The sequence below is a fragment of the Argiope bruennichi genome, chromosome X2 (assembly GCF_947563725.1).
Source record: "Argiope bruennichi chromosome X2, qqArgBrue1.1, whole genome shotgun sequence".
Classification (NCBI taxonomy): domain Eukaryota; kingdom Metazoa; phylum Arthropoda; class Arachnida; order Araneae; family Araneidae; genus Argiope; species Argiope bruennichi.
This window is the reverse complement of record NC_079163.1, coordinates 115,356,315-115,500,493: the sequence shown is the minus strand read 5'-3', so window position 1 is coordinate 115,500,493 and position 144,179 is coordinate 115,356,315. Positions and strand designations below refer to the sequence as shown.

The 144,179-nt window shown below is 29.5% G+C and overlaps 2 protein-coding genes across 2 annotated transcripts; one reads left to right on the top strand and one right to left on the bottom strand.

Moving 5' to 3' along the window:
* Positions 1–51,008: 51,008 nt before the first annotated feature.
* Positions 51,009–113,953, top strand: LOC129961104 (DBH-like monooxygenase protein 1 homolog). The gene is made up of 14 exons (XM_056074934.1): positions 51,009–52,364; positions 69,528–69,674; positions 76,755–76,931; positions 80,087–80,173; positions 99,690–99,881; positions 101,567–101,666; positions 103,122–103,288; positions 106,387–106,444; positions 107,524–107,609; positions 108,839–108,877; positions 109,127–109,186; positions 109,353–109,480; positions 110,557–110,716; positions 113,512–113,953. The coding sequence occupies exons 1-14, from the start codon at positions 52,068–52,070 to the stop codon at positions 113,719–113,721; spliced, it is 1,908 nt and encodes a 635-aa protein (XP_055930909.1). The 5' UTR covers positions 51,009–52,067; the 3' UTR covers positions 113,722–113,953.
* Positions 113,954–133,989: 20,036 nt separating this feature from the next.
* Positions 133,990–134,523, bottom strand: LOC129959851 (uncharacterized). The gene has a single exon (XM_056072744.1). The coding sequence runs from the start codon at positions 134,521–134,523 to the stop codon at positions 133,990–133,992; it is 534 nt and encodes a 177-aa protein (XP_055928719.1).
* Positions 134,524–144,179: the final 9,656 nt, after the last annotated feature.

The following is a 144,179-nucleotide window of genomic DNA, read 5'->3' as shown; positions in this document are numbered from 1 at the left end:
TGAAATGCATGGTATATTAAAATTTCTGGATGCAAAATAAGCAACACTATTAATCGGAAAGGGAAAAACCGTCAATCATAACGTCTGCATAGAAAGAAAACTCCAAACGAATACCTAAAAAAGGTATTGACTGTTTTAAATATCTCGAAAGTGAAAATGCTGATAACAAAAATACGCTGATGTAATAACCAATTGCAAAGTCTTTAAATTCATTTTTAACAAAAATAAATAAAATTATAAACGAAGATGAATAACTTAAAAAATCTAAAACAATATATTATTAACCAGCATTTGCCGAGGCATGTGGTATATCGTCGAACAGTTTGTAAAAGCCTGTATGAAAATCAGTTAACAGGAAATAAATTAAAATACATTGTGATCTTTAAGGAAGAATATGTTTACTTAAACGGATACAACAAAAATAGCTTTGTTTACTGAAAACAAAGAGGAAAAGAAAAACAAGTCTGCATTCGTCAATGCAAAGAAAATTACAGTAAAATGTTATAACTATCGCAGAGTTCTCTTAAAGAAGAAGGATGGAAAAGAAATGTTAAAATCAACTTAACATTCTATCAGGAGAGCGTTGTTTAAAGCCGATATTTTCAGAAGAAATTCTATTTTTTCATTCGAATCATTTTCAAGGAGTGAAAAGGCATCAAAACAAAGCTATAAGTCATACTTCGAAAAGTACCTAAGCATTCCTTGAAAAAAATTAATACTGAGTCCGGTATTGCTTATATATTTTTTCAGTATATTCCTATGAAGTCTCCTGACATTTTAAACAAAGGACTATGATGCCTTTGTCCTGTGGAAAAGAGCTCTTTCTAAGCACAAACTCACCATAAATGATCAACTTTGGAAAGCAAAGGATGAGAAATGGAAATCAATACCGCTGAAAATTTTATGAAAACTCTTCTATAGCGGAAATCAAATGCAATCCAAAAAATGGGCATTAGGTTGAGCATTTAAAATAATAGCCTTTACTTTTAAAACAGTAATTAAACGGCCACGAAATAGTTCTGAAGATTTGTAAATACTTCCGTCTTAATAATTACCGTCTGTATTGTATATATATATATATATATATATATATATATATATATATATATATATATATATATATATATATATATATATTATTTCTAATTAAAAATATACAATTATTAATTTTTTAATGCGTAAAAGTGATAGACATCTTTACTTGCACATTTCATGAACATACAATATCGTTCAAAATTATTAAAACGCATATGAAAATTTTACATTTTACATTATTGAAATTAGATTCAATTATTTACATGTCAAATATACTAATTTCCTTTTCCTTATAATCTTCTTTTTGATTCATGATATCAAGCAGTTTCTGTGGTTGTCTACTGGTTAATAATCAACAGCTTATCTATGATGCCTAAAAAATCATTTTTATTTTCTTGCTCTACCAAAGACAATTTCTGATTGAAAACTAATCTATAAATCTCAGACGGAAATAACTTCTGAGCTTTAGTGGAGGTCACTTTAGCATTTTAATCTTGTTTTTTGAGGAATAATCTTAGACAATCTTTGATGTGAATTTTAGGTCATTATCGTTCTGTCCACTATAGTTGCTAGATATACTGTCGAACCATACGAAAATTTGTGGGGGATTTCTCTAGATTATGGGACAAGATATTGATTACGTACTTCCATAACATCGATCAACACAATTTCGTCTACACATTTAGAGGAAAAACATTCCCGTATTTTCATATTTCCATCTCCCTGCTTTTTTCTGTCTGTAGGATATCCATCTACTAGAACTCTTTTTCTAATCGTCGCTTCATTTATTTATACTTTTTCGATTCAAAAACTCATACATCTTCCGTTTGAATATAAAATACTATCCAAGAAATGTGAAGCTTTTTTTGAGGGGTCAAATGCAGCAGGTTGTCATGTTTTGTTTTGATATGAATGTTTTTTCATGTACAGCAAATCAACCCAAAACTCTTGAATCAACATCCAGCTGTAAGAGTTGACGCATTCAATTTCAAGTATTTTGACGATATATTGCGAATCTCTTAACCATGTATCGTCCTTTATTGTATGAATCGTACTTATAATTTTAAATTCATTCCTTTTACTTTTTTTTTCAATTTTCTGGCTCGTCTTCTATTTTTTTTATAGATCCTGTAATCTCTTACTTTTTTATAGATTAATACACATTTGACATCGATAATTTATACATTTTTTCTAGGTTTTCATGAATTACATTGTCTTATCGATCTTCAATAATGCATTGGTGAGAATCTACAAAAATATCAAGACACCTGAGCATACTAAGAATTCCAATTTTTACTCACCTAAATATAGCATTCGTCATCAGACATTCGAATGGTTATGAAAGGCTAAAATATAATGTTTAAAACAACAATTTTTTCACAAAAATAATTGTATTTTAAAAAAATAATTTAAACCGATGTTTATTTATAGAGGATCAAGTAGTTATTAAAATATTAAGAAAATAAAACAAAGCAAAAAAGCTTATTATAGCTAATAAAAATGTAAATCATCATGTTTTCAAATCTTCCGAATAAAAGCGAAATTTTAACAACCAGTTCGTTCTAATAAATATAAACACCACTGTAATTCCATTTCTTTCATTTGTTTATTTTTTATTCCATTTCATACATTTATCTTCATAAAATTGAAAAAAAAATTGAAAAAAAATTGATATCTTCTATTTTGATAAAAACAATAAAACATTATTTTGTTTTCATTTAAACTAGGCAGATTGTTTAACTCGAGCTTCAAATTAAATGTGATGTGAAATTTTTTCACACCATGAATTTCAAAGCATCTCTACAACCAAATATATTACTATTTGCTCAGTGAAGAAATATTTCCAACTATGGTTGAAAGAAAAACAATTTTGTTGAGCATGTGAATAAATAACGGTAAGATAATGTAAATTATAAGATAACTTGATAAAACAAGAAAAATAATCCAGACACCAACATCTCTGCTATCCATATATAACACTGCAGTAAAAAACAAATCAATATATCTTCGTAATCTAAATAAATGCATATTAAGTATATAGAACTCTGCAATAAAATATATCACTATTTCCTCAATAAATTCCTCATTCTAAGGCTGAAAGTGAAACAGATTTATTCTGCTGGTAAGACATTTATTTATACGAATTAAATGATAAATTAGAAGAAAAAACAGACTTCTTCTACCCATATAAAGCAATTCAATAAAAACTAAATCTACAATTCTTAGTAATCTAAATAAACGATGTTATTAAATGTAAGATACGATAAATTTCTTGTAAACAAATCCGAACCGAATTAGTCGCAAATGATTGTAAAAAGGCCGAATGAATAAATAATCCAACTTCGAATTTAACCAGTATTTCTATTTACTTGTCTAACACAAATTACCGCTAGGAAGGATACGCCAAAACTACTTCTAGGACAATTTTATCTTCCCAATAATCTTTACGTCTTTTTTCCTTTTTTTCCGTTTTTAGAATTTGACTTTTGTTCCGAACTCATAAACCGATATTCCTTCCTGCAATCACTAAAGAACATTAGGAGAGAACATTGATCGAATCAGAGAGGACAATTAGATCCAGGACATTTCGGGATGTTCTTATTGAAAAGTAATTCTTCCTGGAGGAAATTCAATTTCCTTTAAAAACACGTCAAGAAAACCAACGACAGCTATCGTTTCCGAAAAAGTTTCTTTTGGAAGGAAAAGTTTCTGGAAAAGGTAATTTCGGAATCTATGGACATTCGAATAAAATATAACTAGATAAAAAGTGAACTTTTAAAGTGTGCAGTATTAGATCTTTTAGCTTTAATAAACTGCCACACCTAGTTATTTGAGTTTTCTATAGTACTTTCTTAATGAAAAGACGAATCAAGAGGATAATTTTAATTATGCAAAATATATGCCTCATTGTGTTTATGTAAATAACAAATGTGTGTTAATTACTCATTTGAAAAGAAAATGCTGATTAATTTAAAATTTAACACACTATCTATTAGAGGGCTAGGGAACATAAAGCTAAAGCATAATTTCATTGGAAAATATGATCGGAAACGCCATCTGGATGAGCTAGGGCGCTGTTCGCCATCGCTGCATAGGGATCTCAGTACTAATCATCAAAAGTTCCACTTTGTACGGAGAATGCAGAAGGAATAAGCCATTATTTGCTTGTCCCTTCAAATTCTCCTTACATCTTCTAGTTTATCCGTGAGGTTTTTCAATCCTTCTTACCTGTATGATTCTGATTTGGCTATGACGTTTCCACCTCTCCTAACAATGCATATTCTGAATTTTAAATTACCTAGTATAATGGAATAAAAATTCTAATATAAAGAAGAAATTATTTAATTTAACTAGTGATTAATTTTATGCGTATTTTAATCAATCAAAATCAGTAATGAAATTATATTTTCCAAAATCAGTAATGGGAAATAAAATATCTTGCTAAATTAACGTTTCCATTTTCTTCATTCTATTACATTCGGATTTCTAACTTTCTAACCATAAAATAGTTTTGGATAAAAAGTGATTCTAAAATCCTGGGACAAACGTTTTTATGGAATTGCATACAGAATTTTAATTGATATTTTTCAGATGAATTCAAAGCATTATATCACAAAATATACAACCATAGAGAGTGTCCAAAAAGATCGCTTACAAACTTTGAAGATAGATCAGGCATTCAGAATCAAGTCTTATCTAATTTTGGTGCATATTTTTATAATAGGACATTGAGTACCAAACGAAAACTCAACACGTCAAAGAGATCCTATGAATTAAGTAAAAGAAACTGATACACCAGACAAAATATGCAGCATGTGGACTATAGATTTACAGAAGATCAGCAAGACAATAAGACTAACAACGTACGAAATGTGTCTAGCTTTTGATGGCAAATTTTAGAATATTTACGAATTGTATAGGCTTTTATGAATTTTGTCCTACTGAAAATGTACCTGTCATGTTAAGTACTTATTATAATGAAATTACTTATGCAACTGTATTTTTAAGTTATTGTCAATTTGTATTTCATTAAATATTTGTTAAACACTTTATATTTTGATCCGTTCCTTTTACTAAATTCATTGACAAAGACTACTCTCAAGCGGTCACTCTTTACGTTTGCAACCCATATTCTGTAATAAAAATTACTTGTTTCTGTAAGCTAGACCTACTTTTAAAGTTTATCCTTGGATTTACGAATCCTCTTGCAGACAAAAGACAAATATCTATTCCTGGTGTTTGGCAAAACCACATATAAAATTCTGCTACTGATGCAGAAAAAATTAATTATACGAAAAGAAGAAATGAAGCTGGACAGCTAAATGAAATATGCATTTATATTACGCGAAAGTGAAACAGAGCATAGTATTTGCACTATTTCACTTTTGCAACCAAAAGATAATATATCCGAGTTCCGATGCCACTACAGATATATTATTTTTCAATTAAATTTATGGAAAATTGATTATAAGGTTAGCAGAATCGAACAAAACTTTCTGCATCAGCTGTTGAAATAAAAATATTCATTGAAGTTGGTCAATTGCGTTTGATTAGTAATGTTATATTTTTGAAACCAAAAAATGATGTGCATTAACTTCCGATTTCATTGCACAGAAGCGTTTTCTTTCAATCTGCGAAAAGCCAAATGACCGCACACTAATCAAATGCAAAATTTGGAAAATAGAGTGTTGCCTCAGGTGGCGTCCTCGTCATTCCAACAATGTTCGAAACTACGAAGTTTTTCTACTGCTGCCTACATGAATTTTAAAACAGACCTCAATAAAACAAATAAATCAGTTAATGAATATAAAAAAAATTCCTTGTTAATTTAAGCTTAAAGTTTTTTAAAAAATCACAATTTAGATTACTCTAAACATTCGCTTTCAATGATGATCTTTAAAAACTTGACACTGGTTATTAAAATCGTTAAAAACATTTAAATAATTCTTGAGTGGAGAAAATAATGATTGCGTTGAAAAGAAAAAGTAAGCGTTTATTATAAAATGATTGCGAAGAAAGTAACAAAAGAAAAAATGGCCTTGATTCAAGCAATAGGCTAAACTGTCTGTCTCGTCTGGAAGTCTGCGTATAAGTGTACTAATAGATGGTAATCTTTAGAAAAATTTATGCCTGGAATTTTATTTGACAGCAGCATTTTTTCGTAGCATACTCTGTAATAACAATAGTAATAATAAACGCGTAATGGCTATACTTGAAGGCCATTATACGAAATAGGCTATTTATACGAAAACATAAAATAATTTCTAAATATTAACATTCATTTAATGCATTTCTTCTATTGCTTAAACCTTTATTTTCATTCCGAAAAGAAAAAACCTATATGTACTTTATTTAAACATTGTCTTTTTATAAAATATCATTCGACAGTTTTAATTAATTATTACATTTTTAGAAACATAAACAACGCAGTTTTCTAAATTCTATAAAAAAAAACCCGAGATGAATTTCAAGTATTTGAGTTTGTATTAATGAAATATTAGCAAATTCCCAGTCATAACACGGAAAAAAGTTTAAAATTGAAGCTTAAGTATGCTCCTCACTTTTATGGATGAACTAGTTAATAAACTCGGCGTTGATCAAGAACTAAAAACCTTTTATACATAATATTTTTACTTAGAATCTACTTTTGTATAAACTATTATATTAAACAAAACAATTTTCTATACATACGAATTGAAATAAAAGAGAAATTTAAAATATTAATGGTAGAGTAATTTAGGGTCTTACTGTTGCCTAGCAAACAAGAACCTATAAATTTCCTTATTTCAGAATCATCTGCGTTAAATCTTCTTAATCTTACTTAAAAAAGTAATAACAATTAAAAGAAAAATTGCTTGAAATTGAAATTGGTATCGTTGAAAATGTATAATTTTTAATTATAAGATTTTGTGAATTTTTTTCAGAATAACTTCTTCCGAAGTTTCTGTTGAAAAAAGGTAAATTATTGTTTAATTTTCCATTGCTTGAAGTCTGTGCTGTAGTCAAGCATTTGTTTAATTTGCTTACAAGATCTTTACTTTCCTTGTCTGCATTTGAAAGACGATTTATACCTGCTTTTAGGCTTTGATAAATCACCGCTTTGAATCAAACGAAAATCTGGTAAAAAGATATATTTTAAAACGATACGGTAATTATAAAAAAAATGATAGAGTATCTTAAAATATGTTCAATGCATTTTAATTCTTTAAGAATTTATAACGACTAAAAGAAATGTTGTGCAGAAATTGATATCATTAAAATGATAAAAATTTTGAATTTTAAGATGGCTTAAAAATTACGGTAGAAAAAAAAAAGACTTTTTGGTTAATTTCTTATTAATTGAATATTTAATTTAATATTTGAACTTTATAAAGAATTGAAAGAAACTTATTTCTCTCGTCTTAAATTATAAGTGCACAAAATTTGGTTGAATTCAACCCAGTCGCTTAGGAGGAGAAGGGGAACATAGATACATACATACATTCATACAAAGTCATGATGACTTTTATATATATTAAGATATATCAATAATTACATATCAAAGTTAAGAGTGAGAATTCTTTCAGGCTTAGAACAAAACAAATCTAGAAACTTATCTTACTGTCAAACGACTTATATCATGTCCTTGACAATTTCTGATGCCAATCACGATAAAATATTTTGATTTTGAAAACTCAATTCTCTTTCACCAATCACCCTATCCTTTTTTTGCAGTGAATTACTTGAGAATCAAAGAAAAATCATGGTTTACCATTCCCCCCCCGGAATGAAATTTCAGAAGTTAAAATTAAAGATAACATTTTTTCTTACAAACTCATTCAATTTTTTCATCTTCTTGAGTAACAAATACACAAACGAAAAACCTTAGCTGTGTTTTACTATACGTAGCAGAATTTGTAAATTTTCATCAGCAGATGCGCATTTCTATATATCTAAATGAAGAAACAAGAATGCAGAGAAAATAATTCTGAAGTTTGTTTTGAATGCTAATTTTTATTTATAACCAGATAATTAAAAACATCTTTTACGAAGGAAATTTCCTTGCTTCAAGTCAAGAGAGTGGAAATTCAATATTTTCATTAAATACTTATTAAAGCATTCAAAATTGATAGAAAAATGTAAAAATGTCCGCACTTCAAATGTAGAGTATTGTGCAATGTGAGGTTAAAGCACCGTTGTAACAAGTCAACTATTTCGCTCTACTCTTGACTTTCATTATTCAAATACTAGAAGACAACCATAAGCTTCGGCAGAGAATCACCCGCGTCTGTTGGGATGGCTAATGGAAGTTTTCCTGATTTCCTGTCTATCAAAACATAAATGTGGGCCAGTTTCTTCGGAAGAAAGGCAATCTCCCCCATTAATTGAATCTAACTCGGACTTCAGGCAATACCTAAATGCTCAAAGATCGCTTCGATTGCCGTACTTTCCTTCCATTATAACCTAGACTTATTGGCTTTGTTATATATACTTAACTATTAAAGATCAAAAATATGATAGCCTTTGTTTTAATGTATCAAATACTACAATAGAAAAATATCAAAATAGGAACGATGAATGGCATTTTCCTATTCTGATTTAATATTTGGTTAATAGATCTTGATTGCATAAAAGACATATTTAGTGGTATGCTGAAAAATTTCGGTTTAATTTGTACACAAATAATAACATAATATTAGAAAGTATACTCTTCTGATAAATACAGAATATATAATGTAATCAGGAAAAAATAATCTACGCTTTGATCAAAATTTAAAGCGTATATTATTTTAATTGTAAACAAGTCAGCAATTTCTTTATTTAGCTTAAAATGAAATTAAATAATTACAGATTCATAAATTCAATTCCCAGCCAGCATTTGAGTTACATCAAGAGAAGAGGAGTTGACTTCATTCTTTTCATATTTAGCAACAATGATAACAATTCACTGACAGATATAAAACTGGTTCCGCAAAAATTTTAAAGCATTGTTTCTTATAGCAACTGGATTTATAAACAGAATTTATTTCAGATCTCTATATCGAAATAAAAAACTTTACTGATCAAACCCATAAAGCGAATAGAGAAAAGGAAACAGAAGAAAATTATTCTTCACAGCTTGTGACAGATTTTTTTAAATAAAAAAAAAAACTATGGAAAGGTTTTTGCATATCGATTGAAAAGGAAAAATGTAGTGAAACCAGTACTGAAAGAGAATTCTTTTAATAAAAGTTTTATTCTAGTTATCGATACACAACAGAATTCGAAAAAATTTCATAATATATTCCAAAAATATTGTACCAATAATAAATATTTGAGTTACATGAAACTTATTTACTTGTATATAATTAGTGCATCCCACATGTTTTCAGCCAAACTTTTATACCTTAATGTGTGTGTGTGTGTGTGCGTGCGTGCGTGCGAATGAGTTTTTACTTCCATAAGATGTTTTTCAATGCACTAAATTTTCATTCTGTTGCTTGCATTTTCCACACAGATGCTAGTTACGTTCTGTATTTCATTGCTATTAGTCAACAATTTAATTTGCACTTTTTTATATATTATATAAATTATCTCAACGAAAGGTAGTATAATCCCGATAATATAATGTTAAAGAATTAATTATATATCGTCGTGTTACATTAGAATGCTGTAGTTCAAAAACCGCACAAGACGAAACATACAGAGTTTGAAATAAATACAGCAGCTTTAGCCACTAGTAATATATGGCATGTTGCGAGAGCATAGAGTAATCATATATAACAATTTGAGAGAAAATGTAATTAACCTACTCAAATGTTTTACATTAATGAAACGTTTTGGCAAATTTGACATTTTCATATAATAGTGACAATTTGTAAACGACGATTAACAGCTAATGTCTCTCGATCCCCTGCTCTTGCTTACCCTCATTGACAGTTAATTTAATCATCAGAAGTGGGTAAATTTAACCATTTCGTAAGAGAATGGTGGAAAATAAACGACCACCTATTAATTAAAAGAAAGACAGATTAGTTCAACAAGAAGTTCCCAATTGTTTTGTTATAAAGCAGTTGTAGGCACTAGGGAAAAAAATTAAAAATCCCATTTGTACAACATCTGAAACAGTATACAAAAAATTTACTTGACAACAAAAAATACCATCTCAGAAATAAATACAGCAGAAAAATCTTTATTATTTTTAATTAATTTAATCTAAACCGAATATTCCAATCATAGAATTCTGTTGTCTAAGAATTTAAATTAATTTTCTTTCAATAATTAGCTGTCTATTAATAGTCTATTAAAATGCTACAAACGTGTTTTAAATTTAAAATTTTTGTAAATTAAAAATTGCTTTATACCGAGGCCGTGCGCGAAAAAGGCAAGAGCGCTACTTAGAGGAGGCCATTAACATGAGAAATTTAGCTGCTGTGACGTCACAGCGTAAAGCCTTCATTTGAGTGCTTGCGATTGGAATGCGCGCGTGATTTAAGGAAATACATACCGAAATTCCGGTGTATTCTTGGATTAACTCATTCTAATGTAAGTTTTTTAAATTTATGTTAGTTACATACAAAAATATAATCTAGTTATATTTTAGAGTTAACTTTGATTGCAATATTTTTAGATATAAAGTTGTTTTTGTATTTAATCACGTGGTGACAAGTCTAATTTGATGCTTTAATTGTTGATTATATTATCTCTACATTATCGTTTATTCCATTATGTAATTTAAGCATTTCTTAGGTTCTTCTAAAACTTAAAAATTTCAATAGCTTCTTTTAAATGTAAGCATTTCATAATGGTTAGAAAGTAGTGTTACTCTCCGAGATCGGCTAAGCCTAAAGTACGGACAAAATCAACTCGCTTGTGCGGGCGGAGCAAAACGAAATTGTTCGGCTGAAAATTAACGGACTTTTTCTCTTTATGTAAAGTATACATAATTTTTAAAATTCAATTGTGGACTAAAGAAAATTATAGGTTTTTGGAGGAAATCGCTAGAAAATTGTTCAGAAACACAGTTATTTTCTAAACATACAGAATGAAGAATTTTAATTTGAAATAGTTTAATGAAATATTTCCTATATTATTTTTATTACAGGTAATAATTTAAATTTGTCGAGATCCTTGAACTTAATGCTAATTTAGCTTTTTTAATTTTAGTTAGCTTTAATCTTACATTTTTTGTAGAATCTGTGCCCCATTATTAAGAATGACCAGCTTAGAGCTGAAAATTTGAAAAGAAAACTGTCAACTTTTTCTTAGTAGGATAAACTTTAGCAAACGAAGGAAATAGACCTACTGGGGAATCCGCCTTCGCTTAATATTTCTGAAAAAGGGTAGTGCATCTGGAAACAGTACCCCCGGGGTGATGTGGAAAGCTGTTTCTAACAATTTAATTAGAAATTTATGTAAATAAAATTAAATAATTTATCGTTTTTGTATATTTTTTCTCAAAACACTGGATTATCCATCATCAAAATTTCCTGCTTTGAACTAATCTTTTTAAAATTGATTTTTTAATGAAATATCAGTTTTTTGCATATGCTATTCTATGAATATGAAAAAAAAAATGTTTTTTGGTTTCTGGTACTTTTTCTCTAAACAATGGGTAATCTACTATCAAAATTCCTTTCTTGCAATTGAAATTTGTGTCAAAGCCTTTTTAAAAGTGTTTTATTTTACTTGTACTATTCTTTCAAATATTTATTTTAATTGATCGTCGATGTTAAAAATTCTTTCAGTAATAAGTAACTGCCAAAAACTTTGTACTTCTGTTGTGTTTCTGTAATTTGAAAGGAAACTTATGGATTTAAGGATACAACTCCCCTATTCATTTCAAAGGTCTTCTTAATCAGCAAGAAAATAAATGTTTAGTTAAAGAGGTTTTATGAATTCTTAGTTTTTATCAGCTATTCATTCCGAGGTTAGTTTGAATCCGTAAAAAAAGATGGAAAAATTACTATCGAAAGACGAAATAGTTAGTTTCTGCATAAGAATAGCGTTTCCTACATCACCAACAGAGCTAAGCAGAGGCTTTCGACTGTGACGTCACGAATTCAACCTTTCGGCCTCCTGCATAGCTACTTCTGTTTATCTTTTTCGCGCACGGCCTCGTTTATACCCTTAAAAATATTTTTATATAACTAGGAAATATATCAGCAGTTTTTTAAACAATTTGTCAATTGTTAAAAAAAACCAACTTCGATCCTTCAAATTTTAATTATCAACAATCATTGATACTATTTATGAAGTTAACTTAATTCTCTCTCAAACAATGTAGTAAGTAAATGTATAAAGAAAAAATATGTTTTGTTCTATAACAGGTTTTTTTTTTTTTTTTTTTTTTTTTGCATTTTTTAAGAAAAGAACGATCACTTTATTTTTAACTCATGCTTCCTCTTCTAGTAGCAGATCATCTAAGAACAGAATGTTGTAAGACTGAGATAAAGTACTTTTGGTTAAAAATTAGACTTGATTGATTTGACACTGCAACTATTTTTACTACTGCTATTTCAAATTCGTAAAAATAAATAAATAATATCAAACTTCTGTCTTATTTTTACTATTATTATTAAAAATTCAAAAAAAAAAAATCATCATTTAACTTTTGTACATTAAAATAGGAATAATAAGAGTTCCTAAAATTAAATCAATATAACTTTAATCCATTCTTTTATCAAAAATAGTAATATTCCAAATGAAGAAAGAAAACAAAATGCTTTGAAATTTTTAATTATAAACACTTTATATGTAATCTATTTTTATGTGAGTTATGTTATAAACGTCATTTCTTGTTTCACTGTAACAGTTCCGTCAGTGAAATAATAACATGTCGACAGATTCTTTCAGAGAGATAATAAGCAAGCACCGAGTCTTAGGCATAAAGTCACGGTCGAAACACGGACAATAAAGATTTGTTCCTAGTGTCAGGGCTACCATTTACGTTCTTACTTATGAAATATACAAACAGAAATATTATACTATTAAAAGAAACCCGATCTTGAGATTTTTATAAATCCCTTCTGTTTCGACTTCTCGGAGTCTCAGAAAACAGATAAAATTCGGTAAGGAGGCTTCAGCTACAACTGTAGATTTCTATCCAATATTGGACGAAATCCTTCTTTGGGAAGGCTGCCTGTTTATCTATTCATTCGTGCGCGAGATTTTGAAGAAGAAAGCTCAAAATTAAGCATATTAGATTACTAAAGTGATTCGATTGCTAGAATTGTAGATCAGTGGCAAATTTTAGATCAAAGTTATCGACGTTTGATGGTTTGCTACTCTGCGCTCTGATCTTTGATTCAAAGCCCAGTTAGCTAGATAAGTGATTTTTAGTCTCTGGTCCACATACCAAAACTGTATATATGTGCCAAATGCATGAATAAGGAGGAGGATTGACTTTTTATTTATCTAATCATACTTATATGTTCTCGATGACTCAAAAAAAGCAAGCAAAATAAATGAAATTTGGTATGTAGTCTTTTCAAAATAGTAGATATATGTCAAATTATGAGTCCAATCAACATTCAATATAACATGCTTATCTTTATTATTCTACAAAGCAAAATACTAAATGTGTTACAATGCGTAAGAGAAAATAGACGAGATAGCATTTCCTTGGTTCCGTATCACTATCAACTTTCATTGTGTAAAATCAATTCATCAGAGTAACACTTAAACTTCTTATGCATTAGTTTAAGAAATAATTATAAATACAAAGCCAAAAAATTGAGAATATAATTATGTTCAAGATTTATACTATAATCAAGTTTGTATAATCATATTATTCAATTGTATACATCAAGTAATTATTGTGAACTTTTAGTCATTATATTAGGCAAAAGTAAATATTTGCCCTTTCCGTTTTTCGTCGAGTTTTCATTTGCTCATTTCCTGTTCTGTAATTCCATTCTACATCTCACATTTTTGTTAATAATGATGTTAAATATACATTTAATATATCTTTTATCATCAAGTTGTTAAAATGCTTGCAGAACACGTTTGTTGTTAAGTCGTGTCCTCATTAAACTTTCCAACCAAGACTCGTTTGCATGATACCGCCATCTAATTACAGATCTCTATTTTCTTTCATGCAAATTGGATATTGCTCTGTGTCTCCACTCAACCTCAGCAAAGAATATTCATTCTAGAATTAAATGCCTAGAAGCTAATTACCTTCTATTTAACCTACCTAAAAAAATGAGTGCGTAATATTTTTTCCCGAGATACCAAAGTCACGTTTCGTTGATTTGAGCCGCCTGAATTGCGAACGACTCACCGTAAGAAGAACGGCTGGCTATAACGAGAATGTACGTCACTCGTCACGCAGGTGTCAAAACTGTAATTTGACTCATTCATCGCGCACACTGTAAAGCTACTTCGTTTCCACTCCCAAATTAGATTTACTTTCCGTCTTTCAATCAGCAGCTCAGCGCTACTGATGAAGGGCACGAATCAATATTCCGAAAGCTGCTACTACTTTTCCTCAGACAGTTATGAATAGGAATCCCTCCGTTAAACGAAAGGAGATTAAAATGGCTTTTTTCGCATAAATATTTGCTCAGGTAGGGATATTATATTCCGATCCAAGCATGCATCGATTCGGAGATCCATCACACTTTCCCCCTGCATTATTAAACATCCTTCGTAGCTGTAGGAGTAAACCAGAAAGAAAAAGAAATCTTCTTTTTACAGTATCCGCTAGATGGCGGCACGATAGTATTGCAAGTTACTGAATATAAAGAAATTATTCTATTTTTAATTGAAACAGCAAACCGAATATTTGTAGAATATTGTTGTGAATCATGGCTATAGAATAATAAGCTTGTCTCTAAAAACCATAAAAATTTTCTGAATCCTATTTAAATTGGATTCTCAAATAGGAAAAGTACACAAAACTTGATTGATCTTCACCTACTTTCTATCACCTTTTTAATTTATACAAAAATTAATTATATGATCAATTATATTATCAGAGATAACATAATTCAGAAACTTATGTCCTGATACCAATTGCTCCTTCCGGTATATATCAAATTCCAGTTCGAGTTATAGCAACCTCAAAAAAAAAGTCTTTCTTGCTCATTATCTTTCGTAGATATTTTTACATTCTTTTTATTTATTAGTGCTTTGTTATTAGTGCGCTTAGGTATTTGTGATTTCTTCAGTCTATTTCAAAATGCTGTATGCCAAAAACCTTAGATAGCAAAACATGAAATTTTGAAATAAGAGTTGGATCCAGTACCGACATATGTTATTTTGTGAAGATTACAATAATCACATATAACATTTTGACAGTAGATATAACCAATGCATACAAAACTTTTACATCAATAAAATATTTTGGTAAATTTTGATATAATACTGACAATGTGCCTTATGACTCATTTCCTTGTGCGTTGTATCTTTCTTTCGTATACATATCTGAATCTTCTAATTCGTTTTAGGTTTTACTAACATTTTTCTTATTTATGTAAGACTTTCAGCAAAAATTTTAGCATTGTTTTTTACTCTATGTAGAAAATTTTCATTATCAGTTTCCACTCATACCATATGCGTGGCGTAGCATAGCCAAGTCTGGTTATTGTCCCATTATAACTCCATCAATCGATTGATATCATTTAGGATAAATTTGCCTCTAGAACAAAAATGAATACCATTTCAAACACACACGTGAAAAAATAAAGACGATTTCAAGAATCAAAATGACCAAACAACGGACAAGAATTACGAAACAAAAACATTTTAATATCTATAGGAATATATTTCTTTGGTTAATTTTCTTTCGCATTTACTCAGACTTCCAAGTTTCAAGTTGTCCTCGGAGAATTCCTCCAGGTTCCACTATTCATAGTCATTTCATATTATATCAATTCCAATCCTCTTTTCGCGTGTTAAAACGTACTCCAGTAGGCTATGTTAACAAACATAAAACTCAAAAGAACTATAAAACTTAAGATGTCAACGACTCTGCAACTGCAGGGATAAGACACATAAAGCCGGAGCTGTAAAAACTTTATTGAATCCTAAATTGATATTGTTCTTTCTCATGTTCTCACAATAGATACTCCAAAATATTACGACAGCTAAACACTCAAGGGTCCATTCCGAACAGACAAAGACAGTTTTATGGCTGCAAAACTGCATCCATCATTGCGTGCACTGAGGATGATTTCCTATATACCATGTAGATTAGTGAGTGCGTGTGCTATTAAATCAGAATCCGCAGCGTTTTGGAAAGCTTACGGTTTACTTTGAAGTGCTCTAGGGACATATGACGCATAAAGCGCTTATTCGTCTGGGGAAGAAATCAAACTTTTATTTTTTTTTTCTTGCGCGTATACGAAACATACAAAGAGAAAGTTTTATGTTAAAAAATTCAACCTCGAAATTGTAATGAATTTCCATTTCTTAACCATTTTAGAAAGAAAATACAATTTAAAAAATTATTTCTATCTGTTTATTTACCTCCATTTTAAAAAAACACATTATATATGAAATAAGTATAATGAAGTGTATGCAGTATGCCATTTATATGCATACAACAAATGACTGATGCCTGTAGTGCATATGAATAAACGAAATTTGGTATGATTTTATGCTACAACTTCAGTTTTGCATAAAGTTCGTCAAAAGAGAGAATGTCTAACCAGACGCAATAAATCAATAATAGCAATAAAACCAGCAAACAACAGCAACAATAAATATGTAATAATGCCATAATAATTCAAAAACGCAAAAAAAAAAAAAACTTTTTACATGAAATTTAACATACATTTTTATCTCTAGAATTGCTGATCTGTATAACATTTTGCGTCATATCGAACATTCAATTGATAGTCTGTCGATACACCTTATTCGTGTGTAAGAAACACTAGAAGCTATATAAATGAAATTTTCTATATTGTTTTCTCATCAAAAATATAAATATGCATCAAAATTTGAATCCAGTTGTTCAGTTGGCAAGGCATACTCGCTTTTCTTCCCTGTTTTAAGACGCACAAAACAAACTATATTTTACATATATAAGAAAAGGCTAAGTGGTGAATCCCCCTGATTAACCCAATCTATTACTTTTTATACCTTCATTATATTCTTTCACTATATTAATATGTAATCATAATTTCTTCAAGTATTTTTAAAACACGAATTCAAAAATTTTAAAAGTTGGTACAATAGAAAGTTTATAGATCGTGGTATTCCAAACATTAATTACAAAAAAATATATAATATAATTGCACTCAGAAAAAGTATAAATTAAATAATTAAGAAGGAAGGTATATTCATTGCAAATTGAATTAAATTGTAACTTGCATGGTACTGAATTCTTTTATCTGTAAATTCTCAAAAACAATGTTTTTTAGGAAATAAGGGTATGGATCAAAAAAATTTGTAAGATACATAAGTGCGAGAATTCTAGCAGGAAAAAAAATTAAAAAAACATTTGAATGGACAATAAAGTTTTAACATTATGTATGGCACTTTAAATCTAGAAAATCAGCTGATGCCTGAATTTATTTTAATCATCTGAGTGATGCCTTTACGCACGCTATCAGAAAAATGCAAAGCATTTTCCAACAATTAAAATCCCTTTCAGACTGAGATATTGAACTTTAGATAATAAAAGTAAGAAATTATTAAAAATCTAATTTAGCTATTAAGTTTAAAGATAGAAATCCACTCTATTAAAAAAAATCTGAGGAAAACTATAATCGTTCACCACCAAAATTCCTTAAAATGCAGCATGCGTGGGTACATTGAAATCATTTTAAATTCCACATCAGCCTTTCCTTGATAAAAGATAAATCCCTGAAATGTTGATGATGAACTTGTATTAAAATCCCATTTCAGACCGGTTTCCTTTAATCGCGTGGCAATCTATCGGCATTTGGAGACTTTCCCATCGTGTATATATTATTAAAATATTCCCCCTGCTTTGCGTGCCATTTTACGTGATACAGAAATTCCAATCTCTTTCTTCTTAGATAAACACTAATAAAAATACAATAATGAAACAATCTCTTCGACTAAATATGGTTGATGATAAGTAATTGTTCGGAAGGGATAAGCTCCGTTAACTGTGCAAATTATCACCAATAACCCCACCCTTCCAGTTCTACAATCCTCCTCCTCTCTGGGATTATTTCATCACTGGAACTGTGGTCTGGGAACAACACGTTGTCTGTCCTTTTATTGTTCTTTATTGGAACAGTTCAGGTTGGAAACTTCATTAATTATTTAATTAATGCCCCCAAAAGCGCCAAGAATTGCGTAAATGCTAAATGTGTCGAGGTACTAATATTGGTTGAAAGCTCTCCTCTTCCTACTAGAGTTCAACGATTTTATATCGGCATGTCATTGGTCGGGGGAAGGTTCGAGCTCTGTAATAAGTTCCTCGCTATGCGTATGTATTTGAAGAGGGGGGAAGTAAAGGATGTAAATAACCGGGTATTGAATTATGCGCATTTTGGAACAGAACCCATTGTCCGATGAAAATGGAATTCTCGGTATGCTGACGTTTCGCCCTGTTATAAATAGCTGGAAAGGGACTTCCAAATTTGCCATTAAATGCCAGCTTCCTACTATCTGCCCCCAAGTTATGAAGGAATGTAAATTTTGGAGGTTCGCTGGCGTGTAAAGTGTCGTTGGGGAAAAACGTGGAAATATGTAGAGCCTTTTCAAGTTTAGGTGGTGGAAATAAAAAAATGCTAGCATTTTTAACAGGCGAGTATTTTCAACAGTCACTAGTTTTTAATGATGCTAGAGTTTAAAAATTCCGCACTGCTTTTTCAATTAAACAGGAAGCATGAAGTTCATTTATAAAATGCTAATGAACTTATTAGAATGCATGAAATTGATTTATAATTGCGGGTGCCAAGCTTGATCAAAAGATAGCAGGTGTTTTTAAGAAATTGCAACGTAGGGTGTGTTTTTTTTACCAATGCTGAAGTTACAAATTCGATATTGAATAAATTAATTTTTTGACTTCATCGGTTGCTACATTGCCTTAATTGTTTCTCCTTTTTTTTCCTTAGTTCAAACAGAAATAATCGTGTAAAACTTAGTAGTTTCTAAAAAGATTTATTCAAATTATTGGTTTTGCAATAAAATTGAAATATTAAAAAGGGCCTTAAAGTACATTTTATTAGTGTTCTAAAATGAAGAAAATACTTTGTTTTTTTATCAAAATCTGAAAAAAAGAACAAAAACTCTAAAAAAATTAGGTACTGATATAAATTATGTTAATGGAATGAAAATTAGATCACAATCATAATTTATTTTAATTTTTAGTAAATCTTTTTTAACAAATCTTTCTTTTTATGTTTAATTGGATTTAATTTTACAATCGCATTGTTTCCTGCGCCTCGTGCTTTTACAGTTTCTTTTCTTTTATCACCAGATTTATTTATTAATTTTGGGGGTGTAAAAATTATTTTCTGTATTTTAGTAAATTAGTAATGAGAGCTTCTTTTAAAAAATCATTTAATCATTTTCTACTTTTTAGTCTTTAGTATTGGTATAAATATTATGGAATCTTACACTTAATTATTTCACCAATTCACTGACGATAGCGCCTTTATATGGATTTAAATTTTAATTAAATTTAAATCAAATAGCTATTAACTGATTAGTAAATCAATACTGATGTTTTAAAAATACTAAAATACTATATCGTTACTGAGAAAATACAACGGTGTGAAAATTAAAAACTCTAGTACATGAGAAAGTACTAGAAAAATATATTAAATGATTTCGTTTTCAGAAATATTGCATATGAAATAAGTATGCAATAATTCTTCGTAACTTAATTAAAGAAATATAAGTGTATACGTAGGTTCAAAAAATAGCTCCGATGATAGTTTTTATCAATGCAAAAAATTATGAATTCGTGATTTAACAAGCTAACTGTTTGAAGTTTTATTTTGCTCTATTACATTACTATTTTTCACACCCCTGTTAAAATTAAAACACAAAATTTATTATTCGTTGAATAGATTTACTGAAACTATTTCTCTTGCAACTAAATCAAAAACATGAAGTTTACTTTTTAACTCTTATGAGCTTTTTCTTAAATCAAATATTAAACTTATTTCTGTAAGATTAAATGTAGACCAACAAGTAGAAGCAGACATAAAATAAATTTATTCGTTTTATTTGGTTCACGACAAGCAATTGGATTTCTCTTGCTAAGTTTTTTTAATAAAAATACTTTGCATTTAAATATATGGAAATTTGTAGAAAAAAAATTGATCTTTTTTCTATTGGTTCTACTACAACAGGTCATTTTTTCCTTTGCGTAAAATTAAATGAAATTATATTAAAAAATGAAAAGCGAGAGAAAATATGCCTTTATGATTTTTTTTAATTTTTCGTTTTATATATTTTATATATAATTGTGAATATGTCTCATTGAGCTGATAAAAGATTTTATTCAAAACTAAGGAGGAAAATTTTATCTATTGAAGTAAATTTGTTACCTGAACAACTCTTTGAAGTGTTATCGGTTAATAAAAGAAATATACTACTACAAAAACTACGAAGAAATGAAGAAAACTTACTTAAATAGTTATTTAAGTTAATTCGCCCCATATTTGTGAAGATGGAATTTGTAATCGATTTTCACACTATCTCTGAGGAGTTAGAGTTTTGAAATTTTGCACAGTTATGTATTCTTGATGATAATATAATCTTTTCAGAATTCAAATATCAGTTAACAGGTCAATTAATTTTTTTTATTCTGAACTGAAGGTGCTACTTTATTCTGATTTTTTTAAAATGTTTTCAAGAGTTCATAATATTTATTATAATAAATTGCAGACTAAAGGTAAAAAAAAAAAATTAATAAAATTTCTACTTTTCAGGTTATTAATAAAAGTGTGTTTTTAAAAACTATTTCTGCTAGATTTATTGATTGGAGTAAATATCTGAAAATACGATTTGGATGAATCAATAAAAAATAAATATCATGAACATTCACGCATTTCAAAAATGCCATTGCTGTAAAGGCGGTTATAAACTTTAATTGGAAAATAAGTTTATAGAAGACTGCACAAAAGAAAACAAAAATTTTGTGAAACTTCAAAAGTACAATAATAATTTGATAATCATCACAGAACATTTAAAGCAATTTCAATTCTTATTTTATTTTTCATTTAAATGCATCACTAGCACTTTCATAACAGTGCAAATTAGAGGTATTAACATAATTAATATAATTACCTTAAAAAGAATTAATTTAAAAGTTATCTTTCTGGAAATTAATTTATTCAAATTTATATTTATTTTACCGAGAAAACATGACGGACTAATTGATTAGATTGAATTTTCTACTTACTGACTAGTTTTTAATTGATTTTTCAATAAAAAGTCTATGAAATTATCGCTTTGATTTTATGCAAGGCTGTTTTTCGCATTCAATTTTGCTGAACTTTAAGTTTTAGAACTGTGAACTGTAACAAATGTGCACATTTTACACCAAATGCGCATCACCAGCAAAAACACTATCTTGTGGCTTGAATTGTGGTGTCATTCTGAGATGAGACTCATGTCAGTAGACAAAAAACTAATCTCTGAGGCTGAAATTTTCGTAATGTGCAACTGATATTCTAAATTTTTTTTTAAGTAAACATGTAGCCTTATATATAGGTACGTTTAACCATTTTGACTCTACTTTATTGTAAGTTCGATCTCATTTTTATTTTCTAGTACACGAAGTATAGAGAAAATATTGTAATCGTGAAATATTCGAACTCGACATTTTGACGAATCCCCAAATTTTAGATCCCCCTTAGTTTTAAAAAGATATTTTTATAAAATGTTTGTCTGGCTGTCCGTCTGTCTGTGACAAATATAATTCATAAATTCTTGGAGCTAAACAAATGAAATTTGGTATACGGTCTTTATATCAAATTTGCAGATTTTTATCAAATTTTGAGCAAAATCCGCTTTAAGGAAATCTGTCTGTCCGTCTATTCGAATATAAGTTAATACGAAAACTGCAAAACGAAGAGAGCTAGACAAATAAAATTGGGTACTCAAATTTAATATCTATACTATAGACACCAGTCAAGTCAGTTGAATCAAATTCAAATAAGGTTGACTGTCTGTAGGTTTGTACTTACAGAAACATGTAAAAGCGATAACTCAAAAACAATGTATATCGAATTTGGTATGTGATTTTATAACCAAAAGTGTATTTCTGTGTCAATTTTTTATTGCAATCGGGTGGGAAAGCACGTTTAAAACACAAATTCAATTTTTCGATACTATTAACCGCATGCCAGGGATTAATCGCCAAAAAGACTTGCCAATTATCTCTCGATTGATTCAATAAAAATGCTACATTCATGCCAAAGATTAATATTTCGTAACTATTATACGCCAAGCTATGCAAGGTATTCTCTGGAATAACACCTCTAGTAGATAGTATGCGATAAAGTTTTGAAGAAACCACTCCTGCTGGTTTAAGAAAATTTGACCTTATTTTGATGTTATGATCTAGTAACCCTTATTGAATCAATAATTTTGAAATACACAGCGTTTGCAGTCTCTTTTGCTGCGAACCCCATGGACTGTTCTGAGATTGTATAATCTGAAAGTCTAATGTTAACGGAATAAATTGAATCATTTTAATAGTTCTATTGTAAATCATTGAAACAAATTAACAGATTTTTTCATATTATTTCGCAGATTCTTACTTTAATCAATTTTAATACTACTAAATTATTTGCAAGGATTCTAAAAACTTAATGCTACAAATTGATTGAAAACTAATAAATTTACATTTGAATATACCGATAAAATCATGTTTTTAAAAACTTTTTTAGTTTTCATTACTTTTTTTTTCCTTTTATTCTTCAAGATATTTCGTAATTCATTATTATAAATAATATGGAATCTTGAAATTAGTTTGTTCTCAGATTCCTTACAGATGACATCACTCATAAGAAGAAATTAAAATTAATCATTTAACTAGCAATTAAACTCCGAAAATTTTAAAATATTATATTGCCACAAAAAATACGCATTTGTTCAAAATTTCAAATTTCTTGTACAGAAAGAAGATAAATAGATCACAATACTCCATATTTACAAATAGGAAATTAGTTAAATTAAATAAAAACATGAAATCTATACAATTCTATATACATTTATTAATAATAAATATCTTAGTAACAATATACAAACATTTGTCTTTATATGTATAGTTGCGGTATATATTTGTTCCGTTTTCAACACACACATCTTTATTCCAAGTTTATCCAACCCAAAAAGCAGCTTCTAAGCACATATTAGAACGTGAACCCTTATACCGCCATGCTTCTAGCTACCTTAATTTTGAACTCAGTTTATATCTGTCGTATCCGGTATCCGGCATCTCTGTTTCCGTAATCATTTCTCAGTGAGACTTAAAGCAGTCACTTTTAATGTCTATAGGTTGGCCCTAACATTTCATCAGATCTCGTATCGTGTAGCTCGTCTCACTGCGAGAGAAATGTTTCTCAAACTACTGTTAGAGTGATAAACTTTGCTTAACACCGCATCTCCGAACTGCAAATTCTCTAAGTAATCAACTAGGCAAGAAGAGATGCATCAGTCCAAAATTCAAATTTCACTCAGACTGGTATTAGGAAACGATGACTGATGAGTTGAGTTAGTGACGTAAATGAAAATTGTTGAGTTTGAAGATTTCAACACAAATAAACAAAAAATTAATGATAAGATAATTTGCATTAGTTAGGAATAAAGAAGTTTGGCAGGTGCTACTTGGAAGAAGCCGTTTAATATGTTACGATCAACTAATTTTATTAAAATCTCTTCGTGATGTTAACTGCAATTTAATTTCTTAATGCGTATTGTATTAGTATATAGAAATTATTTATTTTTTATTAAAAAGAAATTAGTGATTCATTTTTATACTTATGCTGTACTCGATAATATTTTATGATCCAACTTTTTCAAAGTAGAAAATAAATTTTCGTGAGTAAAGTCCTAATTGCTTCAATACAATATAGAAGAATTTTAAGTGAATCAAGAAATTCAACAAAAAAAAATCCCCAGTTTTAATTAAGTGAATCTTTACTTAAACATTCTTAACTTATGAACTGAATTTAGAGATTAGACTAAGGATTAAATACTTGAAATTTGGGAGAACAGATAATCACAAAGATTTTTTTTTCAGGGAAAAACATTTAAAACTGTATTAAAGAAAGTTAGTATTCTCATCGCATTAATTCCCCATATGTTTTTCTAAGGAATTAATTTTAAAATAAAATTCGTCTCATATTCTATTCTACATTGCTCTCTCAGCCAGCTCTTCACAGCATTCTACCAGTTAAATCTCAGTACTTTTGGCTTTCCTTATTTTATCTTCTTGATTTCGATGACGCAGTCAGAAGTAAATGTAGTAATTTAAATTAAAAATCACCGTCATTGTAGAGTACTCCTTTTCGGAAGAAAATCATATTGCATGAGAAAGTATAATACAAAATACTGTTCGTTACCCTTTTTTGGTCTCATTGAATTATTTGTGAATAGGCATGATTCATACTACTATCTGAAATTTGCGAAAATACGCCATATTTCTCACAAAAAAAGTTTTGCAAGTAATTTTAAATCCAAAACTTCATTATTTTCTTATTTCATCTTATGTTCGTATCTAGTAGCATAATATAAGAAAACTTTGTCGGACACCAGGACATGCTTCCTTGCTTTTCAAAACCAACTTATAGTTCAAAAGATCTGAAGACAAAGAAATGAAGAAAGCTAAATACTTTGCTTCCTGTTACATTTTATGATCAATCTCTTTCAATCAACAATCAAAATAGCTTTTAGTTGTTTGTAGAAGAGGAAGTATTTAGTTTTTTTGTAAATCAGTCATTATTTAATATAATAATAATAATAGTGAAATTATTACTTTAAAAATATATTTAGTCTAAAATAATAAGATTTTTTTTTCTATCGAATTTTATTGACTAAAAAGTTTTTGTTGAATCCGAATATATTGAATATATCCGAACAGTTTGGTGCCTTTTTAATAACATTTTAGTCATTATATATTGAAAATCATGCGAACCATTTACCCCTTTATAACAAAAATAACCCCCTTTAAACCAATAAACCCCTTTAAAACAAAAAGTAAGCATGATTTTTCATGATTGATTAAAGCGTATTTTGAATGAATAAATATGTATTATACCTATTATATATTTAAAAAACTCAGCTGATCTTAAATCGCATATACACATACATTCAACATTTTTAGTTGCAACATAAGAACAATTCATGTCTTGTTTACTGTGTTTTGGTTATATTATTCTTCGGTTTAAATTTTTTTACTGTTTAAGGGCACAGAAAAAAAATCACGTGTTATAAATACTTTTTATAGATTAAAAGTTTTTGTATTTTTCATATATTGATTCATAATGTATTTTTACTTCTATTTTAATGTTGCAAGAAACGCCTGTCTTGTATTCGTAGCTCTAAATCATGTTGTATTATGGATCTTAAATAATAAAAAAGTCATAAATATAATGAAATATATAATAAAAGTAAAATTTTCTGTTATATCTTTTCGAAATTATCACAGATGCTCCTATACTTAAATAAAAGCTGTCGTACAAAATACTAATATTTTGTACGACAGCTAGCAATAGCAATATAAATATAGCTAGCATGCCTTCCCTTTTTTTAAAATTAATTTGAATGGTGAAAACCAAAACAGCTTGAAGCTTGTACAGTTTTCCAAGAACGGCGTAATGGAAAGCCATTATGATTCTTTTTTTTTCTTTCTTTTTTCTTTATCTATTTTCGAAAAAGCAGGCACTAACCATGTACTTTCCAAAAAACAGAATTTTGAATTTCAACTCCCTTTTTTTCTTTTTTCAGTTTATTTCTTCAGCATCTAAAGATTTTTAATAAAGTATTTATGTGGCTACCGTTTTAAAATATCAATCTAAATTTTTTAAGTATTTTGGGTGAATAAAAAAACATAGCTGTAACCATGATTGACATAACAGCTATCCACCTCTGCTCACATACCAAAGAAAAGTAAATTACAAGAAATAAAGTCATTCTTTTTTTAACAACTGCGTAGATGATCTTAAAAAATGAACACCTGCAATTAAAAATCAACTCAACTATCGCATTAGTGGGCAAAAAGAGCTGCTATAAAAATCACTAGCCTGCATCCAAAACCTAACACGAGTGAAACAGCGCATTTACCGAACGAACAGTATGAGCGACTGATTCCAAATCGAAAAGAAAAATAAAAGGGGGCTTCTCGTTGAAGGAGAAGAAAGAAAAAAAAACCTGTGTTGTGAGGCAAAGATAAAGAAAAAAAGAAAGAAGAAAAGGAGGAAATGGAGGGGGTAGGGGAGAAAATGGAATGCTGCTCAGGATTTTGATATCGAATTTCCGATAATATCCAGCTTTGGGCGGAAGCAAAAATGCAAACTAAACAGCGAAGAAACGTTTGATGTTGCGGAAACTCACCCTCAAACTTCTTTCCTGTTTTTTCCTCGGATATTTTCAGTTTTCTTTGCTACTTTTTTTTTATGTTTCTTTATTTTAATGTCCCGTAGAAATGTTATTGAAACGAAGAATCGAACTTTTCCTCCCTATAGATTATTGTTTGTACAACAATAGAAGCGCAGGTGATGCTTCCAGTCCTTTTATCTTTACGAAGCATAGACTGAATCTGACATCTTCTAAGTGGTCGAGATATGGTACATATATATCTGTAATGCTTTTACAATAATAATACAGTGGAAAATATTGAAGAAATCAAGAGCCATTTTTATATAAGAATAATTGTGGATACTATTCAAAACCGATAATTATCTTGCATAAAATAAATGCAGCAAAAAGAATTTTAAAGAATACCTTTGTTTATGTGAAAAAAGTTAAAATATTTTTTATTATTATTTTATGGACTTTCTAAAGTTCAATCCCTTATTTATAATTTTTTTATTTATATTATGGAGCCTTGAAATGCATTTGTTTCTCAAACTTTTTTGCAGATGATACCACGCGCAGGAAATCAATATCTAATTTAAATAATCAATAAAAATAATAACTAATCTCTGGAAATATTATAATAGAGAGAATATTTAAGTTTTCAAAATTGCAAATCTATAGTACTGCAGGAAGCATATAAATAATCAATTACAAACGAGATAAATAAAAATGAATGAAAAAAAATACAATAGATTATTAAATTCACTAATAGCAAATAAATTTCAGATTAAAATCTCAATTATATATAACTGCACTTGTGACAAATCTCTGTATTTGATTATTTTATCTCCGAATTTCAAATTTTAACTGCTAATTGCACTTGCATATCTGTGCACAAATTATATAGATATAAGTGCTTCTACTCTACATGTTAGTCTACATATCAAAACCACAGATTCAACTCATATGAATAAACTGAAGAAAAACTAACTAGAATGAAGTCTGAATATGTGAAGTCTGCGACTTAGTAAAGTATTGATAAATAGTAGGTACAATATATTGATTCAAGTATCAATAAAATAAAGATTCCATCACAAAATTCTAAATATCTCTTATACGGTTGGATAAGGACTTAATAAAATGTGCTTCTAGAGTTTTTCACGACAACAAGCCGTACTTTACTTGGATAAGAACTATTCATTTAATTAACTGTTACCTCTAGAAAAAATTCAAATAACGATGACATATCAAAATAAAATAAAAACAAATTTAAAATTCAAGTGAGAATAAATAAAAACAACACAAATGAAAATAAAATGGCAAAAGGCAGCATGCTTTTGAGATTATTAATATGGGTAAATGCCATGTATAAATACTTAATTCTAGATACTTAAGAATAATCTAAATTTAAAACAAAATGCAAAATTTCAAAAAGCTTAGATAGAAATAAAAGAGCGCCAATGCTTCAATAGCTTTTTTGATAAATTTGATAATTGACGAATTAGATTTATTATTTATATTAAATAGAAAAATTGTAAACATTCATCATGCTGAATAGTTATCATATAATGTTAATATACCCATACTCTGTACAGCGTTTTTTACTTTCCAGCTATAACCTAGCTGAAGAATCTCAGCAGTAAAATAGAAGGGACAAGGTTCGAGACCCGATTCTGCGAAACATTTGCCTTTTAAGCTAATCTAATTTGCCTTTTAAGCCAAATCTTCGGCGTTGAATCCCCCGCCCCTCACGTTTGTAAATGTATGTCGAGTGGAGTTCCAGCTTCTCAAATTATTAGTGTGGTTTCAAGACAGACATTTATTTAAAAGGTCAATTCATTATCTATGTAGCAAATTGAAATGAGGTAATATTTTAACGCATTACGTACGGAACAGAAATCTTTGAGAGTCATACACCAAACGTTTTGGGGCAAACTACATATTATTTAAATCATCAATAACTGCAGATCAAAATGCACTTTAGGAAACGAAACTAAAACGAAAAAACTCGTGAGCGATACGGAATGTGTTAATTCAGGTTATATATAAGTTATTTTCTACTTCATTGTTATTAAATTGCACAGCATTAAAATATAAGAAGCATTCAATCTAATAAAAATAAGCATTAGAAAAAATGTTAGTATTTGTAGCTTGCTGAAGTTCGTAGTAATTTTAATAAAACTGGCTATGTCACAATAATTGTAGCAAAAACTCATAAGAAATTAAAAGATAAGGTCCCCACAACATCAATGATTGAGATATATTTAATAAAAAATATTTTTAAAAACATCCCGTTCTTAGAGCTCTGAAAAGTATAAATTTTGCATTGTAATTATTTCCTGCTTTCTTTTTCAATTTGTCATTTATTATTATAAATATTACGAAATCTTGTAATCATTTTACTCAAATTCACTATTAGAGGATATCATTGGTATGATATAAAATTTTAATTAAATCAATGGATTATTTGATAAATAAAATTTGAAAATATTAGAAAATTTTATTTTCATCGAGAATTCACAAGACTGCAAAATCTAGAAGCTCTACTATAACAGAAAGTGAGGGAAAATTTGATCACAAATGCCATCTTTGCAAACATGCAGCAATGCATGTTTGGTCAATCTAAGTAAAACTGAACTAATTACATCTAAGGAAAATGTGTATGAGAAACGTATTAGATGATTCATTACATTTATGGTGCCTATCTTTAACTAAAGATTTAGAAAGAAACGATTAGTTTAATTCTTAATGAGAAAGTACAAGACTTGTTCATCGAGACCTCGCGGACGTCCGCAGTTGACAGTTAGGATAAGTACCTCCTTTACAATTGACATGGTTAGTCTATTTAATGCTATTGTTAGAGCAATTGAACAGATTAGATTATTCTGCATTAACTGTGATTTCAGAGAACCTTACTGATTTCAGTTTCAAATGATTAAGCAAGTTACATTGAACATAAGCTATCTTATTAAGTTGGGATGATAATACTTTAGAACCAGAATGTAATACATTCTAAATAATGGTCTCAAATTAAGACTGTACATACTGGAAATACTTCGAGAGTTTAAATTCCGCTTACTTTATTATATATATATATATATATATATATATATATATATATATATGGACTTTATATCCACTTCAGCTATCGGTGAAATTTCAGACGCACTGAACTAGTTTATTACTTGTTTATTAACACTGTTTTTCTATGAGTATATTGAGGAAGTATTCCTGATACATATTTTAACCAATTCTACAGTTTGGTTGAATATTTCTAATTTCTTAGAGAAAAAGGACCTAAATAATTACATAATCAAATGTTAAATTAACGTCAATTAAACATCTCGTTTTCATTTTTCATCACAAAAAATAACGAAACTGTATTAGAAGAACTTGCCTTGAAAGATGTTTATAGTCCTTTGTTATGAAAGGTATAAAATGTAATAAATTGAATTAGGTTATCGCTTTCAGATTAGTAATAATTATTTGTAAATCCTACCGGAACCGTAGCACCTTTGGTATAAGATGTCGCCATCTTATTTTCTTAACCTTCAATCTCGTCATGAGGTTTGAAAGATAGACTTTCTTGTCTGATGTGCTGTGATTTTTTTTTTTAATTTTATTGTATCATGAGGAAAATATAATATGCATGAGTCTTTTTTTATATTAAGAACAGAAATTAACACAGATCAGCATTGTAGGGACCAATTTATTTAGACAATTACAGTAATTTCTCTATGAAAACTCTGTATGCTAGAAAATAAAATCAATCATTCATTTTTTTTAATATCACAGTATTTGTTTACATCATTTTTTTTGTAAATTATCGGCTACATTATTACCACAGCTATTGTAAACATCTATCCAAAATTTCTGAACTTGAAGGTGAGTAGGTGGCAACAGAAATATCCCTTTTGTGATAAGATACACGACTAGTTTTCTTTCCCACGGATTTTACTGCTATTACTAACTATATGAGGCAATTCTTTCCATGAATTGTGGACCCTTAATGAAATCAAAAGTGAAAAATTCCCTCAAATAATTTTGAGTTATAGTTTGGATTCTTGTAATAACAGAGAACTGTAAGAAAGTCACTGATCGAAAATAATGCCTGCTGGCCTCCATGCTTCTTCCTGCACGTAAAGACTCGGTAGAGATCAAAAAGATAAGATGAACTTCCAAGTAACCATTAATTGTTTACATAAGCTAGAGATATTTACGCTGCGGAGTGTCCCCCTTAGGGGGAAATGAAGACACGAAAGGATAAGAACAAAGTATTAAAACTAAAAGATAAAAAAAATGCGTTTTATTGATACAAAAATAAATTGGCACTATTAATAGATAGTAAATATATAAAAAATACCACGAAACATATTGTCTTGTTATTTCTTAAAGATTCGAAAATACGCCGTATGGGAGAGGGGCTATATTTATATCAATGTTTTAAGTTTAAATCAGATATCCGAAGAAAAAGAGTTAGTTTTTATCTAAACATATTTAAGAAAACTTTTTATTCGCTGTAAAATTTAGAAGACTGAATACGTTTAAATTATGATATAAAGAACACTGCGTATCCGTTGATAAAAATTTTTATTTAAAAAAATTAAATAAATAAACTATTCTTATATATGTTCCTTAAAATATGTTACATCAAAGTGAAAATTCAAAAGTTATTCATGGTGGTATTGTGATAAATGATATATAGGAAACCATCGACAATTTCGATAATCTTGAATCTTGAATGTAGAAATCTCCAAAAACCGCACACCCAACAACCGCAGATACTATAGCTACCTTATATCAAGATGATATGAGGAAATCTTGAATTAACGCCATCTCTTCCGCACGACCTGGGCGTCCTGGGTTCGAGTCTCGGTTCGGGCATGGTTGTTCTTCATCGGTTCTATCTGTGAGATGCGTGAATATGCCCCCCTGTAAAAAGGGGTTGTGCAAGAGAATGTGATGAGTGAGTAGCTAAGACGTACTCTTGGCCCTAATTGACGCTACTAAAAACAAGAGACGCTCCCTTGGCTTAAAATTACTGACTTCGTCAGCGATCTTGTCTATGACACGTGCCAATATAAACAACAACAACAACAGAGATTGAAGACGAATAATTTCTTGTCCTAAAGAAGAATTTTTAACATTTTAGTAAAAACTATAATGCATTTTGCATGTTCCTCATCAAATACATATTTGTTTCTTTGATATTTGTCGATATTTTAATATTATATATATATATATATATATATATATATATATATATATATATATATATATATATATATATATATATATATATATATATATAAACATAATTCAAGATGCTCTTGGAATTAAAAATTTATTTCTCCATGGCAGTCATAATTTGTACAAGGGAGAGACGAATATAAAACAGCACAGCATGATACAACAGCAAAGTGACAGAAATTTTTCACTTCAGTGATTTTACTGTGAGATTCGATAGTAATTTCTTTGACACGTGTAAACTTAAGAATGGGATTCTTAGACATTTTTGAAAAAAATGAGCAGATATTAAGGATTTTTATCCTTTCGCTCTGTGCGTGTAAAATGCAAAAGTCATCAATTTTTTTGAGTGTGTGTGTCAGAAATGATTAAATTAAAAAGGGGAATTCGTATCAGTAAATAAGAGAACATTTTAGAATAAGGTAATATAGGCTAATTTAAGATAAAAATTTTGAAATTAATTATGATTTAAATTAGATTAAAATATATAATTATAAAAAATAAATAATTCTAATAAATCATAAAAAATAGGAATATAATTTAAATTTAAATGTTGAGGGAATACCAAATTCATAAAAAATAAGAATATATTTCTCTTGATTCTTTGATTTTCCTATCATAACGAAAAACGTGGCATCGAATATATAATGCAAATCCCGAAGAACTAAATTCGTCGTACACATTCTCATTATTTCCGAAATATGCTTTCAATACCATTCAAAAATGAAAGTCGTTGAGAAGAAACTTGTACTATAATGCGAGAGAATATTATCGATCAGCGAATTATACAGATGGTGTGTCGAAAAGAAAAGCTTAGTATTTTTCTCCTCTTTTCGCAGAGAAAAATCCTTCTGAGTGTTAATCTCTTTCTTAATTAACAAGCTACCAATATCCTTTTCCTGCCGAGCTTATCAGATGAGAAGCACAGGAACAGAAACTTAATGCTGCGTGAAGGCGGGAGGCCCTAACTCAGAAGGATTCGTCAGACTTAACGTCAAGGGACGGACATCCATCATCGCTTAACATATTGAATAATCTAGTAAAATCACAAAATAGCCGATGGTTGGTAATGGAACGGGTTAACTCCGCTAAATAAACAGAAATTCCCTCCCTCTCGTGTCAGAAAAGGGATTTTTTTCACTGTTTTTGCAAATCTCGGTCGTACTTAATGGACCTGAAGGGAGAACGCTGGATAATTACATTGACTTTCGTCAAGGTCTTTAAATATTAGTAAGGGAAGAAAAATTGACTATCGGCTTTTAACTAGATAGAGATTTGGTAATAGGTTTTCTTCTTCGAAGGAAACTTAAAAGAAAATTTTAAAGATTTACTGAAGCGAAGCACCACTTACACTAAAAGATCGGATAACATTTACTTTTGTTTAGCAATGGACTCGTTAAGCTCTTGTGAAATTAATTTAGATAAAACCTCGGAGTCTTAAGATTAAGGGATTCGCTGCCAGAGCTTTAAAATGCGTTTACTTAAGCTAGGTGCAATGCTTTTTACGGAAAAACCTATCTCATCTATGGAAGGATATTTAGAAGTGCTCTTTAACTTCGTTCGATCTAAAAGCAGATAGAAAACAAATTGGGTTACAAGGAAAGAACTTTAAACTTCTTCCACAAGTCGTTATTATTTTATATCCATGTTCTGGTGGCTTCTGTTTTTTTAAAAATAAAATGCCTGAGCTCAAAAATTAAAAGGACCCTTTTAAGTCTACAATAAATAAGAAGTTGTATTAAATTCTTCTTAAAAGAATGCTATACAATCTTCCTTTCATATTAACATGAAAACGAGGACTTTTTAAGTTTCTAGTTGAGATTGCGCTAACAAAATGAATTTTTAATTAGCATTATGTATTAATTAACCATAAATTAACTACTATACCAAAATGTCTGTCTGAAATCTTTTTAAAAGGATCGTTCACTGTAATACCATTATTTTCAGTTCATCTACTGACAATATAGCTAGTTAAAAACAGTTATGCATTCTTTTAATATAAATAATTAATATTTAATAAATTAAACATCTTAAGTCTAAAGCAGGGTGCAACAGAGAAACGTTATCTACAGTGTAATTTATATCATATTACTTACAGAAACAAAGAAATAAAAGCTTGAAACATTAAAGTTCCTGTATTATATAAAAGGTAGGAAGATTTATAGTAATTAGTCTAATAATATGACATTAGCCAATTAAAGCCTAAACTTAGCAGATTTTAGACTGATTGAAAATGCTGCAGATAGGGCCGGATTAAGCCCTACAAAATCTCTGAGGCAATGCATGATTCGGGATTTATGGATTTTAGTTTAATATCAAGCAATCTTAAAGTAAAAAAAATGTTATGTCTAATTGAAAAAAGAAAACATTTACATTCAGGGATCATCGTCAAGATAATAAGATTTAGTAATCACGTATAAAAATTCTTTTTTAAAAAAAGTAATAAAATAATTATAAAATTTTTAATCTAATATTAGTACTCTAACACAAAGTTTGACAGAGCTGTTGAGTTGGAAATTAATTTAATCAGAGATCTGTCGAAAAGATTGGACCACAGTAATTTGTAAATGAATTGACAAAAAATATAAGAATAAGGTTCTAAAATTCAAAGGGTTCTTGATTTTAATTTCAAGGAATTCCTTATAAATCAAATGAAAACACAAAATTAGATTAAGTTGAAAGTACCGCAAAAAATAATCTATTTACAACTTTACAGGATGGGAGCTAAACATTTGTCTTAAAAATCCATATTTCTTCTGCAATGACTTCATTGGCTGTCTCAAAGTTTTCATTAACCGAATGTTCTTCATATATCTTCTCAAAGAGAATTATTAATCATTACCCCTTTCTTACTGGTCTTGCAGCATGTGAGTGAGCACTGCCGTGTTGGAAAATACCTTTGTGACTTTCGACATGTTATGAACATTTGCATATTAATGCATTGGTCAGTTTCAGACCTGAATGGATTTGACAATTATCTCCCTTCGACCACATTCCTTCATCTTAAAAATTTTTAAGTGATTTTCCATGATTTCTACGTTTATCGAAATTGTTATTTTTAACCATAGGAACCATTCTTTACAAACCATATTTGTTGAAACATGACATTCTTAAGTGCTTAAAACATACCAGCACCCCCTACATATTATGGGGAATGCCTGATGGGATATAATGGAATAATTTCTGCAGAACAAAATATTCAATTGGTTTATCCAACGTATGATCCGAACAGATAACATACGGCAATACCAAATAGAACATTTAAAAGTGTCTGCTATCGTACGTTCATTTGCAATCGAAAATTCCTCTGTTGGAAAAAAAAATCTTGCTTACCTTTGCTTAATATTCCTTTAACATTTGTTCACCGATTTTTTCACACATCTCGCATAATAAGTGGTTCGACCTTACTTCCAGAAAAGAAAAGACAAGAACAGTCAAAAAAGCGTCAGTACAATGGCTGTTAGCACATTTGAAAGGTCATGGTTATGCCTTAGAAAGTAATTATGAAGAATAACCAGACAGCCAAAATTTAAATAAGATAAACAATCTAATTCTTTATCACCTAAATATATGGCTAAAAACAAAATCCTTGAAATTCACAAAGAATCTCACCATGCATTTGTAGTTCTTCTTATGACTCATTTTCGAAGTTGAACATAATCTGAGAATCGCTCCTTAAGAGTGATCAGTTTAAAAAGTCAAATCCTCCCTTTCAAGCTTCACCGAGAGACTATTTACTATTTATACACCGGAAGGAATTCAACTTCATACAGTTAACTGTTAAAGAATACCCTCTTAATCTATATAACAATTGCAAATTGAAGGAAACAAAATAAATTTATAAATTAACACAAAATATAACCACACTGAATTCTGTTAGAATTAATGGACACGATTAAAAGCTTGCTTAGCAAGGGAGATGTTTGTAACTCGTGCTAGGAATCCATTGTATTGTACAATTCCAGCATATTGATAGGTTTTCAAAAACAGGTTGATAAAATGAAATGATTAGAAGCATAAAGGATAAAATAATAAACTGGAAGACTATGTCACCTTTTATCTTTTGCGGGATAATTAGATACTGCAACAGGTTGCATCAGTTTCTTTTCTACTTTCTTTTTTCCTTTAATCTAAGCTGTTATAGCATTTTTGGTGCAGAAATCTTTTATAAAGCAATTAACCTAACTATTATCTTTAAATGACCTAATTTTTCAATTCAAATGTCAAATGATTTGTCGATTAAAATTATTCAGTCTCATATCTCAGTTGGTATAAATTCTCAAAAGTATTTTTATAAAGTGTTTAATGCTTTGGATGACCATCATTTCACTAAAGAAGCATAGTCAAGTTAGATATCTAATCCAGTGTACTGTAGCTCCATCTTTTCATTCCTTGGATAAGAATTTATCTTCGTATTTTCTGTCAAAATGCGTTTGAGCATAAAATTTTAATACTACTATGGCACTCTTTTCCTGCTGTGCTGTTGCTCTTTAATATTGTTTCTATGGATTAGTTAGAATTTTTTTAAATACTAAATAATTATTTTGTCAAAAAGAAAGATGAGAAAAAAGTTCCTTTAATCCCTTGACCGTGTTTTTTTTTTTAATCACTATTTAGATGCGTTGTTTGCAAATAAGTTCAAATATTTTTCAAACAAAGTGAACTGATGTTACTATATGTTACACGATAATAATATGATATAATAAAAATCTGTAATCGTAAAAATAAATACACTTAACTGCGAAAAACGTGGGATGCAATAGAAAATGCACTGATTGGCAACCAACGGAAATCGCCGGATAAGCAGCTGGGGGGTTCAAACTAAACTTCAATTGAAATTTTGGAGTTCATCGATTGTTTGATTATAAATAAAATCATTTAGCAACTTATAAACTACTGTAACAAGTAGCTCATCAACTGTTTAATCAAATAAATTTCAACAAATAAGCGCAGATTAAATAGGAAGTTTGTAATGCGTATCGAAAAAGAACTGGTTAAATGAAAAATTAACATACATTTTCTTCTCGTGTTATCAAACAAGGTTGTATGATCTTCAAAGAATTTTGAGAAATTATGCTTCTGGAAGAATCGATCCATTTCAAAAGTTTCTAGATATTATAAAAGAAGAAAGTTTCTCTACCAGTTAAAAAGTTTTGAAAGCCAGTTTTTCACGGTGATAATATCCAGCTTCAAAAAGACAATCCATTGAGAAAAAAAATCTACTTATATAGTTGCTTTTATCTGCTTGTGCGTCCTGATTGGTTGCATTTTATTATTATTTTTTTATTTTAAGTAGGATCATCAAAGAGTGTCTTGCCTAACGTGGTCAAAAAAAATAATAATAATAGGATGAAAGTTCTGTGTAGAATGCGTAGGTTGAAATAAAACGTGATTCGAATTATTTCATCGTTTATACGAAGAAGAAAGAACAGACCAAAAATTATACTTGTGAATGGTACATTTCAGGTTTAAAGCGTGCAAACTGATCTAGGAAGAATTAGGAAGACAAATTAAAATTATTGTGAAACTTTGCTCATTCGAATCTCATTGTACCATAGTAAAAACTCGATTTCTTGAAACTTAAATTTGTAAATTAATTAAATTAGTAAATTAAATGAAACTTAAATTAGTAAATTAAATGAAACTTAAATTAGTAAATTAATTAAATTAGTAAATTAATTAAATTAGTAAATTAAATGAAACTTAAATTAGTAAATTAAATGAAACTTAAATTAGTAAATTAATTAAATTAGTAAATTAAATGAAACTTAAATTAGTAAATTAATTAAATTAGTAAATTAAATGAAACTTAAATTAGTAAATTAATTAAATTAGTAAATTAAATGAAACTTAAATTAGTAAATTAATTAAATTAGTAAATTAAATGAAACTTAAATTAGTAAATCTCGAATTAGCAAAACTGGATCTAACTAACATGGGTAGTCTCCAGGATTCTCACATACTCTCTAATAAAGGTGTTAACACTTACTCACTTGGCTTCCGCGAAATAATATGGATCTTGGGTAAGGCAGAGAAAGTTTTACACGGCATTGGTGTACAATAGATACGAAATATTAACCTTTGAAGTGAATTTAACATTTTTGTTAAATCTATCATGTGATCTTGGCAAAGAGTTTTTACGATTAATTCCATGCATGAGGTTAAGAGAATCTGAAAATCAAATTTGTGTTTTAGATACGTTTTCCCAGATCGATTAAAATCAAAATTTGACACAAAATTACAACTGTAGCCACAAAATCACATATCAGTTTTTATATACTTAAATCTTTGTGTTTCTTCTGAAAATACAGACCGACAAATGACCAATCCCTCGTTGAATTTGCCTCAGACTTTGATGTTAAATCTGTGTACCTAATTTTATCCATCCAGCTCTCTTTGTAGTCATCGTGTTAGCTTACATTTGAAGAGGTGGACAGACAGACTTCCTTTGAATGGATTTTGCTCAAAATTTGATAGAAATCTACAAACTTAGTGTAAGCACATAATCCAAATATCATTTGTTTGACTCAAGCGGGTTTTGAGTTATTTTTGTCACAGACAAACAAAATTCCGAAAAATGAGTTTTTGAAATTCAAAAACATTTAAAATGAGGAGATTCGTCAAAATCATGGGTTCGAATTTTTTGACGATTACAATACTTTCTCTATATTTCGTACATGAGAAAGTAAAAATGAGTGCAGGAATAGAAAATTGCAAGTTTTAAATTAATATGGCGAAAATAATTTCTTTGATATCCAACAGTTATAATAAATAAACTGATATTATTTTAAAAAATAAGATAATAATAGTTGCAATAAAATCTTTTGATAATTTTAAAAATAACTTCCCCAAATAAGTAGCTTTGATAAACAAAAGTACACAGAACTTTGAATGCAACATTTATACAGTAAAGCTTCAAAATAAACTATGAAATTCACATCTAGCGTGTGCACAGTTAAAAAAAAAGTTGTATTGCCTTTTTCACTATTATCTTTGTTTATGAGTTAAGTTCAAAAGTGAGAAAAGAGCCTTTGAAATTCATTCACTTTCAGCCATTAAAGCCACAATGTAACAATTTTTTTTTTTTTTTTTTTTTTTTTTGAAACTGTTAATTTTGACTTCGAATTACCTCACACTGATTCGAAGTATTGACCGATATATTCAAAATACAAGTAAAGAATTCAAATCACCGAAAATCTGGATTAAAGTAGTTCGAATTGATCAAGTTCCATTGTATTTATTTTATTTATAAATTTATCCAAATTATATTTAATTTATAAATGTGTAATAAATCATTCTGTGTCCTCACCTGTTTGGTGCTCTGTCCGAAACTGTTCCGGTTTTCTTTGTATCCATAATATTTTGGATATTATAAAAGTACAAGTAGGTAAAAGAAGTGGATGGCAGCTAAAAACTTTTCGTTTTATTCTATTATTGGAATTTTCAGTATGATTTGCTTATTTATATTTCCCATATGATGAAAAAATTCTAAAAATTCTTTTAGTTAAAAATCAATTTTTATGTACTTTATAATTTGCTAGAAAATGCCAATTTTCATGAAAACGGCCTACAATAGGACATCCTGTGTTTCGAATCTTTAATTGGATTAATAAGATAGTCACGAAAATGTAAATAAACTATAAAAAAAACTCATTCCATCTATTTTGCAATAGGCATCTTTAAACTCTTTCAAAACAAGTCTCTGCAAAATATATTTGTCGATAGAAAAGTAACTAATATCTATTTTTTAAATTAAAATTTTTTTAACTTTACCTCCATTAGAAAGATTCGGAGTAAATTTCAATTTTACGTGATTTACATCAGTAGCACATTTTAAATCAAAATAATTTTCTTAATTGCTTTTGCATATAGTTGGAACAAAATCTCAAAAAAAAAAAAAAAAAAAAAAAAAAACTTCTGAGAACATTTACGACTCTATTATTTTTCTGCTCGACCACATCTGGAGTTGCGACCCACAATTGTAGAAGAACTAGTATTTTTCTTAAGAATTTTTATTTTAGTATCTGAGTCTAGTTTGTCCTAAGCTTTGATTAATTTCTTTTTTGAAACTATGTCTGAGAAAGAAGAATTTTTGGGAAAAATAATTTAAAACTTTTAAATTTAAAATTATTTAATTTCCTCTAAAATAATTATGTAATTGATACTAATATTATAGATAAAAATGTACACTATATAGAATAAGACAAATAAGTAGTTCAAAATACACGTGCTGCCATCTACAGATTAAATTATAAACAATTCGTTAGATGAGAAAAATTTCCTCTATTCCTGCACAATTTCATAATCACCTATCCGCTCTTAAAATAAAAGTACTTTCTCTATTGCTTGCTTTTCTGTTGTTTTCAGAAATATATATTAAAAATTTGAACTAAATGAATATTTTATAGAATAATTTTAGTTGTGAAATGCGTTGATCCGTCTTTTAGAACATTTCCTTACAATCGTTTGAAGATATTTGATTCTGCTTTTAGCAACAAACTGGTATAAGCACAATAATGACAGTATATTTAAGAATATTAAAAGTTATTGCGTAGTTTCAGAATTTGTTTAACAAAGCCCAAAATTTTGCATTTGAAAATAAGATACATAATTTTTAAATTTACAATTTTTATGCTCACAGAATATTTATTTATTCATTAGAAACTAATAAAAAAATTTAAATAAATATGAATAGTTTATAACTAAACTAAATAAAGTAATAAGAAATAAAAAAAATTCCAAATAGTTATGATAAAGTTAAACAAAACTGACTGTTGCAAGTTCGATTACATCCAATTTAATTCAAACTAACTAGAAAAATTTAGATATATTAACTAGATTACGAATGAATAAAACATGGCGATGAAGCATATTCAATCCATAATCTGAAAGAATATTACCAATGTAATTATCATTATTAGAGTTACACGAATAACAAAAAAAGGTTACTTTTATTCTGCTATTTTATTTAAAAATAAAAATTTAGATATTAATTAGATTATGAATGAGTAAAACATGTCGATGAAGCATATTCAATCAATAATCTGAAAGAATATTAACAATGCAATTATCAGTAATAGCGTTACACGAATAACAAAAAAAAGGTTACTTTTATTGTACTATTTTACAGAATTTTAGATAAACGATTAAAATGTAATGTCTCATTCAAAACGAAGAATTATTACAGCAGAGTAATTACGATTGAAATCCTTGTAAAAAATCATAATTTCTAGAGTAACTAGAATGAAAATTTATTTTTGTGAAATCATTTATCGTTACTATAATTAGTATTCTAAATATATATGTAAAATCTTATATCATTTATTAACCAATTTTAATTTTTTTTACCCCTCGGGGGGGGCACCTCGAAATGAGGATGAGATGCTTCCGGCATGGGGGTTGGATCTCGCCATCCTGGAGGGTACACTAATAGGTGGGGGATCTGGCTCATCCCATCGATGACGGAACGTACTTCCTTCGGGGAGGGTTGTACCGTGGCCGGTGACGGCCCTTAGGACTCAACCACAGTTCCCGCCAATTGCTGTTGCGGCGGTCCGGTCATTCAGTTTTATGGTTTAAATCCGTGTGCCTTAGGGCGGGTCGGAGAGTTAGATGGTTGACTTACCCAAGTCGAAAAAGAAACATTCATCCATCTTACTTGCATTTAGCGAAAGATTAAGGTTTATTAAGGAAATTTTGTTTTGTTTCAAAGTGATCCCTCGTCTGATTTCCGAGCTCGTCAGTGAGGAACGACACATTGAATCTACGGCGTTACTCCGACCAATGTATTATTCTATATAACATATAGCTACGACAAATACTGAATCATTTCATGTTTTAAATTATAAATTCTGCTGCTAATGAATTCTGATTTCGCGATTTAAAAAATCAGTGTACTCCTGACTTTTGAATACCTTGTAAATAAAGATTAGAGAGGGCAGAACTTTTTAATTATATTTAATAATATGCAATAATACAATTACATTATACTCTACAGCGAACTATTAAAACTTAATCGCCGATTCATAAGTTTTTGACTCCTAGCCGGAAATTTTATAGGCCCAAAACCTGATTCTAGCAAAAATTCGCTACGCATTTGAGTTTGGTTAACGCTAAATCTTAAGATCAGAAGTCAAACGTTCTTCCCGTATTGTGGCGCCGAATGTTTGGTTATCGTCCTTTTGATTTGACCAAAGTTCAAAATTTCGAATTATATCCCAGAACACCCCCAAAACCGAACTTTACTTTCTCCTTCAAACCTTTTACTTTAAACCGAACTTTGATGTACCTAAACGAAGCTAAACAATATACAACAGTTGATTTTCAAAAATTCTGTCAAATTGAACATTTAAAGTTTAAAGCAATACTAATATGAGCAAAAAATATTCCTTTATTGATTTTACTTTTTCACTCATTCATTCATTTGTCAATTTTTACACTAAAAAAATGTTTTCATTCGATGTTATTATCTTCATTGTTTTTCATTAAAACAAATTCAATTTTTCGGATTCTCTGAAATGAAATTTTCTCCAGCATAAATTTAAACTATTTACTGTTGCGCTTGTTAATACTGTAATAAATCAAAAATATTGCTTGGCTGTCATAATTGCTGTTCTCATTGTCGCGGGTATTAAAATCCCTGCTTTCTGAGAAGGAATTGATTAAAGCTTAAATCTGGTTTATTCCTCCAAGCGAGCAGGTGCGTTAATTCGTGCTATCGTGTGAAACCAGGCAAGAGAATTTGTACCACTGCTGCTCTATGGGCATGCGATTGGCATGATGAATGATGAGAATCATTAATAATCAAATGGGTGGCAATAATCCATTTGAATTTTCGTTTGTGTCATGCGTATTTAACATACTCTCTATACAACTAATACTAATTCATCATCTCTAAGGACTTCAGAGCATCAAAGGTCATTGTGATTAGTCCAAACTGTCAGGTGATAAAATGTGGCGCAGCTATTAGTCGAACTACGATGAGGTGAATTGTTGTGCAATGGTATATTGTTTAAAAGGGTCATTTCTTGCCAAATTCATTTCTCATATTGCTTAGAGCAGAAATTCTCAAGTATTTTGCACCTCAATATCATATTTTCGTATTAATTTAGATCTCTCGCACCCAAAGATTTTGTATAGTTTTACTGCTCTCTTAATTATCATTAGAATTTTAGACAAATAAAATAAAAGTTCGTCTTTTCTCCTTATACGTGTTTAACTATTGTTATTAATTTTGATTGGCTTCAATCATGTTACTATAATCTTCTGATATTTTATGTATGCTGTGCATATGGAAATCTTGAATTTTTCTATGAAAATCATTGAACAGAAACTCTGTGACCTGCAACTTTTGGAGAGGTCCAAAAATTTTTATTTTTATTTTTTATTTATTTATTTTTGCAGTAGTTTTAGAGATTGCAGTATTTGTAGTATTTTATGCTTTCATTTGATTTACTAAGTCCGCAACTCGAATTATTTAAATTGGAATCAATAATCATTTAAAATGCAGAACATAGTTGATACGATTTTGTGTGTGTGCGTACGTATTTGCGTGAGTGTAAGTGTGTGTTGAGGAGAGCGCTCCATAGGCTAGCTGACTGACTTACAAATAAAGGCAATTGATAGTTACAGAGTTGCATGAGCCATAGAATTAATGAGAGTATCAATATCAATTATGAGAATATTTGAGTAGACCTATCAATATTCAGATTTCTGAACTGAAACATAAATTTTTGAGTTAAATATAAGATAATGGTGCACATATTCATGTAATATATAATACTGGTTTTACTTCGAATTGCATCGAAAATAGCACACTGTTATCCGGAGTACACCATTGAACAAGATTTCAAAACTACAGCATACTAGAGAGTGAGAAAAAAAAATCGTTTTCAAAACAAACTCCATCTTTAAAAACATGAAATAAATAAAAGCAATAATAAACTTCATCAAAGAAGTATTTTTAGATCATGTATTTCTCTTCCGTTTTTTTTTTTTTTTTTTTTTTTTTTTTTTTTTTTTTTTTTGCTTGCAAATTTTCCAAATCCTGTTTTTACTCTCTCTTATGAGAAATATAAAAAGAAAACTTCATCTTTCAAGTTTCTCGCATACAAAGAGAAAATATTGCAATCGTCAGAAAATTCGACTTCGAGATTCTGATCTATGGCCATGAATTAGACCTTTCCGAGTCTGAAAAAAAAAACCCGGTGCAATTGTGTAATCACTCAGTCAATCTGTGATAAGATGATTCAAAATCCAAAAAAAAGCATAACAAGTAAGACAAATAGAAATTCTGTATGCGATCATAATCACATTAATATAGATTCATATCTAATTTCGGAAAAAAATTATCAACCATCATTCTGTCTATCTGCTCATCAGTGCGTATGTGAAAACGATAACCCACCATTGCAACATACTAGATTTATGAAATTCGGTATATATTTTAATCACCAAAAATAAAATTATGTATCAAATTTTTGGACAATTCCCCCATTGGCTTTACTATCTGCCATTCTGTCTATGGGTACGAAAAAGCAATAATTCAAATATATAATGCATGAATGAATTGTAATTTCTGAGCTTTGTATTAGAAATGTATCTAATTTTGACCGAAATTAGACAATAAGTAGCTTGTCTGTCCGTTTGTCTATGAATGTGTTTGGAAACACGATAACTCAAATGAGCTACGAGTTAGTTAAATTGTTTAGTATTTAGTTGAAACGGGCTTCCAAACTGTATACTTGTATCAAATTTGGGATTCATCTGATCAAGGAGAAGAAGACCAAAATGCAAACTATCCGTTTTCAGAATCGAAAAAAATCAGCACAATTTGCTCATATTCCAAGTGGCTTGAATTTCATGAAAGCATAAGGGAGACGAAAAAGGAAGAAGAAATCATTACTTCTTATTAAACACATTTTAGAAAACTGAAAAGTTTCGAATCAAAACAAAATAGTACAATTCAGAATGATAAAGAATAAGCATCGGGAAAGAATAATTTTAAAAAAAACCATGCCTAACATAAGAACTTTGGGAAAGCGCATTTTTTACTCATTGCATATCACTCCCTTGCAGAGTAAAATCACCGAAAGTAATAGGCACGGTTTTCTACAAGAAACAGTAGGTACTAGTTCTATTCACAATATAATGAAATTAAACACAAAACGTGTCATATAGGAAATATAACAAGAAAGTATCGAGAAGCATATTCCCATTTGTTTCTCTAGTTGAATGCCCTTTTTGATCTTTCAGATGTTTTGAGTGTTTCGATTCATGAGTTTAATTGTTTTATTTATTTTTGAATTAGTGGTTTAGAAAAGCTACTTAGTACGTCATCGTATCTTTCATTCTTTTTCATTTTTGATCCATTCAGCAGTAGTAAATTGAAGAGAATAACACGAATTACTACCAACAGAGTGATACACAGATGCAATTTTTATTTTTAGGCTAGTTATCTATTCATTGGAATCTGAATGGCATTCCAATGAGAAATTAATGAAAGGCTTCGAGTAATGGTGGACACGAATCCAAATCCCTATCTCCTAAGGTTCTTGTACACTATCAAAACGGGATGTTAATTTAAAAATCAAATAAGTATTGAAAAGATAGTCACGCTCGAGTGCTTTCTCTTCTTTTTCATTCGTTCATTCCAAGAATTTCCTCTTAATCCTTTGATATTTCCTTTGGAAACAGAATTGGACGTAATCATTTTTTCCTCCCATTTGCACGACTCCCTTCTCTTTCGAACAGTTCTTCAAAAAGGAAAATTTGAATGTAATAAATATAAATTAAAGGTATATAAAAAAGTAAGGCAGTTTAAAATTGCTATTCAACAAATTTTGATGACATGTTTCAAAATAGTATAATTTTTTTAAGTGTTTTTTCTTATTCAATGAAAATGTTTAGCACATCAGTAAAGGATCATCTCCAAAACCAAGTACTTACAAGAATGATGTCTTTTATCAAATCTTGACCATAAATTACTTATCTTAGCCATACATAAATCTAATTTTTAATGTGAATTCGTAATTATTTATTTATAATTATATAAATGAGATATATATTCTTTTCGTTTTTCATGATTTCAGACAATATTGATAGAATTCCAAATTTTCAAATAAGTGAGAGCAAACAATGATCAAAACAGCATTTTGTATAATGTTCTTTTTGAATAATCATATGAAGTTATTTTTTCCTTGAAAATAAAATGTAATCATTATTAGTATATCGCGATATTTCAGATCATTTTATTAAAAGGAAGAGGAACCAAAATAATAAATTTTGTTATCTTTTTATTTTTATCTAAGAATCCTTTCTGGTTTTTCTTTCTATTTATGAAAATATGCCAAGAAATAATCGAAATTCCTTTTATTTCGTTTGAAAATTCTGCTTCGATTGTTATGAAGTTTCGTTGGAAATTTTATTTTATTTCTATAAAAGAAATTATATCCTTAAAAATGTTTTTTCGCTGTGTTTTCAAGGGACGTACGACTAAATCCATCGAACTATAAAAAATATTTAAATATTAAACTGAACAGTAATATTCTGTGATCAAAGCAAAACAGATATTAAATATGCTTCCATATAAAAGAGTGATACATTGATGTGGTTGCACTTTTTACTCATTTGCTTTGAAGAATATACAAAAAAGCGTTGTGGATTTTATATAATTTCAATATTATTCTTTACACTCTTATTTGGACGAAAATGGTAACGAACAAACAAATAAGGTTAAAAGGGAAGGAATTATTTTAATAGTAATTAAACAGGTCAGCACGTTCAATGACGTGAAAGCGATTCATTTATTTTCACTGCGATGCAAAATAACATGAATACTATGGCATTCAATTTTTCGATTGAATCTAAAGTAAATATAATTTGTTTGTTTACTTTTGCAACTCTTAAGTTTTTTTGTTTTTTTTTTTACTGTTCATGAAAGTTTTATATGAGGCATATCTTCATAATTATTCTATAAAGAATTTTCGAAATCTAAATATATTCAAATCGGCTTCCTAGTTAATGTATAATAGTATTATTAAGCATACAACACCTAAAAGCCACTCAAATAAAACATTATTGGTATTAACTCCTATTTTCATTTCATATAAATCCAAAATGAATTATTATAACGGAAAAGATTAACTATTTTATTCCAAGCATTGGGACCATTTGCAAATACTTATAACGCTACATCCACAGCAGTATAGTTAAAAGAGGATGAATAATGCTAGAGGAAGATTACAAAACTAATATTCCGTCTTATCCAAAGTAGTTATTTATATTAAAATGATCCATATTTGTTAATTAATCCAGTAAACAGTATTTCTGGCAAAGGTTCAGTTAAATTCTAAGCAATCAAAACAAAACACAAGCTTAGTCATTTTGGATAACGAACAATTTGTAATATTATTACTTAAAAGTTTTTCATTGCTTAAAAATTACCGCATTTCTGTTGAAGGTGACTTAAATATATTTATAAATTAAGAATCTCTAGAAAGATTCAAATTATTTATCAAAAGATATCAACATTATTAAAGGAATAAAATGTTTTAACCTATTATACTTTAATACAATTACCCCATTTTGGAAGCTATCACCGAAGCATTAGATTTCGAATAATAATTTTAAAAGCTACGGGAGACTCGATCATCTTCAAAAATGTAACAATGATGGGCTTGTGGTCTTGCGGTTAAGGCGTCTCTATGCTATAAAATTTGAATAGTGGTCACAGCGGCGCCCGAATGTCCCTTAAAATAGTTTCTTTTTGTAATTTATGTCACCGTTTGCTGTAGGTTAAAAAAAGGGGAAGCTTGTGCAGTATATACAATAAAATATATGGAATGAAAGGAATTTACCTTTTACAATTTTTTAACTTGAAAGTCAATCTATCTTATTGATGGTCAAAAAATTGTCGCTTCTGGCTCATAGCTCAAATCCTATTTCCAATAGTTGTTTCTAATATTTTCCTATTTCTAATATTTTATTAAATAAAGTGCGATTTCTAATATCAAACAATAGGTGTATATTTTTACAAACTCTCATTTATTGTATTTAATGTATATTTATTGACAGATATGATTGTTCCTTGTTAAAAAGAAATATTTTTTACCTATGCAATCTTGCATCACTTATCCAGTCTAACAGGAATAAGTAAATGCAATTCATTCACCTAATTTTGCTTAGGATCAAAACTATTTAGATTCTACCGACCCTCATTTTGCTCTGAATAGATCCAGTTCCCTATATCTAAAGAGAGGGGGACGTTCTTGGAACTTCAATGTTCCTCATTGTACAGGACAGGGGCAATTCAGCTCAGCCCAGATTCTATTTTTTTCTCTAGCGGAAATGTGTTTCTTTAAAAAATATGTGAATCTTCTAATAATATTTTTGCCTTTTAAGAGGTTATTTTTTTATGTCTTCTGTGATCGTATTTTTACGTACTTTTCTTTGTATTATAACAAGTTTTACACTATTTTTTCTCTATTTAAATTGTTTGCTGCATTCAATTTAAAATCCCCTCCCCACCCCACTCGATCCCATCATTCCCTTACAAACAGGACGTTACAAATTTTATAATGGAAGTAAAAGATATCAAAATCAACTGAACTGTGAATTCAATTCTTCGGTATCCCCCTTCGTCAATCCCTTTCGAAAAGTGCATTATGAATTTTATAATAGAAATAACAGATGTCAAAGTCAGTTGAATAGCATTTTCAATTTTAAATGTTGATGAAGAATACAAACAGATTTTTCAAAATATCTTTTTTTTTTACATAAGTTTGAAAAGGTTTTTATTTTATTTTTTAATGTGAGCTATAATTACATGCAGTCGTATTTTATTGCTTTGAACAGTTAAACTGAAAATTAGTTTATATTCATACATTCAGTTTACAGTAAGAATTTGACGTTTCATAATGATTTATATTCATTCTGAAATATAAGATTTGAAAGGATTCTTAGAGTGCCGAAATGGGAGGGGAACCTTCAATTCATTCGATGTAGATAAATTTTTATCATTGGCACATATAAAATCATTTATTTTGTAAAATTTATGTTCTATTGTTCAATAATCCATATAAATTGTTCCACCCTCTCTTCCAAAGAAGATTAATTTAGCAAATCAGTTAAATACGTAATCGATTACGCCGTCAAATAAGCAGCAAATAATACTTTTCATTAAAGCTTATATACTCAAAAGGAAAAACAAACATTTTCTGAGAGAATCACTAAAACAGAAAAAGAAAAGGCACACTATGCATAAAAATTTTAACAAATGATAAGCTTTAAGGTTCTGTAATGAAAGCAAATAACCTTAAAAAACTTTAATTTACAGTCAATTAATAATTTATTTTTTAATTCTTTGGTCTCATATAAAAACTAATAAACGATCGCACTTATAAAGAAAGAAAGAAAAACTTAGAGATGCTAAAAAATTAACTAATTAATAAATTTCGCTGATTTTTTTTTTCCGTTTTTCCTTTTCTAATTCAGAAATAAGTCAGTTGTGAAAGAAACGTCATACACTGGAAGTCTAAATATAAGGATAACAAACATAATGGATAACAAAACAACATAATGGATAACATAATATAAACATAATGGATAACAAATATTGATTATAAAAAACAAGTTTTTAGGAATCATTTATTTATTCCACTATGCAGAAAAGTGAGTAGCATTACGTTCTGCATCTTATTTTTTAAAAAAAATCAAAGCTTATAACACAATAATCGAAATTCTAGAAACTTTAATATTTAAAAACATGCAAACACTATAATAAAAACTTTTAAAATTTTAATTTACCAATGTGATAAAAAAAGAGAGCACTACCCTAAAATGCTATAGGTAGTGCAATTTTCAATAAAAATTACTATAGAGTTTTCTCTGCATACAGGGCGGTGTGCAAGAAAACATCCTTCACAATCACATCAATCCTAACAAATTCTAGCATAATGAGCTAGAATAATTTGGTAATTTAGCGGCCTATCCGAATAGAAATGTAACTAGAAATTTGAACGCATGTAGCCCAAATGCAGGGTCAGATCATATACATCTTCCGTTCAAACACATGGTCCATGAACTCGAATCGATATTTTAAAGAAAAATGAAGTATCGTTTAACTTTTAAAATATTATTCTACTATTTCTAATTAATTACCTTCTACAAATTTTGTATTATGTTGTTCAAAATCTTTTAAAAAACGCGTTGCTTTATAATTTAAAAAAGTATTGCCTTATAATTAAATAATATTTAAAAAATATTCACAAGTTTTTTATTTTTATTTTGTTTAAAATTGCTTTTAAATGTTTTGTCATTTCTCGACCATTCTATTTTTTAATCAATTAAATATTCTGTAATTAAATGTTATGTTTTATTTCAAATTATTCCGTTGTCGCCTTTTCCTAAATTTATTATAAATGCAAACGGAGAATATTTAATCATATACAGATTTTCTTTCATAATTACGTGCTAAATGCGCTTAGATGACTATATAAAAAGTATAAATTCGAAAATCTAAATCTACATTAAACTATGTATTTATTGATGTTCCCTCCTCAGATCTCTTCTATTTTTTTACTCTTCTCTTAATAAAAAATTCCTGGTTATATTTCGCCTTCCTGCAGTTAAATGTTATATGTTTTTTTTTATTATTATTATTATTGCACAGGTCTAGAAGATATTTTTGTAATGCATTAAACAACTTTAAAATTGCTTCAGTTTCAGCATCAATATTTTATAGATTAACAATTTTTTATAAATTACATATCAATATTTAAATTTAAAATTAAGACAGGAAAATAGATTATTAAGATTCTCAAAATCACTGGAAAAGTCCAATTAGCGCATTGGAAAAGACAGTGCTGCGTGATGAATATATAAACATGTCTCATTATATACACGCCAAAGCGCTTAAAAAAAGTAATTTTAATTTATATGGCCATTTACTCCACTAAATTAACCACAATGCGTGATGCATAATACTGTAACTGCGATTTACGGGTAGTGTAATGCGACAAAGCATGGTCAAGTAAGAGGCCCATTGGTGGGGAGAGTGGCGCCATTGTAGAATCGAACTTCTTAAGAAAGGTCTGTCAATTAGCCACTTATATCCTGTGGCCTACGAGCTGTACGGGTCTCCTGAAGCGGAACAACCCTCTTGCAATTACAATAAGAAGAGAAACCCCCTTAGCCCTCCCCATAGTCACGGATTCTGGGGTCCATCCGCAGACGCCGGAAATGACACACCTGCCAAACGCGTGTGAACGGAACCAGGCACTACGAAGGATCAGTAGACCGGGAGGAACGCTGAAGTACTGCAGCTGTTACAGGCCATGAAAAAAACAAGCATCCCTGTTTGGATCGTGACTCCTCTCACTTCTCTGCGGTGAGGACTGAAGTGAGGTTCACCCAAGCCGTGTGGCTACGCTCAGGTGAAAAGAAAACAAATGCTTTGTTTCATCTGAACTCCGGGTGAAGTAATCTGTTTGTGGCAAATCAAGTTCAAGACCAGAAGAAATCGCTTGACAGTCAGTGACAGTTGAAACCAACTGCATTTAGTAGAAGTTTACCGTAAATCGAGGAACTAGTGAAGCAGATTCATCACATCTGTTTTGAAATTTGGGTTCGTGCTGGCTTGTTTGTTTTGAACTTTTTTGCCAAATTGTCAGTAGAGAGAAAGTTTTGTTGACAGTGATTTTCTGTGAACCCGAAAACTTGCGTTTTGTTTACTTCGACGGAATAAATGTCCATGATTTATCATAGATGAAAACTTTGATTGTTAAGTTTAGTGTAAATTTTATGTTGTTTCGTTTTTTTTGCATTTAAAAAACTGCATTTAAAAAAAATAATTGATAGAATCTAAAGAAAAGCTTTTTTTTTTAATTTGTCCTGCTATATATCAGTAATTTCGTTAAATTAAAAAAATATATATGTATATATTGTTCAGAATATCAAATTTCAGTCCTCAATGTTTCGCTTGAAATTATTTTGATGACTGATTGAAATGAATTTTCTTTATTTTTTGTCAGTAAGAATGATGGAAAATTAATTGCTTTTCAATTAAGAAAATGCTTAACTGACAATTTTTACATCATTTGCATGGAAGAATATATATTATTAAAGAAGAGTGAAATTGAAACATCTTTCACTTATATTCAAGAAGAACTAATATTATGTTTGAAAACACATTCATCATGTCAATTGATAATAGTTTCTGACTAATATGGGATTGAATTTGTGAATTATAGACTTTAAGAGCATCTGTCAAAAGTTCAGACAAATAGACTCTGAAAATAGGCTTTTAAAATTCTTTAGCGAAGAAACTTTGCTATCACTACATTGCGTTTTCTGAAGAAAAAGGAATGAAAATGTGTGTTTTTAAAGGAAATAAAGTATATGTTTCCAATTATTGCTTAATTTTTGCAATCATTGTTATGCTCAATTATTTTTATAATGTGAATGGATATCATCATGAAGTTTTGGACCATAACAATCGCTTTCATTTATTTTGGAAAGTTGATAACAAAAATGAAAAAGTAATATTCAGAATAGAAGTTGAAGCAAAAGGCTATGTCGCCTTAGGACTGTCTCCAAATGGCGGAATGCCGGGAAGTGACATTGCTATTGGATGGGTCAAAAACGGCAAAGTCTATCTTCAAGTAAGTAGACTATAGAATTTCCTTTCATTTATAAAATCCTTTTATGATGAAAAATGTTTACGTAAATAAAATATAAACGGAAAACTCTTTGAAAAAAAACTCCTAACTGAACTTTATCTAATGGATGTTAACTTTTTCTAAATATTTGTAAACTTGGTTAACTAAGACACTGAAATTAGCAGTTTAACTCAATAATTATGATGAAAAAAATTTAAAATTTATATAAATAATCATTACTGTATGCCTGACACCATTTCGCTTGATATCTTATTATATATATATATATATATATATATATATATATATATATATCTCTTTTTTTTTAATTTTTCGTTAGAATACATCTTTTTTTTTTTTTTTAATTCAAATGTACATCTCAATCCCAAAAGGAATCGCAAACAAATATTGAAGGTCAATGCTCTTCTATCAAATTCTTCAATTATTCACAATAAATATAATTGTAAGTATCATTTTAGATTTAAACCTTAATAAAAATGTGAACCATATAACTATAGAGGTAATATAGTAATAGAAATAGAATAAGCAACAGATTCTTTCAGTTACCTTCTCTGTCAGTTCCGCTCTGATGCCTTAGAAATTTAAACAGAAATGAACGTAAAAAGCCATAGTATTTATTGTATCCTACAGATCCAAAAATTTATGTAAGATTTAGCATTTCAAACAATTTCTCAAAAAATCTCCCATTTTCTTATCTTATATCTTTACCTTTTTTATTCAAGCAAATGATCAAATCATGTCATTTTAACGTATTAGCACATTATTAGTGCGTGTTGTCTTTTTATGCATAGCTACATTTCGAAGTGCTGAAGTTGCGGACTCTACTTTAAGAGTAGAGTAATTGTAGAACATTTTATAAAATAGATTCGTCTCTTACTACAATATTTTAATGTTTTGTAATAATTTTTTTTAGTTAAAATTTAATATTATTGTTTATGAAGAATAATTTTCTGAACATGGAAACCTTCACTAATTCATTTATTTACATTTAGAACATAAAAGAACTTTTCTGAATATAAACTTCTTTCATCAGGATTAAATTTTTAATTAAGTATTCTACCATGATTTCTTTTTTTCAAGGTGATATTTTAAAAATTCTCTGACATACTAAATTTCCGTACAGTAAATTTCTACATAAAAACACTTCGATATAACTGCTTTAAAATTTTAGTTATATTTTTCGATTATTACAACAATTTCTATTCAGAATTTGATCATCATATAATATGATCAACAAATTGTCAAAATGTATAATTAATACACTTCAGCATTTATAGATTAATTTTTAGATATTTTTAGTTTTTAGTAATTTAAAACGTAATCGCTTTAATTCGCATTATAATGATTTATCACAAAAATTAGCAAAAAGTGTGTTAGATCTAAATCACTTTCAACGAACCATAAAACGTAATTCACGAGATGCTTTGAATATTACGAATAACACCCTAAAACAAATTGCAAAAATTATTGTAGCTAAAAGTAAATCTAGCTCGAAAATAAAAAACTCCGTGATAAATTAAAGAGACAATTTGGACAAAGCTTAAATATAGATATCTAACCTTAAAAAACTCAATTAGATATAAATTTTTAACTTTCTTTTTAACTTCTTAGCCTACTTTTCAACTAAACTCCACTAAAATAGGGTTTCCCAACATTTTCATTTGTACCATCAGTTTTGCTCCAAAATTCTAAAAGATGAATAAGAAAATAAAACATTGCTAATAAAAAGTTTTTTTATTGAGGAGGCTCTGTGAACTTGGGGTGGTGATCGTCAATTTTTGAAAACTTTCCCTGAAAAATATACCAATTAACAGCCTCTCTTTGGGAAGAAAGACAGAAAAGTAATAATGAAATTTTCTCGCTAATTGCGTCCACTGATGAATACACAATGTAGAAATATTAAATTACTTGGTCTTTTATTTCAGACCAACTGTACAGCATATAATATTAATTATTAACCAAATAACTTAAAAACATTTCGCCCTTCAATAGACCGACCGAATTTTTTTTTTCTCGAAATTTACAAAATAAATTCCTCTATTCCAAATTTTATGTTGAAGTGCTTGTGAAAAATGCTTATTCCGTTGAACTCCGTAAATAAATATCATTGCCGTTCTCCTTTCAACAGAAAAAGTATGATATCTGTACTTACTCTTACTATACTCTTTCACATTTGCATCTATTTTCATTTTTTACATAAAAGCAAAAAGTTAAAAAAAAAAAAAGAAATTTCTCAGTAATTAGCATAGCATCGTATTGCTCGAAACTCTGCTATATATATTCTCGTGCGCTTGAAATAATAACAAATGAATTTTGTCTGTAGACTCTAGAAAAGAAAAGGAAATTATTTTCAACTGAACCTAGTAAAATAAACCTTTTTTTAATAATATTTTGTATAAAAACTGAAATAAAAACTAAGAAAAGTTGTTCTGGAAATGTTAAGATAAATATCTAATTGAAGCATTCTCCTAGATTTTCTAAAGTTTCAAAATTTCATTGGAATCTGTGGAAGAAGTATCAATACTCATTTCACTGTTTCTGCAATAACAAATCTTAAATATTTTTCTATCAGCTTTGCTAAAAGATTTTCGAGATTTGATAGTTTTAATGATCTCTGTATTAATATACATGAAATAGGTAAACGAATGACTTATATTAAATTATTCCTTTTATATAAAACGACAAGGTTCATATATTTAAATAAGGAATTTTAAATTTAATTTTTTTTTTAAATAACTTATGCGCAGAAATGCTGAAACTCCAGCTGACAAAACTACTGCCCAACTTTTTCTTAACCTAATATTTTTCTTTAGGTTATATTTAGAAGCGTGATCCGAAACTTTGGAACCATTGCTTTATTGAGTTTCATTGATTGATAGTTATGAGAGATGATAATTGCAAAAACAGAACACCCACACAGAAATACCGGATAGGCTGCACATAATTTGTATTTAAATCATAAGCTTTTTAATGATTTAATATTTGTTCAACTTACTATATGTGAAAATAATTTAAAATTACTTGATCACACATTAAATATAACTCCTTGCTAATAAAATTTAAAAAATGAATTTTTATGACACATTTTATTGAAATTGATAGTGAAGGAATAGTTTATTTTAAATAATTTACAATGGAAATAATTAATTATTAATAACTAAAAGGCTTGTATTAAATTTTTTATTTATTATTTCTGCATAATAAAACGAATTATACTTTTCACGACATAAACTATAATCAGCAGGCATTTTATTATGTTAAATATTTTGATAGTTTTTTAACCTTTCGTTCGACGACATTACATTCAAAATTCGACAACAAAAGTCAAATATTGCTCAACGTGTAGGACATACCAAACAACATTCAACCAATTATGTCCATCCGGGGTGGTATTACCGTCCTTTGAATTATTTGCATCCCCACTCATTCTCTATTTCGTAATCCAGAGACTTCTGATAACATACCCCATGCGTTGTCAAATCCAAACATTATCGGATTAAAATCACCGACCGAGCAATTTCTACCGAAGGAAATGCTTCAGAAAGGCGTAACAAATGAAGGGGTAGAGTATGTCAGAAAAAGAAGTTAAAAAAAGAAAAAAGGAACAGGGCGTTATACCTTATGGTGCCTCTTCAGGAATGAGATTGTTATGAGATTTCTTTTCTTATTATGTTCGTTTTCTTTTTGAAAACTTTGTCATTTTTGTGCATTTAGGAAAGTGACCACCAAACCATAAAGCTGTGACGATCTACTCAAGGTTGCACGTTCTTTCGATTAACACGTGAGGGTGGAGACAAAGAAAATCGGATGCTTCTTTTTTATTCTAAATCGCAAATGGCGCCTGATTGAAAACGAGCAAAAAAAAAGAATGAATAAATAAATAAAAACATCTCGTTCTTCACCGACGCGTAACAGGAGAAGGGTGGCACGCGTAGAAGACTCGTTATTTATATTTAGTAGGGCTGAAATTCAATGCAGCTGTTCTAAACTTATGTATAAAACCATTGTAATTTATTTTATTGTTTATTTTAAATAATTTCTCTATCTTTAAAGACAATAAAAATTATAATTAACACCTAATATTTGAATACTATTTGATTGAAAATGAATTATATCCTTAACGGGAAAAAAAAAAAGATTTTTCCTTATTATTTCTCATTATGCACTTCTTGCTAAGTATATTTGCATATATTACCATAAAACGTAGACTGGAAGATTCATTTTAAAGTTATAAAATATCTTTGCGAACTCAGAAACTGCTGCTTTGTCTTTTTATTCTAAAACCCTGGTCGTAATATATAATTAATATAATAAGAATTAGGCTCATATATTTTTTCACTCTATTAAAAACATATAGGTATATAAATGTTTTGTGCAAAAAAAAAAATGCACGTATTTTACCTTCTTTCCTCTAAAGTTATGTAAATTCAAACGATGTTGCTTCGCATATCTCTGATTTATTATCATAACCAAATGAAACACTATTTCAAAAATTGAATCTAAATTCTGATTTGAACGAAACATTATTTACGAAATTAAATTTGCAAAATATTACTATTTCTTTAAAACTTTTCAAGTTAGAATAGAAATTCCTAAATTTGTAAAATTAAAAGAATTACGGTCTTTTACATAAAAATTACAAAACTTTGAAAACATTTACTGTGTGATTTTCTAAATGCTGCCCGAAATATGACATTAGAAATTAATTATTTATATTTCATCTTTCATTTATTTATATGTATATTTTCATATTAAGATCCTAATTATTTTTTTAATTTATCTTGGAGCCCAGCGGAGCGACTTTTAGAAAATTAATAAAACCCTTTACAGTTCTTCAAAATGAAATAAAACGCGATACAAAAAAAAAAATCTTCGGAGAATTTGAAAAATATGATTCTTTTGTATGAATCATTAAGTTTTACATTTTTACATGCATAATATCAATTAATTATTATTATGATTTTTTAAAAAAATTCTAGAACTTATTTGTTTCCTTGTAAATACTTTTAAATGACGAGGAATTATTTCAAAAATTTGAGGTTTTATCATAAAACATGAAGGTTGATTAAACATTTCAATATGATATCATTTTGTTTTTAGATTAGGATTGGAGTTTATTCAATTCAATCAATCTATAGCATAATTATACTTATTATCCTAAATCAAGTAAAAAGTATCATTGAAAATTTGACATGCATTTAGTTTTGAAATTTTGCAATAATTAGTTTTTACAAATAAGTTGAATAAATAATAATTATTTGATGGAAGGATTCAATTAAATTGCTTATTGCGAAGAACGGACTGAGAATTTTGAGGAATCGTCGAAGTATGAAAAATTGAAACAATATTTAAACTCATTGCATTTAACTTGCATGTTTTAAATAAATTTTCAAAATTTGATATTTGATTTTATAGAACGTACTCGTAATGAAAGCTGTTTCCTTTATTTCGGAATAACGCTGAAAATTATCCTAAATTTTATGACATTAAATAAATATCACATACTATTTATCTGATTTTAAACAGAATCGAAAGCTGAAGAATTAATATCCCTTAAATAATTTTAACATTACATTGTCACGATTATCGATTACATATATTTCATAAAAGACTCTTGATGTCCATTACATGATTTTAGCACCACAGTTTTTCGTTGCAGACCACACATACTTCACCCAAGGATAGTAAATCCTCATAAAGTATTATTTTGGAAATATTGAACTGCTTTGAGAATGCAGAAAAAATTCTTTGATATTAATCTTTATTTGATATTAACCTGTCATTTTTCAGTTCAGAACCTTCAAGAGACAGACTTTAAACAGATTTTTAAAAAAAATTCTTTTATTCTTTGTTTTATTTATGACTATGTGATATACCACAGCTTGAACTTTCTAAATTTAACTTTCATCACGAATTAGTGATGATGTCATCCCACATGGCATATTCTTGCGAAACAACAGCATTTAGGTCTTCTAGCCGATTTCCACCGATTTTCAAAATGCATTCAGGAACTTATTTCATCATTGTGAGATCATATTGTATACATTGATTAATTTTAACACATATACTTTTAATTTCATTGTGTAGAATCATAATTATATATCTTAATTCTGCCATACCCTTTTCTTGAAATATGAAGTCTACTGTTTTATTAATAGGCAGAATAGTTGACTCCCACTAGAAGCGATTCATTTAATTTACTCAAAACGACTGAAATAAATTAAATGACTTAAAATTTCCTTTGAATTTACTTTTTATTTTATCTTTTATAACACAATCTTTCTAACTTTTTATTTTATTTAGTCTTTTATAACACAATCTATCCATACCTGTTGAATTTATGGCACTGTGACTTATCACAAGTCTACTTAATATTACAGAAAGCTTTATTTTTTAATTATTTTATATGAGAAAATACACAAATTTATTAAGTGAACTTATGATTTGCAGTTATTCGGAATAGTTGTAAATCTTTCTTAGCAACTAACAGTTTATTTTTTTCATTTTATTGGAAACTGTCCTTTAGTATCTAAATTTTTGTTTATGATTTGAGGATCGTAAATGTTAAATAAAAACAATGTTCGAAATATTGCGCACTCCTTTAAAAAAATTATAAGTTGTAAGGTTTCAACGATAATGAATAAATATGATCACATTTGTCAACACATCGGAAACCAAGACTATGAATTTATTTTCTTAACATAAAAAACTCAATATTAAACTGTTAGTCTGCCAGTCCAAAATTAACCGCGTTTTTCTTCTGAAAACCTATTACGGTTATTGTTCCATTATCTATTAATAATTAGATCTGATTTGTTAGAACTAAAGTATCCTCCGCATATTAACTTCTGTGTCCAAATAAATTTAGGAGAGATTTTCTGGAGATATATTAAAGGTATTGATCCATTATCCACACATTAATGATTGTGTTCGGCTCTTTAGATAAGCCAAACACAATCATCACCATCCTCATAGCGTTAAGGAGTTTTTTTCTTTTGGAAAAATCCGTTGAGACTGTTGTTCCATTATCCATTAGGGATTTTATTTAATTTGTGAGGTTAATATATTGTCCTCAAGTTTCACGGTGAGTTATTAGGTATAAACTTCATAAAATGAAGTTGTGAGTAAATGACGTAATGAGTTTGGTGCAATAAGCATACATTTACCTCATTGCTTGTAAGTACACTACCGATTCATAATTGTACTACAATTACTAAAGTACTAATTAACAATTATCTATCTGAATGTCTCTTATAAAACAGAGCCAAGAAACTTTAATATTTTTAACTATTTTATTGTTATTAAAAAGTAAAAATAAATATTTCTATAAATGATAAAATCTAAGAATTACGTATTGTCTTGTAAATAAATCTGTATATGAATATGTCATTAGGGTTTTTATGCTTTTATCTACAATATGTTTTAATTTGTGAAGAAATTATAAAAAATTAGAATGATTATTTGCTTAGGAATGATTATTTTAATTTTAGATATAAAATATATCAAATTAAATTAATTAATTTTTGTAATAATTCTTGTAACTACTCTTCATTAAAAAAAAAGTACTCTTAATGAAGAATGGTCATCTAAACTTTTCACAACAAAATAAAATAAAATAAATGTAACAGTGGAAACTTGCATTGGTAGATTTGTTAAAATTAGATTATTCTTTGTTAGCATTTTCCTGGATATATGTTTAAAGTAAAAGAGGGTAAAGCATGTTTTAATTTAAAAAGAATTTTTTTTAAATATAGCATTATTTAGTTAGGAATGAACATTTCAATTTCATAATCAGAAAGAAGGCTCTTTTCTTATTAAAATATTAGCAGATTTTTATAACTACATTGCAATGAAATTTTAAGATAATATCTAAAATATTGTTAAGCGTGCATAGATGTAAACTTTATATTTCTATTTTTTATATCGTATGATATTTTTCTTTTTACTCGTGGCATGCTTTCAAATGCTATGAATTCAAAAAATATCATTGAGCATAACTTTGAGTAAGGTATTTAACATAAGTGCAGTAGCGGGAAAAATATTTTCAAGATACAGTCTGTTGCAATGTAATGTAAAAAATAAATATATGCAGCTTTAAAAAAAATATTTGCATAAGTGTTTGGAACTTACATGTTTTCAAAATATCCTCGGACATCTCAAATATTGAGAAAATTCAAAATGTCAGGCACTTTTGTTTGTCTGTTTGCTTCATCGCTAAACGAGTTCGATTAGAGAATTTAATGAACTCTTTTTGCGAAACGTCTCTCGTTAAGGGAGATGTTTTTTTAACATTTTGTTTTGCTCGTTTTGTGAATCACTCGTAATGAGACGTTTCTTTTAGTGAGATTTGACTGCAATTAAATTTATATATTTCAAATTTCGGAGAAAATAAAAATAAAATCAAAATTAGGACTATCTGCCATTCTGATTTCTCTTTTGGATTTACGGTCTAGATTAGTTTGAATTTTACGGCAAATTCACTCTGACTTGAAAATATATATTTCTTCAAGATGTTTTTCCGTATTTCTAACTACCCGGTATGCCCATCATTGATCAAGATTAAAATATTTTCATGTCTTATATTATTAAGAACTAATTTTATATAAAATATTATAGTACACAAAATCTTTTTATCGTCCAAAACACTTTTATCATTATTATTTTATTAAAAATGAGAGCATCCATTGAGTAATCAAGCGATTTTTTAAAAAACCCCAATGGCTAATTTTCTTCACCAGTTATTAACATTTGTTACATAAATACATAAACACTTTAAATTTTGTTTACAAATACTGAAGTATAAGAAAGGTTTTAATAAACTTTTTGATATAACTAATTAAATAATTAATTTTTCTTTAACAAATAACATGAAAATAAATCAAATCAATAGCTGTTTCTGATATAAATTGTTAATCATCTTTTTAAAAAAAAAAAAAAAAAAAAAAAAAAAAAAAAACTTTTTTTATCGTTCTTTCAGAATTTTAAAAATAAAGGTAAAGTTGGAGGTAACGGAGTATCTATATATTTCATAGTCATTGACTTCGAATAGTCTACCTCAATTCAATTATTTATAAAATGTTTAAAAATAATCAAAAATGAAGGAGATGTTTAACTAGACAGCACAGTCAAATGTCCAGTAATGACATTTACTGGACATTTACGATGAATTCAAGCCAGATCGAACAAAATTAATGTTAATAGCAACAAAATATTTTTAAATCATTGTTTCAATTAGAAATTTATAGATATCATTCATGCAAAAGCCATCATTAACTAGTTATCAAATAATCATTTTATTCTAACTTCCCATTTTGAATTCGCACGAAAGCTATTTTGTGATGTATTATATAATTTCCAACTGTCAGATGACAAGGGCGATGCCTGAGTCGGCAGCCACTCACTCCAAGCCCCAGCCCGAACATCTTCGAATCTCCGCTACATTTCCAGTCTTGTCCCTACAGCTGTTCACTGCAACCAATATAAAATATACTAAAGTGTAAATTACCTGCCGGATCTCGTTTAAAGATATTTGCCATGTAATTAAATATGCAATTAAAACTTATAAGCTATTCAGTAAAAGAGGAGTTTTGTCTATAATAAATTAGTGCGGATAACAATGCTATATTAAACGTCAGGGGGCAAAATCAAATTTTCTCAGGAAGATGTAATTTTTTACTAAAACTTGATTTACAATTTTAAATATGTACCGTTTTATTTATATCAAAATTGATAAAAAAGCAAATAAATATCCAGCTTAATATGAATCGCATAAATTTTAAATGTAGGCTTATAGCGTTTAATATCCTGGCTTGCTTTGCAAAAGAAAATAATCATGAAAAAAATAATAATAATTCTAAATTTTCTTGCAAGTAGCAGTTTGCATTGATGAGTTCCTTAAAGACTACTAAAAAAAAAAAAGAAAGAAAGAAAACCGCCTAACAAAAGACGTTTTATAATTGTGGGGAGAAGCTATCTTCCCCTGTTTAAACTCGCCAATATATATGGATATAAATGATGAATTGCAATTAATGTCAGTCAAGATTGGTCTACGACCAGTTATTGCCGGCACTCGTAGTTTATAGCTCACGTTTTCTTACAATAGATTTCCTAACAATTCGCCTCACGAAGCTAGAACATAAACCATAGATCGGGTGATAGACATCAGTTTCCGCAATAAATAACGAATGTAGTGATGTTTATCTAATTGGTGGTTCAAGATCAGGGAGCTTCGATTCCACTCATGCATATAATTACGGCGATTTGTTTTAACTGCCCTTATAAACACGAACTTCTATTAAATGACTAATCAAAATGTAGCTCCTGGGCTTCATCTTACGGAATACTCATTAATCTATGCTGTTTAAAATGGAAATTACATGCAGTGTAGAAAAATGTTCACTGGTTATTGATAATTTAAATGCAACTTATCTCAAGCAAGAACAGATCCGTAATGCTTTGCGTGTAAGCAATTATGGCATAAAAAAATAAAAGAGTCTCAACATAGTAAGTTTGTTTTATTATAAGGAGACATATTAACCAGTAGGTTTTATAGTTTTTACTTAAGAGTTATAGCTAATTCTATATTAGACGTAATCATATTTTTTACAAATTGCAAATCGGCCAAACCTTATAACAATTTTATAATCATTCACGTCTCATAAAAATTATATGCTTTAGAAATGAAATTAAGTTGACAACTTATTACAATGATGCCATTTGTTTAAATAAAACATTCCAGAATGTATCATACGTGTATCTTGATTTTTTTTCTGTTAAAAGAAAAAAAAGATGTCGTTGTTTCTATGAGATTAATGAAGGCAATTCTTGTGACGTCAAAGTCTCATAGCAAACATAACTATGTTATCTTAAGTAATGCAATGATATTACTTCTATTTCCCTTTGCAATAAATTCAAAAATTAAATTTTTTCGACGTGCATCCTCCGAGCATGAACTGAGAAAGATTTTTTTTTTTCAATTTCAAGAAGCAATGGACTTTATCTGATGAACTTATCCACCATTTTCTATTGTAATTGTGGCAAAGAAAGATTGTTCTTGTAATAAACCATTCATATTTTTTTAGGATGCGTCTTGATTTCTTTTTGTGTTATCTAAGTTATATTTTTGCTTCTTATTTACATAATATTTTTACTTCTTATCAACTGAATATTTTTGATATCTCTAGTTAAAATGCTGAAGCATTTTTTTAAACCAACAATAGTATGATTGGTCCTGTGATAACCTCAACCATATTCATTTTCTTATATCAACCGGAACTATATATATATATATATATATATATATATATATATATATATATATATGTTTTTAAAGTTTAATGCTTATTAGATATTTTATTTAATTATATTTACTTTGTATTCATACAAAGTCTTCCTAAAGTCTCTGCACTACGCATTATCTTTAACCAAATAAACAAGCTATATATTACATTGATTAATTAATTACATAATGCATTTGCGTGTGGATTAATAAGTTTCAAGACATGTCAGATCTTTTACGTTTTGTGAATTTTCTACTTATTTGAATTTTATTTTTTTTAATTTTAAAGTGCTTTAATAAAATTAAAAACTCAAAGGCATAATTGAATCTTGAATGAATGTAAGGCATCATCTCTCCTAAATATATATCATTTACAAGAACTATGCAATCAGTTTCTGTGTCCAATACATTTTGAAACTATATACTAATGAACTATTTATTATGTGGGGTTTATTTTTTGTCCTTTTACACTTTAAAATTTATAAAATACTTAACATATGATGCAAAGTTCTGTGAATATTTTTTTAATATCGGAAAAGATTATTTTTAGCTCCTTGACTTAAAAATAGCATAGTACACTTTCCTGTATACACTTCTAAAAGTCAATGTTATTTTATGAGTTCTTATACATAAAAGTCAAGATAAATATGATTTGAGGTAAGGTAAGAAATGTATTTTAAATTTTAAAGAAAATAACTGTTTATTTTTATCATTGTAAAACACAAAACCTTTCCTACTCACTACTTCAAGTATTCAATCCAAGTAGATAAACAAAAAAGTTCATAGGAGTATTAATCACTATATGTTGAAAGATATTTATTTAAAGATAAAAAATTTCTAAAAGAGATTAAAATCAAATTTATTTTCGGAATTGGATTTTGCTTGATGCTATTTAAGAATCTGACATATCCGCGTGAATTCAATATTTCCGCGATATCACATGGGATCCGGAACCATATTTTTAGAATTCTTTGTTAGACAGAAGTTGCGCGAATTTTCTAATTTATTTTCGGCAGCAAATCAGTTATAAAAATGATGGCATGACCAGAAATTCTGCATTAGACAGTCGTTGCATGAAGTAGTCAAGATGGTTGTCGGTAACGACCCCCTCAGAAAACGCACACTTAAACAGACATTCCGAAAGTTAATGACAGAGATGAAAACAAAAAATATAAAGAATGGAATGGACATAGTTCGTTTCTTAAAATATTCGTAACTTAAGAACCTTTTTTCCTCTTTTTACTTCTTTATATAAACAGTATTACAATTGTCAAATAAGTTCGACTTAAAAAAATTAACTTCTAGATTTTGATGAACCTCCAAGTTTTAGACCTCGCTGAATCCCTTTTTTCAGTTATATCTCTATCAACCTGTCTGTCTGGCGGGAAATTTGTTTATCTGTGTACATGTAAACAAACAGGATAACTCAAAAATAGGCCGGAATAATTAGATAAAAGTTAGTTTGTGATTTTATCAGTAGATCAGTGTTAACGTCTGAAACAAATCCATCAATCGGTTGACTGTCTGTCAGTTTATATATTCGCATATATGTGAGCGTAATAACGAAAAATTGTATTGAATTATACAATGAAATATGACATGTAATCAACAGTGAAATATTTTTCAAAACAGGGCAATCTTTATCCATCAATGGGTTGATTTGTCTGTCAGTTTGTATATTTGCATATATGTGAACGCAATAACCAAAAATTGTAATGAATTAGGTAATAAAATATGACATACAACCCCTCGGGAGAAAGGAAGAAGACCAAAATGCAAGTTCAGTTTTTTTCATTATATTATGAAAGACAAAACCTACCACATTTTGTCAGTAAGCGGAAAAAATCGTGGGCAGAATTTTGAATCTTTAGAACAACAAAAAAAAATCTAAGCTATCTGCTGTCCGATCAGTTGAATATTTGAACGAAATAATAACCCGCATATTTTAAATTTTTCATCGTCTTTTTACCACTTGCAATGAATGTTTGATTCCTTATAGCAATCACAAGAGAAGATCTAAATCGTATCTAAAAGAGAAATATTATGAAAACAAAAACTTTGGTCATTGTACGGTTTATTGCCCAGTAACTCATTTTCCACAATTTGTTATATCTTAGAATTCACGGCAACCTGAAAGATATTATCAGTAAATGAAACAGATGCATATAAAATTGTATCATTTATATCTAGCCTTAGCCAACCGTAAAGGGCTATTTCATGATAACGCTTGATTAAGCATTCCACGTTTTACTATAAGAATGATGTAAGTTAGGAAACGTTTTTACACGTGCATTATTCTCGAGATATAACAATAGGAATTTTAAACTTTTATGTTCAAATGAAGCCGAAATTCATAATTCATAAATTCTGGAGATAAACCATTTTTCCAATGGTTTATCTCCAGAACATTAGGACTCCTTCTAGTAAGAGCAGGACAAATTTTTTTTTAACACATAAAGGTAAAAAAGTACTATCGATACTTTCTTGACTTCTTCCATATTTGTAAACGTAGAATCTTCACTTATTTCCCGATGTTCTGAAAGCTTGAAATTCCGTACACTAGCACGTTCTCGATGGCAATATGTTGTTTAAATATTCTCAGACTTTTATTATCTATTAGTCTATCAATTTTGATTCCATACAGGTTCATACCAACTGATATTGAGTTCGAGAAAAAAATAATTTCAAGGTTCTATATTATTTGCAATTGTAAATTATAAACTAAAACCAAAAAATTAAAAAAAAAAAACTTTAAAAAATATTATAATAATAAAGGTGTGTATTTGAAAATGTTTTATTGCATTTTTAACTAATGAATAAAATTTTAAAATTCGTATGTGTTTTTAAATAAATCTATGTATGAAAGCTCTTTTTATTTGCAGATAATTCTCACTCAAACTAACTGTGCATATATTAATTGCATATTGATTTGATTGAACCAGTTCAAACAACTTTTTTAAAAAATGACTCTAAATCCCAAATTATTTTGTTGTGTATTCGTTGTAAGCAAAATTGAAAGTAAATACTTTCAAAATGTGATGTTGTTGTCAAAAAAAAATTGCACATAAAGCACTGTCTCAGAAAACATCGGTATTCATATTTAATAGCACTTGAAAAATTTGAGATTAATAGGATCAGAATAAAAATTCGATTAATCTAGAAAATCGAAAAAGTCAACAATGGCAGTAAAGATTCACATTTATTATTTTTAAGTTTTTATAAGCAGTAAATAATTTTAATAAATAAAGTGAGAATAATTGTAATATTAGAAAATGCAGTTGCTTTAAGAATAATAAATTAAACAAATAAATATCTAATTATTATAAATACTCAATATAAAGCACTTTGAATGCAGAATAAGAGCAAAAAACAAACAAACCTTCAAAATAAATAGCATAATTCACATCTAACATGTTCAAAGCTTTAAAAAAAGAATTATTTTTGTTGTTGTGGAATACTGTGCCTAGTAAAATGAAACACGGAGAGCTCAATGAACGAAAGTATTGAACCAACAAAAAATATTCATAAATAAAAACCATTTTCACAAATTTTTAGTATTGACTTTAAATTAATCCAGATAAATTTGTTTTATAAACGATATTTTAATTTCATTTTTATAATAAAGTCAAGGTACCAGAGAAAATATTAAATTACCGATGTATTAAAATTAAAAATACTATAATTCGCTAAGTTACTCTAAATTAATCAGAAACTTATTATCTTTGTATCTGATTCCAGATCTGTATCTAAATTAATTGTAAATTTCATAAAATCTGCCCGAACAGTTTTGAAATAATTTTCAATATACAATTAATCAATTTATTATATATTTAAAATTATTCAAAAACTGAATCTTGAAGTGAAAATAGCTATTCGGTGATTGATAATTTCGTATATTCTTTGTGAATCAATCATAATTCGCTCTTTTGGCGGAAACAATTTTGGGAATCAATCTTATAATTTGGTACCTGAACAAAGTCAAAAGTTCCAGTAACTGACTAAAAATAATTTAATTGCGATTTTTTTTAGATTATGCAGTCTACGATGTCGTGGTCTCAACTTCGAGGTCAGAGTTCCAATTTTGAAGCTTGACTCCACTTAAGATTAATCATGTGTTTAAGTTTGGTTCATTTTATATCTGACGTCGAGGTTAAACAGTTCTGCCGCTGAGGTGGGGTGGAAATTTAAAAACACGAAGGGGCCTGTTGAAGTATATTCATCGTTATCTATTCTCGGATCAAAACTGGATTTCGTTCCAAAATATTTCAAAACGGGACATCAATATAACTAAATTATCAGGTTTATAAAGAATAATAGCTTCTAAGACTTCTAATAACTTCTAATTTCTTCTAAGAATAACTTAGAAGAAATTAATTACTCTTAGACTAGCAAACCATGTACCTTTAATCCTATATGGGTAACAACTTTTATATGAAAAAAAGATATATGTAATACACTCTTAATTCAATAAAATCTCTTTATTTTTATGTTTATATTTAATATCAATAGCTTGAATTTCCTATTTTACTTCATTTACATTAATGTACCCTGTTCTATCAATCAAATTCACTGACATATGATGTTAGATGTTTTAATTTCTACCTTCGATTATTTGAGACTTTATTGTATTGCTTCGTATATTTTATTAATATGCAGGCGGTCATAAAATAAATTTGGCGTCATACAAGCTACTAGAATTTGTTACGATCAACGAAAGCAAATGAAATTTCAGAAATAAGTATTTCAAAATATGCCCGTGAGTGTAAGAAGTATAAAAAAAGGACTCTCATAGTTGTTTTTACATATGCAAAATTTTGAAAATCTATATACAACATCCATTTTTATGTATTCTAAAATAAAAGACCGTAAATGGCGTTGAAATGTACTTGCCTCAAAACTTGATTCTAAGAAAGGCAAAAAAAAAAAAAAAAAAAAAAAAAAACATTATTATTCGTTTTACAAATGCTTCATGTTTTACCTTCAAACTAGATTATATATAGCATGTAGAAAATGGTCAGGCATGAAGAATGGAGAAGCATGGCAAGAGGAAATGATCCTTCTGATGATATCTTTTAAACCAGATATAGTTACGATGGATTATGTACAACCAACAATGTATGCTTCATTACTGTCCACGGCATCCCTTCAAAGTAATTTTGACCACAAAGGCATTCGTGGAACTAATTAAAATGTTTTATTTTGTGTCGTTTCTCTTTTCTGTCATCCTTTTTACTTTTTTTTTTTTTTTTCGTGCTCCAAGTGCCGTTCCAATGCCATTCAGGTTCTTTTTTTACTGCTCCTATCAATAAACAATGCATAAAAGTGAGAGTCACCCCTGAATTTTTCGAAATTCTGGCGGTGTAAATGTAATCATTCTCGGCTTTTGTCCTTCTGTCCACATTCGAGCGCATACTTTGAGACACGCTTTTATCGAATTTCATTTGCATTAGTTGATCGTTACGTCCCAAGGTCGCTGAAAACACGTATATAGAGAGAGTTATTTTAGAATCACTCTATATTTTAACATTTTTATAGATGAAATAACTTACATATAAACATGCAACCCACTTAAAGTCATTTTAGGACATATTTAATAAAATTATCTTTTGGTGGATAATGATCTTAAAAGCATACTGATCCACACTATTATTTCAATAACTGATTATTAAACAACAAACAGCTTTCAACGTTTTCAGTATGATTTATGCAATGTCTTTATTATTTTTTTTCATATCTATACAAAAAATCTCTTCATAATGCAAAGCAAAAAGTTCTGTTATTAATTTAGATCTCTTTAGAACTGATAAACTAACGAATTATTTTGAAATGTTGACGATTTTCTATAGTGAAATACTTTGTTTTTACAGGATCGTCATGCTTATAAAAATGCAATGCCAGTACTGGATGATCAACAAGATTGGCAACTCTTGCATGGTTATGAAAACGACACTCATACTGTTCTTCAATTTAGTAGGAAAATTGATACTTGTGACGAGCAAGATTTAGCTATAACGGTGAGAAAATTTGAGTTCATTTAAAATTTCAGAGAGTATGATTTCAGTCAGAATGTATGTAGCATGTTGAATTTGGTAATAATCATATTATTTTGCTCAAAATATGGAAGTGTGATTATCTATACTACTCTACTAACAAAGAAGTGTGTGTGTGTGTGTGTGTGTGTGTGTGTGTGTGTGTGTGTGTGTGTGTGTGTGTGTGTGTGTGTGTGTGTGTGTGTGTGTGTGTGTGTATGCGTGCGTGATATGATTTGATTTCATAATATTTTTGGATATATGATCAATATATCCAAAAAATATTATCTGCTTGAATCAGCAGAAGAAAGTTTTCCAAAAATAAATTGATCAATCGAAAAATTCTTCTTGAAAGTTAAATCTTTTTCGAATCTCTAATTAAAAAATACCTTTCTCTTTGGAATTCCCGCCTTAGCCCTTAACTCATTCATGTGGATTTCTTGGAAAAATACTGAAGTATAAGTTCCTAAACCATTGTATATACCACCAGCTATATATGTCACTAGTTCAAAAAAAAATATTTAATTTGATTCTACTCCTTTTGAGACTAGATAAGTATTATAATCATCAAACTTTCTCTAACAATTTGTGAACGTTGAACTAGTTTTCGTATAATTTCTCATAGATAAAATCTTTCTTCAAGAATTCTTGCATTCTTTAAATTATCTTTCTATAAACGTATAATTTTTTTTATCTCTGATAATATGAAATATTTTCTTGAAAGGAAACTTAAAAAAATTAACTACAATATAAAGAAGAAAATATAAAATTTATAATATCTAAATTTATTTTGGGTAGAAATTTTTCAAGGTGGCATATCATGCAGATTCTTTTATATATATATATATATAATGATACTTTAAAATCTTAATTTAATCTAAATTAATTTCCAAAGCTTTATCTTAATTTAGCCCATAGTAATTTCATTCTCTTATTTCCTGATCCAATTCCACTTTCTCTACTTAATTAACTCAAAAGAAGCTTTATAAAATTGCTGAATTGGCTAAACGCCAACACTATCACACGCTCTGCGTGAAGTTATAAAATACCGCTGACTTGACATATTCTTCGAAAAGATCTCTGTGTTTCCCTTGCTTTTTGATTGACACGCCATGGAAATCCCAATTAAAACATCACACTATATAAGACAGGGATAATTTGTTTCTCCCTCTTTTTACACCACTTCTTGACTAATCTGTTGCAGTGAGCGGACGTGCTTGTCCGCGCCGCACACATGCCTGCCTGCTTCCCGGGAGAGAAAATAAAGCGAACCTTAAAACTTCAAAGAGTCTTTCTGTCTTCGAAACTGCATTCTGCTTCAAACAAAATAATGCTTATATATATATATATATATATATATATATATATATATATATATATATATATATATATATATATATATATATATATATATATATATATATATATATATATATATATATATATATATATATATATATAATATTGAAAAAAATACAACATTTAAAAAAATACAACATTTAAAAAAAAAGTCGTATATAGAATAGTCATTACTTTGTTGATTTTTACTGTGAAATTAAGAGGAAATATAAATCTGGTTTTCGATATTACTGTCAGCGCATTCGAGTCATGATAACTAGAGAGTAACGCGGAGTAACTTAAACGTTAAGAATATGAAGCAAAAAGAGGACAAAAAACCCGGTTCGTGGCGTCTTAGATGTTCGGAAAGGAAACTTCCCATTCTTGGGGAGCACCGCAGGAACTATATTAAAGAATTGCTTGGGCAGCAATTTAAATTAGTTGAAGTTACCATTGCGACATACCGAGAGTAAATGGGAAACCACTGCAACTTATTAAGTTAAAATGTTTTTAAATTTGAATTTAAGTTGGGAAGAAATAATTTTATGAACGCAGTTGTTCTGTTTCTCTTAACTCTAAAACTATTCCTTGATAAAATAGAAGATTAACGCATCATACCTCAGATAGTTCCTTTTCAATGATTTAGTTGGTTAGATTCATATGGCGGAAGCAACAATTTACATGTTGAAAAGGCTTGCTATTTTCAAAACGTTTCAAATATTATATAATTCGCAATACGCATTCTTTTCTTTATTGAAAATCTCAAAGCAAGACGGCCTCTGTAAACAGGATGAGTTCCTTAAAATTTTACATTATGTTTTTAGTTCGCATTCCATTATTTTGTAACTGCTGTTGACATCTTAAAGCTTTGTCTGTTTTACTGTAATTTTTTAATTTCTACTTAAGTCACACTATTCAACTATGAATTTTTTAATGATTTGTTTTCTTTTTGCATTATATAGATATTCGAGTGCGATTTAGTATACTAGTAGTAACAGAGTTATCAAAAGAATTGATATGTTTCTATTGCATGAAAGGATTCAACGTTTTTTAAAATTCATCTTAGTGAATAGGGAATCTCTAATTTATACTTAAGTCACAATACTCAACTCTTCCTTTAAGGTTCAGGAAGACAAAAGATCATAAAATTCAAATAAATCTTATTTATTAAGATAGCAGGTAAAATATGAGTGTTTAAGAATTCATTCACGTTCAAGTTACCAATGGAAGGCTTTAAGAGCTACCCTGATAGTTGAGTGATCGTGAAGTATAATGTCGCTTCTAGGATCTAAAGGTATTCCACTAATTTACATGAAATAAGATTGATAAAAAAATTAATATCTCCTTTTTTGCATATAACACAAGAGCGTCCGGGATTTCGATTACCCTTAAACGTCCGCCGGTATCGTTTCGACACCGTGATATAAAATATATAAAATAATTGTAATAACTAAATAATTGCAGGACTTCTGCTCAGTTGGGTTTAGTTTTAAGACTTTTTAATATTATTTCATGTAATTATCATATATTTTGACCCTTTATATCATAAAAACCTGTAACAAAACAAATTACTTAATCTTGTAAAATGAAATAAAACAATAATATTCATAAATATTAGTATAATGAGCAAAATCATAATTAATAATCATAAGTTTTTTAATCATTATTTATCGTTTTTATGCGTAATTTTTTGTACAACCTCGTTTGCAATGGATACAGTGATATTCAATTTTTCCCAATACCAAGCGATAAATAATCCAAGAGTTGATTGCTGTAAGGTCGCATTTCGTGCCGCAAATCTGCCAGAAACATTACCATTATGCGGTATCCATTCTGTGCCATCCCTAGCGACATATATTGTATATCAGAATATTATCAATTTCATCTGCACTTTCTTCAGATTTTTCGTAGTCACTTCCACGCAATCTTATGTCTTCATCGGAATTTAAATTAGAACAAGACAGCTCACCACCATCCGATTCATTCTCAGAAAGCTCTCGCAACAAATTAGCAATTTCATCAGGGCTAAGACTTTTTTTACGGGCCATCGTTTCAGGAAGTCTGCTCTGCAAAAGGTTCGAAAATCGAATGAAATTTTTTTTAATGAACAGATAAGCAAATGCTGTGTAACGAAACACTTAGACACAACATTTTTAGAATAATTGATTCATTTCCGCTGTGAACACAATAACACTGTATTCGAGGTCTACCAAATGCGCGATAGTACTTTGGGAAATTTGTTTTACTTAAGTGAACTATCGTTTGTTGAACTACAGCTATTTATAATGATAAACTGCCTTGGTGTCGAAAGGACATTCTACGTATGTTTAGCTGTAAAATCTTTCCTAATTAACCTAAAACCACAAAACTTTTTCTGTGTAATCGCCATGAAAAAGGATTAAAAGTCACGAAAAATTTTCAAATTCACTGCTAAATGCGGAAAGGAGAACAAACTAAACCGACTCCTGTGTCCAAACGACACTGATGGACGTTCTAATGATAAAAGTTCTCCAAAATATAAAACAATGAGTTTCTTGAAACTTTGAGAACTTAAACGCTTGAAATATGTTTTCGATTTTCCTACAGAGGAGCTCTTAGAAAATTAAGTGAGATGTTATTTTGAAAAAGATATATTTAATCTCAGATGTTTATAAAGATTGCATGCTCATGTTTCTATGCTTAAGACATAAATAAGAATAGAAGCTTATAATTTCAGACATTAAATCAATGCAAATTTATAACGTATTATTTTTAATAAATTATCTTATTATTAAATTATTTAAAGAATCTATTTAAAAAATTTCATTCGAAAGAAAATGGAAAAAAAATTAAACTTGAGTGCATTTTATTACTTTATGAATTTTGCAGTTGTTTATAATAACAAAATTTTTTCTTGTTATATTATCTTACATTTGACTTTTTGCCCTCTTAGGATTATTCAACATAAATAACGAATAAATAGTTTTCATTTGAGTAATATTATATATATATATATGAAAACTGCCTAGTAGAAAGTTTAAAACTTCAATCTAATTTTGAAGGAATTCTTTTGCAAATTCAGTTTTTTTTAATTGAAAATCAAATTTATAATATATCTCGCATACTTCTAAAGTTTTCGTACTTTTTTAAATCTTCTAGAATGAGCCCATAATTACCTAATCTCATTTTAATAAATTTTAAATAAACCCACTTTTTAAGTTCCGTACTTATGAAATTAATATTATACATTACAAGAAAATCAGAAATAAAAATTTTTATTTAAAATTTTCTGAATCTTTTCCAAAATAAGCAAATGGAAAATATTTAATATTTTTGAAGGCCTTTAATATTCTTTAAAAGTATTTAATATTCTTGAAAGTCTTGAATTCTCTAAATAAATAAATATCAAATGAGGTAGTAAACGAATCTATTTTTTATGTTGGTATTTCAACAATATCTCTGTCGCTCGTCTTCTGCCCATAAAAGTTACCTAAGCGATGATCAAGATCAAAGTAAAAGCGCTTAGATCCTCATAGTTTCACATCAAACTGTATTATTAAAAAAAAAAAAAATATGTCGGTGAAAGAAGTAAACGGTCCATTACAGGGTTTTAGAGGTAGTTCCCTCCTCTCCTTTTTTTTATGCGAAGTGTGTCTCTAAAACCCTGTAATGGACCGTTTACTTCTTTCACCGACATATTTTTTTTTTTTTTAATAACACAGTTTGATGTGAAACTATGAGGATCTAAGCGCTTTTACTTTGATCTTGATCATCGCTTAGGTAACTTTTATGGGCAGAAGACGAGCGACAGAGATATTGTTGAAATACCAACATAAAAAATAGATTCGTTTACTACCTCATTTGATATTTATTTATTTAGAGAATTCAAGACTTTCAAGAATATTAAATACTTTTAAAGAATATTAAAGGCCTTCAAAAATATTAAATATTTTCCATTTGCTTATTTTGGAAAAGATTCAGAAAATTTTAAATAAAAAGTTTTATTTCTGATTTTCTTGTAATGTATAATATTAATTTCATAAAACGACAAAGAAAAGAGAGTAATTCGTCAAAAGTGGAAGGAGAAAAGCTTCTTTTTTGTGTTTTTGTCTCCATATGTTTATAACGTATTTCTGATTGGATTCAAGCCGCTACCCAAAAATGTAATCGAAAAATGTATAATGTTATGCCTTTACAATTTTGCAGAAGATGCATCACATGCAAGGTGTCTCAAATTGTTATTAGTAGTTGAATGAAAATTAAGAAGATGGCAGAGATATTCACACTTTTTTGGAAAATGAGTTACCACCTAAATGTGTTTTTATATTTCCAGTATATTAAGACAGACAAGTATATACAATCTGGACTTTTCTGACTATTGTGTCATAGCTCATGCGTAGGTTCTAGGAATTTCGCTCATACTCTTTTAGTTGATTTTGGTACTACCCTTAAACATCAAAATGGCTTTCACCGGCCGCTGTTCATTTCATCTTATTCACATTAGATTTTTATTATAAATATGATTCATTTAAAACATCGTGACTAAAAATGGCTTTTGCGCCCTAAAATTCAAACCAAGCCCTTTAAACTGAAATAACTTCAAAAGGAATTCTTTAATTAAATATAACACCAGATCAAATGTTTCGAACAAAGATAGCTCATGCGTAGGAATTGTGGAATTGCAACATCCCCAATATTTTTTTTGTACAAATATAATCACTAATTTATTTAATTTTACGAATATTTACATCTATCAACAATTTAACAGCATTTTGTTTACAGCTTTCAATATTCGGAGAAATACAATAAAAAAGAGTACACCTTTCTTACCAGACAGAAAACTTTCATAAACTTTCTACTGCTGCGCAAGTGTAGAAAAGAAGCGCATGCTTCCGATCCACAGTTCTTGCTGTGAGAAAGATAGTCTGCGGGAAGAGTAAGTAATCTTGCCGCTGTGCAAGCGCAGGAACAAAGCGCATTCATTCCACACCGTCGTTCGTGAAAAAAGGCAGGTACCGTCCCGAAAACAGCACTTTCATCTCCAGAAATAATAGAAGCGAAGTTTAAAAAATATTTCTGCTGATAGGAAAAAAGTTTTCGAGAACCTGAAATTTGAATATAAATTTAAAAAAAAAATAAGGATAATTATTGATAAACAAATTTTAAAAATTCCATATTATAGAGTTTTTTGTAAATAAATAGGAAAGTAAACTTTTCACATGTATATTTATATAAATCTTGAAGTTTCAGAATTTTTTATTTCTCGGCCTCCCTTCTTTCTATCTGTGAGTAAGGAATGAAAGAAAATTAATCTAAAAACTTTTGAGGTTTAATTTTTAATTAAAATTAATTAAAAAGTAGTTATTTCTTCGTTAAAATTTATATTCACCAAGATAAAAGTCTTGTTATTTTTATTAACTAATAATTATATTATTAAAAATGAATTAGAAAAGGCAAATTTGAAGTTATGTCGAAAGATATTGCGTAATGGCGGATATATCACAACCCTCCCCTACGCATACATGCTTAACAGACACGAGCCGCCTCTGATTAAAAAGTCATGTAATTGGTTTTTAAAAATTTAAATGCTTGAAACAGATTATTAATTTTAGTTAACATTAAGGTTGATGTCAGATAATTTTGATGTCTTGCTAAACAAAATATGCGATTTACATTTAATGATACCAGTATTTTAAAGACATTTTAGTAGAAAACTTATTAATTGTGGCAAACTTTCATATCTTTCAGAATGACACAATCCGAGTAATTTATGCCTTTCACGATGCCGATTACTTATCGGATGAAATGTTCCTTTATCACGGGAAGGAGAGGAGAGGAGCGAAAAGTCTTATTCTTCTCCAGCCTGTCACCAAAAAAAATCAATTGCCGAACGATGTCAAGATCTGGAATATACGACTACCAAATGTAAGTGATTTTTTTTTCAAATGCCACGTCCTTTTCTGTTATTGTAATTTATTACTTCTTTTATTATAACTTGCCAAGACCATAAGCCAAGAGCCCGAGATAACGGGGAAACGTGCAGTCTCTCTGGGTGAGAGCATCTAGGTATTTTTTGAAAAAAGAAGTCTGATTTGCTCCAATATACGAAGCGTATTTTCTTTATAGAGAACTTTCAAAGAGAAATGGTGTTTCACTTGGAGGTACAGCAGGAAATCTTCCAAAAGTCAGCCTGGCCACTGCGAATTGTACTTGCTAAAACACGCGTAGAGTTACTTCTACAACTTTTTAAATAATGCTGGCATAGAGCGTAGTATGGAGATAAAGCTAAAACCTTTCCCGATTTATAATTCTTAGCCAAAGACGTGTTAACCCGTTAGACCAGTGGTACACTTGCATAACCTTATTTAATCAAAAAATAATGCGTAATATTTTCATAATATTGCTCACTGTTTGCAATCTTTTACAATGTCGGGAAAATATCATAAGAGCAATGCAGAGTATCGTGTGTTACTTCCGAAGTCTTTTAATATTCGTATTCTGTTGATAGAGCAAAATTACTATTTAATCCTGAATTTTCAAACATAGACATGACAAGAATCGCTATCTTATTATGAAGGAGGCATCTAATTCAATAAAAAATATAAATCCTTCAAAATTTATATTAATAAATATTTGTCTATGTATAGAGGGTAGCACAAAATGCATGGGTAAATCATAAAAAAAAAAGGTAGACTAAGAACGCAATAGCAAATATATTTTGTATTTGTTATTGCGCTCTTAGTTTAATATATGGGCACAAATGTCCTATTGAAACTGAAATACAAGAAATAGGCATGAAATGAAGCATAAATTGTTTCTTTACTGCATCGCTGGAAAATGTTTCTTCCATATAAGACTTTCTACAATTACTAAATATTGGATCCACCAACAGTAATACAAGCTTGAAAAGCTCGTTAGAAGTCATGGCGTGCATTTGTGGGTGGATTTTATTGAAATCGCTGCCGTTCGGATATTCGTCGATGAAGCACTTTTGGCATCTTTGAAATTGTACAACAATCACTCCATCAATGCTATTAAACATGCTTGTATTACTATTGTTGAATTCAATTTTGGAAAATTATTGTAAAAACTAACATGAAGAAACGCTTATTAACGATGGTGTTAGCAAGTAATTGTAGTGAGCTCTGTGTAATATTGTAAATATTGAATACCCTCAGATGTAATAACCTAGAATAAATATATATTTACACCCTTTAAATAAGATTATTAGTTGTTGCATCCCCCAAGTATGAGCTTATTGTGTTTAGGAATCAGGCACAGAATATCTAACAGTTGCATACCCGCTGGACATACTTCTGAGAAGTTTCTCACAGAATTAGTCTGGGAATTCAGTATTGGGAAATCAGTTGTCGAAATATCCGGAATAATCCCAAAATTTCCTCTCCCACAACTAGTGAGTTACCAACTACGATACCTCCAGCATCCATTTTCGTATTTCTGGAAAACATAAAAAGTAATTGCTATGTTTATTCCACTAGCGAGATCTGCTGGATGAATACATAATATTATTTTGACGCATATTTTTTGTCTTTGTGCCCCATAGCATCACTTATGCCCATATATTCCTATATAAAATTAGAGGCGGAGTTTTCCCCGAACTTTATCGCATATTTTCTAATTAAAATGCTATGCTCCTGCTCTCCGCATAAAAACTGAGAAATTTGAGCAAGACTATGAATGGCACGAGTGCTCAGATTTTGATTTTTAGATCGCCTTTATGAGCGTTTTATGCTTCGTAACATTGAAAAGAAAATCAAAGTAAGCATTTTGGAGGCCTTTTTTTACTAATAACTGAAATTGAAATTTGACATAGAACTACAATTTTTAGTAACGAAATCAAATATCAAATTCCATTTGCCTAGACTTAAGTTTATAAGTTATCCCATTTACATGCATGAAAATGAACAAATCGACAGACAACCAATCAACACATTGAAAGATTTGGCTCAAATATATCAAATACTTCTTTAAACTACTACACAGCTCAAAATTTTATTTATCCATCTCTTTGCTTTTTTTTCGCTATCGTATCTACTTGCATTCGGATAGGCAGACTGGCAAACTTCCTCTTAAGAGATACTGTTAAAAATTTTATAGAAATCTACAAATCTGGTGTAAAGACCACGTGCAAAATTTCATCCATTTAGCTCAAAGCATTTTTGAATTAATTTGTTCATAGACGGACAGATGCAATTTTTAAAAAAACGTGTTTTCGTACTCAGGGAAATCTGAAACATAACGATTCGTCAAAAGTTTGACTCCGACTTATTCCGATTATGACTCCGACTATTTCCGACTTATTCCGATTCACATTTCAAAATTGACATACCTCTATTCTTAATTTTATTTATATATAATGATTGGTTCATGGAAACCCATCAAGAAACGATCACAAAAAAAGACAAAACAGTCCCCACCTTGCTTTCCCTGCTTCTTCTCAGAGCAAAGCGTAAAGAAAAGGTGTCAATAAAAAGGATTTACTTGTATAGTTAAAAAGGAGTGAATTCATTTTTAGTGTTTATTTGTCAATTTTTTTGAAACTGATTTAGTTGGCTTTAATGTTTACTCAAAATGTATTTGTAATTTACATTTTATACCATTTTCATAAAGGCGAGACTCTTTCTCATTATTTTCTTCACTTTCAATTTGTATTTCATAAACTATTGCTGATACTTACTCAAACAATATCACAATTTTTGTAATCAGCTCGATATTTAAACAGCCACAGTTCCCGGATACACATCTTTTATGTCTAACAGCCACAGGATACAACAGCCACAGGATACAACAGCCACAGGATACACATCTTTTATGTCTAACATTTTTACCTAAATTGAATCACGCTCTTAAAATAGAAAATCTTCCAAGTATTTTAAAGTTGTTTCAAAATACTTCTCATTCAAACTGAGTTAAAGAACATAAAGTTTATTGAACCAGCAGGTTTCATCGTCTTAAGTGCAAGTCCAGGCACTTATTAAATTAACTACTACTCCGGATGACTCTCTTAACTTAATGTTGCTCTCTCAACAATTTTTTTTTTTTTTTTTTTTACCTTGCAGATAACTATTCCTGATGACACGGATACTACTTATTGGTGCAAAATCGTAAAGGCGCCACCCTTAAACAAAAAACACCATGTTATTCAGGTAAGTTAACGTTTTATTTATTTATTTTTTTATGCTGCTGCTATTCGTAATTATTTCGTTAATAGCGATCTGGTGGGTGAAAAAAAGTTTTGGATCAAGGATAAAATAATTAAATAAATTATTTAAATGTTCAGGGATATTTGTGGCACTATTATTCTTTGTGTTAGCGACTGGTTATTCAAGTAAGTCGGCTTTTTTCATATTGTTATTGTCGGCAATGATTTCACTAACAGTTATTTGGCTCATAAATAAGCTTTATACAAAAGGTAAAATAATTTGATGTGTTGATCAAATGTTCGTGAGTATTTTTGATAATATAGTTCTTTACGTAAAAAATTTTTAAAAAATTAATTTACGGAGTTTAAAATGCGATTCAGTACTCGGTTATCTTGATTGAATGGGCGTGATTATAATTTATGTCAGTCTTACATAAACTATGGGTCGTATTAATACTTGCATAGATTTTTTTCTTTTTTTTTCATTTTGATGTTCAACATTTGTAAGCAACAATATTTAAGAAAATTACTCTAACTTAAAATATCACATTGAAATTTTTGAAGTAATAATTTTTCATTGAATTTCCTTTTAACTGTCCTTCATTAATGCTCTCTTTTCTTATTTAGTTTACTTGAAATTTTTTTCATTTAAAAAAAGGATAATAGAAAAAAAAAGCTCAAGAAACTTGTTCTATGTCAATCAATAAACATTTATATATATTTTAAGTAACTCACCCTGATTAAACACACGATAATTACTTTATCTTTGTAGAGTCGCAAGGAATTTTAGTATCATGGCAAGTAAAAGCCCAATATTAAAGACGGAGTGAAAGCAGACAATTTTATATAATTTTTTTTCATTATATATTTTACAGTAAATGTGATTAATCCGGTGATTATTCATAATCAATCTTAAAGTTATTGGGGATTATGAATACTCACCGGTAATTATGCATTATCACTAGTTTATTACATTTACCGTAACATATATATTGCAATGTGTAGTTTCACATTATAGTTGATTTCCAAACATGAAATTAGTATACCATGTAAAAATAATTTAAATTGCCAGGCCTGTAAAATTTAATAAATTTTAAAAAAATACGTTGTAAAGTTTTTGATATATTTATGGATAAATTCAAGCAAGCAAAGATTAAATAATATTTCGAAAAAGGCAATAGTAATCTGAAATGTATATTTTATTTATTTATTAGATTTATGTAAATTCATGCATTTTTTAAATTAATATATAAGTGATGGGTGCATCAAAAATTTATAAAAGCTAAAAATTATCTTAATATAAAAAAAATCATTGTACCTATTTATATATATATGCAAACATATATCTTCGACACCTTTGCCTAATAAATGGGCTAAATTCCACCAATTTTTGCAAACTTATTATTTAATACATTAGGAAGAACGATGTCAACTTTCCTAAATGCAGTTAGTATTAAATGTTTAATTAATTAGAAATTGTTCAAAATGTTGCCGTTTTTCTGGAAGAAATTATTCCATAAGAAATATTTTTATACCATTTTAAAGTTCAACATTTAACATTTTCACTGCTACGATTTTTTTCCTTCGATTTTTATTTATTTTTCAAAATTTAACTGTTGAGTGGATGCTTGCGATTTTTAAATAAGAAAATTCAAGATTATTCTGTTGCTAGGCATCGGTGAGACTTTGAGCTACGCTACCTTTATATTTTGATATTTATGTTTTGTTTTTAGATATTGTTGGTAACGTTTTCATTGATTGTAAAAGAACTCTAAAATTTATTTCATTACCTATTCTTTTAAAATTTCGCTAATTGACTATAGACAAATAATATATAATAAAAATTATAATACTATTAATATATGCCATATATTAATACATAATGCTATTACCAATATATAATATATATACAACTAATACATGGTAATATCTTAGCGAGAAGATTTTACTACTTGTTAGGAAGAATGTTACTTCCGGATTTTGAAAAGAGTTTGGTACAATTTATACCCTCCTTTTAATTTAAAAAAAAAATAAATAAAAAACATTTGAGATGTTAAAAGACTTTTATGGATTATAATATTTTATACAAAAATAATTTTTACATGGAAAATATTAGACATGGAAATATTTTAATTCCAAGCTACGCCAGGTATATAGCTTAATTTTCCTCAGTTACTTCGGAATAAATTAACCTGTAGAAAATAGTTTATATCAATTTAAAATTCAAAACCTTTTTTAAATAGTGCAATTTTATTTTTGTATTAACTAAATGTTAATGGCTTAGAGAGAATAATAACTATCGGCAATTTTTAAAACGCGTGTAATTCAATTTATATGTTCATTTTAATTAAAAAATATTTGAGACGTTAAAAAGCTTTTGTGTATTATAATATTTTATACAAAAGTAGTTATAACATTGAAAATATAGACATGAAATTATTTTAATAACAAGTTATTCCAGATATATTACCTAATGAAATATATGCTCCATGTTTTATTTAGTAGAACTAGGCATCCCGCAGGGGGACATCGCGAATAAGTTGATGAGAATTTGCCGAATAAGTAAGCAGGTTCTCGATTCCCTGATGGGAATAATAATGACGCATAATTGAATTACCTCCCCTCTCATGGCGTGGGAAGAATTAGGCCATAACTGGTGATGGCCGTTAAGATTCAATTCCCAGTTTCCGAATATTATCGCCGCGATAAATATTAATCTTCTCCAGGTGCTAAAATTGGACGGCAATATCTCCGTTGAGATACCAAGTAGAGTCATACATATTTATTTATTCGTGAATTAATATTTATGTAAAGAATGAAGCAAAAGTATATAAAAGCGCAAAAAATCTTAGACAATTAAATCTGCATTATATGCATTAGCATAGCTAAGATAAATGGCATCAACACACACACACATTCACACATATCATTATATGATTTTTTTCGCTCCCAGGTATTATTAATGGATTAAGTTAGAATAACTGGCTCTTGAGTTATAATTTTTGTTTTTTCTCTCATTTCCTCATATTCAGCTTTGAACACACGTAAGTACACGTAAATACTATGCTTCCATACCGCCCCTACGTTTAGCACCCACGGTATCTAAATCCGTCTTACTCTCGCCTATTCATACTATTTCTACCTCATTGACTATATACTTTATCTATTAGAGCTGCACACATTTAGATAAATAGTAAATATATATATTTTTAATAAATATATATTTAACTTAATTATTTCTATTTGCGTTTTGAAGCAACACGGGAGTTAATTAGTGATGAAACTCACGATCCTGAACCTTGGTTAAATGAACAGAATAACACCTGATGTAAACTATATAAGAATTCATGAAATTTTAGTTAAGGATGTATTCAATTATTCTTAGTTCTTGCACTGACTAGCCGTTTTGTGTTCAGATCCATGAAAATTAAGCCGTATCTCATCAGATACCTTGTATCTTAATTTATCTTTTTCATTCCATAAGCTATGTATTAATAAATACTTTTACAAAATGACAACAATATTTTTAAAAAAACAGGCTTTGATCAGTATATTAAAAATGAGAAAATTATTTTTTCTATCAAAGTATAAAGATCAAAACAAAATCTTAACAGCCTTAAATACTAAAATAAATTGTAGAATACAGAATTTTAATCATATTTATAATTAAATTTTAATGATCATTCAAACTCTTTTTTTTGTACTGTGATATTAATTCTGGCGATCTTTCCCTAAATTATAAAGCGCTTCGCGCTTTAAAAAGTTTTATTTTCACCTTTGTATTTTTAATTATAAAAATATTTTATTTTTTAATGAGAATAATTAATAAAAATGTTTTTTAAACTTTTTATATATTTCTTAGTGTATTGTTTTAAAAAATCAAAAAAATTAACAATTTTTTTTAAAAAATTAGCATTATTGCTTTAATTAAAATTAATCTACTACAGAAAACTCACGATTATCTATTATCGGCTCTGAAGATTATACGGGGCTATTAATCTAAAAATGTTGCTGAAAAGTTTCACTCTCAAATAAAAAAAAAAAAGTGTTTTAACAGAATAAACAATAATTAATAAACGACTATCTTGCAAAAGAGTATACCAAAAAATTACTGTTCATGTAGTCATAATAGCATGTGAAACCATCCTACTGTAAATAAAGATTATTCAAAAGCATTTTCAGATTGGTTTGTATCCTTTTGCGGTTATTTTGCTGGTCATTTACAAAACTGATTTCTCCACGATTTCTGTGTCACTAAATTCCATAGGAATCGAGAATTAACTGTATTTAATAATTAAACTATCAAGATATAAAAATATAGTATTGTCATCGAGAACACACAGCTGAACAAAATTTCAGAACTCTAGTACATCAGAAAAAGGAATTTTAAAAATAATTATTAAATTCCGTCTTTAGAAACATAAATTAGCTTATTTTGTAGAATTTTGATGTAAATTTTGCCCATATATCCTTTTAGAATATCTTTTCTTGATACATCCAATTGTTGTGTGCAAACACATCACACAGTAAAATATAGAAATATTTCGCCGCATCAACTTGAACCATTTGCGACATCTGGTATTTTGTTACAAAACAACTCTCATATATCGCAGGTAATTTAAGGGCAGATACAGCTAACCTATAGAAGATTACGCATCCATTAAATTCTTTGGTAAATTTGTGAAATATATTCTTTCATTTTGAACTATCAAAATTATTACTAACTAATGAAATAATTTAATATGAAGGATTAATCATCTAACCACAGATCTAAAGTATAAAAAATATTCTTTTCCTAGTATAGATATCACTAGAAGAAGCAATATATTGTCATATTATATCCTTTATTAAATCATGAAAGGTGTGGACACCTATCAATTACTTTTAATCCACCAGAAGCCTGTCTTCCTTCATTTTAAAATAATTGTCCAGAGCACTTTGTTTGTCAAGGACCGTAATGCGTAATTGACAGCGATCTTAACGAGATTCATTTTAATATATCATATTCCCGCCAAATCACGTCAAAATTATCCGTGATATCAGAGAGATTCAATTTTAAATTGGCTAATCTAAATCCAATACGTCTTCTTTAGGAGATCGTTTTTCCTGCAGCCACTTTCATTACTTCGCCACGTGCTCAATCTTTTGAATTACAGAGGACGCAATGTAAGTGAATCAAACGAGACTCCATTTACGAAACAGCTGCCTCGTTTTTCTTTCGAAAAAAAAAGTGCTTCTTTCTGGGAAAAGTCTTTTCTTTATTGAAAATTAGTGATATTGTTTCACTGTCCTTCAGTAGTTTTTTTTCTTCCCCCCCCTCCACTTTTTTTTTTTTCGCCGACATTCAAATTGAAAAAGTTTGTTCTACGTTTGGTAATTTTTATATTAAAGTCGACGCTACTTATTACGCTCCGTTTTTGAGTACTCCATACCTATCAAGGTATTTCAATTTATATATCGTTTGAAATACATTACTTCATTTATTTTGAGCAGTAATTTTAAATAGATAAAAAAAATCTGCAAAAAGGCATTAAATATAAATGGGTTCTGAGTATTGAAAATGGACTATTTCTTCGTGTGTTCTGTTTTTTATTCCTTTTAAAATTATACACTCTCTTGTCTGTGAAAAAGGGAATGAAATGCATGGAAATAAAACGATGTGTTAAATATGAAAGTATTTAGCGCATATATAATGATTTATTTTTAAGATAAGCACAACGGCTTAATTTGTTATTTCTCTTCTTTTCATATCTGAGGCTTTGAAAATTTATGTTGAAAAATAAATTTTATCAAAAAAAAGTTTAAATAAACAAATCATCTAATCAAAAGAGGGGTTATTTTCTCATAAATTATGTCTATTCTCTTTCTGAAAATCATAAATCACTACTGCCCTCGCTTTAAATATAATATCGCTCTCAGTTAACTGAAACAGACAAAAAAAATTTGTTACGTTGAAAGGAATAGCGCAGGGTGCAATAAGTCAAGCATTGCGACATTTTTATTTTTTTTTTAAGCTTCAGCGTCGAATTTTAATCTGATGCGTGTGACCAGTTCTGCACTTGCTGTTTTTATGGATTGGATTCACAGACGCTATAGGTTTCCTTTTATTATCATTTTATTTGCGCATCGTCACGCTGTTGTTATTAGTTGCTGATATGCATCCATTACTTTTTGATAGGTTAAATCAGATTAAAGTCCTATAGAGAAGATATACTAAATAAACTATGATGTTTTGGCATTGAAAAAATGATTCAAAATGATAAAGTCACTAAATTCCAGCAAACCGATGAGAAGTAACAATTGTTCGTATATTTTTTATAAAAGAATTATTAAGCAGATTTTCGTTCAACAAATATTTTATAGAATAACATCATAAGCATTTTCTTTCAAAAACCGGATAATCACACTTGATCTTCCATAAGATAATTTTGAGCTCATTTTTGTTGTCCTCAAGAAAAAAAATGAAAAGAAAGCCTTAAATATCATTCCACTAAATAAATAATCTGTCAAAAACCTGTATAGAGTTTATTGGATAATTTTATTTCATAGCTATGCGAGGGCTATATTGGGACAGATTACTCTGATAAGATGATGATTCCAAATCTCCAAGCTTTCATATCAAACCTACACGATCAGGTTCAAATGCACTATGGCGGATTTAACGTCCAATGTGCCAAAATACGCGATGAATTTTCGGAGGAACCTAATCTTGAACCTCGATGAAGAGGCCAGTGTGGTCTCATTTTATTTTTGAAAAGACCACCATGGCTTTTTAAAAAGTTGGAATAAAATGTCTTACGATAAGTAAGAAGCTGAGAATTTTGTTGTTATGACAAGGATTAAGAGAAGTTGATATAAGAGAAGAATATTGATTGGATACAAGAGAAGTGTGACATCTTCGATTGATCAAAGAGAACTTCAGTACATTAATATGTCAGAAGTCTGACTTAGCTCTTATATTGGGAGGAGAAGAACTAATTTGCCTCCTGAAGGATTTTCAGGCAAAGCGTGCTTTACTTTTGTTAACGCTAAGATGAAAAGCGTAAAGCCCTGCAAAAGCTAACTCTATCGAAGCGCGCACTTCGTTGCTACAGCACACTTTGATTTATCAATTTTTGAACAAAAGTTGTTATGAGCGCAGTCTAGAGATATAGCTTACGCACTAAGCCATTGGTGGGAGAACTTTAATAATGATAAATGATTTAATTTCTCCCTCAGATTAATGTTTCTCTTTTGTTCTTCCGTTAAAAAGAGAAAAAAAATGAAAATATAGATAAAATAGCTGCACATTGAGATCACTTGAATTTTTGTAAAAGATATTTCTGGTCTTAACCTTTTAAAAGAAAAATATTATGCTCGAATCTACAATTTAGAACATCCAAGATTTGGTTACTCACCCTTTTGCTGAGATGTTGTCTTAATCTTATGAAACAGTCGTTATTACGCCATCTCAAAATAAATCTTGTGACTTTTATCTTTCTAAACTTTTAAAAAATATCTTTTTTAGGCATTTACACACAATTCTACGAAAGCTGCTTTATGAGATCTTTTCATAGTACAAAATTGAAATTTTGAAATTCTGTGTTGATTTATCCTATTCTATACTCTAGTTTAATCAATTACATCCTAATAATTTATATATTATCATATATGGGCCATCTAAAAACATTTTTCTTTATTACTTTCTTATTTTATCATAGGTATTTAAATTAATTAAAAGGGGAAAGAGAGAAAATAATTGTCATTTTTTTTATTAATGCCGCAACAATATATTTTTCATTTGAGAAATACTTATCCTTTCACACTGATGCACTGTCCAGTCAAAAGAGAAATAAAGCTAAAGAACTACTTAATGTAGAGTGCATTCAGGAAACCCAAAATGATTTTGAACTATTGTGTTTTCGAGCTATTATATAATTTAAGGAAGATGTTTTTTACCACTGTACTATATAGATGATGTAATAAAAATTTGTTTTGCTCTAAGCAAATTAAAATATATATATATAAACATATAAGAACTGCACTATATAGATGATATAATAAAAATTTGTTTTGCTCTAAGCAAATTAAAAAATATATATATAAACATATAAGATAATAAATCATATAAAAGAAAAACTTCATTTCTTTTCTAAGAAACCAAGCGAAATTACTTTTATGAACATATACTTTAACATTAAAGCAACAGGTTGTTGTTCTGAAAAGAGAACTCATTTGTCATATGTCTAACCATCGTCAGCCATTAATTATTTTCGTGTAAACCAATCATTCATAAAGAAATCCTGGTTTTAAAATACTAAATTTTGAACAACGAGCAAATATTTTTGGAAGTCCTCATCATTTACTCATAAATTCTACTATCTCCCTGCGGGTTTTTTCTTTCCCGCTCTTCTAGAAAACGACGAGGAAGAGCTTATTTTTAAAAATATATCCACTATACTCTAAAGTAGCATGTTGTTATTCGGGAAGAGGAAACGATTTTTCATACATCTAAATACCATCAGCTATTAATTATTTTCGTGTAATTCAATCATTTGCAAAACATTCCGAGATGCTCAAATGCTGAATTTTAAGCTACCGTCGGATATTTTTAAGGATCAGCATTATTACTGATTTCTGCTGTCTTCTTAAGGTTGTTTTTGTCGAAAGCAAACGATCTCAAGGTCAAAAGGATCATTGCACCTTAATGGACTCTTGAGACTCGAAAGATTGAAAAATAAGAGTAAACTTGTTTTTTACTAAACATCTATCTCTCGGTCGGCGACAGCCGATGTGGTTACTGGGCGTAAAACGTTACGCGGCAGTAGAACCTTCTCTTTTTATTAGCAACCACTCTATTATCTGGGGAACATTCCGAAGGCTATTCGGACAGACTATTTAATGTCTCGTGCTATTGCAGACTCGCATTTTTGTTAAATTGATTTAGGGTAGACAACTTGTAGAATGGGTTGAGATTTCTTTTTTCCCGTATATGATTGTAGGGTTTCGATAATTATAGTTTCGAAATCTGAACTATTTTAATGACTAAACATTTGACGGTTTTCTAAAGATTTTAGATTCTTTGAAATGGATAGGTCACTTTGAGATCAAGCAACTCTTGATGTACTTGAGTGATGTGTGGAAGTTTATGTATATATTTTTTAATCTAAATTTTTAATTGAAATAACTTTACTGAGAGACTGTCGGCATGGTCCAAAAAATAAAATGATCTCGCGTTTTTTTTTTTTTTTTCAAATTTGCATCTTTGCTTAGTTCAGTTAGGATAGATTATATGTGGGATGATTAAGATTTCTTTTTTCATTAATGATTGTGGGATTTTAATAATTGTAAAAATATTTTTTTATTTCTATAATGATTTTAATTTTTTTTTTTTTTAATCAATAGAGTATTTTGGAGAGAATTAACTCTTGATATACTTCAGTGATGTGTAGAGGTTTTTGGCTTTTTTTAAATAATCTTACCGAAAAAATATCGGCATGATATAAAACATGGAATAATATCGGGTTTTTTCAGACTTGCATCCTCACTAAATCAAATTAGAGTAGATAATATGGTATAGTTCGGGAATTATTTTTAAAGAATAATGATTAGAATTTTGTAAATTTTTATTTCGAAATTTGAACTTAATTTAATGAACAAAACAATTAAGGTTTTTTTAATATTTTAAATTCCTCTAAGTTTTTCTGAAAAGTTTCTTTTATCAAAGCGGCTTTTGATGATCGATGTAAGGAAGTTTTTTTTTTATAATTAAAAAAATGGAAGAGATTTTACATAGAGAAAATCAATGTGAACTGAAAGATGGGATGATCTCGCATTATTTTCAAAATTCCATCCTCCCTGAATTGAGGTAAATTATATAACTTGTGGCATAAATGTCATTTCTTTTTCACCAAATTATAACAAAACTTTCAGGTTTTTTTTTTTTTTTTTTTTTTTTTGAAATTTTAACCAAATTTAACAAACAAAAAGTTGACAGTTTCCTCAAGACTTTTTATTCCTTGAAGTGCATAGATCATTTTAAGGTGAAGAAACTCTTGATGAGGGACATAAGGAAGTTTAATTTTTTCTTATTGTTAAAAAAATCGAAACGGCTTTACAGAGAGTCGGCGAAAAAACTTTAAATAGCGGCGAAACAACACTAAAAATTGAAAAAACTTTACAGTCCGCATGAGCTGACAAATGGGATAATCATGTGTTTTTTTAACTTGCATCCGCGCTAAATTGAGTTATCATAGATTTCTGTTTTCATTGTTGTTTTGAATTCTGGACTATTTAATATCTAAATATTTGTTGGCTTTTCTAAATATTTTAAATTTTAAAAATAAATAGATCATGTTGCGGCGAAACAGTCTTAGCATATTTGAGTGACTCTTAGAAGCTTTTTTTTTAAAAAAATCTACTTAGGCAGGACTCTCAAAATAAACTTGCAGTAAAATCTCTGTATTGTTTGACGGATGGGATGACCGAAACTTTTTTATACCTGCATTTTTATAAAATTCACTTGGAAAATATAAAGTGTTAAATTCTTGAGACTTCTTCCTCTCTTTATGATTATTTATATTTCTCTCTTTATGATTACCTCCAGTAATTATTAGTTTGATTTTTTAAGAAACTAACGACCAAAAAAAAGCAATCATTATGAAATTAAATTAAAAGTAAGTATTTCCTGAATCAAAACTTATAAAAGGTACATAGTATTTAGAGAGTGCTAATGCTGCTACCTCTGAAACACAAATGAACTTAACCAAATTAGAAATAAATATTAAGTTTAAATGCAAAATTGGAACAAAAAAGAAAGAAAATGATGAATCCGGCCTGAAGACTTTTTCAAGGGTCAGGCAGGAATTCAAACCAGGGTTTTTTTTTTGTTTTTTTTGTGAGGGATCTGACTTTTATCCAAGTATTGACCCCTCGTGGCCCAAAAATCCCCAAAAAATTGAGGTTTTGAGATAAGAATTAATATCACAGAATCAAAGACAATACATTACACAATAATAAGCAAAATATCATTTCAAAATGCAAATCTAAGCAAGACCACAGCAAAATTGAATCAAACCAAACTACAATAAAAACCGTTAAATCATAAAACTAAAAAGCATCAATAAAATATCAAAGCAAAGAACATACCAATTGAAAGTAAAATATTCCAAAAACTTTTATGAAGAAAATAAACCTATCAGTGCAGACCACAACATTAAACTAAATTCAACTTTCCCTCTTTTAACCCTTTAAACGGCCATTTTTTCTAGTCATATTATGTTAAAATATTTTTAGGCTTGAAATTAGAATAAGGAAAGGGATTCATTTAATTTATTAGATAAATTTAATTTAATTTAATTTAATTAATTAATTTGGTTAATTAATAATTAAGTAACAAATCAAGACACATCATTTTGTGTGAGATAAAGAACTGAAGCATCTAAGTTTCTGTTTTACTAAAAAAATTTGTCAGAACTTATACCAACCTACATAATTTCATACAAAGATTGATAAATTGGGGGGAAGCATACTTCCCACGGCCCTAGAAAGGGTTAACTAAATACGCCTATAATACATGGGTAAAGTGCCTCTTCGTCATAAGAAATAAATTGAATGATTTCAGCACCATCTATTGAATCTATCTAAAAAAACCAAACAGTATAATCATTTTCTTTCTTTTTTGTTCCATTTTTGCATTTAAACTTAATATTTATTCTAATTGGGTTTGATTTCTTAACTAATTTAATGAATAAATATTTGCCTGTTTTTTAAAATACTTTATTATTCATTGAAACGCGAATCCGACAGGTAATTTCAAGTTGAAGCAAATCTTGATAAACAAATTGACTTCTGTGTAGAAACTATAGACAATATCATAACCAAATTTTGAGTATATATTTCTCAGAGTATACGATTTTGATTTCTGGAAAAAAAAAGAAAAAAAAACATATTTGAACTATTGAGACTATAAATCGAGACACTGTTGACAGAGGAGGCGGCAAATGTTCACCGACGGGGGGGAGAGATAAATCCGACAGAGGAGAAAGCACCATTTCTTTAATTGGCTTCAAAATAACTTATAACAATTAATTTTACATTTAATTAAAGAAAATTAAGTATTATTTAGATTTTATTGTTCAAATGATGATCCTTTCTCCCATTGTTGAAAATTTGCAAAGATATTTGAAAAAAAAAACGTGAGTTTCTTTTACTGGCCATCTAAAGATTGCCAATGTTTGAGTCAATTTTTAATGGGACTTTTGAGATTTAATTGCATTGATATCTATTTCTAGAAAAAAATACGGTTATATTTAATTCTAGAATATTCTATATAAATTGGAAACACAGGTTGCAACACTAAATCACTTAAATTTGTTGTAGCATAATCATGGAAATATTTAATCGAAGTTTAACGAAGAATACGCTTTTAATTATTTTGAATTTGATTCGAATTCGACACAGTTCTTAAACTTCGGGATCTTTTTTTAATACTTATAAAATGTTTCGGTTACAATAAAAATAAATTAATCGAACAAAACTCCAATAATTTATAAATGCCTAATATTGGATAATGATAACATAAGCAAAATAGTGCTTCATAAAATGAAATGATCAAATCTAAAAATTCATAAAACGTTTTCTTGGTTAGTTACTTTTCTTGAAAATGAACAATGCTTCTATAATATACAATTATATGAAAAGTATTCATACATAAGATACTATCGACGCAAGAAAAAACACTAAAAAAGAATTAATTAATTGTAAGTTTATTCTTATAAACTCCTTCCATTTCTGAAAGAAAGAAAAAAAAATTATCTTTGACAGCGGTATTCTGAAGAATATTAGAGCTCCCATCTTTTCAAGCTAGGAATTTTAGATGAAATAATTTCTCATGTATCATTCCTTTTTTTCACTCTCACTTCTTAAACCGGAGCTACCTGATTTTGTTGTATAAATTCGGGATGCTTCAAACTCGTGCGTCTTTTAGCGTAATTAGTGTCAAAGCATTCTTGAAAAGAGAATACATTCAAATTTGTATCGATTGCGCCATAATGATATGGCATTCTAAATAAATAAATGTACGCTCTTATCATGGAGGCTATAAAAAATGAATGTAGAAACTATATCCAAAAAGTTTTAGAAAAGATACTTTTCAGAAAACCGGAATAATTCATAAGAAAATATTCGATGTTTTCACCAAAAATTGATTTTTTCTCACCTACCTGAAATAATTTTCAAATAAGTGTTGCAATAAAGAGCAGAAATTTAGATGTTTCTAATCGGAGACGAATAAGCTCGCGCGCACAGACGAAAATTTATTATAATTCGGATACAAACAATATAAAATGAGGAACAGATACGATGATATTATTGTTTCTTAAGAAGGCTGGAGAAAATATCTTGTAAATTTATGTGTAAACTTATTTTTTTTATATAATGCCTATAAAAGTATGGAAAATATACAAAATAAATATTAAATTCTCCATATTAAGTCTAAATGTATACATATATGTGTATATTTAGACTTAAAAAAGAATGCATTTTATTCAAAAAGAAATAAATCTTGAATTTGAACTCCCCTACCTTGATTCTTTGGCCCGTGTTCTTATTGTTAAGTATTTTTTCCTCTTCAAAGCGATTCCAGGCTATATTCCTCCCCTAAAGTATAAATGTTTTCCCTTCAAAGGCACGCATAAATTTTTTCTTAACCTTTTCTCATGCAATGGCGAGTCTGGCTCACTCATTGAATTACTAAATTCTTAATTTTAAATCTACAATTAAGTGAAAGTATTAAGTTATTGAAAATACAAATATGACTTAAAAACGCCTCAATAACTCAAATACCTTTTTATTATTCTAGGAATTAAAATAATAATGTGTCATCTAATTAGGAAGTTAAGTGAATTCGTATGTCAAGGGGGTTAATGTTATGTATGTGTGTTCTTGAATAACTATTTTAATCATCATTTTAACCAAAGACCATAAAAAAATTGGGAGCCTTGAAATTATATAGTTTTTGCAGTGAAGAGTAATTGATAGAAAAAAATTAAGAAGAAAAGAAATATATATATATATATTCTGATTGCATAGTTATAATGTTGGAGGTAGAATTTGAAAACTTTTGGTGCTAATTTATTTAACAAGTTTAGTGCATATTATATTGTTATTAAGCTCTTTTAGTGTTGTTAAAAAGATACCACATCACAAATATTTATATTTGTTGTCAATTCTAATCGGTAATATTTCCTTAGTGAAATAATTGTAGCCTTATAAATAAGAATGCAAAAAGATATTTTATTGTTAAATAAACTTAATTTATAATTAGCAATTTACTTACTCTGGAGGAAAGAATACTTTTTAAATATAGTTTAACTATAAACCAAATTTTAGTCAGAGAATTCTGGTAATAAAGTGAAATAAACTTACAAATTCATTACCGAGAAAGTAACAACTGGATGAATAACATGACGATTCTTTTCCCGACTATTCATCGCTCTATTCATGTATAATAAAAAAAATGTTCTATTTGCCTAATAATTCCATTGACAAGTGATTGAAATAGTGGATGCAAACAATTTTTTTTTCCATAAACCACGATACCATCTTAGCCAAAAGATAAATAACAGGCGACAAAAATGTGACATCTTATTCACTTATCAGTTTGTTGATTAATCTGCTAAATATAGGGGAAATCATAAGTTGAATGAATGACATTTGAATAAGATATTTGAAAATCCACGGACTTAACGTCTTCAACATCCATCGCATTGAGTTCTTAGTCGGTCGACAAATAATTGTCGGCAAAATACGATATCTTATTCAGCAGCCACCTTGTCGGTTATACTGCCAAAAATAGTGCAAATTATAAGCTGAATGAACGACATTTGAATCAGATGTCTGAAAATCTGCGGATTTAACGTCGTCGAAACTTGACCAAAAATTATCGGCAAAATGCAACTTCTTATAGACTTACCACCTTATCGATTGTATTGCCAAATGTGTCGAACCGCTTAAACCGTTATTTGGATATTTCGATTGTTTAAAGTATATTAACTTTAAGATGGCTTTTAAATTATCGTATTCGTTAATGCCCAACTTTCTATAACCGTCTTGAAGTGGTAAAAACGTTTGCCGACGAAACTCTCACTCTCTCTCCAATTGCCCCCTTGCTAACGCCGCCTCTGACTGTTGTGGAAATAAGTTGTTTATTTCTGAAAACAATATCTGCATCAACTTTGCTTTTATGTGAAAATGAGAAGATATTAAATTCTTCATGCGGTACTACCATCATGTTCATTTGTTATTGCTTGTTCAACAACTACAGTCACAATTTTTTCTCTGTATTTCCATTCGGTTTATAGCTTCGTCCAGGTTTTATTGCTAAAGTCCTAACCTCTTCAAAACACAGAATCATCTATGGAAGATTTGTAACAGTAAAAGGACTACGGAATAAACTTTTTACCTGTCGAAATATTTTCAGGATGGCTGAAGCATTGCTATTTCACCAGTATAAAGAGTTTGACAAGAAACACTAGATATGGTAAAGTTAAAACATATATAATAACTAAAATTTAGTTAAATAAAATAAGTAAGGCCTGTATTCATTATATTGGCAAAAGAATTTCAAATATTTTCAATTTCATGCACACTTTTAGCATCACAGCAATATTTTATCCCATTGATCAAAATATAAACTTTTCTCTCTCTTTAAATATCGTAACCGTATATTGAAAAGAGTATGTAAGCAATATTTGATTGCTATCCGGCTGTAGATTCTGCCCAGAAGGTGTGTAAACACCTCCCCATAAAATTTGGATCGATATATATTTGTGAAGATCTTAGAAGGCATCTATTTTATTTAATGAAAAAAAAAACATTGAAAAGTTTCTAAGAAAAGTCTTGTTTATTTGAAAGTTATTTCAGATTATTTTCTTTTTTAATTTTTTTTATTTAAAAATGTTCATAAAATTGAAATATTGTTAATCCACTATAATTATCATTTAGTATAGAAGGGCAAAAATTGTTTTTGTTGATTTTTAATATCATGTTATATTTGGATTAAAATAACTGAATATGAGAAATTAGATTTTAAATACGCTTAAAGAAGTATACTTGAAAAAAATATGAGTATTTTAAACCAGCGGCAGTAAAATGATTTAATCTAGATATTCATAATCATCATTTGCCCAAAGTTTTAAACAGAATTCTTTTCAGACTTTTAGCTCAAATATAAAAAGATTCAATTTTAAATATATGGTATAAAACTATTTAACTGATTTTAAAATAATATTTAATTTTAATACATTAAAATGAGTAAAAATATTATTATTTTTAAATTAATAAACTTGTGCACTTATTCAAAATTCGTTTAGAATAGTTCTTCAGAACATAGCATAGTGCTTCATAAATTATGAGACCAACCTCCAAAACAGATCGCGTATTTGAATTTCCAGATAAAGGAAATATTTTAGAATGGTCTATTGTTTTTTTGTTTTAGCAGTCACATAAATAGTCGATTTATCTTCATTTGAAATTTTTCTTTGAAGTTTAAAAAAAATTCCCATAGAAACATATTTAGGTGATTTCTTTTTTATTTTTCCTTGATTTTTCTTTTAAAAAATATATTTTTTTCTTATTCACCTGCCCATTTGCAGTTTTAGGTCCGCAAAAGAGAAGAAGAAGAAAAAAAAAAAAAAAAACGTTCAAGCATTGAATCCTTGGATCCTACATATTTGCAACATTATTTACATGAGACTAGCATTATATCAAGATTTTGTGAGGAAATAAGCCGAACAAAAACTCTCGACTAAGACTATGAAAAAATCCCAAGAATAAAATTATTTCATTGAAACCCATTTTAGAATCCATTTATTCAACAAAATATTCAATATTTGCGATTGCCTCCAATTACTCAACTATATATGATTTACAGTTTCGAAACTTTAATCATCTTAAATTGTTCTAACTTTTTGTAATCACTTTTGTTTAATTTGATTCGTTTCACGTTTGAAAAGATAGAGATTTATAATCATTTTTGACACACTTTCTGAAAAATTAGGGATCTAAAATTTCCCACAGTTATATGTTCCCAAAGTCAAAGCAATATTTTAATATTTTCAGATATTAATTATCATCGATTAACGAAATAAAAATTTTCATTTCAACCAATAGCCATCTGATAGAAAATTTAAGAAAACATAAGTAACAAGATTCTATAATATTTATTGCAATAATAAATATTACAGAACCATAAATTAAACATTAAAAAGTAGGAAATAATAGAAATAATAAGTATTCAGGAAAACACACTTTTATTAGTGATCAAAAGGTTGAAAATAATATTTTATCAAAACTCTAGAAGTCAAAACAAAAAGCGTAAAAGTGTGGTGCGCTGAAAGCAATTCTATAAGAATATTAATCCGCAATAAAAAAAAAAGGAATTTGAAAAGGAAAAAGGAATTTATTAAAATTAAAATCTGCATATGACTGTGATAAGTCTCCTTGATCAAAAAAAGTAACAAGGCTTTAATCTTTTGCTCCAATATATAGTCTAAAAACTGCTAAATTGAGCAACAGATCAAAAGTGATCAAAAATTCATATAAATATTTCCATATATTTTTGATATAGCAATTTATGCAAGGTAATCAAGTTTCAAGAAATTAAGGTTGAATTTGTTAACTTAAATTAATTCTTCTAAGAGTTTTTACATGATCATCGCATGATATAGCCGTCCTAACTTAAAATATAATGAATGTGGAAAATGACTATTAAGTACCATGTTCAAACGCATGAATATTAATTAGCTATTTATTTTTCGTTACAAACATGTTTTCTTTCAATGATATAGGTAAAAGAAAACCGTTCGAAGATATTCTTCAGAAGCCAATCATACATGTTTCATTTAATAAAAAATAATATAAAGAAATTTTAAAAGCATGCTTCTATAAGCGCACTGAAAAAAAATTCCTTTTTTCAAAGATATGGGTGACAAAACAAAAACTGTTAAGGCTTGAGGTGCTAGTATTCTAATCAAATTAAACTAATAACATTTATAATACAGTTTAACATTTAATTAACGTTCAAAGATTTTTTTTTTCATTTTATTCTCAGTGTGGCTAAATTTCTGGATTATGTAATTTTCAGATGTCACACAATTGCAATTTTTTATTTGATTTTGAGATTTTCAATATGAAAAATGACTTTCTACAATTTTGTACAGTAATAAAAGCGTGCTTTTATAACTCTTTTATGTTCATCATTTCTAATTTTTTCTTTGGAACATTTCATAACTGATTTTTATAATCATTATGGAAGCTTGTAATCATTTATTCTAGAATTTACTATCAGATGCAGTCTCTCATACTAAATCAAAATTAAATAAAATTAACGATTAATTGAAAATAATTTTTTTTAAATAATAAAATATTACAATGTTGTGTAAAACGCACAACTGCACAGAATTTCAGCACTCTGGAACCTCAAGAAAAGAGGAAAAAATCGATAAAAGCATTCCATCGTTACAACAAATAAATCAAGTTAAAATAAAAGCATGTACTTGCAGTCTAACTTAAATTCAAAATGGAATGCCTTTTTCAAGATTTTCGATAACGATCTGAATTATTTTCGATTTCATAGCATAGTTTTCAAAAGATTCATTAAAGAAAACGTATTCTTTCAGATAATTTTCGTTGATTAAAATTACATTAACAACTATTGTTTAATAACAACATCATACGTTGCTGTATGCTATATCAAAAAGAGACAAGTATTGCTATGCTCAGTTCGTGATGATTTTTATCATGTTTCGAAAATCATCGTAATAGCATTCGTTCCTGAATGATCAAAACGAAACTTTCTCATTTCAATAAAAATTAAAAAACATAAATAGTTGATTAAATTTGCTTAGGCTTAACCAAAATCAATATTTTCTTTTCCGTTTTTGCGTATTAGTTTGTTTTATACTATATTTGAAATCTATGCTACAATGCCCTCACCTTCTTGACGTGTTATTTTCATTTCTCAGCAGCAATTTTTTCTACATTATGGAAATATCAAGCACATTCGTATAAAGTTTGAAAAGATTAAGACAAACAGTTTTAGCTATAAGAGGTTATAAATATTATAAATAGTTTTGAAAATATTAAACAGCATATAAAAAATCCTTTCAGACTTCTGTAATCGGTGGTGGTATTTTTAAATGAAGTACCGAAAATATTAAATCGGATTGTTACTTTATAAAAGTATCTTTTATTCTGACTTTGAAAACTTTTTATTAACTACTTTACTTTTTTTTTTCTAAGTTTCATTTTCCACACAAGAAATGACCTTTTACGCAATTTAAATTAACAAAATATTCTGAAATAATTTACCCTTCTTATTTTAAAGTAGAAATATAAATGTTATTTTTCAAACTTTTCAAAGTGTGGAATTTTTTATGGGCATGATTTTTACTCAATTATTAGTACATTTAAATTTTTAGATATATTTTTAAAATCAAACTTTGACACTTCTTATTTAAATCTTATTTTTAATTTCAAAGGTGGAGCCCCTAGTCTCCGAACAAAGTTTAAAGTATGTTCATCACATGGTGCTATATCGATGTCTGGGAGCTACAGCTAGAGAACTGGAACCTCATGTACATCATACAGGCCAGCCTTGCTATGCCCCTGACACACCACATACTTATATGAAATGTGAAAGTGTTTATGCAGCTTGGGGAATAGGCGGATTGGTAAGATTCATAGAATTATAAAAAAATGTTTAAGAAAATAAAAGGCATATCTACAGGGTGATATTAAATTACTCGATAATTCTGGACTAAAAAAACTTTTTACTTAGATAATTTTTGTAGATATTACTACAAGCTTTTTTTTTTTATTAAAAAGAACATAAAGAAGAATTTAATAGTTAAGGATTTTAACGTAAGAACTTTCAGAAATAATAAAATAACGCAGTCTAGTTTTGTTTTTTTTTAACTTTTTTGAGGTCATCTTTAATGTAACCAAAACTTTTTTATATTTTCTAATAAAATATTATACTGTTGCTCCAAAAGGCTTAGTACGGTATTTTAATAATGAAAACAGTTTTAGAAGAAATAATGTTTAATAATGTCAATATTTAACAGTAAAAAAATAATTTTCGGTTTAAGATGACGGTTTGGAAGGTATTCAAAAAGTATGGAAGTGATGTTAAACTATTTTTCAGCCCAAAGTTATCGATTATTTTCTTTTATATTGTTTATATTAGTAAGTACTCGTAGTGACCTCTAGTGAGGCTCTGGGAATTTATTTCAGTTCAAAATCGTATGTTAATTTAAATTCATTCTATATTTCTTAAAGTCAAAAATTAATATATTAATACTTCCTACATGTACTAATAATGAAGAAGAAAAAAAAATGTTCGACTGTTTTCAAGAATAATATATATTTACTGAATTTTATGACCGATCATTTAAAATTTTCACTGATTAATCACGTGCATAAACTTATCTACCGTCTTTTGATAGAAATTTTTTTCGTCCATTTATATAAAAAAAGGGTAATTCTGTTGCAAAATTTTCAAGCATTCTTATGTGATAATTTTATGTGCATTAACCTATTAATATCAAATTTTATTACAGATTATATGCTGAGAATTATATATATGTGCTATATATCAAAAATTATCCTTTCTATCATAAATTCCTTAAATGAAGCTAGTGACTTGAAATTATTTGCTATTTGAAATTATTTGCGTTAAAGTGGTATCATTTCACAAGTTTTCAATGACTATGGAAATTTATCATTGTAGTTAAATAGAAAATTTCCTAACAGCGTTTTTTAGAGAAGAATTGTTATTCGGACGCTTTCACAAACGATGACTCTATGGAATATAAGTGGAAGAAATTAAAACATTATCTTTTTTTATCATAAACTGTAATTCTCCATTGGTTTTTTACAATTGCACAGGTTTTTCAATAGAAATGGGCCAAAGCAGCAGCTGTACACGTTATAAATGAAAAAATTCATTTCAAAAGCAATGCAATAAATACCATTAAAGCTGAGGATTTGACCTTCGTACCTCCAGTATTTTCTTAGACAGATAAACCAATTTTTAATCCATAATCCAATATCTCTAAAATAATCTAATACTTCTAAATCTCTGAATTTTTTAAATTAGATGGAATCAATTATATAAAGTGTTTACTACATATGCTAATCAAATTTATTTATAAATCAAAGTGGAATTACAAAACTTTTAGCAGTTATAAGAGATTCAGTTTGGTAATGAACAGGCTTATTGCAAAATTCGTAATAAGGTAAGACCATTTAAGCGACGACAGCTTTCATTATTTTAAAATTCAAGTGAGAGAATCACTTTACGAAAAAGGAGGGGAAATATTATACAAAAACTTTTCTTATTTTCATTTTTTTACAGGCTGTAGTTATGCCAGAACGAGCTGGATTGCCACTTGGAGACAAACCTAATCTCTATTTTCTTTTGGAAGTTCATTACGATAACAGCGAATATCATTCAGGTAAAAAACATTTTATCATATTTTTAGTTTTAATATGATATTGTTTAAATGCTAAAAAAACTAGTAAACAAATTAGGAAGAAAAGAAAAGTGCTGTACACATCATTATCTTTCGTTTTTAGCTGAGATTTATAAGCAAATTGTTCAGTTATTGGTTCTATTACAATTATCGGTTCGTTTTACTCTCGTGAGAAAACAAATCTATAAAAAGAATCTCAGGGGAAATTTTTTCAGCTGAATGCTTTGTAAATACACAGCTGCTGTTTCCGTTTTCATTACTATCTCATTCGAATAAAGATTCATCGATACGACTTATAATCGATACATAACAAGTTAGAATTTATTTTTTTTAATAAAAATACCATTCAGAACAGATTGTTAATCTCTAGAATTAAAGAAAAAATCTGCAATTTGACAGAAAATTTGGTTTTAGAAGGTTCTAAAAATATTGGAATTCAAACTACTGAAAAACAATCTAGCAATTCCTTCGTTTTATCATCTTCCATTTGTATTCCAGCCATTATCTTTGAACCGATCAATTCGAAAAAACTGAAATAACCCATGTACTTAGTTTATGTAATTTTTATGTATATACAAACTTACCTATGCTGTTTCCTCATTTGTGCCTGATCAGTTAACAAAGCGAATGAAAAATCTTGCTTTCAAGCTCAAAAATAAATCTAAAAATATTAAATCAAAAGGAAAGGAAAGTAATAAGAACTGTTTAAATATTTTTATTATTTTTTTTACTGCAGTGATTGTCGTGGTTTTATTCAAGCCGCATAATCGTCTTATGGAACTTTTTACTGATATTTGGTCGATAGCTTAAAACTTTTATATATTTATAAACATTAAACATTAATGGGTATTTCTACAGAAGCTAAGAATGGAAGCATAATCTGATTAAATTTTTCTATACGATTGACTCATAAACATTGACAATTATATGGATACCAATCAGGAATAAGATTTTTCTGTTATAGAACATTAAGAATAGGATTCCTATACATTACAGTTTTTAATATTTATTTAAAAAATTTAGTAACTGATTTTTGACCATATATTTTTTTATTTTATTCAGCTATTTTGTGACAAAGTTTGATAAGGCACCTGATTGAAATAATCAGAGTGAACGATGCTACAGTTTTTTAGCAATCCCATTTAACACGTGAACATCTTAAAACAAAGTTGATATTATTTTAAAACTCAATGAAGAAATGATAAATTAACTGGATTTTGCATCACAAAAACCAGATTTGGTTTTGTTTTGGCAATGCATTTGTTAAAATTTGTCTATTTAAATTCGACAGCAGTATCACTAACTAACATTTTTGAATAATTAATATTGTTAGTGTAATAGTAAATAATAATATTGGTAAAACTAAATAAGTATAGAAAGAAAACACTTCTAGTGAGAATTGTCAAATTTACCTAATGATTGCTTTTCTTTTTTCAGGATTTGTTGATCAATCAGGATTTAAAGTTTATTACACTCCAAATTTGCGTCGATATGATGCTATGACTCTCATGATTGGAGCCTCCGTAGATCCTTGCATAGTAATTCCGCCAGGTCGACGGAAATTTACCATAGCTGGGCATGCAGACCCTCGTTGTCTTGGGCCGGTAAATTTTAGCCATTTTACATTATATTAACAAATTGAGAATATTTAGTTTTTAATTAAATGAAGTAGTTAATATTCAGTCGGGTATTCATCTCTTTTTCGAAATCAATGAGAATATAAGGCACTTTTCAGGACCTGCGTTTTATAGTCATCTTAATCTTAATCTTCTTTAATTTTTTTGGACTTTTGTGCTGAATATATATATATATATATATATATATATATATATATATATATATATATATATATATATATATATATATATATAGAATGTTAATGTACGTTAATGCATCATTTTAAATTATTAAATGGGATAGTACTAGTTCAAAGGACAATTTAAAAAATAAATATTCTTTAAATTTTGGTATTTAATTTAATTACATCTTCTATACAAATCAATCAAAAATAAGATGAAAAATAAAAAAAGGCATCACTAAATAAAACCAATTTACAGTGAAATAAACGATAGACTATATTTTACAAAAACAAAAATGGTAAAATGAATTTACATTTTATGCACTTTTATTTTGACAGTAATCCGATATAAATTTTGCATTTGCTTTTTAAGCAAAAGCTGGTACATCATTCATGGTTCTGCGTTATCAAATTATTGATGCATTTAGCATTAATTATTCAACAATAATTTTAATTAATTTATAATAGGTAACTATTTGTAAAGTATTAACTTAACAGCAAAGTTACACGATTGGGCGTAACGAGCATATCTGCTCATTTCCGACTAATTATTCAAAATCAGTTGATTGATAGCAATGATTCGAAGTCAGTTGATTGAGAGCAGTGATCTGAGATGTTCCAGATTGACAAAGATTATCCGAGATATTTCAGATTGACAAAGATCATCTGAGATGTTTGAGATTGACAAAGATTATCTGAGATGCTTCAAAGCCATTTGGATGATGCATAGTTATGCATTCGAAATGTTGACATAATTATTTAAATATATAAATGTTGCTGTCTTTTAAGAAAGAAATGAGAAGAATTTTAAGAAAAAACGTGGGAATATTTGTCGTTAGACCCGTTGCACCAAACTGAAGTTTAAAAGTCATTGTATGAGTCACGGTTTATCATTATATTAAATTCAAAAATAATTATTTGAGACAATTGTCACAGAAACTTGCTTTTATTAAGATAATCGTTCTTCAGATTGGTTAAAATTAAACTGACGGTATTCAGAAACTCGCAGCTCCGTTTCTGTTGAACGGATCCGAATGAAATTTCGCATATTTGTTACTTAAAGCATAAGGCCAAGGTTTCCATTGGAAAAAAATAGTTAGAGATTTTACCAATTGATGTGACTGTATTGCTTAAAACCATATGCTGATGAACAGATCATTTTATATCTCTATAAAAAGCGATACATATGATTCTAAGAAATCATTCGTTCACAGTGAACATACAGAGCGCTCCCTGATCATAAAACTTTTTTATCAGAATGCGAGCAGTATTTTAGCAGCACTCTGTTCTCATTGGATGAAAAGGAAAGTACCGATGTCCTTAAATGCAATTAAAGGACATGTAATGTGTAAGTTTCGTAAGTGGCCGCTCAGTAGCATGAGCACTGGACATTCCGTGGAAAGTAATGCGCATGTTTCTAAACAAAATTTTGAAGTTGTACCCTTACAAGATGCCTTTCGTGCAACAATTGAGACCGCAAAATTACTTTGCATATCTTAATTTTGTCTTGCGTTTCCTGGCGAGGAAGCAAGTGGATGAGTACTGGCCATTATATATCTAATGGATAGACGAATTCATCAATCTTTATACCATATGACAACAGTCACTATACTACCCATACGTCATAGTATGGTGTAGGTGCACGGCAAATTTTATCACCGACCCTTACTCCTTCCAGAAAATCAGAATAAATGGATTCGTTAAATGTACAATCCCCAATGACAGATACAGCAGACTCCTGGAAGATCATATTATCCCGGCGTTAAAGCAAAGAGGCTGTTTGGCCAATACAATGTTAATCAAGATGGCGCAACTGCTCATACGGCAAATTGTAATAAAGAGCGTGATTCAATCTCACTTCCTTGATAAAAGGGTCATCTCGTGTACTGCCTCACTAGCTTGACCAGCACGGTCACCAAATTTGTACCCTTGCGATTTCTGGTTGTAAGGTTTTCTCAAAGGTCGCGCTTATCAAGGACGTATAACTAATGAATTGGGCTTGAAAGCCAGCATCGTTCGAAATGTCAACCTTCATATCTACTGAAATGTCGCGTGCGACCGTTGATAACATATTGTTAACTGACAAGGTATGCACATAGAGCACATAGGTGCGTAAATAAATAAAACATTCTATTATTTTATTTTTTTAACTGCCCTTTCTTTTTATTACATTACAGCGCCACCTGTTGGTAAAATTTTAAATTATTTTTTCCGACGAAAATCTTGACCCCTCCCCCATCACAATATCTAAATAATAAATATATGAAGTTTCATTCAGATTCATTCAACCGAAACGGAGCTGCAAGTCTCTGAGAACCGCCAATTTAATTTTAATCCTCCTGTATAAGATGATTTGCATTTTTTTTTCCATGATAGAAATTGTTTTATATTTCATTTCTATTTTTTTTTTTTTTTTCGTCTGATAAAATAAAACTTTCATTTTTAAATCATTCTAACGCTTCATATATTATTTTAAAAACTTCTTTATAAAAGCATTATGTCGGCCAATAATGTTTTATTTAATTATGAAAAAATATTTAAATATTTCTTTTTCAATATTTAAATAAGAAAGAAAAATTAATCTTAAAATTAATTTTTTTTAACTTACACAAGGAAATATTGTATAAAATGTAGATATTTTATACCTTTCAAGAATAATGGACTTCTGAGTTTAAAAAAATACCAATAGATTAGTCAAAAAAATCTTGAAGCCTGAAATGGTCAAATTTTAAAAGAATGAAACAGAATATGGGATACGTAATTATAACGTGTGTGCCTTTTATATCAGTAAGAACAAATATGGTGAAATTGATAATTTGCACAGTTTTAAAATTGTAGATTCAATTGATTGAATGTTCATTTTGCAAACTTTTCATTAGCTATAGCTATTTCTCCATTATCTAGGCAATACCTCCTGAAGGAATAAGAATCTTTGCAGTCTTCTTACATTCCCATCTTCTTGGTAAGTTTAAATTGTTGTAAAGATATGAAATGTCCGGTCTTTTTATAAAGAATATTAATACTTGATAGCAATAAGTGTTAATGAAGCCTTTGATGGAATGAATAAATGTCTTTGTTTCTATCAATATTTGTAATCTGTCTTGCCATAAATATATTAAAAAGAAAAGGCAAAACATTCATCTTTCTTTTGACTGTTCTAAACCAAGGTTAGTATTTCCATCTGTGGAAGAAGAGAAAATATCTTATTCGCTAAAATGCAGGTATTTACTACGGATTGTTTCCACTGGAAGTAAATAAGTTGGCTTATCAAAGTGCTATAAGCAATTGTATTCAGAATATGCCTTCTTGGCATCAAAATAAAATGGCTGATGAAAACTGTGAGAGCTAACGATCTCTGATTAGTTTGCTCCAATTGCAATTCTTTAAGGATTAACTTTTATGTTGATTATTTAAATAATTGTATCATTTTATTTGCTATAAACCATTTTATATCATCCATTGTTATTATGCCAAATAATAATAATTAGCAGATGACCTTTTTATTTCAATTACCAAAAGAACGTTAATGTAAAAAATATTTTAAAATATTGTTGTTTTTATTGTTACAACTTCCCTCAGGTATAACTTGCCCCAGGAGCGGGGCAAATTACAGCCTTGCTGATTTGTTTTTCAAAAATATTTATTGTGCTAAATTTATTAAAATTGGAGCATTTTTCTTTTTTTCATATGATTTTTAAATAATTGTATTACAAAATTAAGCTTTAATCTTTGATATTTAATCTTTAATATTTTTAATCTTTAATAATTAAATTTTTGATATTTTTAAAAATAGAAACTTTTTTCCAAATATTGTTACAACTAGTCCCCAACTTCCCTACTAAATTGGACTAATATCCAATCTGGAAATATTTCAGATTTCCTCGAAATGTATTTTTACCTAATACACGCTTTTGTTTATTTTTTAAAATTGATCTTAAAAATTAAAAAAAACAATTGCAGCATTTATAACAGTTTTTTAATTCATTAACAGACATTTTAGATTTTGTAAGTTTATTTATTAATATATATTTTTAATTTCAGGTCGTCAAATGAAGTTGCGACATTTTCGTAACAATATCGAGTTGCCATTCATTGCATCGGATCAACACTACGATTTTAATTATCAAGTATGATAATACATGTTTTTGTTGTTATTCATCACATCTGCATGGGAATTGTTTTCTTTTCGTGTCTATAAATGCATTCATTTGGTACATTATCACATTCAAGTTCGTCCATTACACAGCTTTCTGATCATTTGGATTTCTTCAGTCTGTCATTCGATGCATTGTGGAAGCTCTTAATATATCAGCATTTGTTACGTTGAGTGAAGATATGCAATATACTTTATAAACACTTTTGTATATTTTCTTCCTGTAGACTGGTAATTATTATTACAAGATCAGTATATAACGGAAATTCCGAATTATAAAGCGTTTTTTAAATATGAGACTCAAAAAACTTTTAACAAAAAATTAAGACCAAATGTAATGTGTTCAATTTTAGCTTGCATTTAGAGTTGACATTTTTTTTTTTTTTTTTTTTTTTTACTGTTGCAAATATTTTGCCGTCAATTACCAATAAATTTTTTCCTTCTTTGAGGAGAAATTAATGTTTTTCTCCAATGTTTCTATGACCTAAATGTCCAGAAAATGGAATAGATCATAGATGAAGAACATTAACCTCACATCATGTATTCAACAGATAATTAAGATTTCCACATAACCAACTGCAGTTAACTAATCGTGGTAATGATCCCAAAAATGATATGGTGATCATTTTTCATTCAAATATATCATTTTTGGCTGTTGCAATACTAATATTGATAATGATCAGCAAAGTTGCCGAATTTTTTAATAGCTTTTCACCCATGGATTTTCTATGTGAATGTAATTTGTTCTTCATTTTTTTTCCTCTGAAAGTTTTACTTGCGTTTTTTTTTTTTTTTTTTTTTTTTTTTAATAAAGCAAATAGGATGGCGGTACAAAAAAAAGTATCGTACAATCGTTCTTTGGGGAAATTTATATAATCCAGTCTCACTGTTGCAAAATTTCAGCTGATGTCTTAAAAATTTTATAGAACATGGATTATTTCTTCGGAGTTTTTTTTTTTTTTTTTTTTGCATTAAGCTGAATTAAGTTGGTCCCAAAAAGAGAAAGCATGAAAATGAAATATATTATTACATGGCATGTAAAACTAAACCTAGTGAAAATCATTTTATTAAGCAATACATCTGAACTTTATTTATTTATTTATTTAAATTAGACTTAAAGGCATTAGTTGAAAATTAGTTTTTTAAAAATAAATGGAGAGGATTTTTTTTAATTATTTTTCCTTTTTTTTTTTTTTCCTTCAGGATTACAGATATTTACCTCAGGAAGTCATTGTTAAACCTGTAAGTACTTATTATTGAATTTCCATTTTTTTTTTTTTAATTTCTTTGCTCACTGAAGTTTGATATTTTTCAATAGAATTTAACTTTTAGTTTATTTTAAAACATTTTTTCTGAATTCTAGTGTCTATTATAAATCCTTTTAATAATATCCATTTATTTATAGATAGATAAATATAAAACATTTGCACTTGATTTTTTTCAAAATGGGAAAGCATATATGCTGTTATTGAGATTTTTTTTTTCTTTTAGGGTGATCATCTAACAGTCGAATGCACTTACGACTCAACAGGAAGGAATATTACAACGTTTGTAAGTTTTACAATTCCTTTTAAATATTAAGTGCATTTTCCATGCTACATTTTTAATACGGGAAAGCTAGGACCCACGAAAGTCTGTTTATATATATAAATAATCAGTTTTACTAGTTTATTCAAACTAAAAATAAAAGTATTTTAGATAATTTCCTCTCTTTTAGGGTGGCCTTGGAACTTTACAAGAGATGTGCCTCGCTTTCATTCTTTATTATCCAAGAATAGCTAGAGCAAGAGCATTTAGCAGTGCGACGTGCGATTTAGTTAAAAGTTTGGCTGGTATGGACACAAGGTATACAACATAAAAATATTTTAGATAAATTCTATTATAGAAAGATAAAAAATATTTTTTTCGATTAATATATTTTAAATTATTGAAGAAATACGATGTTTTCCTTCACCATACACAATGCTTGATAAAAGAGAAAAACTAGCAATCTGAAATTCCTGCAGTCCAAGGAATAAATATTTAGTTTCAAAATAACAATATATTTACAAACTCATTTTTGGCACAAAAGTAAAAGCTATTCCAATACATAATGGAATAACATCTTACTGGTAATTTGTGTATTGTCTGAATTTAATCAGAATTTTTTTTAATATTTTATTCTATATTTTGATGAACATTTAAATTGAAAATACATATAAAAGCTATATTTTATATCTACATAAATGTGTAAAAAATCCTTTCTCTATACGCTGCTATTTAATGCTTGAATCCTATTACGGTTTTATTTCTCTTTCCCCGCCGCTTTAAAACAAATAGTCTATTAATGAGTATTGTTCATTCTCGAATTCGGAAACTCTCCGGGGTTTTGCGCATGCGTCAAGAGGTGTTTATTTCGTTAAAAAAGGGATAAGATGAAAGGAAGAGAGGTTTACATTTAGCAATAGGAAAACATTAGATTATTTGCGGATTTAAGACACATAACTGCTCGTCTTTCTGACTATTATCTCTTAGCGAAATACATTCGTAGAAAAGTGCTAGTCGGGGATTTTGAAAGGAACGGTATTCAAAATATTTCTTAATGAACTATAAGTTTTGCTAACTTTAGCTTTCTTTTCTTTTGTTTTGTTTATTTACTGACCTCAAGTTTTGCCATTGTTGTATATAATTAGGCAACAATGTTGTAAAGAATAAATGCTGTAAATTATAAACGTTGTAAAGAAATCTTTAAGAGGTTTGCGTTGTATGTAATCTCTTTTGCCTTGGACTCATGGGGTAATACATAATATCGATCGGTTCTAAAACTGGATAACAATTTAAAGACTAAAATATGCCTAACTGAGAGAATGAACTAAAATGTAAAATCCTGATGATCTCATATTTTATTTTAGTAATATGTTCATTTTATTTTATTTCCATAGAAACTCAAATGCAGACGATGATAATTCCAATTTTACATTTTACCAACACTTTCACACAAATAACCCTTGGGATACTTATTATTCGGGTATTGCAGAAGCAGCAATGAGATTCGGGTATCATTCGTCGCAATGCTATCTTGGTGACGGAAGAAGAGTGCAGGTAGGTGTAAGCTTTTACACTGTCTTTAATGCATAAAACTCTTCTTTTTATAATTATCATTTAGATATATAAATCTTTAAAGGAAGCATCCACAAGCGGCTAATGAATTCTACTTTTTAGTAGAAAGTAAAATTCACTAGCCACGTAATTAGAAAGTAATAATTAAAAGAAAACTTAAGCCCGATCCTGTAATGCTATGGAAACAAAAATGATTTTCAAAAATATTTTACGTTAAAAAAATCTAAATTTGCAATTCTAAAAACAGACAATTTTTTAAAAATTAATTTTAATACGTTTGAACATTCTTAGGTTCGAATACTTTAGTTAGTACTGAGACTTATCCGCTATTGAAAATTGTATTGAATAATTCATAAGTCACTCGAATCTTACAAAGGCACAGATAAATGTATTTATTTGAAGCAGGAAAAGTATAACCGTATATTAATGTAGTATATGCTTAATCTTCAAAAGGATCAATGTACACAATTATTTTTTAGATGTAATGTATATTTACAGAAGATTAAAAAAAACTGTATGGAGTTAAAAATGGCAGATGGCAAGCTTTTGTTTCATGTCACTTAAGCTTGTTAGACCATAAACGATTAAGAGTGCAAATTCAAAGTAAGAAATAAGAAATAGGGGAAATTCATTTTACTCTTCAAAGCTTATAACCGTTTTCGGAAAATTCATGCTTAAATGCAATACATTAGACTTTCAAGCAAAAACACTGTAAAGAAAATATCTGTATATATTCAAATTTATGATTAAGAATTGCTGCACTTACACGCTCAGTGTCCTATGCCACGGCACACCTGGAGCCTTTCCTAATTTGAAGCTCTTGCAATCTCATCAGAAAATGATCATTGGCAATAATATATTTAAAAGTGATTAATTGTTTTCATATAGGATATAGTGTGAATTGTAGCTCTTCCAAAAAAAGAAAAGAATTTGCTATCGTATTAGAATCACCTAAAGCATATTAGATATCGGTTGAAAACTCAACCAGAAATTCTATCTGTGTGATTTGAATAAAAAAAAAAAAATTTGTCAGAAAACAAAACTAAGTGATTTGCAATTAAAATAAATTATAAATTGTCTACATTCCAGAAAATACATAGAAGCGCAATAGATTGCAAGTAATTAAGATATAATTTTAATTATCTATATAATTTGAATTATTGTTTAATTCACTATAATTTTTTCAGTGGGAATTAAATTACGAAAAGAAAGTATTTACTTTTGATATGCAAGGGATCTGTAACGACAGATAAGTTCAATCCTGCTTTCGTTTCAAGTGACCATCTTGAACCCGTTGAAGTCCCTCTCCATACTCCTTCAGAGTTTAAGACATGATATGGACAGACGATTAGGTTTCTCCTTACCTCCCTGGTCGAATCATAACAATCATATGGCTTCGCTGGATAGCACTGTAGTTACATATCATTACCTACTATGCCAACTAAACGGTAGTGATTATCACTACCCATTGTGTCACCTGGCCGGCCTGAATTTAATATTTTTCTCAACTGGAGAGAGTTACTACTACTTGTGATTTTTTTTTCTGAACTTATGCTTTGTGCGTAAAATAAATCATTGTGTGTGGGTGCAAAATAAATCATTGTCATGTCCTTATTAGTGCCTTAGCATTTCTGAAGCTCTTAACACATAAGTGGGAAGCCACTCTAATCCCCATACATGTCTATTTTTATATTATTTTTAAATAATTATTATTAATAATAACGATCTTATACACATGAAATATTATTTAATGTCATCATAGCGTGTATATGTAGAAGCGCAGTAAATAAAAGAATGGCAAGTGCTAAAACATTTTTAAAAATTATCTAAATTAAAGAAAAATGAAGAGAAATAAAATAGATACCACTGAAATGTTAATTTCTTTAAAATTTTAAAAGGGTGTAAAAATTATATTTGTATTAATAGGCTCCAATGCTATAAAGGAAGAAGGTTGAGAGTTCTATTATTTTTAATTAAAATTCTTATAAGAATTTTGGAAAATCCTTTTTTGCGAGTACCTGTCATCCAAGAAGTAACTACGTGCCGAATTGGGTAGCTGTAGGTTCAATGGCTTGTCCTGTAGAACACCTGAATAATTTTCTATCATGAGGAATTTATGAAGAAATGAAAATTTCAACACCCCTTCACAATTTCCACCCTCTCTGATCTGGATAGCCCATCTATGAACTAAGCTCAGATCCTCCTCCTCTTTCCAACAAATCTCATATAACAAGGAAAAAGTGTGTAAGCATTTATTTATAAATTTTTGAACGAATGGTATTGCGACCATGATCGGTGTAAAAATGTTCTATAAGTTGTGTTACGAGTATCAGTGAAAGGTTATTTCTATAAAATTACGATAACTACAACATTATTCCATTAGTATTCCTATAATGTATCTAGATAATATCATTGTGATAATACACAATTTTATCTAACTTTGATTTGTTCCCTGTGTATAAAAATGGAATTTTGTAATTAAAGTTTCACCTAATTCCAAATATGTTCGAATTATGAAGTTTTTTTGCTGCTGTGTATTCTCGATGGTAATGTACTATTTATTTTCAGAGATTTATCAATTAATCGATATATTTAATTAAAATTTAACTACGTTCAAGTAACGGAACCTGTTTGAATTTTTAAAAATATCTGAATTATAATAAGGGCTTATTAAAAAATAGCTGAAAAGCAGAAAATAATCAAAAAAAATTCTATATATCTATATATTTAGAGCTGATGAAAATATGTTTTTAAAATTTTTTTTTTTTCTTTTTCAGATATCTGGTCTAATAACATATCCTAGAAATATTCGACCGTATATAGAACCAGCAAGATGCACATACATTGAACCATCGAGATCTCAAGAACAATGGAAGGACAATTTTCTGTACACTACTTACTCTTCAACAGCAACAATGACTTCAGTGCACCAGCTTATTATCATTGCGTGTTATTTTCTTTTAAAACTCTCAATAACATTCTCTTAACCAAAAATGCTTGAAAAATACCTGTCATCTTTGAATGCCTGTGCCGCTCTGAATTAGATTACATATCCACTACTTGCAATACAAGAACCTAATTTCAAGCGACACGAAATATTTTGATCAATTTAATTCCAAATTATATTAATGTAGATTTATAATACAGGGTAACCTAATTAGAAATATTGTAAGATCGCTTTATTTATTACAACGCACATTTTTATACTTAAAACTTTTATATAATGTGTATGTATATCATTCATCAAAATAAAACAAGTTCAAGTTTTTGGTATTGTCTTTTAATCAGAAAGCAGGAATTTTCTTATTTTGTAACTCCCACTACAAATTTTCGGTCTTGTTTTAGTTTACTTTTTCTTTACATATCAAAATCAAGCAACCGTTAGCTTGAATTATGAAATGTGGGTTATTTAAACTTTTTTTGCCATAGTAATGCAGATTACATTAACATTAAAGCCTCCATGTACTCCTGCGTTTGGAGTCCAAAGGGTTCTCTGTTGATTGTTTAGTTATATATGAAAGGATTAACAGGCCATTATTCTCACATGTTCTAGTTGAATCAAGCTGTCTTAACTTCTTCCGAGCAGAACAAAGAAATTTCTTGATTGGGTTTAGATTAATATATGCAAAACTTTAAATTGAAAGCGATATTGGTATTTTTGCAAAGAAATAGGAAAAGGGTTGAAAAAACATAAACGTATACATTACAAAACATTTGACAAAAGAAGAATGTTTTTTGCTTGACAACAAACAAAAAAATTCCACAACGGACAAAAAAATTCCAGGCTAAAATTCAAACACTTGTTAAAGAAAAAATATAAAATAATGTGATATTCACCCACACACACAAAAAGAATGAATATTCAAACGAGGAAAAAAAGACAAAAAAAAAAAACATAATGAAAAGTAAAGGAATTAACTATAAGTAGGGAGTGTCTGGGCTGGGTTTATTTTAACTTTGATATTAATTTGGAAGGAAAAGAACGCCTTTGTTTTCAGAGATAAATTTTATTATTTTTTTTATCTTCGACTTTGAGAATTGGTTAATAAGGACTCTTTTCTACCAATGTTGTTTGAGGACTTGGTTATGTATCCAACAATTCACGAAATGCAGTGAGCTTCCCAACTCCCTAAAGCTGCAGTGATCACTTATTCAGAGGTTAAATCGCTTAAGGTAAGTTTTAAATAAACCGTAGCCTATCCCGAACATGATCTCTACTCTTTTCCACGATGCTGGGGATGACTTGGCCTTTCGAATAAGATATGATTATTTCTTCCGATGCCACTGCTACCCAATTCATTCTATCAGAATTGGTGAATGTCTCTGCGGAATCTAAATACCAAAGTAATTTAGGAAATGTTGTTGATTTTATTGTATCGGATCCTTCTTGGCGTAATTTTTATCATTTTATCATCATCATAATTATTGTAGAATTACTTTTTCGCTCTTCTCTTTCAATAAAAAAACTAGAAATTTTCAGATTTCTCAACTTCTACCCTAAATTTTCTGCGTTGCTCTGATTTTATAGTCCAGTCGAATTGTAGTTCTTCTTGGAAAAAGTACATAATAACAATTTTACTGGCTTAAGTTATTGAGCTGACTATTCAAAATAGCCTTCTAAAGTTGAACCCGGGTATGTTACTGAGTAAGGCAGTCAGGCAATGCAAGATTTAATTCTGGTTTTTCGTATTTAAATAAAAGGCTATTAAACTTTAAAGAATAAAACTTTAAATATAAATGTTGTAAGCATTAAAAAGATCTATAAAAGGAGTTATAGAACGTAATAATAGTTCAATTCGATCACGAGCAAATTTTGGAAAATATTTTCCATTTATTTGTGCGAAATTTTTGATAAGTACTTGTTATATAGAAAGGAATACCTGGTAAAAAAATTTCAGACCGATAACTGCATTACTTTTTGCAAAATTCAGTTTTGTCTTTAAAAAAATCGAATGTCCTCCAATATCGAACCCTAGAACAATGCCTATAAGTATTTCTTTATCAGTCAGAATGCATAAACCGAAAAAGAAAAAGCATCTTCTAAATGCGGGATTATGCATATTCAGATGCTGTTAAAATGTAAGAATTTCAAAAAATAGTTGTGAAGATTAAATTAGAAAAAGAAAAAGTCTTACTTTGTGGCGAATGATTTTCGAAAAGTGAATGATGAATTTCGAAAAGCCTTTGAAAGTATCATTCGTGTATGTAATGTAAAAGGAATTCAGGCTTAAGAATTGAATTAAAATGTTAACTTCAATTTGCATCCTTTGTTTTTGAAAAATCGGCCATTATGATATTGTTTAAAACTGTAGAATAACACTTTTAGAAAAAAAAATTGCTTCTAGAATTCTGACTGATACTTAAGTACTTACAGAATATTTTTCGATAACCTTGTTTTATCCAGCAAAGTCGAATTTTTCACACAAAGCATCTTAAGTATAGTCTGAAACTAACACAATCTTCATTCAATGTTATCCGACCTCAACGAAATCTCGCTTTTTTCTTCAGAACTCGAGTTCGTTATCTATCCAGATGCTGAGTAATTGAGATTAAATTAGACTAACGCCGCAAAATAAAAAAGTAATAAATGATTGAAAATATCTCGTTAAAAATACACTTTGTTCCATTATAATGATAAAAGCTATCTGATATGATACTTTGTATCATTATAATGATACGTTGTATCTTTATAATGATACAAAGAGTCATATAAGAAACCTTTAAAATAAACGAGCTCGTAAAGTGACAATTGAGGCCGACCTCTATTTCATCAAAAAAAAAAAATGTTTCAATTTTCATCAAAAATAGTTATTTCATTTTTTAATACCATGAAACACATCTTTAACGACCATTTTCAAAAGACATTATAATGAGTAAAGGCTAACTTAATCTGGCACAAATTATATGAGTTTCTTATTCCCTTCATTTCTTTGTCATGTCTTTCTCCGATTCATATCCAAAAATAACTAACCTTAACTTTAAAATGACCATTATTTTCTACTAATGGTATATTAATAAATTGTTGGAAATGAGACTAATTTAAGAAAAGAATTTAGGAAAACAGCTTATTAGATAAAATTAATATGTATTATTAATTAAATTAGTTAATATTTCATTAACAAATCATAATATTTCATTATGGCTTGAGATAAAAAACTTAAATATCTAGATTTTTGTTTCATCAAATATTTGGCTGGAGCTTATGACAACTTACTTTTCAGCTTAAGATATTAACACTTTTCTATCTCTAAATAATAAATAATTAATTATTTTGAGAAGACCATGTTATCGGTCAAAGTGTTAATTAATATTTTTTTAATTTATGAAGAGATAGTAGCTCTAACAAGAGAGATGGTGAAATTGTTTACCATGGATTTTAACAAATTAATTTGCCAGTAACTATATTTCGTTCTGCTTTAAAAAAGATAAACTAAACCCCAAATTTTATTAAGTTCACATAGAATATTTTTGTTAAATTCATTTATGAAATTTAATTATTTCTAATTACATTTCATTTATTAACTTAATTTAATCGTTGAAGTTTCATATATTTGTTTAACAAGACTTCGCTGATTTTTAAAAATAATACGTTTCACTTCAAAACGATTTTTATTTTAACTACGATAATGGCAAAATACCCTTTCAAAATTTTAAATTTTCATGAAGGCCTTATTTAAATTGTACGGTTTGCAATATTTATTTCAATTTAAGAAAGAAATTAAGATCATCATCGGAGTGATTAATTTATTTAGTTGTTTTTTCCACATGAAAAATGGAATTTTCGAAATTTCCAATATCCGATCATAGAAAAGATATTTAAACCACGTGTATCCAAAATTACGAAAAATAACGCAAAGAAATAATGTCACAGCCTTTTATTATCGATTAAGTAGCAAATAAAAAAAAATTTGTATGAAGATCAAGTGATGTAAAATAAATATTTGACTGATAAAAAGAGAAACTCTATTTTAATTTGAAATTCAGAAATCGATTTTAGTTTTTTTTTTTTTTGCTGTTTCATATATGAAATACTTTACTCTACTTACTTATATTAATGTCCTGTTTAAAGCAACACTAGGGCTATTTTGGGACGGACCTCGTAATTTTGGACCGCGGTCAGATGACGAGGACGGCACCTGAACTTGCACCCCCTTCTCCACACCACACTAAGACATTTGGTCTTGACGGATTTAGCGTGCAGCAGACCCCCTTACACCACGATTCTTCGGTGGAATCGGGTCACGAACCTGAAACCCTCCGGTTTTGAAGCTGAAACCTTATCATCAGGCCACCGCGGCCCTATATATGAGATACAGAAGAAGGATTGTAATGGCAAAAAAACTTAAACTCGAGATTGCGACGAATTTCCACAATTCAGACCTCCCTGAGTTCGAAAAACAGTTTTTTGGAATTATGTCTAACTGTCGGTGTCTATGAACACAACAATTCAAAAACGCTTTGAGCTAGACTGCTAAAATTTGGTATACGGAATTACCACCAAATTTGTAAATTAACTATCAAATTTCGAACGAAATCCATACACGGGAAGTCTGTCTGCCTGGTTGTCCGAGTACAAGCGAACTCGATAACTAGAAAACGAAAATAGCTAGGTTGATAAGATTTAGTACATAGGTTTACCATCTAAAATGTAAACTTATGTACCAAATCTTATCAATACTTAACAGATTTTGAACTGAATCCGCCAAACAGTTGACCTTCTGCCAGCTTGTACTTTCGCATGAATGAAAGTACAAAGACTTAAATGAGTGAAATTCGGTATGTTATCTTATGATTACAATTGTAGTTTTGTGTCAAATTTTGGTGTCGATCAACCTGCAAAAAAACGTCCAAAATATTCTCAAGATAGATTCTTATAAAATGCTAGATTTACGCTACAGATCTAGGTTTCGTAGCTATCGTTCCTCTATGCCCTGCAAGGTATTCACGACCTTACCCAAGGTTCCTTACCCAATTTTATGCGGAGCAAGGGGGATGAGACTTTTATTGGAGAGTAGGTGAGAAAATTTCGTGCAGACCATTCAGTCTGATTGAGTTAATGGTATCCAAGTGCCCATGAGCGGATAAATAATCTTCTCTTTGGCGGATTTTGCCTATATTTCGAGAAACATCCCTAATTTCAGTGTGAAAACCACATGCTAAATTTCATCCTTAAAATCTTCTTTATAATGGTCACATCGATAAACAGATAGACATAATTCCATTCTTTCTTTTTAGGCTGAGGAAAGTTTAGGTACTCAGAGATTCGTAAAAATCTTGAAGGTAGTAGAAAACAATGAGAAGGGCAAGGATAAGGTAATATTTGAAAACAAATTTGTTCATTCGGAATGGGTTTGAGTGATGCATAAAAATGCTAAAATAAATATATTATATTGGCTCTTTGAAATTGTTTCTGCCAATATTAATAAAATGTTTGGCCACGAAAGTTGTTAATGGAAGTAAATTTTACCATGCCATAAAGTCTGGACGCTTGTTAAAGCGTTTCGAGATCAACTAAAGGAATGATTTTCGTAAAGTATACAAGAACACGAAAAACACAGTGAAGGTTTAATCAAGTACACTTAGCCTTATTTATATTACCTCCCTTACCAAAGATACAGTGAGAATAAATGGCGCTGTTTTACACATAGATTTGTTCCATTCATCTATTCGGCTTATAAGCATGGCTTTATATATCTCTCTCTCTTTTCAGCGCCTCCCAAAAGTAGCAAAAACCTTTGTTATCCCAGCTGCTATCCTACTGTCTTTTATATCTTGGCCTGTCGTCTTACGGTTATTAGTGCCGTTGAAGAGAAAACAAAAGGAGAATCTGACTATCATCATTAAAAGATTGACAAAAGAATATTATGTTGTATTAACTAAATGAAATTGCAGAAATAAATTTTATCACAAAATGTCCTCTTAAATATTTATAATGTTACATTATTTTCAAAATAGTACTAAGATTTGAAATCCAATTAAACAGAATATCCACAGATTCAATACACGCTGAGACGCTTGCTTTAACCAACAGAGCGAATATATACAGTATGTTGAAGAATTATCTGAACGCTGCAGATTACTCAAAACAGTTAAGCATATGAAAACTAAATTTTTATGTCATCCTAAAAAAGTAATTCTAATAGTGTGTATGTACTTTTTAACTATGCAGAGGTCTTCTTCATACTATGCAGTTTATCTTCATATTAAAATCAGTGTTGATTTGATTTTTTCAAATGGCAGCATCTATTTACTAATGTGGAATTAGATTCTCCAAATTAAATAGTATACTGAGCTTATTTTGGTTGTAGAAAGTTCAGTTAGTCCTTTATCTATAAAAACAATTTTTTTTTTTTGAAAAATTTGTATATCGAAATACAAATGAATATAGATGTAAAAAATGATTAGGAGAAATTAACCGAGCGAATTAAAATAATAACTCTATGAAAGGATTAAAAATACTGGCATTAGATACCAATATAGTGTCATCCGAAATTAAATAGAAATTTAAGGACGTACCAGTCTACTTTGTTATTTATCATTATCTCTACTAAAAAAGCAATTCAATGTAAATGCTATATCAAACCTTTTTATAACTGATATTAATTTAAATTTGTGGAAGAGTCTATTAGTAAAATTATGTTTCACAGAAAAAGAAGTTTTCCCAAAATTATCAGATAATTATCATTTAAAGCCAATCAAAAAATCATTCTAATGAAACATTTTCATTTTTACGAACTATTTAAACTTTTTTAGATATTCGATTATTTTTTAATGGAAACATAATGAAATAAAATCATGTTTGTTTGTTTTAGTTGGTTTTATGCATTGAAAAAAAAAATTTAATTGGTATACCCAAAGTTGTTTATGAATAAGATGACAAATATAGAGAATTTTGCTTATATTAATTTCTTCACATTTATTTTTCTTTACAAGAATAAATGTGAAAGGAAAAAAAAATTTATTCATCTATTGGCGGATTTTTTGGGCTTTTCGATGTAGTCATTCTAAGAATTGCTGAAAAGCCCGAAGTTCAATTATAGAATCGATTATTATAAAATAAAAAGTAAAGGATAAAATAGAATAATCTATTTTTTATATTTGTTTCTATTAAAACTACAATCATGTTATTTTCTTTTTATATAAAAATTGTTTTTTGTTTCATACTGTCTAATATTTTTTATTCAGAAGGTCCTGAATATGAGGGATCATTTAAAAGAAGAAAACCCAAGGATTGCCTTTCGAAAATTTGAATAGGATAGAAAAATAAATATGAAGAGGCCCCTGACACCAATACGATTCCGATTTCCGTGAACTTAAAGAACACATATTAAAAAAATCAAATACACTTTGTTTCATTTGAATTTTTGTAGATTTCGAACAATAATTATAATTTCGCGTCTTATGTTAGTTCTTGGTAGTAAATCTTGATAAAAAAAAAAAAAAAAAAGTTACCCTTCAACTTGAGTAAACCAAATACGAGAAGCCACCTAATTCTTTCACATCATGAACATTTTCAGATCCTTCATTGAAACTTTGCACTCACCACCTTACCATCATATCACTCTTTGCATTTTGTTCATAAACTTCACAAATTTGTCTGTGAATTCCAATTGGCCTTTTGTACCTAGCATTAAGAAAGCGGATGACAGAACCAGTGACATAGCGGGAAAGCAAAGGGGATACTGAGTTCTGGTTCCACTATGGCAAATATTTAATGATCTTAATTTGGGGGAGGGAGTAGAACTACTTTATTTATTTTTTTCAAAAGCGGAAGACAACCGAAGATGATTTTTCATAAATTTGTGGCAGTATTTTTCCCAGCAATTCGTTTTTCCCAGAAAAATTGTAAATAAAAAGTTTATGTTTTCTATCTAATTCAAACACCAACTTTCTTAGACCAGTTGCTATAATTCTACAAAATAAAGTTCTAAAGTAAGCATATGCTTAACCAAATCTAGTTCCAGTTCTTCAGCCAGATCTCTGGGCCTTCTAGATTTGACTTCCGAGTTTAATCTTTAAAGATGAGACCTGAGAGTCGGTTTAGAAACTTCATATTGTCTATAAGCTCATTAAATTTTCTTTCACCTTTGAGTAATTTGCTTAATGCCTCGACCAAATCTTTTTATTTCCATCTGTTGTAAATTCGTTTTGGCATTTTGGAACCTATAATCAATAAAATTAAGACATAATTGTTCCGTGAACATACTGCCACATTTTGACAAAGTATTGTAATTACCTAATTTTCACCAAAATTTCTATTGTTAGTTAAATTGTACCGCATTCTAAATCGAACCCAGTACAATTTAGGAATATGATGTTGGTACGAGTGAAAATGTTGCATGAGTTGTATTTCAAACGAATACAATTAATGATCAAATAACGCATCAAAGCGGTGTTTTAACCAATTTATTTATTAATTATTACAGAAATATTCAAAAAGAAATAAATCCCAACGAATCACCTACTTTTTATAGAAATTAATAATATAGTAAAAGAATTATAGAGAAAGCTTACTTTTACTTTATAGAGCCGGCTTAAAAGTAAAGGCTTGCTTTTTAGAGCCGTGTCTAGAAAGCGGATATTTTTTGCGGATGACCAGTTGAAAATAATATGACTGACACAATAATACATCACACTGTCACTTGAGGCGCAGTTTTTGCCATTTAAAACATTAGCAGTAGTACGTTTCCCCTAAAATTTAGGCAGTGATACGTCTTCCCCTATATAAAAAGATATTCTATTGCACAGAATGACTTCAAACCCTATCGGATGGATTTTTATGTTTCGAAGGTTTGTAGAAAATACTCAGGATGAAAGTGGCATTCTTGTTTTTAGTCAGCATAGAGTCATAGCAAGAAATACTACTCATTATCACCTGTTTCTCTATGATGTCCTGTAAAAAGGTCATCATAGAGAAAAAGGTGAGAACAAACCATTATTTATCTATTTTTACATTGATTTTGTTGTGTTTTGCTGTTCTGTTATGCTCCCTACATTTACACTACAAAGAAAGCAAATGGAGCTATTCTATAATAAACACGTAATCACAATAAAAAGAGAAAGATCGTTGAAAAACTTGTAAATGCAGATGAAAAAAATCCCAGGTAAATTTTAAAGTTAAAAAGAAAAAAAAAGTTTTTTCAGCATCCGGTTAACGAGAAAATAAAAAAAGGAACTTAAATGACAAACTGTGGCTGACATCGGCTGACCGGGACAAATTAAAAAAGGAATTGAAAACTAATCGTTTACTTCAATCGGCTGAACCAAAGGGGAAAAATCCGGCCCTTCTTGTTAAAAATGTGCCAAATTAAATAGACAATAATGAAATTGCTAACATAATATTTGATCAAAATCCTGATATCTTTGCGGACGGTGAAAGTAACAAATACATTAACTTAAAATTCACCTTCAAGAAATTTCCAAATAACAGACGTGTTGTGTGTGAACTTCCACCTAATCTCCATCAAAAGTGTTTATCTTCTGGTTATTTACACTTTGAATGGTCTATTTGCAGGGTCGAAAATTTTGTAATAATAAATAGGTGTTTTAAGTTCCTTGGTTATAATCACAAAGCAGTGGATTGTAGGAATTCAGTTGCTTGTATTAAATGTGCTGAAGAACATAAAAGTGAACATTGCAAGAATACAGCAAGCCAAGTTTGCGTTAATTGCATTCGCTACAATAAAAAGATAAAGGATGCCAGTAAGAAAGTTGATGTTAAACATAGACCTTTTGAGGATAAGTGTCCCACGCATATTTTTATGAAGAGCAGAAATATTTCAAGAATTTCTCATGTTTAATTCGTCCAGATCAAGTCTTAGAGTTATTCAGCTTAACCTTCATCGCTCAAAGATTGCTACTCAGCAGCTCATTCTTAACATGGACACTTCGGACATAGATGTTGCTCTTTTTCAGGAGCCTTACGCTTATAATGGTTCTCTTCCTTTCTTTCCATCTTCGTATCGCACGTACTTCAACGCAGATTGTGATACTATCAAGGCGGCGATCATTGTTCGTAACCAAGAACTTTCAACTTTTTTTGATTGAAATAATGTCGATTACAATATGGTTTTTATTCACATCACGTTCAATGCTTTCAAATTTATTCTTCTGTCCTACTATTTTGAACCCAACAGAAATATTGATTTGGATTTACATAAAATCAGTGAAGTGTTTGCCGTAATAGATTGCCGTAGGCTAATCTGGGGTATGGACGCTAACAGTAAGTCCGAACTCTGGCACAGTCCAATTTCCGACTCTCGCGGTATTAAGCTCTGTGACTTTTTAAGTATGAACAACTTATTTGTAATTAATGAAGATTGCGGTCCTACCTTCAGTGGCTCTCAGGGCTCCAGTTATATTGATATAACTGTTGTGGGAACAGATGTGCTAGGTGACGTTTCATATTGGTGCCTTCCAGAATATGAATCCCTTTCCGATCATAATACAATTGAATTTGAAGTTACTGCGACAACTAATCCTTCTACCTCTAACAGATGCAATAATTTTCTATATTTCAATGTTAAGAAGGCAAATTGGGATCGCTTTGACTCTTTTTGCAAGCAACCTTTTGTTGACCTTTCTAATCGTATCGATTCTTGTGCTGATGTGGACACCTTAATATCTGTCATAGAAGACTTTCAAGATGTAGTCCTTTCTGCCTCTAAAGCCTCAATGCCTCTTAAAAAGATAAGAATGCACTTGGTTCCTTGGTGGAGCATAGAGATTGAGTGTATGATGAAAAGTCTCAATGCTGCTAGGCGCAGGTATCAAAGAACTCGAAATTTTATTCTTAGAAATCTTTATAGAGAGAAGTATTTACAAATAAAAGAAAATTACAGTTCAATGCTTGAAGAGGCTAAAGTCCAATCTTGGAACGACTTTCTAGAGGATATTAACGAACATAATGTTTGGAAGAAAATCTATACGTACGGTATAAAACAAAACTTAATGAAAAAAATTGAAGTCTCTGGGATTCGTCTTCCAAATGGTTCCGCCACCACTTCTGTTGAAGAAACTATAAATGAGATTTATAAAAAATGCTTTCCTATCGATACTATTAATGCGGATACTTCTTTCCACGGATTGCAACGAACTAAAGCCTTGGAAAATTATTCTTCGAGTCTTAATCCTCTATTTACTACTGCAGAAATAGATGGAGTGATTAACTCCCTTAAGCTTAATAAATCTCCTGGTCCTGATTGCATACAAAATGAAACTTTGAAACGCATTCACTTGATGTTCCCCTGTTTCTTTTCTAAACTTTTTAATGCTTGCTTACAGCTTAGTACCTTTCCTCGCTCCTGGAAGAGCGAGGAAGAGCAAATATCTTTTTAATTCCGAAAAATAATGACTTTCGTGGTCCACATCTGGACAATTTGAGATGTATCAGCCTCCTACCAACTATTGGAAAATGTCTTGAAAAGCTGATTGTTAACAGGATTTCCTGGTTTTTGCACAATAAAAAACTCTTAAACGAGACCCAGTTCGGTTTCACTCCGCAAAAATGTTGTGAAGATGCTCTCCTTTACCTGAAAGACGTAGTTGATAAAGGAAAGAAGAAAAATATGCTTACAATTTTGATTTTTCTTGATATCAAAGGAGCTTTTGATCATGCTTGGTGGCTGGCTATTCTCGTTTTGCTCAAAAATTTCGCTATTCCAAGTAACATATTTCATCTGGTCAGAGATTTCTTGAATGATAGGTCTGCCTCTCTTACACTCGGTCGTGTTTCAGTTTCCCATTCCTTGCAAAGGGGCTGTCCCCAAGGCTCCGTCTCTGGTCCACTTCTGTGGAATTTAATAATAAACAGCCTTCTTGCTAGACTTTCGAAGATCACAGGATGTGAAACCATAGCCTTCGCGGACGATCTGCTCATCTGTTTTCGGGGAAAATGTCTTGATGATATTTTTGAACTTGCTCAAAGCACATTGGATGATATTTTAAACTGGGCAAGAGATTTCAAAATGGAATTCAACCCGAATAAATCGAAGGTTATGGCTATTAAGAAAAAGAACGTGGACTTTTCTAGCAAACAACTATTTTTTGACAACATACGACTTGAAATGGTAAATGAAATCAAATACCTAGGGGTAATGCTTGATGACAAATTCTGTTGGAAAAATCATATTTTATATCTTTCCAAAAAATGTGAAAACATTCTGAAAGGACTTAATCGTGTCTCTTGCAACACCTTTGGATTGAAATCCAACGTTATTGGCATGATCTACAAACAGGGAATTGTTCCTTTTGTCTGCTATGCCTCTAGGGTTTGGGGTAATGCTTTGAAAAAAAAGATTAACTGTCAAAATCTTCGTAGAATTCAAAGAAGAATTTTACTTAGAGTTATACGTGGCTACAGAACTGTAAGCTACGAAGCCTGCTTTTACATTGCGGGGTTTCCCCCAATTGACCTTTTCGTCCTTCAAAATAAAGATTTCAAAGATAACGCTATAAAAATTACACAAGATTCCAAAGTGTCTTTTACCAATCTTCTACATCCTTGTGCACGTGTTCCTATCGAAATTATCGATTATAAGCACAATGTTCTTAGCAATTTTCCTGTAGTGTGTTTTACTGATGGCAGTAAACTCAACCACCGTGTTGGACTTGCTTTTGTTGCGTTTCAAGACGCAGTTGAAATGGAACACTTTATGTTTAGAATTCCCGATGAGTGTAGTGTGTTCCAAGCAGAATTGCTGTGCCTCAGTAACTCTCTCAAATGGATCGTAAACCACTGTACTCTGTCATCCAGGTTCCTTATTTGTACTGATTCTCTCTCATCCTTATTTTTGCTTAGTAATGTTTCTTCCTGCAACAAAATTGTAGTGAATTTTCACATCACTCTTTACGAGCTTAAAGAAAGAGGAATTAGCGTCTGTTTTTCTCATGTCCGAGGTCGTTCTGGTATTTTAGGGAATGAAAGAGCCGATTGGCTTGCAAAGCAAGCTACAAAACTAAACATCATTGATCCTATGAGCATTCCCAAATCTCACATTCGTAATGAGAATCACAAAAAGACCATTCTCTTATGGAACGAGCTGTACCAAAATTCGTCAACTGCCTCTTTAACCAAATTATTTTTCCCCACAATTTCGCAAAGGTTGAATAACAAGCATTTTTTCAGTGATTTTCACTTAACAAAATTTCTTACTGGACACGGTAATTTCAATTACTATCTCAAGAAATTTGGATTATTGAACACTGATCTGTGCTCTTGCAGCGTGGGTGGAGTTCAAAATGTGGAACACTTGCTTTTTGATTGCTCCAAACTTACTGAAGGGAGAAGAGATTTTATTGTGGATCTAGATGCCTGTAATATTAAGTTTCCACCTCCGCTTCATGTTTTGGTCGACACAAAATGGCTTTTTTCTCATTCTGTAAATTTATTGCCTTTGCTGCTTCAATTTTTAATTAGTTTTGTTGTTTATTTTTCCTGTTGTTTTTATCCTTATTTTTATATGTACATTTTTTTTTCTATGTATGTAGTTGTTTCAACTTACCTCTGTAAGCCTTGTGCTGTACTTTGTGGTGCACAAGGATTGACTTATTATTAATTTAAAAAAAATGACAAACTTTAAAGCAAATATATTTTTAATGGTATTCCAAAATTTTTGTTATGTTCTAAAGTGTTGGTTATGTGTTAAAGGCGATTCTTGGAGAAGTTTGCTTTGTTTCCTGGAGTGGACTTCATGTTGTAAAGTTAGCTACTAGCAAACAAAATCTTAAAATGATGTAGAAAAGATTATTTTTGAATTAACATTCTTTACAATATAAAAAAAATCCAGTAAGAACTTCGATTCAAAATCTGACATTTCAAAATAATATAACAATAGGAGCCAAGATTTCTGATTTAAATAATGAAGGATAACTTGCTTATTCTAATACGTTTATATAAATTTTTACAGTAAAATAATTTTCAATTCAAGTCACAATCCTTATTAATTATATTTGCATTTATATCCGCATTATTGTAAATGCTAATTCTGAATGTACTGCCATCATGATTTCATTATCCTTATTATCATTAATTTTCTGTATATTATTAAATGCAATCATGAAACTATTTCGGATATGAGATTCATAACATTCGAAGGGAAAAAAACATTTTTGTCATCAATATGTAATAAAAGTTTTTATTTTAGAACATTACTTTCATCTATCATTTTCTCATGTAATCTGGAATTTTAATTAGCATTAATAATATTTTTAAAAAGTAATAATAAAAAAATTTTTGCAAAACACTTTCACATTTTTCTAAAAATTAGATGCACTGATTTAAAACTCGGTATCAGCATCATAATAGGTATTCAATTTTTATGTACTTGTTGGAACGCAATTTAGCGCTGCAGTGGTTGGAAAAGTATAATTGACGACTAGTTTAATTCGTATATATTTTCGTAAGTTTTTACAAATATGTGAGGGTTTTTTTTTTTTTTTGTATATTATCAATTAGAATAACCGAGAATACTGAGATGATGCGTCTCTACCCTTTCACTGACGTGGCGTGAATTTCAGCTGATCCAGGGCGCAGGCCAAATTTTCCTCCCCTTATTTAGGTATTTAAATCCAAAAGACTCCGAAATTTACAGAAAGTTTAAGAAATATTTCAGCGAGAATTAATTTATTATTTTACATGGCACAGAGTACAAATGATGTATGCTTTATAGTATAAAAAATACATTTTTTTATAAAAGTTCTTAAATGTATGCCTCTCATTGATATATACACAACATTTATGATATGCGTCGACAAGACTAAGTTGTTATTATAAAAAAATTAAGAATTACAGCAAATAGAATATAAAATGCAAATCAACTTCCAATCAGAACTAGAATAATACTCTTACAATACATATTTTTATTGAAAAATCAATAGAAAAAATAAAACTTCTTTCTTTAACTAAAAATTTATTCAATTATTTTTTTAAAAAAACAAAGTCTTTCATTGCGCTATGAAGGTCTATAGTACCACATGCTTCCTGCTCAATAGACAAGATAGCCAGATTGATTAGCCTTAGAATACTTATTGTTAATCTTAAATAATTTTAGATTAAAATTTAAAAAGCTTCTTTCACACCTAATATTGCTTATAGTATTTATGAGATATATTCGGAGTATTATTTATAATAATAGGCAAAGTATCTTCCAGCTTGAATGTAGCATAAATTGTAATAATCCTAGTGGATCCACGTTAATTAATTTATTTTCGTTATTTGAAGCAGCTATGACAGTCCGTAGCCTGACCATACCTGATACCACCTGATAAGTTGGCAAACCTAAAAAACTCTAAAATCTCGATTTGAGAACAGAAGTCTTACTCAGATTCATAAAACTGAAAACGAGACAACAGAAGCCAGAGAAAAGCTTTCAAGCACTGGCTATCAATATGTAGTTACTAATGAACCTGGTCTATACTAAATATCCTTGGAATGTTTTGGGAAAACTTGGAAACAAAATATTTCTTCAGAGCTATCAGACACAAAGACGATATAATATTCATTGAGACTAATGGTCGCAAAGATTTAAAATCTGCTCTGGTATAAGGCACAAAGTATAAGGCTGCTAAAAGTGTTTCGAAGACATTTCAATACGCAAGATCAATTGAGGTAGAGGCTGGTGCCAGAAAAGAAAAATATGATAAATTTGAATCTCTATTAAAAACGCTGGAAAATTACGAATAGTTTTGAAATCAGAAAAAAAAACATTCTCCTCGATGAAATCTGAATGCGGGATGTTAGAAGTGCAATAAAAAAAGGGCACATACAGAAAGAGTGCCAAATGATTACATACAATCAGAAAAACAAACTTACGGCTGTCTTGTGGGGTGAAAGTTGCCTTTTCTGAATAAAACCCCTGAAGAAGGACCGTTCCTCACTTAATGAATTGGATTGGATGTGATAATTTTCTAGCGCAAGATCCTTTTCTAGGATATGCTGCGCCGAAAACATAGTTCAGTTATCGAGTTTCTATTTAGTTCCATAAAATTCATCGTAAAAACTGGTAAAACAGTAGGTAAAAGTATAATAGCAAATTTAAATTTCACTAAAGATTCCGATTTTCCTCAAGAACAGGAATAAATTTGTATGAGGTCTTTCTCCTATAAGAAAAGACAAGTTAAAATCAGAGGTGTTTAAAAAGGAGTTGATCAGAGGAGTTGATACGGTCTCTGTAAAAATCAGAACACTCAATTAAAATATGGCGTATAGTCAGTGGAACATTGCATGAACCGCACACAGGTGGAGATTCACCAAATAGTAAGTGTCTGTGTGTGATACGTGAATGGCCGATATGCAGTCGAGTTAAAATTACATCAAATTTCATGTTGAAAGATGAAGTCCATGTAGTAATATACGGTTTTACATCGTGAAGTTTATTATTCACTTCTTGATTCCAGTCATTTTGCCAAGTTTTCAGCATCCACTTACTTAGTGCGCTCTTGATATCAGTATAATGAAGAGGCTGAGGACGATACGTAGTGCAAATTTAGCTGCAGTGTTTGCCTGTTCATTACCTGTTGTGCCAACATGAGCTGGTATCCATGAAAACAAAATTCTAAAGCCCCTCCTATGCAGGTGGGATTGCAAAAGTTTGATTTCCCGTGTAAGACTATGGGAATTCTTACCCCCATTCAAGGATTCCAAAGCACTCAAAGAATTAGAGTAAATAATAGCTTTTACTGGATGTTTTTCTGAAAGATATTTTAGTGCTATATACAGTGCTGTCAATTAAGAGGTAAAAACAGAGGTAAAATCATGAAGTCTATAACTTATAATATCATTATCACAAACAAAAGCGCAACCAGTATTTGTATCAGATTTAGAGCATCTGTATAAATGGGAAGAAAATCATGAAATATTTGTTTTGAAATATTTTGAATATATTGAAATATTTATATTTTTTTGAATATATTGAAATATTTGTTGTTGAAATTTGGAAAAGAAAATAGATTTTAAAATAGAACTGCAAATCTCTGCTTTATATAGATTCTTAAAAGGATTCATGTAGGTTATGTTATTGCAGATCCAAGGCGGAGTTACAAAGGAATTACTACTGCTGACATCGAGAGTCTGAAATTCATCTGGAAGTAATTTGCGAATTCGTAGTCCCAAAGGAGGAATACATGAAGACCTGCTATTTAATAGCCTGTCCATATTGTGATCCAAAAAAAATTTGCTCAAAGGATTATTTTCGGTCGATAAAACTCTAAAATAAAAAACAAAAGGATAGCATATGTATTCTGCGAGTCAATGTTGGCTTAAGATTTTCCACATACAAACTCATTACTGGAGAGGTGCGGAAAGAACCTGAGCATAGTCTTAAAGCCTGATGGTGGATATAATTAGGCCGTGAAAGGTATGAAAGGGGCGTGGATCCGTAAACAATGCACCCATTATCCAGTTTTGAACGTATGACGCTTCTATATACGCGTAATAAGCAAGTGCGATTAGCACCCCAAGCAGTGTTTGAGAGAAATCTTAAAATATTTAGAGACTTGAGACAAGTCTTACTCAAATATGTAATATGGGGAAGGAAAGTCAATTTTTTGTCAAAAATTACACCAAGGAATTTGCATTCATTATGCATGATTAAAGGTGTGTCCTGAATAAATAATTGTGTAACAATCTGGGTGTAACAATCTTCTACAGAAATGAACACCAAAAGTTTTTTGAGCAGAAAAAGTAAAACCATTTTTATTTGTCCAAACTATCATATTATTAATTGCTGTTGTCTTTCAATAAATCTCATATCTCTACCAGAACAAGAGATCTGAAGATCGTCCACATAAAGTGATCTGTGTAAGCAGGAAAGTAAAACTGATAATATGTTATTAATTTTTAAAATAAATAGCGTTACACTTAAAGCAGAGCCCTGAAGAACACCTTCTCCTCGGCAGTAAACACCAGAATAAGTATTTCCCAATCTAACTCTAAAATAACGATGTTCTAAAATTTTTTGTATAAAAATAGGCAAATGTCCGCAAAAATCAAGCTCAAAGAGGTCTTTCAAAATTCCATATCGCCATGCTCTATCATAAGCCTTCTCTATATAGAAAAAAATTGAGACAAGATGGTGGCGCCTGAGAAAGGCTGTACGAATGGCACTTTCTAATAAAATCAAATTATCTGTTGTACAGCGACCTTTGCGGAAACCGCTCTGAAATGGTGAAATGCATCCGTTTTTTTTTCCAAGATATAGGTCAAACGTGTATTTACAATCTTTTCAAGGAGTTTGCACATGCAGCTTGTCAATGCAATTGGACGGTAATTGAGAGGATTTAAAGGATCTTTATTAGGCTTCAATATTGTAATGACGGTGGCATATTTCCATTTCGATGGAAAATAATGATCTTTCCATATTCTATAAAACATATATAGAATATTGCCAAGACAGTCATCTGACAAATGTGAGATCATAGAATAAGTGATGCCATCAGGACCTGGAGAAGTTTGCTTAGTTGTGAATAATGATTTACGTAATTCTTCAATAGTTAGATCGACATTATATGCAAGAATCTTTTTTTGTACGTAATCGAAGGGGAATTTTTACTGTTTTGTTCTTATATGACAGAAATGGTTCTGTATAGTTATGTGCTGCGCATACAGATGAAAATGTGTCTGCTAAAATATTAGTCATTTCCTGTAAGTCGCAAATTTCTTGATCATTCACTTTTAAATATGATACAGGATATTCAGAATAAATTCCACACGCCTTTTTTATTAGATTCCACATGTCTGTCACTGACACAGAAGAATTAATATTAGATATAAGTTTAATCCAGGAACTTTGTTGAGCTTGACACCGAGTACGTCTAGCTATAGCTTTAGCTCTTTGAAATAAAATAAAATTTGTCGTAGAGGACCGTCTTCGGAAGTTATTCCATGCAATTTGCTGATTCCTGGGGGTTTTTGTGCATTGACTATTCCACGAAGGTTTCCGAAATTTAGGGAAAGCAGTGCTAGATTTCGGAATAGATTCCTCTGCCTCTCTTAGTATTGAAGAAGTCACGTTATCAACAATAAAATCGAGGTCTGGGTGTCCCACCATATCCTTTGATATTTTGGCTTTGTTAGCGAAACTCCTCCAATCAGCTTTATCAAAAATATAATGTTCAGGTCGTTGCGGAACTGTGGCAGGTATATTAACTTGAGCGAGGAAAATCGGGAAATGATCACTTTCACAAAAGTCATTCCCCACTCGAAAAGTGAAAAAGGGAGCAATAGGTGATGAGCAGAGAGCAAGAACCAAACAATGGAAAGTTTTGCTACCCAAATGAAAATGGGTATGGTCACCATTATTCAAAAGTCAAAGAGAGTGATCAGAAATAAATTCCTCAATTTGCCTTCTTCGAGGATTTGTGTTATTACTACCCCAAACAGGACTGTCAGTGTTAAAATCACCTATTATTATGAACGATGCTGGCAATTCAGCGACTAATCTATCAAGTTCATGTTTATCAATGGCGGAAATAGGAGGCAAGTAAAGAGAACAAACTGTAATTAAACGCGGAATCGCAATACGGACCGCGACAGCTTGCAGTTGTGTGTGAAGTGTAACTACAGATGAGGGATAATTATGAGAGACGAGGACAGCAACACCACCTGAGGCTCTATCAGAGTTACTGTCTCTTCGAATCAAACTATAACGTTTAATTTTTGTTGGGTCGTTTGATTTCAAGTAAGTCTCTTGAAATGCCATGCAGACATGGTGATGACTGTTAATAAAGTCCTTAATTTAGTGCATTTTATTGCGAAAACCACGACAGTTCCATAAAATAAGTGTGGCCATAAAAGTTAACGTTTACGTAGTGATTTTTTCTTAACTTTGCCTGCAGTAATATCGCCGAGCTGCGTAAAAGGTTCCATATCCATTTCAGATAGGTCAGACGAGGATGGAGTAATAGATAGAAGTTCTTCGGAAGTAGGTAGATTACTAATATCAGCAGATTTTAACTTTTTTTTTTCGAAGTTCTTTTGTCGGTTTCTTATTATTAAAAGCCTCAGAGTCTGTATGTGAGGCAGTAATTGCAACAGACGAAGTAAGACTGGAAGTTGCATCTTCAGGCGTTGCAAGTTTAGACACATAATAGGAAGATTTAGTTGATATTTTTTTCGTCGGTATTGTATTGGTTTTTAAAGGTTATAATTTTTTGAGGGGAGGACAAACGACCTCCGTTAATAATTCTTTGGTTTGAGATGAACTGGCATTTGTGTTTTCCGGTTTCGATTTTAAAAGAGAGGAATACAATACACCGGACTAGGACGTTCTATCATTAACTATTTGGCGGGCTTCTCTAAAGGATGTGTTATTTTTAATTTTAATGGCCAGAATTTCTTTCTCCATTTGCCAATTAGGGCAAAATTTAGACGATGCTGGATGAGCACATGCGCTGTTAGGGCATTCCAATGTTTCTGAATCGCATGCATTAGTATCATGATCCAATGAGGAACATTTGCCACATACCATTTTACCACGACTTGTTTGTCCGGAGTGTCCATACCTCTGACACTGATAACATCTCAGAGGATTAGGTATGTATGGACGAATTTTACAACGTAAATATCCAGCACGTATAAATTTTGGGAGAACAGGTGTCTTAAAAGTGACAACAACATGCTTTGTGGGAATTAATCGTCCGTCCTGTCGAACGTGAATGCGACGAGCGGCACAGACCCCCTGGGATCGTAATTCTTCCACTAATTCTGCATCAGAGTGTTGTACAAGAGATTGTTCTGAGATTACCGCCCGTGAAAATTTAATGTCTAATGAAGATATATTTTTACTGGCCATGAGCCTAAAGTAGTTAGCTGACTAAGAGTATCTGCCTGTTTTTTGGATTTCGTTTGAATAAGTAGATAAACAGAACGCATCTTTATAATATCCTATACTTCACCAATAGTAGACAGGATCAATTTATGAACAAGGAACGAAGAAAGTGAATGAAAAGTTTCATCTGTATCCATGATAAAATATCGAGAGTTTGATGTTGCTTCAGTGACGCTAGAAAAAAAATCCATACAAGGAGGAATTCAAATTCGGGCCCCGACAGGCACCACCCACCACGGAGCCCAACAAGGGAAGGCAATTGCTGGCTCTGGGAATTCCCAGCCTCAGTATCCACCCTGGAGCTAGCTTGAACCTATACGCTAAGGGCCACTTCCAGGAACGTCTACCACCCTTAACGCAGAGCCCCAGAAGGGGACCCCTTCGCTTGATCCCTAGCAGACCAACCAGTCAGGTGGCTAGTTACCAGCCGATTGATGCACAGGGGACCAACAGTGCACCACCCATCTAATGGGTCGCCATGCATGGCCAACACGTGGGGGGTTTTGGCTGTTCATGAGAAGCAAGAAGCAAACAGAGCTGAAACAGCTTCTCATGGAAAGCTCCCTCGCTTGCCGCCGAGAGATAGAAGGGCCAAGCAGACAGCAGAAGGCGTAGGGGAGAGAGAACTAAAAGGGAGTAAAGATCCCTGGGAACCTCGGAATTGGGACACCTGTATTCACCTATAGTAGGTGAGCCCCTGAGGGGCCCTCACTTAATGAAAGAAAGAAAAGATTCTTCTTGGATATATTTGTAGTATGATGTTGGTAAACAGGAACAAATGTAACTTTTTAAATAGTAAAGTACACCCTGAAATTGAAAGAACAATATATCTATGACTTCTAGCACTTTTTAAAGATTAGTGGAAAGTCAAAGATACTTCGAAAATGCGTCAATAGATATACAACCAAAAAAATTCAACAAAAACACAACATAGCTGCAAACATCAGCCCACGCATATGCGCTTTGGAATTTCATCAAAAATTTCTTCCGAAAACTTGAAGAAGAGTGAGATATGAACTGGAAGAGAATAAATCCCTTTATGTTTGAACAATGAACAACATCACAAAGGAACCCTTTGCGGAAATGGAGATGCCTTCTCTAAAAGACACGGTGTTGAGAGCCATAAATATTAATGGGTTACTGAGAAAAAGCTCAGAATGGAAATAGAATTTTCGTGAAGACTTTAAAATTACTTTTAAATGACTTGATATTCACGTAAGACCCAAAAAGGGCATCTGGAAGATCCAGATACTAGGCGAATTGAGAAGAAATTAAATTCGGTTGGTTGACCATCTTGCGAAAACTTCGATCTATAGAGTCGTGAAACAAAACAGAACTGGTTCTTTAGGACTCCTTACATATTAAGTATAGTGTTTTATATTGTAAATGCGAGAGCGATGACAAAAGCTCTTGTAGGTAGCACCTAATTCACCCAAAGAGCAGATTCCAAGATCTGTGAGTGACTGATGACAGCTCAAGTAGGACGCATTTTGGAGTTATCAAAACTTTAAATCTCGAGAGGGATTTAATTTGGATCGATTTTCCCCGACTTTGGGAAATGATGCAGAAAACGCAATGCTTCCGACACCAGAAAAAACCCAAAACCAAAATTAAAAATAGTTTTAACATTATAATGTGAATACACATTCGATAGAAAGTGGTAGATATTCTATGAGCTTTTCCTGTAACTTCAAGGGACAATCAATATGTTCTAGTATTGATGGATTATTTTACCTAGTGACTTGAGGCAGTTCTTATTCCCAATCAGAACGCCTCAACTGCTGCTGAGGAACTCGACCAAACCTCGATTTCGTGTTAAAACATACCTATGGTATTACTATCGAATAAATTCACAAATTCCAATTCCACGCTCTTTCCTGAGCTCAAAAATTTTTGGAAATTTTGTCAGACTCAAACGAAAGTATTAATCCTGAGTCTGATTGGTCGAGAGGTTTAAATGATCTAAGTCTGATTGGTTACATGGTCGAGAGGTTTAATTGGTCTGAGTCTGATTGATTGCATGATCAAGAGGTTTAATTAAGCAATTTTATATAATCCTTCTTTATTTGTTTCAAAGACTGATATTGATACATATTTGCCCCTTTTTCTTCTATAACAGCGAAGTCCACGAACTGGACGGATTCATCAGAGATGTTTTTTTGTTCAAACCCCGCGTGTACCTTGCAATAATGCTTTGGAGGACCGAATGATACACCTTCATTGCCGAATAAATACATGAGTAAATTAGAGGATGTTTGGAAAACATACATATGTTTCTTAGAGAGTAAATTTATAAGTCCAGTGATCAAATAAAGACTTTTTACAATGTCTAAACAACACGCTACCATTTAAAGAAGAGTGATCAAATCTGAAAGGATAACCCAATGCTACGGAGAGGTCTGAGACCGAAGCTTCAAAAACAGGCATATGCCTTATACTATTTTACGCCAAGCCAGAAATAATTCACATTAATTGGTTACTAAGTTATTGACCGTATTTATATATAAAATATATTGCTGAGACATATTGTCTCTGAAGAGGGGAACAGTTTTATGAATCTGTAATTCCCTTTCCCAGCTTTATTAGCCATATGACTGGGAAGAGAGATTTGCAAATATTTATAATAGATATTAGCGGATGATTTAATGATTGACGACCATTTGTCGATAAATATGAAAATTCTGGAAAATGCAAGAATTATGTCCCTATTTCTATTAAGAATCGAAAATTGGAGACTCATCTGAAGAATTCCATGTCAAATTATAGCCTGTCCGGAAACTGTATAAGATGATCGAGAAAAATGAATCTCTCTCTGGAATTGATTTCACAGTGAGCGGTAAGCTGTGGAAGCTGAACGCTATTGCTATTATTTAATTATAATTTTATGTTCCCTTGTGTTGTTACTTTCTGCAATTGCTGTTCTTTGTATGCATCTTGACTGTATTTTTGTGACGTGCTACGAGTTATTTTCACGTGATAAAGTTTTGTATTCCTCTATCCATCTTGTTGGACTCGCTTATGAATTTCGTGGTAATATATTAATTAAGAGGGTTTCTTTTAGTAGTTAAGTTATCATGATTTGCTCCTTACGCGATTAGTTTCTCAATTATTTAAATTATATAAAGTGAAACTTTTCAAAAGGTATTTTTTATAAATTCCGAAAAGCAAATGAGCATTCTCGTGCTTAATTTCTTCTTGGATTTTATTATGTTTACAGATTGGAAAATTATTTTATTCGTGTTCCATAGGGAAAGATCCTTTATTTTACTACCGGAAATTCTTTGTGCTTAGAGTTGAAAAAAATGGAAGATCATAATAACCCCAATAGCATAGAAATATAAAATAATTGCATGACACTATGCAATATTATGAATAACAAGAAATACAAAATACCATATCAAAAATATTCTATCCGACGTAATAATATTTCCAGCATTCTAAATTTTCAAAAATATTATATTAGTAAATTTTTAAATAAAAATCTTGATTTTAACTCAGGATATTGCTTGACTTAAAGTATTATTTTAATAATTCACTAAGGCAATTATTATTTAAAATTGTGAATATAATATCATAATATACAATATAGTAAAAATGACATAAAAAATTCTACATTTATTGACGTTGTATAATATGAATTTGATGATATAGTGAAATAAATAAGTGATATTATAAAATATTGTGTTTGATTTTCAATACTGCTAAAACATTATAATATTGAAGACATGTTGAAATATACTGAAAACGAAACAAAAATTTACATTTTTTAAGGAAACTGAAACAATTTTTCGAAATCAAAATAAAAAATTCTTTTCAAAAGTGAAAAAAAAAATTGTTGTTGTCAGATGGCTGTATATCTTACTATATAATACAATGAAAACGTTGTTATGATTTTTACGTTTAATGATGTTGCACAGTATATGTTTGATAATATAGTGAGATGGGTATGTAGTAGAACTGAAAAATTGTATTTGATTTTCAATTTTGAAAAAATAGTATAAATGTTAAGGTCATCTCGTAATACAATGAAATAGGAATAAAACATCATCTCTTATCTCAAATTATTCTGTTATTTAGTACTCAAATTATTAACTTCCTCAAAATTATTCTGTTTAGGCAAACTATCAAGAGCTACAATGAATAACAAACGTTTTAAAAATAATTAACTTGAAACGAAAACTTTACTGTTCGTAAATGAAATTAAGACACAAAAAGATAAATCTCAGAAAATAAGAAGTTTCTTAATAATTCATATTTACATTGCGAATATGTTACGAAATTGCAATATTGCGTCCCTGCTCAGTCACTTTCTTGGAAAGGAAGAGAGTTTTATAGATATCTCTAACAGATGTTGCATGGATGCCTTGTCAATGATTCCCGAGCTTGACGACCATCTGGCGACGAAATTAGAGACATAAACGGGTTAACGAAATGGCTGAAACGTTGGCGATGTATCGATTGGGAGCAAAATTACGTTATTTTTCAAGAAGTTTCTTTGCTCTATCTCTAAAACTATAAAAAGCCGAGAGACAAAGATGTAAATCAGTCAGCATCAGGTCAGTTATTAGCAGTCGAGTCGAGAGAGGAGTCAGTTGAGTTGAACTAAAGCAAGTAATTCAGCAAAATCTCTTCAGCGAGTTTTCTCTGGGGGCTTTGTAGCTGTTTAATTGCGATTAGCTGTTTTTGTGCTGTTGATCACTGCAAGTGCTGCTTTGTATGTACTTAACCTTTGTGTGTGTTACCTGAGTTTCGTGTAACGTCGTTAACCTTTAGGTTTGGGGAATCAAACTCTGAAAAATTTCTCTAAATGTGGGGTCTGAATGTGAAAAACTCAAAAAAGGTTTTCTGCTTCGTTTAACTGCACTTGTTGAAAAATGACCTCTTTGATTTCGACCGTGTTACCAAGTTCCGTTAATGAGTTATCTCTCCCCTTCGTAGTAAGCAGATTTCTTTTTTGCGCTTTTGTTCTTGTCTCAATCCTAGAAGTGGCTTTGTATAACATTTTTTTTTTCTTTTCATTTCCCCCTTAAAATGGTAATTTACTGATTTTATTGGAGACACTATAAAAATAATTATTACGACACTGAATAAATTATATGAAATATTTAGCTGTATAATTATTTGGTATTAAGCGAAAGTCACCAATTTCATCATCATCTGTATAGGTAATATGATTAAAAACTTTCACTACAATTATTTTATGATGTGAAAATTAATTGAAATTTAATAACTTTCTGAAGGAGTGCTGAAACTATGAATTTAGTGTTTTAAATCTAGGAATGTGCACTTCATTTTACATTAACCTTAACTGGGGAGGTGAAATTTTAGGACTTAACTGGGGAGGTGCGGTCTACGAAACCGCATTTCATTTAAACTCAAATTAAATTTTCTAATGAATGTATTAGTATGAAAAACTTTCAATATATTTTGCAGATATTTTTCTTGATATATAGATATGTTTTAGAAATTTTTCAAAATATATTATCATTGAAAAAAGCAATTACGTTGGAACATACATTTTTTTCTCAAATTGCATGTTACAATAAAAAATATTCTTGAAAAAACATATTACTTTTTACTTATTAAATCATATTTATTTTTACAGTATATGAAAGTATATAGAAGAAAATATAATGTAAAATTCAACAATTATATAAAAAAAATGACAATGGGTAAAATTGGCCCTTTTTTTTATCGGCTTGTGTGACTTTCATAGCACGGTTTTCTAGGGCATTTTAAACATACACGTTAAGAATTAGTATTAAAATCAACCTATAAATTCTGTATACATATATCTTGGTATATTAATATATTTTATAAATTTTTCAAAATACATTATCACTAGAAAAATTAATTATTTTTGAACATACATATCAAAATCAGTTGAATGCGAACTTTCATCGAAAAACTCTTCTGTACAATTATCTTTGTCACTAAAATCATTTTCTGCTTCATTTAAAAGTGTCTGGAGCACTATTTCATAATAGGATCAGTAAACTGGATGATATTTCGGGGCCCAAGTTTTAGCGCCCTCTGCTAAGCCTTGTTTATCACTGGAACACTAACAGGGAGATGCGCGGTCTTAGAGACCATGCTCAAAGAAATAACTGCATTATTTTAAAAAGTATCTGCTGAAATCGGTTGGAAAAGTGCATGTGTATTGAAGGTCACAAAACAGGAAGCTACAGGGTCAATCCATTCAACTGAGCTAAAAATAGAATAGGGGTGATAGAAGATCCATCGCTAGCTGTCTAACAGACCGCACGTCCCTAGTTAAGGGTTAATATTTCTAGCAAATCATTTTTTATAAAAAAAAAAGTAAAAATTTATTTATAATATTATAAGATTCGATTGTTTGTATTTTCTATTTCAAAAATTTAATTTCTTTCATTGCGTATTACATAGGTTACCTATTCTTCTCTTCCATAGATCAAAAACATAATTAAATATTTGAATATTAATATTCTTCTTCTGTTTCTGCACTACAGACTAGAGCAGGCCACGAATGTCCCAATCAGCTTGAGGCATCTCTACCTATCCAACGCCACAGACTTCCACTTTCTGATACCCAGCTGGTTGAAGTTTTTTCAATAATGTCAAGCCACCTAAAGAGTGGTTGACCTCTTTTTCTAACACCTATAGGGTTGTTGATATCAGCTCTTTTTGCTGGATTGGAGTCCTCTAATCTTTGTAAGTTTCCGAGCCACCTTACACGATAAACTTTAATGATTTTATTGATGATGAGTTCTTTGATTTGTTTTGTTTTTTTCGTATAGTTAATGGTAATGAAGTATTCGCCATGCATTGTATTCGTTTATAGCACCATAGATTTTCTTAAAACCTTCCTTTCAAACACTGGCAGTTTATCTCCTTGGTTAGTGTCCAACACTCCTAGTCATATAAAATAAGTGGTCAAATTAGGGTCTTGTAGATATTGATTTTTGTTCTTCGGTTCAAAAATTTGATTTAAGAATCATTTTTAGGTCGCAAAAACTTCTGTTTGCTTTTGTAATACGGCGATTGATTTCTGAATTTCTGTCATTATTTCCATTAATTAGTATTCCTAGGTATTTGAATTTTGTGACTTTTTCGAACCTGTAATCATTTTTGTCAAGGAATTTGATTAGTTTTTCTTTTGGTTATTTCTAAATATTTGGGGGGGAGGGGTTCAATTATTGTCCAGTCCATGTCCCTAGCAGCTGACTGAAGAGCTACAAGTATTTGAATTACTTTCTGTATCGTGAAGATTAATGTAATGCTTATGATATCAATTATATTTTTTTAATTAACATAATCCGAATCTTTTGTAATATGAATAAATAGTAGAGTTTCTCACTATATTATTACTGCTTAAAATACACATTTATAATTTAATTTTTTCCACAAAATTTCAATTATTCATTTACAAGTGACGTATTTTTGAAAAATCGGCTGAGAATTTTGTACATAATTAGTAAATGAATCATAATAAAATATTTTTTAATCCAAAAACTTTTCTAAAATGCAAATAAATATCAGATTTTTCAAATGTAATTTAACAAAGTAAAATTGAGTATGGTTTGCTTAGAATTAGATATATAAATGTTGATTATCGCTTTTACAATAATTCATGTATATAAATTGATTTAATCGATAATTTTTACAACTACTATTTTTCAACGTAATATTTAAGTTACGATAATATTGAACTGAAAGGTAATTTTCTTTATTTCAAAAAATATCACCTTATAGCTATTCAGCTATTTTCTGTATGAAATTCTTTATATAGGTCAGCATTCGCTATTGGAGATTAATATTATTGAAAAGAGGAAACTAATATCACAAAATTGAGGATTGGATATAAAAGCAATTCGATTCAGTCGAATATAACTCATAAGAGGAATTAAACTTACTCATTCCATACATCCCAAGACTGCTTGTTTTGAAAAATAAATTCGCCTAAACATGGCTTTCAAAATTTATTAGCGCCATCTCTGATTTTGACATCTGAAGGCTGAAATCTCCTAACCTACGTGCTACGACATAATAGAGAAAGAGGGCAACGCTAGAAAGTTTACCTGGGGAAAGAAATCTTAACTCGTTACTGGTACAACAGTTATACCGAAACGTAAACAAAGGTTAAAAGAAACTTTCTCGTACAGCAATTGTACCGCCTATAAGCAAAAGGTTAAGTTTGCACTGAGACTGTTGCACTTTTCACCGTACACCACCGGGCAGATTTCTTTTCGTAACAGTAATTATTTCACATGTTAATTAATGCTGCAGTTTTAGTGTTCATTAATGAAAATGACCTCCCCCCCCCCCAAAAAAAATGGGTTCAAAAACTAAGGACTTTCCTAATATTTCATACTTTTTTAAGCAATTATGCATTATGCCTTAATGTATTTCATTTTCATATATTTCTTTAAATAAGTTGAAAAACATTGTTATGAATAACAGAAATTAAATTAATTGGGTCAAAATAACTAGATAAGTAATGGAATGATCCCTTTTAAGAATAACCAAGCATTTATACAATTTGATTGCTCCCAAACCGAAATATCTACTCCATTCGCACCTTATTACCAGGTATCATACAGTATCTTGTGCTTATAGGATAATATTTGTGAAATCGCAGTATATTATTAACAAGTAGGTTGATTTCTTGAGTATGTGTTCAATTTTGAAGACTTGTAAGGATTATTTTAGAACGTACCTCATAAATTTTATTCGAAGATGGATGAAAAGAGCGATACTTGGGCCTGCACATTCTCTTAGCTTCTGTATCTACCAGTAAAAAGGACAGTGACCCATGAAAAATCTAATTAAAATTATAATCTGATTTTATCTAAATAGAAAATACACAAATTCTGGTTTAAAATCAAAAATATAATTTTAATATTTCGGTAAGTATCGTTCAACTAATAATATTACGGGATTAAAAAAAATTGAATTTTGAAATACAGAATTAGCAGAACTGTTGCTAAAAACAATTTAAAACAAGTAAACTTAAATAATTATTTTCTTTTTACATAATATTTTTAATGGATTTTTAACAAAATCTATATGCACATCTCTGGAGGATTTATGAAAGGCATAATACCACAGATTTAGTTATTCCTTACTTTACTTTAATTAATACCCTTTTGAGCAGTGGTGGTGTAGCGGCGTGAGTCAATGAAAAGAATATAGATACTATAATGGGTACCAATCTCAGAAGGCTCCATGGATACAAAGAGTTTTATATCACCTTTTTAAACAATGTATGGAGGTGGGGTGAAAAACATGTCCGTTGCAAAATGTTCATTAAACACCTGTATAGAGGCTGTTTTGGTTGGAATTCGTTTGGCATTTATTCTAGTCGAAGTAACACACCACTCTTCGAATTTCCATGGCATTCAATCTAAGGACATTATATCAACGCCTGCAAGGTTCACATACAAAGGTTATATTATGCCAAAGTGAATCTCCAACCTGGGAACATAGATCACATAGTTCAAACGCTACCACTGTTAGGACGCAGCTTCATCGAAATGAAATTCAAAAACGTGTGATCCGACTTAAATTTTTATTTTTCGATTTAAATTTTTATAAAATTAAATACAATGAATATGCTTATAGTTCTTTTACTTATTTAACTT

Bases quoted from the DNA above. Each gene is read 5' to 3' on its own strand.
- LOC129961104 (XM_056074934.1), top strand. From the start codon at position 52,068: ATGAAAATGTGTGTTTTTAAAGGAAATAAAGTATATGTTTCCAATTAT. The intron at 99,882-101,566 runs GTAAGATTCATA...ATTTTTTTACAG, and splicing joins CTTGGGGAATAGGCGGATTG to GCTGTAGTTATGCCAGAACG. The intron at 107,610-108,838 runs GTATGATAATAC...TTTTTCCTTCAG, and splicing joins ACTACGATTTTAATTATCAA to GATTACAGATATTTACCTCA.
- LOC129959851 (XM_056072744.1), bottom strand. From the start codon at position 134,523: ATGGCCAGTAAAAATATATCTTCATTAGACATTAAATTTTCACGGGCG.